At 39.5% G+C, this 144,179-nt stretch overlaps 1 protein-coding gene and 1 gene segment (V, D, J or C); one reads left to right on the top strand and one right to left on the bottom strand.

The window, feature by feature from the left end:
• Window positions 1–30,707: 30,707 nt before the first annotated feature.
• On the top strand, window positions 30,708–93,604 carry STARD3NL (STARD3 N-terminal like). 4 transcript variants are annotated; one of them, XM_044245779.1, is made up of 11 exons: window positions 30,708–30,815; window positions 31,529–31,584; window positions 41,121–41,174; window positions 60,317–60,584; window positions 66,726–66,803; window positions 69,698–69,775; window positions 72,405–72,458; window positions 72,572–72,689; window positions 72,897–72,992; window positions 91,653–91,728; window positions 92,868–93,604. In XM_044245779.1, the coding sequence occupies exons 4-10, from the start codon at window positions 60,360–60,362 to the stop codon at window positions 91,709–91,711; spliced, it is 708 nt and encodes a 235-aa protein (XP_044101714.1). In that variant the 5' UTR covers window positions 30,708–30,815; window positions 31,529–31,584; window positions 41,121–41,174; window positions 60,317–60,359; the 3' UTR covers window positions 91,712–91,728; window positions 92,868–93,604. The 4 variants fall into 4 exon arrangements, with proteins under 4 accessions (XP_044101714.1, XP_044101715.1, XP_044101716.1 ...); XM_044245780.1 differs by lacking the exon at window positions 31,529–31,584; XM_044245781.1 differs by lacking the exon at window positions 41,121–41,174.
• Window positions 93,605–97,688: 4,084 nt separating this feature from the next.
• On the bottom strand, window positions 97,689–108,998 carry LOC122905395. The segment is given in 5 exon segments: window positions 97,689–97,951; window positions 100,054–100,089; window positions 102,703–103,032; window positions 107,796–107,872; window positions 108,946–108,998. Coding segments are annotated over 5 exon segments (639 nt in total).
• Window positions 108,999–144,179: the final 35,181 nt, after the last annotated feature.

Genomic DNA, 144,179 nt, shown 5'->3' with positions numbered 1-144,179 from the left:
TATTAAAAGGAAAGTTTATGATAGTAAATAATTACATTAAAAATGAAGAAATATCTCAAATCATTCAAATCAACAACCTGACCTTCTACCTTAAGGAACTAAAAAGGATCAAACTTAATCCAAGTTAGCAGCAGGAAGAAAATAATAAAGATTAGAGAAGAGGAAAATAGAAAAAATCAACAAAACATACAGTTTTTTTTATAAGAAATCAACAAAATTGGAAAACTCAGCTATACTGAGATAAAAAGAGGACCCACATAAATAAAATTTAAAAATAAAAGAAAGGTGCCTGGGTGGCTCAGTTGATTAAGCATTCAACTCTGGGTTTTGGTTCAGGTTATTATCTCAGAGTCATGAGATGGAGCCCTAAGTAGGGCTCCCTTTTGGGTGTTGAGTCTGCTTAAGATTCTCCTCCCCCTTTCCCTCTACCTCTCCCTTCCCCACATACTCTCTTTCTCTATAAAAATTTTTAAAATAAAGGAAAAAAACCCTAAATAAATAAAAGAGGAGATATTACACCTAATGCCACAGAAATATGAAAGATTTAAAGAGACCACTATGAATAGTTAAACACCAACAAATTGGATAATCTAAAAGAAATGGATCAAATTACTAGAAAAATAGACCCTAACAAGACTGAATCATAAAGAAAAAAACTCCAAACAGACCTATAATCACTAAGGAGACTGAATCAGTAGTCAAAAATCTCCCCCAAAAGAAAACTTCAGAACCAGCTGGCTTCTTTGGAGAATTCTACCAGTATTTAAAGAGGAAAATATGAATACTCTTTAAACTCTTCCAAAAAATTAAGGAAGGAACACTTCCAAACTCAGTTTGGGAGGCCAGAATTACCCTAAAACAAAGCCAGAGAAAGACTACAAGAAACCTAGAAGCAAATATCTTTGACTAATATTGATATAAAAATCTCCAACAAAATACAAGCAAACTGAATTCAATAGGACATTAGAAGCACTCCACAATGACCAAGTGGGATTTATTCCTGAAATGTCAGGATGGTTCTACACACGAAAACCAATCAACTTAATATATGACATTAACAGAATGAAGGAAAAAAAAACTCCACATGATCATCACAATTGATGAAGAAAAATCATACAACAAAATTCAACACACTTTCATGATAAAAACAAACTCAACAGACAATCATATAAAAAAATGGGCAGAAGATATGAACAGACACTTCTCCAATGAAGACATACAAATGGCTATCAGACACATGAAAAAATGCTCATCATCACTAGCCATCAGGGAGATTCAAATTAAAACCACATTGAGATATCACCTTACACCAGTTAGAATGGCCAAAATTAACAAGACAGGAAACAACATGTGTTGGAGGGGATGTGGAGAAAGGGGAACTCTCTTACACTGTTGGTGGGAATGCAAGTTGGTGCAGCCTCTTTGGAGAACAGTGTGGAGATTCCTCAAGAAATTAAAAATAGAGCTTCCCTACGACCCTGCAATTGCACTCCTGGGTATTTACCCCAAAGATACAGATGTAGTAAAAATAAGGGCCATCTGTACCCCAATGTTTATAGCAGCAATGGCCACGGTCGCCAAACTGTGGAAAGAACCAAGATGCCCTTCAATGAACGAATGGATAAGGAAATTGTGGTCCATATACACTATGGAGTATTATGCCTCCATCAGAAAGGATGAATACCCAACTTTTGTAGCAACATGGACGGGACTGGAAGAGATTATGCTGAGTGAAATCAGTCAAGCAGAGAGAGTCAATTATCATATGGTTTCACTTCTTTGTGGAGCATAACAAATAGCATGGAGGACATGGGGAGTTAGAGAGGAGAAGGGATTGGGGGATATTGGAAGGGTATGTGAACCATGAGAGACTATGGACTCTGAAAAACAATCTGAGGGGTTTGAAGCAGCGGGGGGGTGGGAGGTTGGGGGAACCAGGTGGTGGGTATTAAAGAGGGCATGGATTGCATGGAGCACTGGGTGTGGTGAAAAAAATAATGAATACTGTTATGCTGAAAATAAATAAAAAATAAATTAAAAAAGAAAAAAATTGTAAAAAAAAAACATAAAATCAGGAATCAAAGGAAATTTCCTCACAAAATTAAGCCATATATGAAAAGCCCACAACTAACAGTATACTCAATGGAGAAAAATGGAAAGTTTTTCCTCTCAGATAGGGAACAAGAGAAGGATTCCCATTCTCATCTCTTCTATTCACCATATACTAGAAATTCTAACCAGAGGAGTAGGTCAGGAACAAAAAAAGACATCTAAATAGGAAAGGAAAAAATAAGATCATCTCTGTTTGCCAAGTGACATGATCTTATATGTAGAAAACTAAAGAATAAACACAGACACACACACATACAAATGCCGTTAGAATAAACAAATTCAACAAAATAGTAGGATATAAAAATAACACCCCAAAATCAGTTGTGTTTCTATACATTAACAACAACCCAGGAAGGAAATTAAGAAAACGATCCCAACTATAATGATATTAGAAAGAACATAATAGTTAGAAATAAATTTAACCAAAATGGAAAAAGATTATACACTTAAAACGACAAAGCATTGCTAAAAGAATTAAAAGAAGATACAAATACCTGGAAAGACAACACATGTTTGTGAATTGGAAGACTTCATATTGTTAAAATCTCCGTATTACCCAAAGCAATCTACAGATTTAAATCATTATGATAGCTTTGTAGAAATAGAAGAAAATTCCAAAATTCAGATGGACTCTCAAGGTAACCCAAATAAATCTTGAAAAAGAACAAAGTTGGAGGCCTCACATTTCTTGACTTCAAAACATATTACAAAGCTACAGTAATCAAGACAGAGTGATACTATGTAAAGACAGACGTATTGACCAATAGAACAGAATAGACAGGTTGGAATAAACCCTCGTGCATTTGGTCGTATGACCTTGGACTAGGTTGCCAAGACCACATAGAATAGTCTTCATCAAATTATGCTATGATGTGTATTCACATGTGTTCTATATGTTTCTGTGATTTGTCCCAGGTAACCAATCACCTGGACCTGCATGTACACAAGCAGGCTAAGAAATGTTGTTTGTGAGACTCATGTTATATGAATAACCTTGGGAGCCTGGTTATTTAAAATATTTATTATCTGGCCTCCAGGTCAGAACTGGCCCTTCTATTCTGGACTCCAAGAACTACAAATCTTGTCTCACATCCCCTCCTGCTCCAGGCTGGGCCGGCCCCCCAGAGTGTAATCCTGGAGGGGAGGCAGATACATACAGCTCAGCTACTTGAAAATATAAATACATGATAACATAGAAATACAGCTCACTCCAAACTGCACGTAGGCAAATTAATGTTTATCTTCAAACCCTGTCATTTGCCCTAAAAATATGGCCCTTATGAGGATGGTCACTTGGAAGTCTCATTTGAGGTGAGGATGCTCCACCCAGGTCTCTTAATTGGGACTCCAGCCTGGCTGTTTCTATGGGGCTTCCCCAGCTAATGAGGTTGGATTTTGTAATTTGATGTAACTTTGCCTTATTCTCATTTATTGTCTACTATTACCTTCATCTATGTGTAGATTCTTTTTCTCTTCTGTTTCTACCGGGTGTCAATAATAATAATAAAGTTTTCTTTTCTTTTCAAAACGAAAACACAGCTGTTGTGAATCTTTTATTCAGAACATGCAAAAGAATGGAGTTGGACCTTTAGCTTATAGTATTCATGAAAATGACCTAAAAATGTACTAAAGACCTAGAGGTAAGACATAAATCCATAAAACTATAAAAAATACGGGTATAACTTCATGGCAATGGATTTGGCAATAATTTCTTAGATATGACATTAAATACACAGGCAAAAAAGGCAAAAGTAGATAAATGGAACTACACTAAGCTTAATAACTTCAGTCCGTTAAAGGAAGCAATCAACAGAGCAAAGACAACCTACAAAATAGGAGAAAATATTTGCTAATCATATATATGGTAAGGGGTTAATATCTACAATATACAAAGAACTCCTATGACTCAACAACAATAACAACAAAACCCTGATTTTAAAAATGTGCAAAGCACCCAAACAGACATTCCTCCAAAAGAGGAATATACACAGAAAATATACAAATGGCCAACAAGCATATGAAAAGATGTCGACCATCACTAATTATTAGAGAAATGCAATAAGGTATCAATAAAAAACCCAGAGAACAACAGTGTTGGTAAGGATGAAGAGAAATTGGAACTGTTAGTGGGAATATGCACTGTTAGTGGGAATATAAAGTTTCTCAAAAAGTCAAAAAAAAAAAGTCAAAAATAGAATCATCATATGACCCAGCCATCCCACTTCTGGGTATCTATCCAAAAGAATGAGACAAGGATTGAAGACAATCTGCACACTCATGTTCATTGTAGCATTATTCACAATGGCCAAAAGGTGGAAGCAACTCAAATGCCCATTAAAGGATTAATGGATTAAGACAAAAAGGGTTAAAAAAAAAAAGAAAAAAGGAAAAAAAAAGGTTATATACATACAGTGAAGTATTATTCAACCTTAAAAATGAAGGAAATCCCAATACACTCTATAACATAAATGAACCTTAAGGACAATATGCTAAGTGAATTCAGTCAAAGAAGACAAAGAAATATATAATACTTACAAGAAATACGCCAAGTAGTCAAACTCATACAAACAGAAAGTAAAATGGTATTTGTCAAGGGTTGGAGGAAAGGGGATATGGGGAGCTGTTGTTCAATGGTACAGTTTCCATTTTGCAAAATGAAAGAGCTCTAGAGAGCAACTGCACAACAATGTAAACACAGTTAACACTACGGAATGGTACACTTAAAAGTGGTTAAGATGGTAAAGTTCATTTCTTTTTTAAACCACAATTAAAATACAAAACACCCAGGCCTAAATACCATGGAGCCTTCTTTTAAAATTCATTAAAAGTTAACACTTTCCTACCTGCCTACCTCCCACACTCATCTCTCTTTCTTCCCTATTTCCCATGCCTCTAGCTCCAACTAGAGTGGGTCAAATATCACTGCCAGTAAGAGGGAAAGAAGTACTAAAAAGAAGGGAGAAGAGGGGCACCCTTTCTCTATCAGCAGGTGATCTACTGCCCAGTCAAGGGAAGGAGGGATGGCTTGTGTTTGGGAGATTGAAGTGCTGATCAACATATAGTGTTTAGCATTCTAATTTCTAAGATAAGATTATAATTTATAATTTAGAGTTAACTAGGAAGGAGCAGAAGAGTTAATAGATATGCCCAGTTTTAACCTATTGACAGAGAAAGAAACTTTCCACTAAGCCTGTTTAAAGATAGAACAGGAAACAAAAATAAAGATGTTTTCAATGTATATCCAATGTTTTTCATCTGTCCAGTATACTGGTTTCAAATGCTAATGTATATCATGCTAATATACAGAGAAGGGGGATGGGGGGATGGGTGAACCTGGTGGTCGGTATTAAGGAGGGCATGTATTGCATGGAGCACTGGGTGTGATGCATGAACCATGAATCTTGGAACACTGAAAAAATTAAATTAAATTAAAAAAATAATAAGAATCAAAAAATAAGAATTCTATAGGCAAGTTGCAGCTGATTTTCAAATTATGGTATGTTACTGTCAACAAATCCAATAAAATCAATAAACTGTAAAAAAAAAGTTGGGAAGGCTGTATACTCAATGGATTAATAGACATCTTTAGGGGGCATTTGAAAGATTTTTAATCTGGAAAGAACCTAGATGTCCATCAACAGATGAATGGATAAAGAAGATGTGGTATATATACACAATGGAATACTATGCAGCCATCAAAAGAAACGAAATCTTGCCATTTGCGACAACATGGATGGAACTAGAGCGTATCATGCTTAGTGAAATAAGTCAAGCAGAGAAAGACAACTATAATATGATCTCCCTGATATGAGGAAGTGGTGATTCAACATGGGGGCTTAAGTGGGTAGGAGAAGAATCCATGAAACAAGATGGGATAGGAAGGGAGACAAACCTTAAGTGACTCTTAATCTCACGAAACAAACTGTGGGTTGCTGGGGGGAGGGGGGTTGGGAGAAGAGGGGTAGGGTTATGGACATTGGGGAGGGTATGTGCTTTTGGGTAAATTGGAAGTGGAGGTGAACCATGAGAGACTATAGACTCTGAAAAACAATCTGAGGGGTTTGAAGTGGCGGGGGGGGTGGGAGGTTGGGGTACCAGGTGGTGGGTATTATAGAGGGCACAGCTTGCATGGAGCACTGGGTGTGGTGAAAAAATAATGAATACTGTTTTTCTGAAAATAAATAAATTGGAAAGATTTTTAATCTTCACTCACTCTACATCTATAATATTTGGATTATTTGAAAGGAGAATGTATTCATATATAACTTATGTAAGTGATATGGGATTTTTAAAGTCAGAATTTGGAATTAACATATTATGCAGGTTTATTTCATACAGGTAATGAATCTGCCTAAATATTGTCCCCTTTGTTATAACCAGACATTAGAGAACTTCATGGGAAAGACAAACTTTCTTTGAAATTATTGGTATCCAGCATTTAAAAATGAGGCCAGGTGTGAAGACTGTGTTTTCTAACTTTTTTTCTTTTTCTGTAGCAAAAAGAGGAAGAAGGAAGGAAAAAATAAAGGACAGAAGGAAGGAAGGGAGCATGAGTTAAGTCTAACCTTTTCCTATAAATTCTTAAACAGGAAAGAACAAAACAAAACCTACTGACTCTATCAGTTTCTGCTAATAGTGAATTTCACCGAGTGAACATTAGCATTACAGTTCTGTCTGTATTATTACTTTTTTTTTTAAAGCCTCTTAATGAATAGCACAACTTTTTGGAGAAATTTTACATGTACACGGTGCTTTCAAGAATTACTAACAGTGCCTTTACTTCTTTTTTTTTTAACACAGAAAGGACATCAGCTTACTGACTCTTTTATAAAAAGACTAAGAGAACCTCCAGTAGGTCAAAAAAGCAATCTGGAAAAGTTTCTTTGAACATAATTAATGATAAATGGTAAACATTGCTTTCCTGGATATTCTGCCATTATTTTGGCCTTTCCTCACATGTTACCACTAGAATCTTATAGGAGCTGCTTCCTGCCAACATAAGCATTGTGTGAAAACTTTAGAAACATCACTGGGAAGAATAAACCAATGACCTCTGTATGACTTCTTAACAGCTTTGCAAGACAGAGGCCTAATTTGACATGTGGATTTGGTGGTTTGCCCAGCCTTGGCTAACATCAGGTCCACATGGAAGAGGGGTGTGCAGTGGCTTCATACCCCAGGGAACCAGCTCAGTCTCATGTGCCATGAGTCACAGTGGTAGAAGAGAGCCTTCTTCCTGGCTGTCTTGACTCACTGTGGAGCAGAAGAGAATGCTCATCGGGGTTGTGGTCCCATTACGTGAGAGACCGCGGTGAGCTAAACAACTTCACCAAGATGCAACCAAATCCCTCAAATTAGGAGAGAACAGGATGAGAAAGACCAAACTCACTGATGGTTTGAGTTGGCAAGATTCTATCAAAGTCTAACATTAGCTCTGGGCTCATAAATCATGTTTTCCTGTCTTCTCGACTTCTAGTAATTAAATTGCTACAATTGAATTGTCTTTTGAACAAATTCTATAGGAATTTCCATTCTGTTTAAGAGTGAATCAACATTTAAATTCTATCCTGGATCAGACCTAATGCCCCAGCTTGCCTCCAAATCCATGTCTCTTTGGACAGTACACATACTGCCCTTCACAGTAGCCGTCGGTTATTGTGTTCTCCAGTATTGGGGTACCATTTTTTAAATTAAAACCTCCAATGCTAGGTTTTTAACTTTTTTACTTATATGGTAGTATCATTTTATCAGAACTATACTGTACTGTAATCTCATGATTTGTCAAATTCCTAAATTAGTAGAAGGATTGTCCCTTTAGATAAACTCTCCAGGCTGTTTTAGTTGCAAACTAAAAAATAATAAAGGGCATATAAGGAAAACTTTAGACCAAAATGTGTTAATCCCTCTTTTCAGTGTATGACCAAAGATAGCTTCTCTCAGAATCTAAAATGATTTATCAGGTTAGATAATAAAGGGACCTATATTTTCATGTATCATTCAATCAAGGCTACCCTCAAGGCTGTCCACATGTTATTACCTCCTTTTCCTATAATGCTTGTCCTTCTTCATGTTCTGCTTACTTTCTTACTGCTTTATATTACATCCTTAAAATCCAAGTTACAATTAATCATATATATGTGTGTCTGTGTATAATACATATACACACAGACACACATGTATATATACGTGTGTGCGTGTGTGTGTATTCATTTTAGATTGAGGAAGAGAGACAGGAAGAGAGGTGGGGAGCAGAGGGAGAGAATCTTCAGGTAGACTTCCCACCGAGCAGGGAGCCTGATGCTGGACTGTTTCATGACCCAGAGATCATAACTTGAGCCAAAAACAGGAATCAGAGAGTCAGCTAACTGAGCCACCCAGGACTCCCCAAATTACAATTAATCTCTTTAATTAAATATTGGCATAGGTGCCTCACTTTGCTAGGATTTCTATTCTGTATTCCCTTATTATTATATTTGAAGCATAATTAACATATTATATAATATACATATTATATGTATTATATATACATATATGTATTATATATAATATACATATTACATATAATATTCATATTATATGTATTAGTTTCAGGTGTACAACATACTGGTTTGACAATTCTATACATTACTCAGGGCTTAGAGAATCACTGTACATGTTATTGCTATATTCCCGATGCTGTACTTTTCATCAACATGACTTATTTTTTTTTCCCAATTTATTTATTTTCAGAAAAACAGTATTCATTATTTTTTCACCACACCCAGTGCTCCATGCAAGCTGTGCCCTCTATAATACCCACCACCTGGTACCCCAACCTCCCACCCCCCCCGCCACTTCAAACCCCTCAGACTGTTTTTCAGAGTCCATAGTCTCTCATGGTTCACCTCCCCTTCCAATTTACCCAAATTCCCTACTACTCTCTAATGCCCCTTGTCCTCCATGCTATTGGTTATGCTCCACAAATGAGTGAAACCATATGATAATTGACTCTCTCTGCTTGACTTATTTCACTCAGCATAATCTCTTCCAGTCCCGTCCATGTTGCTACAAAAGTTGGATATTCGTCCTTTCTGATGGAGGCATAATACTCCATAGTGTATATGGACCACATCTTCCTTATCCATTCATCCGTTGAAGGGCATCTTGGTTCTTTCCATAGTTTGGCGACTGTGGCCATTGCTGCTATAAACATTGGGGTACAGATGGCCCTTCTTTTCACGACATCTGTATCTTTGGGGTAAATACCCAGGAGTGCAATTGCAGGGTCGTAGGGAAGCTCTATTTTTAATTTCTTGAGGAATCTCCACACTGTTCTCCAAAGAGGCTGCACCAACTTGCATTCCCACCAACAGTGTAAGAGGGTTCCCCTTTCTCCACATCCTCTCCAACACATGTTGTTTCCTGTTTTGTTAATTTTGGCCATTCTAACTGGTGTCAGGTGATATCTCAATGTGGTTTTAATTTCAATCTCCCTGAGGGCTAATGATGATGAGCATTTTTTCATGTGTCTGATAGCCATTTGTATTTCTTGATTGGAGAAGTCTCTGTTCATATCTTCTGCCCATTTTTTGATGTGTTTGTCTGTTTCATGGGGGTTGAGTTTGAGGAGTTCATTATAGATCCTGGATATCAACCTTTTGTCTGTACTGTCATTTGCAAATATCTTCTCCCATTCCGTGGGTTGCCTCTTTGTTTTGTTGACTGTTTCCTTTGCTGTGCAGAAGCTTTTGATTTTGATGAAGTCCCAGAAGTTTATTTTCCCTTTTGTTTCCTTTGCCTTTGGAGATGTATCTTGAAAGAAGTTGCTGTGGCTGATATAAAGAGATTACTGCCTATGTTCTCCTCTAAGATTCTGATAGATTCCTGTCTCACGTTGAGGTCTTTTATCCATTTTGAGTTGATCTTTGTGTACGGTATAAGAGAATGGTCGAGTTTCATTCTTCTACATATAGCTGTCCAGTTTTCCCAGCACCATTTATTGAAGAGACTGTCTTTTTTCCACTGTATATTTTTTCCTGTTTTGTCGAAGATTAATTGACCATAGAGTTGAGGGTCCATATCAGGGCTCTCTACTCTGTTCCACTGGTCTATGTGTCTGTTTTTATGCCAGTACCATGCTGTCTTGGTGATCACAGCTTTGTAATAAAGCTTGAAATCAGGTAAGGTGATGCCGCCAGCTTTATTTTTGTTTTTCAACATTTCCTTAGCGATTCGGGGTCTCTTCTGATTCCATACAAATTTTAGGATTATTTGCTCCAGCTCTTTGAAGAATGCCGGTGGAATTTTTTTTTTTTTTTCCCAATTTATTTATTTTCAGAAAAACAGTATTCATTATTTTTTCACCACACCCAGTGCTCCATGCAAGCTGTGCCCTCTATAATACCCACCACCTGGTACCCCAACCTCCCACCCCCCCGCCACTTCAAACCCCTCAGACTGTTTTTCAGAGTCCATAGTCTCTCATGGTTCACCTCCCCTTCCAATTTACCCAAATTCCCTACTACTCTCTAACGCCCCTTGTCCTCCATGCTATTGGTTATGCTCCACAAATGAGTGAAACCATATGATAATTGACTCTCTCTGGTTGACTGATTTCACTCAGCATAATCTCTTCCAGTCCCGTCCATGTTGCTACAAAAGTTGGATATTCGTCCTTTCTGATGGAGGCATAATACTCCATAGTGTATATGGACCACATCTTCCTTATCCATTCATCCGTTGAAGGGCATCTTGGTTCTTTCCATAGTTTGGCGACTGTGGCCATTGCTGCTATAAACATTGGGGTACAGATGGCCCTTCTTTTCACGACATCTGTATCTTTGGGGTAAATACCCAGGAGTGCAATTGCAGGGTCGTAGGGAAGCTCTATTTTTAATTTCTTGAGGAATCTCCACACTGTTCTCCAAAGAGGCTGCACCAACTTGCATTCCCACCAACAGTGTAAGAGGGTTCCCCTTTCTCCACATCCTCTCCAACACATGTTGTTTCCTGTTTTGTTAATTTTGGCCATTCTAACTGGTGTAAGGTGATATCTCAATGTGGTTTTAATTTGAATCTCCCTGAGGGCTAATGATGATGAGCATTTTTTCATGTGTCTGATAGCCATTTGTATTTCTTGATTGGAGAAGTGTCTGTTCATATCTTCTGCCCATTTTTTGATGTGTTTGTCTGTTTCGTGTGGGTTGAGTTTGAGGAGTTCATTATAGATCCTGGATATCAACCTTTTGTCTGTACTGTCATTTGCAAATATCTTCTCCCATTCCGTGGGTTGCCTCTTTGTTTTTTTGACTGTTTCCTTTGCTGTGCAGAAGCTTTTGATTTTGATGAAGTCCCAGAAGTTTATTTTCGCTTTTGTTTCCTTTGCCTTTGGAGACGTATCTTGAAAGAAGTTGCTGTGGCTGATATCAAAGAGATTACTGCCTATGTTCTCCTCTAGGATTCTGATGGATTCCTGTCTCACGTTGAGGTCTTTTATCCATTTTGAGTTGATCTTTGTGTACGGTGTAAGAGAATGGTCGAGTTTCATTCTTCTACATATAGCTGTCCAGTTTTCCCAGCACCATTTATTGAAGAGACTGTCTTTTTTCCACTGTATATTTTTTCCTGTTTTGTCGAAGATTAATTGACCATAGAGTTGAGGGTCCATATCAGGGCTCTCTACTCTGTTCCACTGGTCTATGTGTCTGTTTTTATGCCAGTACCATGCTGTCTTGGTGATCACAGCTTTGTAATAAAGCTTGAAATCAGGTAAGGTGATGCCGCCAGCTTTATTTTTGTTTTTCAACGTTTCCTTAGCGATTCGGGGTCTCTTCTGATTCCATACAAATTTTTGGATTATTTGCTCCAGCTCTTTGAAGAATGCCGGTGGAATTTTGATCGGAATGGCATTAAAAGTATAGATTGCTCTAGGAAGTATAGACATTTTAACGATGTTTATTCTTCCGATCCAAGAGCATGGAATGGTCTTCCATCTTTTTGTGTCTTCTTCAATTTCTTTCATGAGTGTTCTATAGTTCCTCAAGTATAGATCCTTTACCTCTTTAGTTAGGTTTATTCCCAGGTATCTTATGGTTCTTGGTGCTATAGTAAATGGAATCGATTATCTAATTTCCCGTTCTGTATTTTCATTGTTAGTGTATAAGAAAGCCACTGATTTCTGCACATTGACTTTGTATCCTGCCACGCTGCTGAATTGCTGTATGAGTTCTAGTAGTTTGGGGGTGGAGTCTTTTGGGTTTTCCATATAAAGAATCATGTCATCTGCGAAGAGAGAGAGTTTGACTTCTTCATTACCAATTTGGATACCTTTTATTTCTGTCTGTTGTCTGATTGCTGTTGCTAGGACTTCTAATACTATGTTGAATAAGAGTGGTGAAAGTGGGCATCCTTGTCTTGTTCCTGATCTCAACGGGAAGGCTGCATGCTTTTTCCCATTGAGGATGATATTTGCTGTGGGTCTTTCATAGATAGATTTGATGAGGTTCAGGACTGTTACCTCTATCCCTATACTTTGAAGCGTTTTAATCAGGAACGGATGTTGGATTTTGTCAAATGCTTTTTCTGCATCAATTGAGAGGACCATGTGGTTCTTCTCTCTTCTCATATTAATTTGTTGTATCACATTGATTGATTTACGAATGTTGAACGATCCTTGTAGCCCAGGGATGAATCCCACCTGATCAAGGTGGATAATCTTTTTTTTTTTTTTTTTTTTTTTTTTTTTTTTTTTTAGATTTTTATTTATTTATTGGACAGAGAGAGAGATCACAAGTAGGCAGAGAGACAGCCAGAGAGAGAGGAGGAAGCGGGCTCCCCGCTGAGCAGAGAGCCCGATATGGGGCTCGATCCCAGCACCCTGGGATCATGACCAGAGCCGAAGGCAGAGGCTTAACCCACTGAGCCACCCAGGCGCCCCAAGGTGGATAATCTTTTTAATGTGTTGTTGGATCCTGTTGGCTAGGATCTTGTTGAGAATCTTAACATCCATATTCATCAGTGATATTGGTCTGAAATTCTCCTTTTTGGTAGGGTCCTTGCCTGGTTTGGGGATCAGGGTAATGCTAGCTTCATAGAAAGAGTCTGGAAGTTTTCCTTCTGCTTCAATTTTTTGAAACAGCTTCAGGAGTATAGGTGTTATTTCTTCTTGGAAGGTTTGGTAGAATTCCCCAGGGAATCCGTCAGGTCCTGGGCTCTTGTTTTTTGGGAGATTTTTGATCACTGCTTCAATCTCGTTATTAGATATCGGTCTATTCAGGTTGTCGATTTCTTCCTGGTTCAATTTTGGTAGTTTATATTTTTCCAGGAATGCATCCATTTCATCTAGGTTGCTAAGCTTATTGGCATATAACTGTTCGTAATAAATTCTGATGATTGTTTCTACTTCCTTGGTGTTAGTTGTGATCTCTCCCTTTTCATTCATAATTTTATGAATTTGGGATTTCTCTCTTTTCTTTTGGATTAGTGTAGCCAGTGGCTTATCGATCTTATTGATTCTTTCAAAAAACCAGCTTCTAGTTTCATTGATACGTTCTACTGTATCTCTGGTTTCTCCCTCATTGATCTCAGCTCTAATCTTGATGATTTCCCTTCTTATGTGTGGAGTTGGTTTGATTTGTTGTTGATCCTCCAGTTCTTTAAGGTGTAGAGACAGCTGGTGTGTTCTGGATTTTTCAATTTTTTTGAGCAAGGCTTGGATGGCTATCTATTTTCCCCTTAGGACCGCCTTTGCTGTATCCCATAGGTTTTGGACCGAAGTGTCTTCATTCTCATTGGTTTCCATGAATTGTTTCAGTTCTTCTTTGATCTCCTGGTTGATCCAAGCATTCTTAAGCAAGGTGGTCTTTAGCTTCCAGGTGTTTGAGTTCCTTCGGAACTTTTCCTTGTGATTGAGTGCCAGTTTCAAAGCATTGTGATCTGAGAATATGCAGGGAATAATCTCAGTCTTTTGGTATCGGCTGAGTCCTGATTTGTGACCCAGTATGTGGTCTATTCTGGAGAAGGTTCCATGTGCACTTGAGAAGAATGAGTATTCTGCTGTTTTAGGGTGGAATGTTCTGTATATATCTATGAGGTCCATCTGGTCCAATGTGTCATTCAATGCTCTTGTTTCTTTATTGATTTTCTGCTTCGATGATCTGTCTAATTCTGAAAGAGGTGTGTTAAGATCACCTACGATTAGTGTATTCATATCAATATGACTCTTTATCTTGATTAACAGTTTTCTTAAGTAATTGGCTGCTCCCATATTGGGAGCATAGATATTTACAATTGTTAGATCATCTTGGTGGATAGTCCCTTTAAGGATTATGTAGTGTCCTTCTGTATCTCTGACTACAGTCTTTAGTTTGAAGTCTAATTTATCTGATATGAGAATCGCTACCCCAGCCTTCTTTTGAGTCCCTTTGGCATGAAAGATGCTTCTCCATCCCTTCACTTTCAGTCTGCGTGTATCTTTAGGTTCAAAATGGGTCTCTTGTAGACAGCATATGGATGGGTCCTGTCGTTTTATCCAATCTGCAACCCTGTGCCATTTTATGGGTGCATTTAGGCCATTCACATTGAGAGTGATTATTGATAGATACGTTTTTATTGACATCGAGTTACCTTTGAAGTCTTTCTTTCTGTAGACTGTCTCTATATTTCTGTTCAATGCTATTCTTGGGATTTTTCCTCTTTTATAGCACCCCCCTTAATATTTCCTGCAGTATCGGCTTGGTGGTTGCATAGTCTTTTAAGCCTTGCCGGTCTTGGAAACTCTTTATCTCTCCATCCATTTTGAATGTCAGTCTTGCTGGATAAAGTATTCTTGGCTGCATGTTCTTCTCATTTAGTGCCCTGAATATATCTTGCCAGCCTCTTCTGGCTTGCCAGGTCTCTGTGGACAGGTCTGACGTTATTCTGATGGGCTTCCCTCTGTAAGTAAGGAGCCTCTTTGCCCTGGCAGCTATCAAGAGATTATACCTACAATTATAATTTCTCAATTTGACTATCAGGTGTCGTGATGTTTTTTTGGAGTGTATAATCTTGGGTGGAGACCGTTCAGCCTCTAGTACATGAACGCTGGTTTCATTCACTAGATTCGGAAAGTTTTCATGAAGGACTTGTTCCACAACATCTTCTAGACTTCTTTCTTTCTCCTCCCCTTCAGGAATTCCAATAATTCTGACGTTGGAACGCTTCATGGCATCACTTATTTCCCTAATTCTGCTTTCGTGTGATCTAAGCTGTTTGTTCCAGGCTTCCTCCTGATCCTTTCTCTCTATCTGTTTGTCTTCCAGATCACTAATTCTATCTTCTGTCTCAGTTACCCTAGCTTTGAGAGAGTTTAGATTGGATTGGAACTCATTGAGAGCATTGTGGACCTCCTCCCTGGTAGCTTTAAGCTCCGCCCTAACATTGTGAACATCCTGTCTGGTCGCTTTCAGTTCGGCCCTAATCAATTCTGTTTGGTCATCCATGGCTTTCTCCAACCTAGCTATTGCCTGGATAATTGTTAGCCTGAATTCTCTTTCCGACATATTGTCTATGTTGATAGCCGTTAGCTCTATTGCAGAAGGTCCATCCTCTGTATTTTTCTTCTGTTGGGCATTCCTCCTCCTAGTCATTTTGGTGGGAGAAGACTGAACAGATGTAGCTGGATGTATCAACTCTGGTGCAGTCAAGGTGCACCCTGGAACACTTCCTGATCTCCGTCTCAGAGAGAAGCCTCAGTCTGGGTGCAGAAGCTGAATAAATTCCCCCTTGGACGCTGGCAGTGCAGGTTCCAAGTTAAAGACCCTGGGGGTGCAGGATCTTTTGCTCGTCCCCAAAGCCAAGGCAGTGGCGGCTGTCTGGGAGCTCCTGACCACCAGAGAGGTTCCAAGCAGCGATCGCACACTGAGATTTTGCCGCCGGCCGGGGCTGGGAGTGCCCGGCTTGCGCACACCTCTTTTCAGAGGCGGCTGTGGGTCGGGCGCGCGTCTGGGGCACTGAGAACGGGGCGCTGGTCCGTAAGCCACAGGCTGGGCTTTTGAGCGCCTCTGTCCGGGGAAGAGTTTCGCGTGCGCGCGGCTTAGACTTTGAAACAATGGCCCGGGTCAAGAAGCGCCCTCGGGTCTTAGAAACCCAGGAGAGCTGGAGCGACGTGCGCGCGCATCTCAAGCTTTGTGGTAGGGCTAGCGCGCGTTCTGTAGACCGGTGGGGCTCCCATCCCCTCACAGGAGCCGGAACCCATGCGCTCTGGGGCGCGCTGGGGGCTTAGGGACCAGGAGCCGGTTTCTCCGCCGCACTCTCTCTGCCTCCGCGCTGGGGAGGCCGTCTGGGACCGGGGACTTAAGCCCCTGTCCCTAGCCGCCCTGATTCCCACAATTTCTCCCCGAGATCCTTTGCTCTTTTGGAGTGCTTTCAACCAGTCTCCAAGTTAATGCTGGTCCCCAGACGCAGGGCACTCTCGCTCGTATCGGGGTATTACTTTTGCACCGGTCGCTTCTGGTGGCTCCCTCCCCCTTTTGTTTGTCTTCCGATATCAGTCCGCTGTTCCCATCCCGCTTTACCTGCTCACTGGTATCTTCTGCCCCTGTAGAGATCCAGACGTGTATAATTCTGATCTCAGGCTGATTTCATGGGTGATCAGAGTTCTTTGGTAGGTAATCAGCTCACTTTGGGGTACCAGCTGAAAAGACGCCTCTTCCTAGTATCCCGCCATCTTGTCCCCCCTCAACATGACTTATTTTATAACTGGAAGTTTATAACTCTTAATCCCCTTTATCTACTCACCTCCCTTCTAGCAATCACCAGTTTGTTCTCTGAATTTAAGAGTCTGTTTGTTTCTTTTTTCATTTTTTTAGATTTGTTCAGTTTTTTTTTAGATTCCACAGATGAATAAAATCATATGGTATTTGTTTTTCTCTAACTTATTTTATTTAGCATAATACCTTCTAGGTCCATCCATGTTGCCACAAATGGCAAGATCTCATTCATTTTATGATATACAAGACATACAAATGGCCAATGAAAATGTGCTCAATATCAGCAATCATCAGGAAAATGCAAATCAAAACCACAATGAGGTATCAGCTCACATCGCCAAAATGGCTAGAATCAAAAAGCCAAGAAATAACAAGTGTTGTAAGGATAGGGATGCACTGTTGGTGGGAATGTGCACTGGTGCACCTTCTTGTAGAAAACAGTATGGAGATTACTTAAAAGATTAAAACTAGAAATACCCTGAGATCTGATAATTCCACTCCTGGATCCTTACCCAAAGAAACACTAATATGAAAGATATATTCTGTATTCCCTTAATTCTTGCTTACTCTGATTTAAATCTTTACCACATGATCATTTTTAAAACATGGCTTTCTCTGGTCACTCATGACTCTTTACTTGGCACTTCTCTGATCTCTGAATTCACTGTGTCTAAGTTACCTTTTAGTCTTTTCTGCTTTCACCTACTCCTTAACTGATGATAGTCTCAGGATTCTGCCCTGGGTTGTCCTCCTTCTCAATCTGTGCTCTTCCTGAGTGATACCATCCTGAAGTGTCTCTCCTGAACTATGTAGGTTTATTTTATTTGTTTAAAGATTTATTTATTTGAGAGAGAAAAAGAGAGGAAGGAGGGGGGCAGAGGGAGAGGGAGAATCTTAAGCAGACTCCCTGCTGAGTGCAAAACACCACACAGGGCTGGATCCCAGGATCCTGAGATCATGACCGGAGCAAAAATCAAGAGTCAGACATTCAACTGACTGAGCCACCCAGGTGCCCCTGAGCTCTCTCGGTTTATAATCTAGATGCCCACTAGACACAAAATTCCAAAAGAACCACAAATATTTCAAACAAAATGTTCAATAGGGAGTTTATGACACAAACCCTATTCAATCCAACTTTATTTCTGAATTCCTGATGAAGTTAATGGTGAAATTCTCCAACTAATCCCCCCTTCTCTATTCTTATTTTCCCAAGTAAATAGTAAAATCTTGTCCATTCTATTTAACAGCTTACACATGTATTCTTTGCTTTCTTTTCAATCCATATGAATGCATATTACTGATTTCTATTATAAACATAACTACTACAAACCTGCAGGCTTTCATCGTATCTCATAGAGACTAAGTAGTGGCAGCATAGAGGACAGATTAAATGGAAGCACTGTACTGCACGAGCATTGTTAAATGCTTATTCATTGTATCATCATTCAGCAAATATTCCTAAGCACCTGATCTGGGACAGAAAACAGGTGTAGCTAGCCAAATGGGAAGTCGGAGGAGGAGTGGCAGATAGGTTGGGTATATAGTGGTAGAATCTTCTGTATTAAGTTCTATTTTTACATTTACATTCTGCTGTAAATATATTTCATGTAAATTAGGTGTAAATTAGATAATTCTCCCATATTTAAAATAGCTATAGGTCTTTCCACCACCTCAAATCCATGGATGTTTGGGAAAGAGAAGAAAACTCTTTTAAACATTTTTCTTTGGAGTGGGGAGAGGTCATTGAATTGCTACTTTCTAAACTGAAGTGAAATTCACATAACATAAAATGAACATTTTAAAGTCAACAATTCAGTGGTGTTTATTTATGCACTCCAAACATTGTGCAATCACTATCTCTCTAGAATTCTAAAACATTTTTTTACTCCAAAGGAAAACCTCTTATCCCTCAAGTGCTTGCTCCCATTCTACTCCCCCTTCCCTGATAAGAATAAATGTACATTCTCTCTATGGATTTACCTATTCTGGATATTTCATATAAATGGCATGATATAATACATGATATTTTTTGTCTGATTTTTTCACTTAGCATACTGTTTCCAAGGTTTATTCACATTGCAGCATGTTTCAGTAATTTATTTCTTTTTATGACTAAATAATATTCCACTGTACGAATATACTAAATTTTGCTTACCCATTCATTTACTGATGGGTGTTTTAACTGTTTCCACCTCTTGATTATAGTGAATAGTGCTTCTGTGAATATGTGTATACATATATTTATTTGACTGTTTTTTTTTTTTATTTTGTGAATGCACCTGTAAGTAGAAATGTGGGGTCGTACCATGCATAACTTTTTGAAGAATGCCAAACTGTTTTTCACAAAAATTGCCTCATTTTACATCCCTAGCAACAATGGACATGGGTTCCAATTTTTCCACATCCTTGCTAATACTTTTATTTTCCCTTTTTGTTGGGGGGACTGTTTTTGTTTTGTTTTGTTTGCCATTCTAGTGGCTGTGAAGTGGTACTTCACTATGGTTTTGATTTTCATTTCCCTAATAATTAATGAAGGATATTGAGTATCTTTTCATGTCTCATTGGCCAACTGTATATCTATTTTGAGTAAATGTCTATCAAGTCCTTTGCCTATTTTTTATTTGATTATCTTTTGTGGCTGAGTCATGGGAGTTCTTTATAAAATATGGATATTAGACTCTTATCAGAAACATTATTTGCAAATGTTTTCTACAATTCTGCAGGCTGTTTTTTCACTTTTTGATATTGTTCTCTGATGCACAAAAGTTTTTAATTTTGATGAAGTTCATTTTATCTATTGTTGTTTTTCAAAATTTTGTTCTCAAAGCTAAGAATCCACTATTAAGTCCAAGGACATAAAGATTTATCCTTATGTTTTCTTCTTAGAGTTTTATGGTTTTAGCTCCTATATTTAGGTTATTGGCTCTTTTTGAGATAATTTATATGTGCATGTGTGTGTGTGTGTACATATATGTACACACATACACAAAATATATGTATCAGTGAGTTAGGGGTCCATTTCTATTCTTTAGCATATATATGTCTGGTTGTCCCAGAATGATTTGTTGAAGAGACTATTCTTTACCCTATTGAATGGTGTTTGCCTCTTTGCTGAAAATCACTGTGCTACAGATGTTTATTTCTGGACTCTCAGTTCTATTCTATTGATCTATATGTCTCTATTCCAGTATCATACTGTCTTGATTATTGTAATCTTGATGTAAGTGTTAAAACCAAAAAATATGGGTTCCTCAAATTTATTCTTCTTTTTCAAGATTGATTTGTCTATTTGGGGCCCCTTGCAATTCTATATAAATTGGAAGATCAGCTTTTCCCTTCCAAAAAAATGCTATTGATATTTTAGTAGAGATTGTACTCAATCTGTAGATGATTTTGAGAAGTCTGCCATCTTAATAATACTGTTTTCAATCTATGAACATGAGATGTCATTCCACTTAATTAGTTCTTAAATTTATTTCAGCAATGTCTTATAGTTTCCAGTATACAAGGCTTTCACCTCATTGGTTAAATTCATTCCTAGCTTTTTTTTTGTGCTCATGTAAATGGAACTGTTTTCTTAATTCCATTTTCTTATTGTTTATGCTAGTGAATATAAATACCTGATCAGAAACATACCTGATTTTTTGAGTTGATGTTGTGCCTGCAACTTTGCTAAAATCATTTATTAGCTCTAGTTATTAGCTCTACTTTTCTTCCTTTCCAATTTGGATACCTTTTATTTTTGCTCTGTTCTTTTTCTACCCAGGGGCCAGGGTCCCATACTGGGAACACAGGTTCCCATCTTTAGGACCACTATAGAACCTGGAGGAGCCTGGTCAAGGGCAAGTAAAAACACCCAAAACTATTTTACCATTACAAAGTTCCCTTTTCCTTAATTCAGCAGGTACTTGTATTATAAAATTTTGTCTGTTTTCCAGACTTCTGAGAGAGTTGATTCTGACTGTTTTTGCTTAATTTTTTAATGTTTCTGTAGATAAGTAGGTTATTGGAACTGCCTACTCCACCATTTTCACCTTTGTCATTCCAAATATTTTTCTTTTGGTGCACATCACTATTCTAGGCCAAGGACACCAAAATAATATTATTCACACCTGTCAACATACTCGATCCATTTTGAGCTATAATTTATGATTTGGTATCAGACCAACTTCCTACCAAGAATAACCACAATGCTGGATTAAGTTTGAAAAGAAAACAGTTGCATCAGAGAGTAACCAAAACAGCCAGCAGAGACAGCATAGGTATTTCATCTTAGGTAGTGCAGTAGAAATTTTTGTCACCAGCAGACATACTTTAAAACTTAACAAAGAATGCAATAATTTCAAATGTAATCCCCCAAAAGCAAAAAGTAATAAAAGGCAAAGTAAAGGAAAATATATAGATAAATATAAACTCTTCTATGTGAAATAAAATAATATTCTGTTGGGTTTTTAAATTTAATAGAATTTAAAATACATGACAAGGAAACACCTGGGTGGCTCAATCAGTTAAGCGGCTGCCTTTGGCTCAGGTCATAATCCTAGGGTCCTGGAATTGAGTCCCACATCAGGCTCCTTACTCGGCAGAAAGCCTGCTTCTCCCTCTGCCTGCTGCTCTCACTGCTTGTATTCTCTTTGTCTGACAAATAAATAAATAAAATCTTTAAAAAATAAAATAGATGACAAAAATTGCCCAAAAATCAGGAGTTGGGTAAATGAAATTAATGTTCTAATGTCCTTGAATTTTCCAAAAATTAGAAAAAGTATTAATTGTAGTACATGCTAGTAAAATGAATATTTTATAATGATAAAGTAAGCCACAGAGTAATAAAAATATACACAATACATATATCTGACATAGGAATCATATCTAAAATGTAGAAAAACCTGAAAATGACAGATAGTCTACTTTTTAAATAATTAACATAATGTATTATTTGTTTCAGGGATATAGGTCTGTGATTCATCAGTCTTACACAATACACAGCACTCACCACAGCACATTGCCCAATTTTAAATTGGGTAAAAGACTTGAACAAGTGACATGTAGGCATATGAAAAAGTGCTAAACTCTTTTTGTCATCCAGGAAATGCAAATTAAATCTACAATGTGATACCCCTACATATGCATCAGAATGTATAACATCACAAAAAGACTTATGCAGTTTTCCATAGTGGCTGTACCATTTTAAATCCCCATGGTGTACACAAATTCTAATTTCTCCATATGCCATCAACACTTGTTATCTTTTGTTAATATCCATCCTAACTGGTGTGGAGTGTATATCTCATAGTGATTTTGATTTGCATTTCTCTGATTAGTGACGTTAAGCACATTTTCATATATCTCTATTGGCTATCTGTATGTCTCCTATTGAGAAATGTCTAATCAAGTCTTTTGCCTTTTTTTTTTTTAATTGAAGAGTTGTAGGAGTCTTGCAGGGAGGGGGACTATATAAAGAGTTCCTTATATATTTTGCAGGGGGTAGGTTAACACCTTATAAGATACATGGTTTTCAAATATTTTCTTCCATTTTTAGGTTGCATTTCCATTGTACTTTTTCCCCTTATTATGAAAAAGCTTTTGTTTAATGTAGTCCCACTTGTATACTTTTGCTTTTGTTTTGTTTTATTTTTGCTGTCCAGTCCAAATAGCCATGAAATCAACGCCAAGACTAGCATCGTGCAATTTTTCCCTAGAAGTTTTACAGTTCCAGATCTTTCTTTTTTTTTAGTATTTTTTTTCCAATTTACTTATTTTCAGAAAAACAGTATTCATTATTTTTTCACCACACCCAGTGCTCCATGCAAGCCATGCCCTCTATAATACCCACCACCTGGTACCCCAACCTCCCACCCCCCCGCCACTTCAAACCCCTCAGATTGTTTTTCAGAGTCCATAGTCTCTCATGGTTCACCTCTACTTCCAATTTACCCAAAAGCACATACCCTCCCCAATGTCCATAACCCTACCCCTCTTCTCCCAACCCCCCTCCCCCCAGCAACCCACAGTTTGTTTCGTGAGATTAAGAGTCACTTAGGGTTTGTCTCCCTCCCTATCCCATCTTGTTTCATGGATTCTTCTCCTACCCACTTAAGCCCCCATGTTGAATCACCACTTCCTCATATCAGGGAGATCATATGACAGTTGTCTTTCTCCGCTTGACTTATTTCACTAAGCATGATATGCTCTAGTTCCATCCATGTTGTCGCAAATGGCAAGATTTCGTTTCTTTTGATGGCTGCATAGTATTCCATTGTGTATATATACCACATCTTCTTGATCCATTCATCTGTTGATGGACATCTAGGTTCTTTCCATAGTTTGGCTATTGTGGACATTGCTGCTATAAACATTCGGGTGCACGTGCCCCTTTGGATCACTACGTTTGTATCTTTAGGGTAAATTCCCAGTAGTGCAATTGCTGGGTCATAGGGCAGTTCTATTTTCAACATTTTGAGCAACCTCCATGCTGTTTTCCAGAGTGGTTGCACCAGCTTGCATTCCCACCAACAGTGTAGGAGGGTTCCCCTTTCTCCGCATCCTCGCCAGCATCTGTCATTTCCTGACTTGTTGATTTTAGCCATTCTGACTGGTGTGAGGTGATATCTCATTGTGGTTTTGATTTGTATTTTCCTGATGCTGAGTGATATGGAGCACTTTTTCATGTGTCTGTTGGCCATCTGGATGTCTTCTTTGCAGAAACGTCTGTTCATGTCCTCTGCCCATTTCTTGATTGGATTATTTATTCTTTGGGTGTTGAGTTTGTTAAGTTCTTTATAGATTTTGGACACTAGTCCTTTATCTGATATGTCATTTGCAAATATCTTCTCCCATTCTGTCAGTTGTCTTTTGGTTTTGCTAACTGTTTCCTTTGCTGTGCAAAGGCTTTTGATTTTGATGAAATCCCGACAGTTCATTTTTGCCTTTGCTTCCCTTGCCTTTGGCGATGTTCCTAGGAAGATGTTGCTGCGGCTGAGGTCGAAGAGGTTGCCGCCTGTGTTCTCCTTAAGGATTTTGATGGATTCCTTTCTCACATTGAGGTCCTTAATCCATTTTGAGTCTATTTTGTGTGTGGTGTAAGGAAATGGTCCAACTTCATTTTTCTGCACGTGGCTATCCAATTTTCCCAACACCATTTATTAAAGAGGCTGTCTTTTTTCCATTGGACATTCTTTCCTGCTTTGTCAAAGATTAGTTGACCATAGAGTTGAGGGTCTATTTCTGGGCTCTCTATTCTGTTCCATTGATCTATGTGTCTGTTTTTGTGCCAGTACCATGCTGTCTTGATGATGACAGCTTTGTAGTAGAGCTTGAAGTCCGGAATTGTGATGCCACCAACTTTGGCTTTCTTTTTCAATATCCCTTTGGCTATTCGAGGTCTTTTCTGGTTCCATATAAATTTTAGAATTATTTGTTCCATTTCTTTGAAAAAGATGGATGGTACTTTGATAGGAATTGCATTAAATGTGTAGATTGCTTTAGGTAGCATAGACATTTTCATAATATTTATTCTTCCAATCCAGAAGCATGGAACATTTTTCCATTTCTTTGTGTCTTCCTCAATTTCTTTCATGAGTACTTTATAGTTTTCTGAGTATAGATTCTTAGCATCTTTGATTAGGTTTATTCCTAGGTATCTTATGGTTTGGGGTGCAATTGTAAATGGGATTGACTCCTTAATTTCTCTTTCTTCTGTCTTGTTGTTGGTGTAGAGAAATGCAACTGATTTCTGTGCATTGATCTTATATCCTGACACTTTACTGAATTCCTGTACAAGTTCTAGCAGTTTTGGAGGGGAGTCTTTTGGGTTTTCCACATAGAGTATCATATCATCTACAGTTCCAGATCTTATATTTAAAGCTTCAATCCATTTTGAGCTGGTTTTTGTGTTTGTTGTGAGATAGGACTTTATTTTTATACTTCTACATGAGGCTATCTAATTTTTCCAACCCTGTTTGTTGAAGACACTGTTTTTCCCATTGTGTATTATTGACACCACTGTTGAAGATTATTTGCCTGTATATGTGTGGGTTTATTTCCAGGCTCTCTAGTATGCTCTATTAGTTTATGAGTCTTTTTATGCCAGTATCATATTAACTTCAGCTGCTTTGTATTATATTTTGAAATCAGGAAGTGTGATGCCTTCAGCTTTGTTCTTTTTCAAGGATGGTTTGACTATTCTGGGTCTTTTGCTGTTCTACATATGTTTTAGGATTATTTTTCTGTTTCTGTATAAAATGGCACTGTAGTTTTGCTGAGAATAGCACTGAATATGGAGATTGCTTTGGTAGTCTGGTCATTTTATTTACTATTTATTTATTTTTAATGGTTTTATTTATTTATTTGACAGCAATCACAAGTAGGCAGAGAGGCAGGCAGAAGAGAGAGGGAGCTTGATCCCAGGACCCTAGGATCATGACCTGATCCAAAGGCAGAGGCTTTAACCCACTGAGCCACCTAGGTGCCCAAGTATGGTCATTTTAATAATATTAAGCCTTCCAATCTATGAACACAAAGTGTCTTTTCACTTTTTTATGTTTTCTTTAAAAAAAAGATTTTATTTATTCATTTGAGAGAGAAGGAGAGTGTGTGTGTGCATGTGTGAAAGAACACAGGTGGTGGAATGGGAGAAGCAGGCTGCCCATCCAGCAGGGAGCCTGATGTGGGACTTGATCCCAGCAGCCTGAAATCATGACCTGAGCTGAAGGCAAATGCTCAACCGACTGAGCCACCCAGGTGCCCCTGTGTCTTCTTTAATTGGTTTCTTTGGTGCGTTATCATTTTCAGTATACAAACCTTTCACCTCCTAAATATTTTATTGTTTTTGGTGCTAATGTAACTGAGAACATTTACCTAATTTCCTTTTTGGATAATTCATTGGTAGTGTATAGAAATGCAACTTATTTTTTAAAAAGATTTTATTTAGTTATTTGAGAGAGAGAGAAAGAGAGTGCAAGCAGAGGAAGAGGGAGAAGCAGGCTCCCCAATGAGCAGAGAGACCAATGCAGGGCTCAATCCTAGGATCCCTGGATCATACCTGAGATGGAGGCAGATGTCTAACCGACTGAGCCACCCAGGTGCCCCAGCAAATGACTTTAATAAGGTGATTAAAAAATTTATTTTAAAGATTTACTTATTTTTTTTTGAGAGAGAGCATGAGCAGGAGGGGCAGAGGAAAGGGGGAGACAATCTCAAGCAGATTCTACACTGAGTGCGGAGCCCAACAGGGGTCTTAATCTCGTAACGATGAGATCATGACCTGAGCTAAAACAAAGAGTATATGGTGATTATTATACCCTACAGCTTTCCTTGATCTATTTATTCATTCCAACAAATATGTGTGTGTGCATGCATGTGTGTGTAATCATTAGGGTTTTATATAAAATCACATGATTTTATATAATACAATCTGCAAACATAGACAATTTATTTCTTTTCAAACTTGGATGCCTTTTATTTCTTTTTCATGTCTAATTCCTCTGGCTAGGTCTTCCAGTATTATGTTGAATAGGAGTGGTGGGAAAGGACACCTTCATCTTGCTCCTGATCTTAGAGGAAAGATTTTTAGTTTTTCAGTATTAAGCTGGAGTTTAGCTGTGGGCTCGTCATATATGGCCTTCATTATGTTGAGGTGTATTCTTTCTATACCCGATTTGAAAGTTTCAACAACGTGAAGAGATATTCAATTTTGTCAAATAGATTTTCTGCATCTATTGAGACAATCATATGATTTTTATCCTTCATTCTGCTAAAGTGTCTTTTTTTTTTAAAAAAAAAGATTTATTTATTTATTTTACAGACAGAAATCACAAGGAGGCAGAGAGGCAGGCAGAGAGAGAGGAGGAAGCAGGCCCCCCGCTGAGCAGAGAGCCCGATGCGGGGCTCGATCCCAGGACCCTGGGATCATGACCTGAGCTGAAGGCAGAGGCTTTAACCCACTGAGCCACCCAGGCGCCCCTGCTAAAGTGTCTTTTAACACATTCTGGCATCCCAGGAATATATTTTATTTGATCACAGTATATGATCCTTTTAATATGCCATTGAATTCTGTTTGCTAGAATTTTTTGTTACAAGCTTTTGCATCTAGACTTTTTTTTTTTTACATATTTTTGCATCAATGTTCATCAGAGATATGGACCTACAGTTTTGTTTTCTGGTTTTGGTGTCAGTGCAATGCGGCCTTCATACCTTGAGTTTGAAAGTGCTGCTTCTCTTTAATTTTTTGGAAGGGTTTGAGAAGGAATGGTATTAATCCTTTATACATTTGATAGAATTCACCAGTGATTCAATTTCCTTTACTTGTCTATTGATCTGTTCATATTTTCTATTTCTTTTACTATACAACTCAATAATTCCATTCCTGGGTATATATCCAAATTGAAATCAGGATCTCAAAGAGATAGCTGTACTGCCATGTTTATTGCAGCATGATTCACAAGAATCATGATTTAGAAATAGTCCAAATTACCATCAGCAGATGAATGAGTAAATACAATGTGGAAGATGCATACAATACAATGTTATTCAGCCTTAAAAAAAGAAGGATATCCTACCATTTGTGACATCATGCATAGACGAGAAAACATGCATTTTTCAAGCATTTAACCTATACCTCTATATTTTTTTTATCATATTATCTATACCTCTATATTTTTTTTATTATCTATACCTCTATATTTATTATATATTATCTATACCTCTATATAGAAGTGCATATTATCTATACCTCTATATTTTTTTTATCAAAATCCATTTCTCATTTTAAATGTCCTTTCATCTAAGTAACAATTGCTTTGAAGCAAAAGCTAAAGTGCTAATTCATGCATTTCTGGGCTTACAAATTTAACTGGGTAAGAAATGATTGCATTATCTAGTTCTAATCTAATTTAGATTAATTAATCTAATTGCATTATCTAGCTTAAAAGTGGCCTATCATGTGATAGGCCAGTTACACAACCAGAGACATTTTCTAACTCTGACTTGCTTTACTCAGTTCAATCATCACTTTTTCTTTACAGCATCTGGCTTTCCTAGACAATTCCTAGGGATTTCTGGAATACAAAATCCAAGGCCAAAACCTGTCTTGGGCATCCAGGCAAACAAGGATCCCTGGAGCCTGAACCAGGAGGGAGCAGAGAAATTTTCAGTCTTAGGTGGTAGGTCTGGGGAAGTCTGAGGTGAGCGATAAGAGGGGCTGCAGATAGAAAGGAGTGGAAGGTGACCGACTGTCATCACAGCCCTCTAACCTGCCTGTGGTCCCCTCACGATGATTATCCTTAGGGCAGACATTGAAGACCAGTCCAGTTTGGGGCTTTCATGAAGTTCTGGGTGAGGAACAGGAGATATCATATCACCATGGAGAACATTATGCCTGGAAATAAGTCAGCCATAGAAGAACAAATGCTGCATGATTCCACTTACATGAAAAATCTATATTAGGCCATAGTTAACAACAGGGTGTTACGCACTTAAAAACTTGTTAAGAAGGTAGATCTTATGTTATATTCTCTTACCAACAAGAGCAACAACAAAAGCAAGGGGACACAATAAATATTTTAGTGGTGATGTATATGTTTATTATCTTGTTTGTGGTGATGGTATCATGTATATGCACACATCTAAACTCATTAAGATTTCTGTATTAAATATATGAAACTTTTTGGGTATTCGATTTGCCTCAATAAAATTGAAAACAGAAAAAAAGAGGATAAGCACAAAACAAAAATGAGAATATCAAATGTTGGCAAAGATGTAGAGCAACTGGAATTTTCATTCACCACTAGTGAGCTGTAAATTGGTAAACCAAAACAAAACACTATTTGACAAGTTCTACTAATAGTGAATACAAGCATATCCTGTGGCACAGTAATACCATTCTTAGGGATATACCAAAATCAGATGTGCAACTATGTGCATCAACAGAGATCTACAAGAATATTTATAGTACTATCACTTGTGGCCACCCCAACTTCAAACAACTTCACCTCAAGCAATATTAGAATAAATAGAGAAACTTTGGAAGTGTATACAAAAATGAAAACAAACAACTACATTCTTTAATATAAATCAATATTATAGACATAGTACTGAGCTAAAAGAGCCACACAAGAGCACATACTACGTCTGTCCATATACAATGGTTCAGGCAGGCAAAACTAATTTTGGTAGTAAAATTCAAAATAGTAGCTATTTCTGTCCAGGAGTGCAATGACTAGAACAAGTATAAGGAGAGATTCTATGTTCCTGGTAAATTTTCAAAACCTTGATCTAGGAGATGCTTACACAAGTTCATTCACTTTCCTACCAACACATACACTCATGATTACTGCACTTTTTTTGCACAAGTGTTATCCTTCAAAAATTTTTTCACACTGATCAGTTCAGAATTTTTTTTAAATTATATTTGTTTCCATTTTAGCAAGTGCAGGGAGTTGCTCATATATTACAGATAGGAATGCAAGTTGTAACAGCTACTTAAAGGAGCAAATGAAAGAATCTACTATGAAGATTTAAAATTTGCTATGAAGAATCTACTCTGAAAATTCTCTTTCCAGCACATTCACTTGCTAGTATTTCTACCCTGGAGAACAGTTGGATACAGGTACAAAAAGGAGTAGCATTTATGTATGTATGTATGTATTTTCAGCATGCATTTATGTTCAATGTAGCAATGCTTCTGACAGAAAAACAAAAAAGAGATTAAGTACATATCCAACGGTAAGGAAATAATAAATTGTATCTATTGGTTCGGAGGACTGTCATGAAGTATCTTAAAAGAATGAGGTAGATCTATATAGAGATACGGAAAAAATCTCAAGAATATAATGTTGATTGGGAAAAAAAAAAGGCTACACATACGTAAATGCATAGGAACTAGAAGTCATCATATAGGGACTGTGTTTGTAATTAGTGCCTGAATATGATTTTAGCCCATTTGTAATGTTTACATTTACTATTACGTGTAATTTAAAATTAATCATAGCACTTAGAACGTCTACTTTGAAAGGCTATCCATCCAGAAAGTAACAGTGGTTCCCTCCAAGAGGCGAACTGAATGCCTGAGGAACTGGAAGCGGGAAAATTTTCACTCTATGACCTTCTACACCTTTAAATATTTGAACTATATATCATCTATTGGTAAAAAGATCTTTTAAAACTTAAAAGGTAATTTGAATTAAAACAATCGCTAAAAGGCGCCCCATCTCGTGGGAAAACAAACATAATTATATGTGACTACTATTATCGGAGTGTTAATTATGCCACAGGAGAACAGAGAAAGGGTCTCCTAAATAAGTCTGGGGGCTTTGAGGAGAATTCAAATTGGAGGTGACGCTTCAACAGAGAAATGTAAGGTCCTACTTTTTCATTCCCCCTCCCCCCCCCCCGCAGAGCACAGTGGGAGGTGCCAGGGACCCTGAAATCCAGGCCGTGACTATTTTCCGCGAACTGGAACCTAAATCTCCACCACGAAACTGCAGGAAAGCGAAAGACGCAAAATCTCCCGCAGGGCAGAAGCGGCCTATTAACAAAACACTGTGGGACAACACTCAATCAAGTCCAACCAGCTCGAGGCTCTCAAAACGAAGTCCAGATTCACACCCTCCCCTCGGGCCAAGCCAGCCCGCCCCCTCCCGGCTTCTCGTGTCGCTGACCGGGCAGCAAATGATCGACAGACCCTTGCACCAATCGCTGGCTCTGTTACGGGGTGGCACGCAGGCCCCCGCCCAGTCTTTGGTCCCTCCGGCGAGGTGAGCCTCTGTGCGTCGACGTCAGCGTGTTGACGTCACGGGCCGGGTACTCGAAGAGGGCAGGGGGTGGTTGACTGCCGGCGGTGGGCTGCGCGTCGGCTGCTAGGCTTGGTGCCCGGGCCCGCCCCGCCAAGCCCCGCCCCTCCGCCCGCTTGGCGCGGGCGCAACCACGGAACCGCTGTCCCCGGGCCAGCCTGGGGCGGCCGGCCCGAAACCACTCGATAAGGTAGGCTGGGTTTCTCGTCACCCTATTTGACAGATTGGAAAACTGAGTCACCCGGGATCAAATGACTTGCCCGGGGCTCATGGTAGACCCGTGAACGGAGGCCAGAGCCGGAGCCTCGTGTGTTTGCGGAGCGCTGCGCGGTCCTCGGGGAGGAGGAGGGGCTAGGCAGGCTGTGTTTATAAAGGATGCAAAAGTGAAGTTGCAGAATGCTGAGCCCCACCTCGTTCCAGCATTTAGACTGGGATGCTGGGACGGGATGCAGGTAGAGAGGTCTGCATTCCTTCTCCCTGCGGACCTCGAGGAGTCCTCGGTGGGGTCCCGCCCCGTGCTGGGGCCATGGGCCCTCCGGAGTTAACCACGAACGGTGACTAGGGTGATGCGTGGGTTATACAGACAAGGTCGATCGTTGGCCTCTTTTACTCATTAAGAAAATCTGTGTTCAAAACAAAACAGCATTGAAAAATCAAAGCCCAAGTTATGAGTGTTGTGGCCTTGTTTCATTTAACTGCCTTGCCCACTCATAGTATCCGGCCATATTTTGAAATCAAAGTAGCATGCTTATTTTTGTTTAGGATTTTCTAGAAAGAGGGTTTTTTTGTTTGTTTTTATCCCCCCCTTCTTTTGTTCAAATATGGGTTAACATTGTGGAACTTTTCTTACCCTTCCATTAATGTGCCAGTTATTCACCATGCCATTTGTCTTCTATTTCACAGATGGAATCACTGAATTCATCACTTGACTCAGTAATAGTTTGGATAAGTTTAGCAAGGTAACAAAGTAACAGGTCTAATTTCTCAAATATACTGGAATTAGTTCAGATTGTTTACCTCAGATTCTTTGTTGAGAAAGGTTCTGAAAGATAATTCCCATCTATGTACCACCTACCCATCTACTCTCTTTCTAAAAGCAGGATCTCGAAAAATAAAACTTTTACTACCTTTGCTTTATGTATAGATTCATTCCCATAAAGTGAAAATGTGTGGTGTACAGTATGTACATACATATATAATATTTTCATTAAAAATTCATTCTCTTTAAATCTTGGTTAAACAGTGAACTTTTAAGTCTGCATGATTGCATAAAACTACATTCAAGAAGTGAAATTGAAGTCACTTTGGGAGACTTTTCCTTACTTATGTTCACAGGATGGCAATTTCAATCATTTCAGTTTATTCTTTGAACAAGTTTATCAGATGAGTACCCCATCTGTGCCACATTTTGGTTTGAGGTGTTGGAGATTGAAAAGTTTACTTAGTTTACTGCCCTCAAATACCTTCCATTTTGGTGTCTAATAAACATGTAAAGAAAAATGACTTTTAGATAATGATAAATGATAGAAAAAATAGTTCAGGATAAGGGGATAGAGTGTGACTGGGATATGGGGGAGTAAGAGAGAATTTAGATATGGTGACAAGAAAAGGTTTCCTTGAGGAAGTGACAGTTTGATGAGACCTAAGTGTTTAGAATGAGTCAGCCATGGGAAGATCTGGTGGAAGTTTCCAGGCAGACACTGCAGTGCAAAGGAGCTAAAGGAAAAATGGGCTTAGAGTATACCAGGGGTAAAAGAGAAGCCATGTGGAATGGATTGAACCTTGGAGAGAGTGAGGTGGGGGGAGATGACACTTGAGAGGTGGGCTTGAGCAGCATTGTCTGAACCCAGTGCATTCAGGCAAAAGGCATAGGATTTGTGTGTTGCCAAACGCCTCTTTATTTAATGGTGCTCATAGACTCTAGCTAGCTCTCTGTTTTATTTTGGTTATGAAATCATTGCAGCAATTCATTATGTATATATTTTTTCACCAGTAGTCTTCTCTCTTAATGAAAATACATCTCCTTCCCTTTAGCACAGTGTCTCACGCTGTTTTTTTCCTATTCATTATTATGTGCAGGACTCTCAGCCTCTGCTTGTCTTCAGCTCCCTGCTTTTATCCTTCCTTCCTATGAGCCCTCCAATCTTTATTTGGAGTCACCCTTTGGAAAGGACTGGCAGTCACTCCCTGCTCTTGTCCAAGCTGAGTTTTAGGAAACTGCATGGTCAAGTGGATTACCATTTTTCATCAGAGCTTTTAACTAACCAGAGAGTTCATGTCTGCCTTTATTTAGTGCCTACACTGTGCCAGGAGCATTACATACATTCTTTCCTTCCAACATATTGCAAAGGTAAATATTAATCCTTCTTTTTTTTTTTTTTTTTTAAAGATTTTATTTATTTATTTGACAGAGAGAGATCACAAGTAGGCAGAGAGGCAGGCAGAGAGAGAGGAGGAAGCAGGCTCCCTGCTGAGCAGAGAGCCCGATGCGGGACTCGATCCCAGGACCCTGAGATCATGACCCGAGCCGAAGGCAGCGGCTTAACCCACTGAGCCACCCAGGCGCCCCAGAAGGGAAGCTTGTACTTCAGCCATCTAGCTAGTACTGAGTGAGCGCAGATTTGAACATTCCAGCTAGCCTGACCCCAAAGCCTAATCCATGTTACTCTACCTCACTGCTTCTCTGAATACATAGCTACAGCTACAAATCTCTATTATTTGAAGTTACATATTTTTTTGAAGTTACATTTTTTGAAATGGCATTTTAGAGATCATGATTTAGTCTTCTCATTTTATAAAGATTTTATTTACTTATTTGAGAGAGAGAGCACCGGAGTAAGGGGGGGGGGCAGAAAGAGAGGGAGAAGCAGGCTTCCTGCTGAGCAGAGAGCCTGATGCTGGGTTTGATCCCAGGACCTAGAGAATCATCACCCCAGCCTAAGGCAGACGCGTAACTGACTGAGCCACCCAGGCGCCCCTGAGAATACAGTATTTATGTTAGTAGATTACAGATTTTTGTTAGTAGGCAGTGGTTTCAAAATGATTTTTTTTAAAGATTTTGTTTATTTATTTGGCAGAAAGAGTGAGTGAGGGTACACACAAGCAGGGGGAGCAACAAGCAGAGGGAGAGGGAGAATAGGCTCGATCCCAGGACCCTGGAATTATGACCTGAGTGGAAGGCAGACACCCACTAAGCCACCCCGGTGCCCCTCAAAAATGACTATAAAATTTAAGGTTTAATTGCGCACATTTTTTTTTTTTCCTTTTTAAAGATTTTTATTTATTTATTTGAGAGAGAGAGGGAGAAGCCAGATCCCTTCTGAGCAGGGAGCCCTTTATCCCCGGACCCTGGGATCATGACCTGAGCTGAAGGTAGATGCTTAACTGACTGAGCCACCCAGGTGCCCCTAATTGCACACATCTTTGAAAGGGAGTTCAAAACTTGTTACTGAATTCCTAGCATTAACCTTGTGCTTACAGGTGTGGGAACATTGTGTAGAGCTGCTGGCTCATACTCTTATTATCAAGTGGAGTTTCTTCCTAGAATTGAGGACGTCTTTGGGTCAGCTTTGGGATATAGCTTCTTTCTTGGTACTATATAATCAGTTTAAAAAATTAAGTAAAAATCAGTTCATGGATTTTATGGTTAAAAAATGAGTTGCTATGTTCTCCAATTTAAAAATACTCATTATTTATTTCCAAGCTTTGCTTCTTATGACTGGGATATGGTAGGTGAGTAATAGTAAACTAACAAATAGTTCAATTTACTTTCTGGTGATTTCTTGACTCTCCTAAAACATAATCGGGATTGTCTTTCATTAGTTGAATTAGAATTATGTAAATGCACTTATCTTTCTTACACGTTGGAAAGTCTTAAATTTAGGCAAAAGAGAGCTTTTGCTCTTTAAGCCATTCACTGGGTATTTTGACTGAGTTTCTCTGTCCTTCAAGATTGTTCGTGCAACCAGTGTCCATGTTTTGAAGATCTAGGCTGTGATGAATTGGTCTCAGACTCTAGCGCCATCCTTCCCTGAACCCAGTGCCCCAGACTGAACCGGCTGTTTCAGCTTCTGTGTCTTTGCTTGTGTTCTGCCTGGAATGCCTCATAGATGGACAAATCCAGCCAAAGTTCTGCCTGTCCTTCCATGTCCATTTGTGCTGCTTATTTAATGGAATATTTCCTGTGTCTTTAACAGAAGCCTTCTCTTTCATAACACTTTTGGGAGTCTTTCTTTGTGATGTAGTTTACCAATCCTGGTATCTTTGATAATGCACTCTTTTATACATGGGTGTTCAAATTATATGTTTGCTTGAGCTTAGGAGACACTTAACTATTCTTGTTATACATGCAAAGTTTTTTGTAGATTGTAGAGCCCTTTAGTTTTATTTATACTTTTATCATCTCATCTTTGAGAGAAGCACTGTTCTGTTTTTCTTGGCTTTGATTCAACAAAACCTCTTTCCTGTTTCAGTTAAGGGTCTGACTTCTGCTGTTACCAAGGGATCCCTTGAGAGGAACTCAAATCTTTGGGTTCTAAGTGGTCACAAGTAAAAATCATTGTTGCCTGTGTTTATGGTACTGGATAATATAATAGCAGTTCTAGCTTTTGAGTATTAAAGATTAGAAAAGGCCCAGAGAGCCTAGCCAGGGATGCATGTGGTGCTGGGCTAAGAAGCCTGGTCCGTATCCCTGGCTGGAGACAGTGGAGGCTTGCACCAGATGTCATGGGTTCTGCTGTCCTGCAGAGCTCGAGCCTGTCTGAGCTATTTTACTTGTTTTGCTTGTTCTCAATCTGGATCTTGAAGGTACCTGTTGTGATGACTCCCCATCACAGGACCCCGGCCAGCCTGCAGGATATTCCTGCGCAGGCACTGGAGTAGTACGGGGTTTGGTTGACTCTTTAGTTTAAAACCCTTCTCCTCTACTTCTCGTCTTGTGACAGTTTTCTAAAAACTATTTTGGGACCAGTGGGCATCCTCAGTGTATAAAACTTGGAGTGGAGAGGAATTTGGCCTAGTACCCTCTAAGTTGCAGTAGTCACTGGTTTCCACCACCCATGTGTTTTAGGACAGTGTGCTTTTCAAATCCTGTGCATTATTGCTCCCCTGGGTGTATTCTTGTTTGTTTTTTGTTTTAGGAAAATAGACTCTCATATTTTTGTTTTTGTTTTCTTTATATTAACCACTTGCTTGTTGAGTGAATATGCGGAACCAGGGAGTTTCAAGTACATTTTGCTATTTGTGTCGTACTTAAATTCATCAAGCAAGGAGCTCCTGAGCTATCAGAAATTTCTCCAGCTGAGACAGGAGCACCAGCCAGTCCTCGCTTTGGGCGTTATTGATAAGAGCTCACACTTAAAGGAGGGCTTCCTTTGGGCCAGCGCTGTTCTCATCGCTTTGTGTCTGGATTGCTCATCCTGTTGACATTTTGGGCTGGCTAGTTGTTGTTGTTGTGGGAGCCATCCTACAGCATCCCTGGACTCTAACCAGATGCCAGGGACACCTCCCCCAGTTGTGACAACCAAAAACGTCTCACTGGCCCCAATACCTGCCCAACCGCTGCTTTCTAGAAACTAATGTATTCCTCGCAAAAGCCCTCTGAAGTACATTACATCATAATTGTCCTCATTTTACAGAAGGAGAAGCTGAGACACAGAGAGGTTAAAGTAGCTTGTTTCAGGTTACACAGCTAGTAAGGAGGGGACTGACATTAGGAAGTGTTCTTTGTGAGCCCCATCCTCCCACAGCCAGCTGAGACTGGACCCCAATTATTGGGGATCCAAAGATCACATAAACTAGGAGCCCAAACAAATGCCAAGAAGGACTAGGCGGGGCTGCATGTAAGTGAGGTGGCAGGATGTGAAACTGGGGTCTGGGAAGTATTGCCAGGATTGCCTATATTTGAAGAAAAACTAGAAATTTGGATCTATGAGGGGGAAAGTCTCATATTTTAATATTGGCAATTTGGTGTTTATAAAACATCATGTGAGCCAACAGTCAGATAAACACTGTCACCTGTATATGGACAAGGTTTGGTTCCGGGGCATCAGTTGGGAGTCTTTTTTTGTGTAAACTTTGCAGCAGTGTGTCATTATAGAAAAGTGTGCATGCGTTTGATGGGGGGAAATGTAGTTTCTGTGTGGAGGGCGGGTTTCCCTGTGAAGACTCTGGAAATGAGGGTGAGTGGGAAGGTGCTTCCAGACTAGAAGGGACTGTCTTGCTTTTTTTTTAAGCCAGAAGAGTGTGAGAATTAAAGCTGGCCCTCCGACACCCTTTGAATTTGTAGTGCTCTGCTGCTCAGAGCTGACCATTTGAAAGTTCTGGACTCCTATGGCCTTCAGCAGCATTTGTACCTGTTTCTCTCTTGCCCTCTGCGTGTACAGGTGGTAAAATACATATTTTTATAGGACATAGAGAAAGCATAAATTCTGGAATCCTGGAATGATTGTATCCTTGGAGAAGCAAACCATAACTAGACCTCACTTTGTGGCAGCCAGAAACCCGTTGAGTCTGGTTTAACACTTTGAAGAGCATCTCTGCCTGCATTTCAGTAGCCAATGGACGGTTGTGGCCTTTGACGCATTTTCCTTGTCCTCAGTCTCTGATCCCCTTAGTCGAGCCTGTCTACCCTCATGCCCTGGCTCTAGGTGTGAAAAGCGAGCACTCGCTCCTGTGCTGACCATCCATGGCCCTTGTCACCTGTCCTTCTTCCTGGCCCAGCCTCACCCTCCGAGGCATGCTCACATGGGGTCCATCCCAGACCGTCCATGGCTCACTGGTCCTGGGCGTGCTCCTGCACCTCTGTTTTTAATTTACTCCAGTCTTCCCCTTATTCACAATATGCATTTCCTTTCCATTTCTTGCAAAGTCATACATTTACTCTTGGGCCAGCTTTTTCATGAAGCCTTTTCTGGTCACCACAATCTAAAGTTCAGTCTTCTCTGTATTATAATTATCTTGGGCTTTGATTTCTAATTATTTGTATAACCATTTTACCTCCTTTATAAAACTATTCTACTTGACGATCAGGGGCTTGTCTTTCTCATTTTGGTTTTCCTTACAGCTTCTAGCATAGTGTTTTACTTGTGGTAGATTTTAATATCTGTCTACTTGGGTCCCATTCCTTTAGTGGTTTCTTTCCCTTTTTCCATATATTTGTATCAGTTTATGTAGTGTGTTGTTGGAATGACTTCAGTAAATAGCATTGAAAATACGTTGGAATAAGAGATGACCAAATTAACTAATTTGGGACATTTTGATTCATTGTTTTGTCAGTTACAGTAATTAAAGAAAGTTCAAATATTCTTGGTTCATTTAACATAATATACTGAAATCCCAGACATGTGTATAAACTTGCCCAATTTTAGTTAACAAGCACCCAGACCCCAGACTTTTATATGAGGATATTTGTGATTCATGAATTAAACAAACAAATCAAATGCATAACCCATAGCTAGGCATTTCCCTAGGTGTGAAGGATTATATGTCTACATGTCTTGTAGGAACTGTTGGTCTAGCACTGGGAAAAGGACATGTGAACAATGTGTGAAAGATTCGAGGTGCCATTAAAGATGCATGCATGTGTGGGTTGCTGGGGGGAGGGGGTTAGGAGAAGGGGGGTAGGGTTATGGACATTGGGGAGGGTATGAGCTTTTGGGTAAATTGGAAGGGGAAGTGAACCATGAGAGACTATGGACTCTGAAAAACAATCTGAGGGGTTTGAAGTGGCGGGGGGGGGTGGGAGGTTGGGGTACCAGGTGGTGGGTATTATAGAGGGCACGGCTTGCATGGAGCACTGGGTGTGGTGAAAAAATAATGAATACTGCTTTTCTGAAAATAAATAATTTGGAAAAAAAAAAGATGCATGCATGTGTGTCATCCAGTGAGTTTATGGAAGGTTTCTTTGAGGAAGTGGTACTTAAGCTTCCTTAAATAGTGAACGGGCTTTTATTGCTGTTGTTTAAGTGCTCCGATGATAAGACTCTCCAGGAAGATGGAGCATTAGAGCAAAGGCATGGATGGTGAAATTTCCTCCTGCACAGGGAACTAAAAATAGACCCCTATGACTAGAGCCCTGAGTATGAGAGAAAGGGGATAAAATGGTTTGTTCGAGTTTTCATTTTTTAAAAAAACTAGCGTGATACCAGCATGGAAGATGTTTCAGAGATGAGTGAGTCTGAATTATTGAGTAATGTGAATGAGTGATAATTGGGAAAACTGGCAAAGTCCAGTAAAAGATGAAAGATATTAGGGGAACGACATGGTCACCAGTTCGGAAGATGAAGCTCATAGCAGAATCAAATTTAATGCTTATCTTCATAATAAAAGCTGTACACAAGAAATTATGGGTTATTATTTGTTAGTTTTTCCTTCCCTAAATATTTTTTGAAGTATTTACGGGTAGTATGTATGTTCTACACCAATATCTGTATTTTTAAGTCATTCTTACAGTTTTGTTTTTGACTTTGTAATTACTTATTTCTTGTTACATTATTTGAGAGCAAATAATGGAGCTGGTTTCAAACCTTTTTGAGAACCTCGAGAGCTTAAAGAGATCCTACTACTTTTTTTTTTAAAGATTTTATTTATTTATTTGACAGGTAGAGATTATAAGTAGGCAGAGAGGCAGGCAGAGAGGGAAGGAAGCAGGCTCTCTGTGGAACAATGAGCCTGATGTGGGGCTCAATCCCAGGACCCTGGGATCATGACCTGAGCCTAAGGCAGAGGCTTTAACCCACTGAGCCACCCAGGTGCCCGAGCTCCTACTGCTTTTATGATGTCCTCTACCTCTGTAACATTCTCTGAATCTGTTCTCATTATGAGGCTTTAATTCGGTTTTCTGAGTAGATTAGCCTATAGCTGCACTGAGTCTTATGTGGTCTTTGTTTTTGTGATTCTGTTTCCTGAAGCATAAGCTAAAGTCATCTGATGCTATTCTTCTGAAGGTCAGTTTCCTATATGACCACCTATGAAGTCTGATGAAAGAAGGAAAGGTTACAGTTTTTTTTTTCCCCTTCAAATCCAGACATCAAGATTTTGCCATTGATTTTCCTAATCTGTTATGTGCACCAAGCAGACTTCACCCACCATAAAGATTAGTAATTATGTTAGGAACTATGTGCCATTTTGTATACCAAAGAGTAGGAGATGACATATGTAACTTCTGCCTGTTGGTAGATACTCCTGGGCAAAGATGTGAATGACCATTCCTTCTCTTGGCTTGTCCTGGTTTGTGAATTAGGGAGTTGGCCTTGGATAATGCCAGGGGCAGTTGATACTCCGTCTTCCCTGGCATTGCTCTTGGTGTGCTACTTCTCCCAGTGTTGGAGCCACCAAGGAGCAGTGAGGAGAGGATGGCTTTGTCAGCTACAGTGACATTTGCAGGAATGTTTATTTCTCCTCTTTCACAGAAGAGGTCTTGTGCCTTTGAATGAATGCTTGCTTCTGAATAACCACCTTAGCTTTGCTGTCTACTTGTCAGCTGGCCAGCTACAGCTGGCTACTCTACAGGTTTTCCCCTGTAGAGGAGATAAGTTTGGGGAGGGCTGTGGAGAACGTGTGATGAACATATTCTTAATTCTAGTCATTGAGATGAAGAGAGATGGTTACTAAAAGAAGTGTCCACTTGTAGCCACTTGCCTATGATTTGTGGGAGGTCATTGAGCTCACTGCCTTGGGACATTACTGATTTTCAGATAGAGATCAATAAGATCGCAGTTCTGTTCTGAGAACCGAAATCCTCTTTTTGAAAATTGCTTGCAGTGAGCACTGACGAAATGGCAGTACATGGCGCAGAGATGTCTTCATATGCATTGGAAAATATTTAGGTTGCATAACTGAGGGATTTGTTGGTTTACAGCTTCCTCTGGAGCTTCTGGGGTGTAATATGAAACTGGCCGCTGTGTGTGCAGGGCAGGGACAGTGAAGAAAAAGGCAGACCATTTCACATTTGCCATGGCAGTTGTAGGGATGAAGGAACTTACTTACAAGGCTTGTCTTGAGCAGTTGCAAGATGAGTAGTTTTCCTCACCCGGCCTCCAGAATCTTCAGAGTTTATGTCAAGGCCTCAAGTGAGTTCAGTCAGTCACATACAACCAGTCCAGATGGTCTCAGCACCACAGTTCTATTTCAAGCCTGTATCTTTGGAGCAGCTTCTAAGAGTGAGGAAGTCGAGCAGACTATACATTCCAAGGACAGGAAAGGGGGTGGGGAGTCTCCCGGTGGCCAGGTCCAGCTCACAGGTGGGCTGGTGGTCACATCTTGACGATCTCCTCCAAAGGAAGTAATATTATGGTTGACTCCATCGTTGCTAAAGCTGGTAGCACATTCTGAAGAGGAAGTTTTAAATATTCATGAGAATGTGTGCACTAAGGAGGAACACGGTTGCTCTGAATTACCACCTACTGATGGTTGAGAGTACTAATGAATGCAAAATCGGGAAAAATAGTGCTAACTCCATAATAACCATAATAACTGATTTCCTGTGATTTTTTAGGAAAGCTAAAAGTAGATTTTGTTCTGTGGGAAGAAGAAAAAGTTCTGGAAAATGGTGAGTAGTCAGCAACCAAGAAAATCAGCAGTCTTTTATACCTGTGGAAATGACTTTGTTTGACTCATGAAGGGAAATGGGGTTGTGTATAGCTTCTGTGACCTAGAAGATTAAAATAAAGTTGTTTCTAGATGAGCTGTGAAGGTAGTATATGAGTATAGAAGTTAGAGCTGAAGCTGTGAAAGGGAGAAAAGCTGTAAAAATCTATTTGAGCACCAAAAGAGATCTACTGGGAGGAGACTCAGAGTTTGGAAAGAGACAGTAGAAGTTGGAGGGAAGTAGCTATAGAGACCACGTTGTTCCAGTTATTCTGGGCCACCTGATAGCTGTTTTTGAAAAAGATGAATATTCTTGTTTGCCAGAGCCCATCTTGAGAGAGATTTTTAAATTTGGATGGTGATGGGATGTGGCTGTAACCTGCCAGCCATCTGACTCAGCCAGTGCTGGTGACGTAATTGTCTACCGAGTTGTCAACCCTTGCGGAGGTAGTGAGCGAACAACATGAACTACCCAGCGTGACTGGCCATTCCATGGTGTGCTGCCATTTTGCCAACCTGTGATCTGTGGAAGAACAAATCTACATTGTCAAGTGTCCTTCCTCTCTCCAGCTGGCTCATCTTCCCTTGGACCAGGCAACACCCAGGGGCATGGTTATTGTCAGGGGTACTCACTTGACTGACTTCCTTCATTTTTCTCTTCCTTTTCCTCCCTCCCTCCCCTCCTTCCTTCCTTCCTTCCTTCCTTTCTTCCTCTTCATCATTCCCTTCTATTATTTATCTTTCTCCTCAAATAGATGGCAGTTCTGCTGAAAGCAGGGGAACACTTAACGTTGCTTTTTGAAACCTTTTAAATGTCCTTGGGGCTTTACATTTTGTAGGTGTTCAGTGCTTATTATTTAATAAAATGGGAACTTTTAGTGGACTTAGAGTGGGCCCCATCTTAATTATTTCTGTTCTACAGATAAAGGAACTTTGTTTTTTTTCTCATCTTTTATGGAAAGAAGGGAAAACATTCAAATTTCTGTTTTATTGAATGCGTTTAACTTCCATCCCTAAGCTACTAACTCTAAAATTTCTCTCTCTAGTTCAGACCTCTTCCCTGAACTCCTGCCTTCTTTCTGGCTATTTCCTTTAATAATAATAACTATCTACTTGGATATTAATAAGCATTTCAAACTTTATGTGTCCAAACTGAACGGATGTTCTTCCTCGAAGTTGCCTTTCCACGATCTTCGCCATTTCAGTAAATAGCAGCTCCTTCCTTCAGTTTCCCCAGGCTGTAAACCCAGCAGTTCTCTTTTCATCCTTCCTTTATCCCTGACCCCACAGCCAGTCCATCAACAAATGCTTTCGACTCTGTATTTAGAACCAGTCTGTTCTTACCACCTCATGCTACTGTGCTAGTCTACTAAGTCAGTGTTTTACCTCCTTCCAGAATCTGTTACCGTATCTGCTCATTGGTCTTCCTGCTTCTATGGTTCTCTCAGCTAGAGAGCCTCTACTGAAAACCTTCAGTGTCTTCCTGTCTCATTAAAATCTTTACAGTGGCCTATAAGGTTTTCTGCCTCTTTTCAACTTCTCTCTTACCCCTCCTGCTGCTCTTCAGTTTTTGTTGTTGTAGTTGTTGTTGTTTGTTTTTGTTTGTTTTTTATTTGCCTGACAGAGATCCCAAGTAGGCAGAGAGACGGTCAGAGAGAGAGAGGAGGAAGCAGGCTCCCTGCTGAGCAGAGAGCCCGATGTGGGGCTGGATCCCAGGACCCTGGGATCATGACCTGAGCCACCCAGACGCCCCTGCTCTCCAGTTCTGTTACTTAGCTACAGCCAAGCTGAAAGCTAATGACTGTCTGTACTCCAGGGTGGCCAAGTCCACCCACCTCAGGGCAGTGCCCTACTCTTCCCTCTCCCTGCAATGCTCTTTGCTGGTCTTTGCTTCACCTCGTCAGTGAGGTCATCGTAAACACGCAGTTTAAATGTACAGTGCTTTTTTTTTTACCCCCTGCCCCCTTTAGAAAGTCTGCCTTCCAGAGGGAGAGAGAGAATCCCAAGCCAGTTCCCCACTGAGTGGGCAGCTGGATGTGGGGATGGATCCCGCAGCCCTGATATCATGACCCCAGCCGAAATCAAGTCAGATGTCTAACCAGCTGAGCGCCCAGGCGCCCCTGATGTAACTTTTTTTATAAGCAGCTTCTGATTCAATAGCCTATTCACTTATTTCCACTGATGAACAGTCATGTTATTTTCAGTTTTTATGTGACTCTAACCCAATAACTAACTAAAAAAAAAAAAAAAGTCTGCCTTCTTCCCAGGTCATGATCTCAGGGTTCTGGGATCGAGCCTTGAGTCAGCCTCCCTGCTCAGCAGCCAGTCTGCTTCTCCCTCTCCCTCTGTGATCTCTCTCTCACTCTCACTCTCAAATAAATAAAGTCTTTAAAAAAATGAAAAAGAAAGTAAGCTCTGTGAGTGTAGGAAATATTTTTTATTTTGTTCGTTGCCACATCCCATGTTCAGAGGAAGACCTAGCACAGCTTTTCAGTGGTCGATACATATTTGTAGAGTAAATGAAGTAGACATAGTATATTCCTGGCAAACTTTGAATTTTCAGAAATTATCAAGTGCAATTTTAAAATTCTGTAGTACACATCTAGATTCAGTTTCTCAGTGTATGTTTGAGTTTGCCTCATAAATTATGCAAACATCAATATACATTTATCCAGCCATCTTTAAATCTTAATATTTCTATATTTAGTGTCAAAAAAAAGTTCACTAATATTTTTACTATTGCTATAGAAATAGATTGCTGAGAAATTAAGTTTCTGTAAAAACAGGTTTGGTCTGGCAATTCACAGACCTGTACCCCTGGGGATAAAAATACATTATATGTTTATTAAAAATAAATAAATAAATAAATAAATAAATAAAACAAAAAGAACAGGTTTGGGTTTGGGAGATAAATTAGTGTTGTTAGAAGACTTACTTAAAAATACTATAGCATATTTGTTTTTTGCTTTAATTTTTCCTGGTCATTGATATCAATTTCTAAATAAATCTTAGTCCTAAAGCATATCATTGAAAGGTTAAGCCCTATTTATGCACATATGGTTACTTTGATCTGCTAATATTAGCAGAAATTATTGAGTGATACAAGACTGCAAGAAATGACAGAGGTTTTTAACAGAAAGCTTTAAATGTGTGTGTTGGGGGAGGTGGGCAAGAGGAGGGCAGAAAATAGCAGCAAAGAGAGAGCAGATTTATCAGAATGGAATAAAAGCTTTCATTCTATCCCAAGTGAGTAAACAACACTAGAAAAGACCTAGAAAATAAATATTTGGAATGAAACAGTGGAAAGTATATAGAGAGATATTACTATGGAGTCAGAAATTCTAAATTCTTAAAGAGAAGTAAGAGAAAGAACAGAAGGAAGTGGTATTGAAGTGTAGCAATCAGTAGTCGTATAATAAATCAGCTGCATGAATTAAACAGCATCTGGTATGTCCAAGCCTCAGTGGATGGTGCCTTGCTACCATGTCTGGGAAGAGTTTGGGTACTAATATGTGGAACCAAATGAAGGACAGATTTGGCTTCTAAAAGCTTATAGAAAAGTGATTATCTTGTGCACATGTTCATTAAAGACCTGGGCAAACTTTAGAGCCCAGACTGTTGCTCAGTATACTCTCCAATGTTCCACTTAGGCCTCAGGACAACAACTAGAAAGGCCATTAGTAGGGGTTTGACTTACACTGGCGCACATTCAGACAGAATGCCTGCCATCTTCAGTCACAAGTACTTAGGAAGTCTTCAACCAGTTTTCATTTGTGTGGGGATAATTTGATAGTTACATAAAGGGCAAAATTATTTGCATGCCTCTTACAGAGGTTTTCCTTTTAGTCTGTCACTTAAACTGTCTCGTATAGAAGAATTATGCAAATATGTGCAAAATTCATGTGCATTCTGTTTTATAGAATGATAAGTTATTTCCGAAGATGATTCTGGTTCCTCTGTGCTCCGAAAGGTAGCTCACAGTGTGGCAGAGTTAATTTAATGATTTTTTTTGTAATGAAAATTTACATTTGTTCTCTGTAATAGCTGTATGCTACATGTTACATGTATGTACATCTACATGTATATATGTACATGTATATACATTATATTTAAATATGTATCATATGTATGTTTACAGATACAGATGGATGGATGGATAGATACATAGAGGCAACTCTATTACAAAACATCTTTCTGTCCTCCTGTTTTCTGAACTATTCATAAATTAAGCCATGTACTTCATGACGCTTACTACTCAGTACTTCAGCATGCGTCTCCTAAGAATAGGGGCATTCTTCTACATAACCAGGAGACTGGACTATAATCAATTATCCAATTGTTTTCTGTAACTTTTTCTCTTCTCTTTTCTTTTTCTTTTTTTTTTTTTTCTTTCATATTCAAGATTCAATCTAGGCTTGTGTATTGCATTTGGTAGTTGTATCTCTTGACGTTTTTTTAAGTTCAAAGAGTATCCACACCACTTTTCCTTCTTTCTGTTCTTGTTTTGTTTTAACCACATTGACCTCTTTAAACAGTCTGCAATACCTGTCTTGGAGAACATCCCAAAACTGTGTCTATCTAACTGTTTCTTTATGACTAAAATCAGGTTAAACATTTTTGCTAGGGTATGTCATGATAGATAAGTGGTGTTGTGTACTTCTTACTGCATCACATCAGGACGTATATAATAATGTCAGCTTATTCCAATATTGATGATGCTGTTTGATTGGGTACAGATGGTGGCTGCCAGATCTCTTCACTGTAAAGGTGTATTACTCCCAGTGGACTTATTGGATAATCTGAGGGATAATACTTTTGAGACTGTGAAGATCCTATTTCTCAACAACTTCTTAATAATTTTTAGCATCTGTTGAAGATTCTTACGTGGTTCAGTTACTCCAACTGTGGGTTACAAATTGTTGATTTTTCTAATTTCATTATCTCTTCTTCCTTTTTTATCTTTTTTTTCGGTAAAGGAGAACTTCTGCCCCATCTCTCTCTCTCTCTCTCTCTCTTTTACATACTAATGGACTTCTGGAACTTTTAGATTTTACTAACATTACTGCCATTACTTATTTTCATGTTCAGGTTGTCCCACATTGGCCAGTGGGAGCCCAAGACAGCCTATATAATTATTTTAAATGATTTTGGTTTTTTTGTGTGTCTTCTGTAGGAAATCTTTGCTTACAGAAATGTTTAAAAATATTCTCCTATACATTCGTATTCTTTGCACAGTGTGAGTCAGGGTTCAAAGTCCTTTTCTTTTCATTTGTTGTCTTTTTACCATTGGATTGCTCTGATATTTTTGTCCAAAGTCAAGTGATCATATAAGTGCAGGTCTATTTCTAGGCTCTCTTTTGTGTTCCGTTCATCTATTTGTTGACCTTTATGTTAGTGCCATTGTTTTCATTACTGAAGCTTTATAGAAAATCTTTATGTTAGGCAGTGTGAGTCTTCCAATTTTGTTCTTTTTTCTCTCAAAATTGCTTTGGATATTCTCATTTCTTTGCCTTTGTATATATGTATTTTAGAATTAGCTTGTCAATTTCTACCAAAAAAACTTGATGGGATTATTATTGGGATTGAGTTGTATCTATAGATTGATTTTGGGGAACTGAAATATTAATACTATGAGTTCTTCTACTCCATAAACATTATATATCTCTCCATTTATTTTCACCTCTATTTTCTAAGCAGAAATTTTCAGTGTTGAGATCTTGCATATATTTTGTTAAATTTATTTTAATGTTTTTGATGCAATTTTAAATAGTCTTTTTTTGGTCTGTATTGTTTTCAAAGGTTTATTTATTTAATTTGGAGAGAAAGAGAAAGTGCATGCAGAGGGAGGGGCAGGAGACAAGCAGACTCCGTACTCAGTGGGGAGCCTGATGCAGGGCTCAGTCCTAGGACCCTCAGATCATGACCAGAGTCTAAATCAAGAGTCAGACTCTTACCTGACTGAGCCACCCAGGTACCCCATGTTTGTCTGTCTTTAATTTCTTCTCCCACTTTCACTGTCCGGAATGAAGGGACTGGTAAGTAGGTGAATCCCAAAATTTTAAGCAAACTTTTGCTTTAAAAAAAAATAAAAAGCAAAAATAATCTTGTTGCAGCATAATAAAGGTCATTACAGACGTCTGCGTATGCTTTTTTTCTCTGCTCTGGCAGCAGGGTGTGGAAGAGTGGGAGGAAGCCAAAGCTTCCCTGAGAAAGCAGCCTTTGAATTAAGGCTTACAGGTTGAGTAAGCCATAGACATAAGGAGAGTAGCACTCCAGGTAGAGAGAAAAGTACAAGTAGAGCTTCCAGAGAATTTGATTCCTTTAGGGAAGTGCTTACAATTTCTTGCATGAAGTGGTTCTGAAGAGGGAGGCAGAAGTAGACCATGTGTTAGGTTAGGCAACATTAAAGAGTTTCAGGTGTGTCTACCTGAAGGTCCCAGGAAACTTTAATAAATAATCATATCTCAAATTTGCTTTTCTAAAAAATTTACAGGTGTTTGATGAGAATTCTTTTTTTATTAGATTATCAATAAATTTCTTTATCTTGTGTACCTTGTCTTTTCTTTGCCCATTCTTCCGGTTGAATTTTAAGGTTTTCATTAGGTCTTTTTTTTTTTTTTTTTTTTTACTTCATGGATACATTTTTATTTTAACTCATTTGGACTATTCTCATTCTTTTCAGTTTTAATAGAAATTTTTAACCTATTTACCATCGCAATGAGATGTTCAGTACACCAAATTCCAAAATAACTTTTAACCCGAGATTTTTTTTTTTTTAAAGATTTTTTATTTATTTATTTGAGAGAGAAAGACAGTGAGAGAGAGCACGAGCGAGGAGAAGGTCAGAGAGCGAAGCAGACTCCACATGGAGCTGGGAGCCTGATGCGGGACTCGATCCCGGGACTCCAGGATCACGCCCTGAGCCGAAGGCAGTCGTCCAACCAACTGAGCCACCCAGGCGTCCCAACCCGAGATTTTTTGATACATATACCTCTGTTTTTGTTTTGTTTTTCTATTTTTTAACTTTTTAATTTAATTTAATTTTTTTTCTTTTTTTTATTAGGTCTTTAATCACCTTTAAGTTTCACTTTCTAACGTAATATAGGGAAGCTTTTGATTTTTATGTATTCATATGTATCTCTTTGTAGATGTTCTTTTAAATTCCTCATCCTAAAAACATTTATTTACCTGCAGTTTCTTCTACTGCATAACCCATTCAAATGGTTTTGTTTCATTAACTTTTTAAAAATTTATTATTTTTTAAAAAAAACTTTTAAGTTTATTTATTTGACAGAAAGAGAGGTAGCTTTGATAGAGAGAGAGAGGTAGTGAGAGCAGGAACAGAGGCAGGGATAGTGGGAGAGGGAGAAGCAGGCTTCTCGGTGAGCCCGATGTGGGGCTGAATCCCAGGACTCCTGGGATCATGACCAGAGCCAAGGCAGACACTTAATGACAGAGCCACCCAGGTGCCCCTTGTTTTGTTAACTTTTAAATGGAACCTTCAGTATATATCGATGTATAGATTTCTTTCTCCATGAGCCAGAATGACTATTTAATAGTTTCTTTCTTTTGTAACTGAATTTAGATGGCACTTTTATCATCTGTAAATATTTTTTGCTGAAGAGCTTAAAAGTACAGGCCAGATGGCTTATAGGTAATACGTTTTCCTTGATCTTTAGTGGTTTTTTTTTTTTAATTGAACTAATACTTGATAGTTAGTTAATTTCCTTTCACAGTTAAAATTTCTGACTTCTGATAAATCAGTATTGTGGCCTCTCTGTCCACTTGTGTGGCCCATGAAGATTGGCACACACTCCTCTTCTGTCTGTTGTTCCTTGTCTCCGCGCGCTGATTATACTCGCCACTTTTTTCCTTTAGTCTGCAGTTGTTTTTCTTATATCACTAGTATGTTTCCCTATATCTCTTTCAAAACCTGGAGAATAAGAGACTTGAAAGGGCCTCGCTTTAAAGAAAGTGGAAGACAGCAGGTCAATATGGAGATGAGCCCCACAAAATTTGAAATCATCCCAGTCCCCCCAAATTGAAAACCAGTCAAAATTTACATAAATTCAAAGCTTTTTGGCCCACATGAATCATAAGTTGTGTTCATGCATGCTTTTGAAATGCAAAGAAACCAAAATTACCTGCCTCCTTATTAGGTTTAGCTTTTATTTATATGAGTTTTGATTAATTTATGTGATGTTTCAGAAATACATTCAAATATGGGAGTCTTACTCATGGGAGCTGTTGTGAGGTTTAAGTGACTCTATTGTAAATTAAGTACTCCATAATATGCCCAACTCAGTTTGCACTAACAAAATTACTCATTTTGCTATTAGGTTAATATGTGGTATATATAGTGTTATATACATGGTCATAGGTGGGATTAGTTAATACTTGTGTTCTTTGTTCTTGTGTGTTTTTGGACAGTTAATGTCAGGATTATGCTAGTTTTATTTAGTAATATGATAGCTTTTTTTTTGTAAATGTTCTAGAGTAGTTTGCAAGATTTTATCTTTTTTTTTTCCTCAAATTTTGAAATACTGAGCAAACTGTCTTGCTGTAGTTCCTTTGCTAGGTAATTCTTTGTCAACTTTTTTACTTTTCTTTTTAGGATGGTTCATTCTAATCAGGCCATTGTCTTCTTGATAAATCAAGAATACTAAAATATTTCCAGAGTATTACCTTTATGATGCTGAAATGTAATTAGTGTTAAGTATCATTTGTAGCTTGAAAAATAGCCTCTCCTATAGTGGTACTTTTATTTCTTTCTTAATCTCTCTCTTCCCAATCTAGGTTTACCTCTTTGCCTATTTCTTGGGTTTAATTTATATATTTTAAATCTGTGGAAATGTTCATCCATGTACAAAAGTAGAGAGTTGAGTGTGATGAATCACATTGTACCCATTCCCCAGCTTGGAACATTTACCATTCTCCTTTAGGACTTATTTATTAATCGTACTTAACTGTTTTTTCTTTTTTGATATTTTTCCCTATAAGATACATGTAGTTTTTGTAGTCTTAAAATTTTTAAAATTTTGTTGCTTACTTAAAAAGTAATTAAAGTACTTTAAGAAGTGAATTTGATGATAAGCACAACTTTGACAGCTTTCCACTGCTTTTACTGCCATTTAAAAAAATTATATAACCCAAATTATTTATTTATTTTTTTCAGAGTAAGATGTTTTACTTTCATTGAATCTACTTCTCATCCTGAGAGGAGAAAATGGATATTTGCATTGAACTTCAGAGAGTTTGACATGTTCTTACTTAGTTCTTGCTTAGTTAGTTGGACATTTTCAGAATTAATTTTTTTAAGATTTATTTATTTATTTGAGACAGAGAGAGAGGGAGAGCAGACATGCACAGGCAGGGAGGTTGGAAGGGCAGAGGGGGAGAGAGAATCTCAAGCAGACTCCATGCTGAGTGTGGAGCCCGACCCGGGACTTGATCCTAGGACCCTGAGATAGGTCCTGACCACAAATTAAGAGTCAGATGCTTAACCAGCTGAGCCACACAGGTGCCCCTTCAGAATTCTTTTTATAAACAACTCTCTAAACATTTTCCTAAGGTCTTGCTGTTGTTTTTTAAATATTAAAAATTTTAAATATATTTACTTCAGTATTTTAGAAAATAGTGTTCTGACTGTTATGTGTTGTTTTTTCTATGTACAGTTCCTAATTAAAAGACTTATTGAATTAGATTTTATTTAGCAATATAGTTTTATGCTAAATTTTATAAGCATAACATATCATATGCTCAAAAAAGCATATTGTCTGTGATTGAGGGGTTAAAAAATAATCAGTCTTTAAAAAATTATGTATTCAAATAATCTGTATCCATATGTGTGTCTTTAAAATACCAAATATATTTTTTTAGAAAAGTAAACTGTCAACACTTCCATTTCATTTTCTTAACTCTTACGTTGTCTTCATTTTTAGAATGGGCTTTTTTCCTCCGTTCTTTCTGGTAGAGTATACATTTTTTTTTTTTTTAAGATTTTATTTATTTATCAGAGAGAGAGGGGGAGGGAGCAAGCACAGGCAGACAGAATGGCAGGCAGAGGCAGAGGGAGAAGCAGGCTCCCTGCTGAGCAAGGAGCCCAATGTGGGACTCGATCCCAGGACGCTGGGAGCATGACCTGAGCCGAAGGCAGCTGCTTACCCAACTGAGCCACCCAGGCGTCCCCTGAGTGGTAAATCTTAAATCTGATTACAAATGTATTATACTTCTCAACTTTTAGAAATCCAAATATTAGCTATACTTGCTAAGTTGAGAGGATATATGTCAGAATCTGTGTACTTTTTAAGAACCTTTTGCTGAACTTTCCCTGCTTTTTAGTGGTTATAAATTAATAATCGTGCTTAAATACTTGTAGGTCAGATTTTTTAAAAAGCAAATGTACTGTATTACCATTACAGAGTCAAGTTCAGTTATTCTAGCTTTGTTTTGAGCCTGATAACTGCATGTAAGTTCGCAAATCAGTGCAATACATTACGTTAATAAAAGAAGAATAAAAACCATATGATCCTCTCAATAGGTACAGAAAAAGCATTTGACAAAATATATCATCCTTTCTTGATAAAAACTCTCCACCATGTAGAGATAGAGGGAACATAGCTCAGCATCATGAAAGCCGTATATATGAAAGACCCACAGTGAATATCATCTTCAGTGGGGAAATCTGAGAGGTTTTCCCCTGGGGTCCGGATCAGGACAGGGATGTCCTCTCTCACCACTCTTGTTTATCATGTGAGTTGTTAAAGATATATTGGAAAAATACTGGAGTGAAAGTACAACTTTCTCTAATTCTCTTTTGCTTTTGGAATGTCACCACTTGCCCATGATACATAAGATATGGTAATATTTAAGGTGACTATCTCTAAGGTGGTATCTGAATGGTATCTCTAGGAGTTCTCAAAGAGCAGTGCTTTTGTGGGTCATCAGGAGACATCCAGACACCCACTTTCCCAAAAGTTTCTTAGTGGCATCACACTGACTTTGTTAATGTTATAGTCCAGCCCTCTTGTTGCCCGAGAAACCTGGTTTGTTACCATCTGTTGCCAGAGTCCCATGGAGAGTGACTCTGCCTCATGTAGGTCAACTCACATCCCCAAATCTTCAGTGAACATTCAGTGCAGACTGAATGACTATCTCAAGCTGAACAATCTCTTGTTTCTCTATGTACACTGTGACATTTTTTTTTTAAAGATTTTATTTGAGAGAGAGACAGTGAGACTCAATCCTGAGACTCCGGGATCATGACCTGAGCCGAAGGCAGTTGCTTAACCAAATGAGCCACCCAAGTGCCCTACACTGTGACATTTTAATAAGAAACAGAGTAACATGGAGGACATTAGGAGAAGGAAAGGAAAAGTGAATTGGGGGAAATTGGAGGGGGAGATGAATCATGAGAGACTGTGGACTCTGAGAAACAAACTGAGGGTTTTGGAAGGCAGGGAGGCCTGGAGGATGGGTGAGCCTGGTGGTGGATATTAAGGAGGGCACATATTGCATGGATTAGAAAAGAAAAAAAAAACTAGAGTTTTAAAAAGATGATAGGAGGCATGCCAGGAATTATTAAATTGTTCAGTGACAAAAGGCACTGATGATACCCTTGTGCCATCATATCAGTCATAGGAATAATCTGGCCTGCGGACTGGAGATATTTAAAATCCAACAGGCGAGGTACTCCCCCCTTGAAGATGCCAGTCTAGACACAGCTTCCATTTGCTGTGATACTCCTCTTTCTGTGCTTTCTTAACTGACCCATCCCCTTTCTGATGGGCACATTTTCTCCTCTGCTCTTTAGAGCTGAATGCATGCCCTGTCAGCGTTCTCCTATCTTGTCTTGCAAACCATTTTGCTCCTTCAGGGACACCGTACATCTACTCTGATTCATTCTGTGTGACCTTAGAGTTGAACTCTCAGAGAGCAGTCTTAACTCTAATGGTTTCACATGTCTCTCCTCTGCTCCCCCATTGTAGCCCTGATGATATGGGCAGATTTGTAAAAAGCCTTGCAGACCTTCATACATACATGTATATTGTTTTCTTTTTCTTTTTTAAGTATTTCACTCAGTAGTCAAATTAATAGGGAACTGCTGGCAAAATTTGACTCTGACCGAGGAGTTAATTTTTATTTGTACCAAACAATAGGGTGATGTTATTTAAATGCTTTATAGAGTTTTTATTTAATCCTTTGCAGTAACTGATTTTTGCTCACAGATTTCTCTATCCAGTAATCTGTATTTCTCTCTATCCAGTAATATCCTGTTGTTTCAGCTGCTAATTTGAATGTGATAGGTAGGTATTTTAAAACTCAATCCAATATTCATCTGTTTGGTTTCTTAAATTCCACATATGCGTGAAATCATATGGTATTTGTCTTTCTCTGACTGACTGATTTTGCTCATCATAATGCCCTGTAGCTCCATTCTGCAAATGGCAAGATCTCATTCTTTTGATGGCTGTAGAGAACAAACTGAGGGCTGCTAGTGGGCGTTGGGCTAGCTGGCTGATGGGCATTAAGGAGGGCACTTGGGATAAGCACTGTGTGATATAAGTGATGAATCACTGAATTCTACTCCTGAAACCAGTATTACACTGCATCTTAACTAACTAAATTTTAAATTAAAGCCTGAAACAAAATAAAAGATAATAAAATTCAATCCAGTAGCCTAATTTTTAGAAACATTTTTCTAGACATTGTATTTAGTTTGAAGTATATATGGCATAAAGTAAGCCAAGACTTTTTTGAAATGTGAACACAGTGGTAGTGGGCAATTTTCCAAAAAAAGGTTGGTTTGATCTTGGATTTGATCTTAGTACTTTGATGCTGGTTCTCCAGCTCAGGAAGCTGAAGTGTTGTCCAAAGGTGTCAACTGCTTAACCTTGTCCCCTGCTAGTCTTTCTGAAGCCACTTTCATCAGAGTTCTGCCTGGCTTTTACTTTACAGGATAGAATCAACAACATGAACTATAGGACAATGAATTGTACTTTTTTCTTTGTTTAGAACATCTTATCTACAAACAACTTTGGAAATTTAAAAAAAATATAAGCCGCCTCATTGAAGCAAACATTAAGTAGAAATTTTTATTTTAGGAAAGGTTAATAATTGATTGCATTTGACATGTAGGTTATCGAAGTCTTCTTAGGCATGGCAGAACTTTGCTCACCTCATACTGATATCCTTAAAATATGAAAGTGGTTTTATGTTTTCTGATACTTCAAATTAGCTGTTGCTTCCTTCCCAACTCCTCTCTTTCTGTGTATATTTAATTTCTAAAGCCTCTGTGTTTCTTATACTGGCAAGGCATGTTTGTAAATGTCAGATTATCCCCTCAGTATTCCTATTTCCAGTTCTAGCTGTTTCATCTTGGAGCCTTTAGGCTCTAGATGGGACTTCTACCACAGTTAAGTAGATCTTATCCCATGTGGGCCTTGCAAGAGGTAGCTAGCTCAGGCTGCTCCCTGCTCCCAAAGAAACCCAGTCCTAGGGTAGAGTGGGCATAGCTGAGGTAGCCCTGTCTTTAGGGACTCTCAAATTCGGTGCCTGCATCCCCAAGTCCATTTAAACACCTGCTGATGTACCTCCTTTTTCCGTCTAGTAATCTGAGAGGAGGCTGAGTGATGGGGAAGAAAGAAGTAGAAGACCTCAGTTTTAATCCTAAACTAAATTTTAAATCCTTAAAATATTTCTTAGGTGGGCACATCCCTATAATCCACAGAGGCCTCAGATTTTTCCTTCTTCTTTTTTTTTAATCTTTAAGCATATGTTTGTTTTATAGACAAAAATAACTTTAATAACAAACATGAAGAAAGCTTTGAAACAATATGATAAGAGAGTCTTCAGGTGTTAATGCATCTTCTTACCTTTAAAACAAGAGAGTGGAACTAGATTAGAGTGAAAAACTCAAATGCCTCCAGGCTAGGTCAAAACTGAGGCCAAGTGGAAAGGGCATCTTACTGCCTCTAAGGAAATCAGCAGCTTCTTGGCCTTATTGTCATGATAAGGAAATGCAGGACTAGTGGTTCTGTGTTTAACTTTTCGAGAGAAGCTAGAAATCTGGATTTTTATGTGAAAATTCATTATTTAAAATGTCCGCAATTAGTTCAAAATCTTGAGCAACACTGTGCAAGACCAAGCAAAACATGTTTATAAGGCAACTCTGCTCCCTAGGCCTTTGGTTAAGATGATGGCTAAAGTCTGTCTGAAAGAAATGGTTTTGGTGTCTGTTATTCTGACACTCTTTTCAAGGAGAACATACAGTGTCCTGGCTGTTGCCAGAAGTAGTGCAGAGAAGGAGGCTGGGTAGTTCGGTTGAAAGATGTGGTTTGATGCCACCAGTGGGTGCCCAGAGGCTCTCTCTCCTCCTCTAGGAAGGTACAAGAAACTGTGGGACTCCTGTATGACGCTAGTGGTGGTAGCCAGTGCCCAGAGCAGCTCCTCTTTACCATCTGATAGTATCAATTCTGTGCTGAAGCCCATGGAGTTGAAGTTGTGCCTCAGCTTTGCACCCAGTCTGGGGATGGGTGCCGTGGCAGAATCCTGGAGATGTGAGCAATTCCTCTTGGAAATCGAAAGGATCCGAGTTCTTTTTGTTTTGTTTTGTTTTTTTCCACGTGGGATGGATGTCATCATTTAAGAAGCTACCAACATAGATGGGACAGAATTCTTCTCCAATTCTGGTAGTATGGAATTAAGGAAAGAGAGCAAAGAGCAGCATGTTGATGTTGTAAGCACTGCTGAAGTGGCCCCAGGGAGCCAACATATGGTCTGTCCCTAACCTGTGGTGTCACTAGAATGAGTGGAGAAATTAGAATGAATCATAGGTTTTTGCCAGTCATACAATCAGAGCATACATTGGAAAAATGAATATTCATCAATTAGCCTATTTTTGCTAACCTGGGTCTCCTTTGTGAAGCTAATGAAAGCAGTAATCTCTCTTTCTAGAAAAATGCCCATTGTCAAGTATGGTTTTTGTTGGGACAATTCACCTCTGCCATCTTCATGTGAAAGCATCAATAGACTAGAAGAATGGGTGTGGTGGCGTTCCGATAAAATCTGGTAATCAAAAGCAGGCAGCAGGTCATATTTGACCTTCAGGCTATAGTTTGTCAACCCTGGGTTTAGAACATTGATAGCTGTGCTAGATTGGAGTATTAATCAGCAAATATGCACTTACATTCTCCTGCTCTTTGAGTGGAGCATACATGCTAGCTCTGCTGCCCTTGGGCATGACCTTGAGGTATACTTTGGCTAATAGACTATGAACAGACAGCATGTATACAGAAATTTTAAATGTATTTACATGATCTAGCTTGTTTCCTGTGCTCTTGTGGTAAAAAGAACATGACCCACACAGTCCTGATCCAAGGAGGAAGATGAAGATCAGACCTAGATCCAACACACAGTTTGAAGCCAAGTTCTCCTGCCTCCAGAAGCAGTTTCCCAACTGGGCCCCCACTAGAACAGCTGAACTTTAGGCAACCTGTAGACCCGTGTGCTTGAGAATAAAGGTAGAAGTAGCTGGCTAATATTATAATTATTCATCTAGAGAGGAAGACATGAATCTCATTTTCAATAACTGAAGCAACAAAAGGAGATTCTTATCTCCTCACACAAATCCCAGAAAAAGATACGGAGATGTTTTTCTTTTTAAAGAATAATTCTCCACCCTACTCCTCCTCCCCCATACTTTCCCCATGGTTGGATTAAATCTTGAATTACAGATTTAGGTTCTGGTGCATACAGCTAATCAATGCTTAACACCATCTTTAGAGAGGCTTAGTTTTCCCTAAGCCAACCCCAGAGAAGTTGTCGGTACCAAGAACTGAATATTTAATACTTCCAAAGTTATATCTGGAAGACTGTCTGAGCTCTTCCTTAGGGGGAAAAAATAGTTGTAATCTTTTCAGAGAATGTTGAAAGCGGAGTCTGTGCTAATCTTTGTGATAGATGGTAGAATTAACTTAGTTGACCAGTTGTATTGTTCCTCCTCTGTGGTAATGCTCTATTGTGGTAGTCCACGGGGCACAGGAGTGTGCAAATCAAATTCAAGGCCTTCATGGAGCATAGTGACTAGCAGGAGAAACAGGCAAATAAATGGATAATTAGGGCACACTGTGGTAAGCAGTAGCAGAAGTGGCATATCCACAGTCCTAGGGGATCTTGGAGGAGATGTACTTGACCTTGCCTGGAGATTAGAATGTGGAGAGCATTTCACTGAACTCTTCCTGAAGGAATTCACAGTTGAATCTTTAGGGATTCAAACAGTGTTAGCATGAAGTCCTATGACTGTAGAGTAGAAAGGGGCTTTATATAGTAACCTTTTCTATACATTAAAAGGAAGCTCTCTCCCTTTTAGGATTTCCCTCTGTCCTAAATCTGATAGGAAGCTGCTCACAACAGTTTGTGCTTTGGGTAACTATTGTTGAAGGTATGCAAGTATCTGTAAATTCTAGCTAGTTAGCAATTGTGTGCATGCCCCTGAAAAATAGTGTAATGATTCTCATTTCTCAGGGCAGGTGTATATCATTAGTATGATGTCAGGTTGTAGTTTGAAATAGCCTCAGATTTCTAGGGTTGGTGTTTTGCTTCGTTACCATTTTTTATTCATGAGGAGTAGGTTCAGGGAGGGAGGACTGGATGAGATTGAGAAAATGATCTAATTACCTTAGAAGTGATTTTCTTCCTAAATACAGTCCTGAGTTTCAGTTGTGAATTTATTGGATTGTCTATACAGTTTAGTAGACAAAAAATTTAAATTAATTTTTAAATATACTTGCTAATAGAATATTAGATTGGCTTAAAAACTACTTAGATTGCTTTTTCTTATGTAGAATGCATGGCTACAGAAATATGTCTTTATTTATCCAGGTTGAAATTTAGAGATCAACTGTGGTATCTTTTTGAACTTTGAAATGTGTGTTTCACCACAGAAAAAACAGTTACATTCCTTTTTACTTATTGTTCCAGAATTAACTCTTAGAAGCCTGGCAGATAACTTTAGTGTTTTGAGAGCTTTGTTTTAAGGCAAACTGTACTGGGGAATATCCCACTGGTATTCCTTCCCCTAGAATGATAATGATCTCATTGAGAAATAAATTGTGTAGAAATGCTTCAATTTTTGGAAATTTGTATTTTATTTTATAAAGCACTGAATTGAACTCCTATTGAGCATTTCAAAAGTCCAAGGTGATGTTATCTACTGTCACCCAGATGTGTTGAGAAGGGAGGGAAGAGCCTTATAGAGTCCTGGGACCTCTGTCGAGGACTATAACAATTTTACATTTTAATATAATCCTTCCTACTGTAAATACAATATGTGCAAAATAGGGAATCTGAAAATATGGAAAAGGTAAAAGTGTGGGGGGATCTGATATCAGGCAAAGATAATCAATACTAAGATTTGGTATGTTTCATAGATACATTCTTGTAAAAATTTGGTTTTATTTTTACGAAGTTGTGAACGTACTCTGTGTTCCGTTTAATATTCAGATTTTAGTCAATTTACTATTAAAACAAACATTTTTCTAAGTACACATACTTTCTAAGTATTTATTTTAATGACTACTGTGGCTGTACTATGATTTATCTAATCCCTTGTTAGATATTTAGATTGTTTTCTAGTTGGAACTGTTATAGACGTATAATGATAAAGTCTACTTATCATGTAGAGATATCATGTAGAGACATGTAGACAATATATGTGCATGTACATAGGCATACAGCATTTTGAATATTCACAAATCAATACACTGCTGAAGCCACTACCTACGTCAGTAGATTATCACTAAGTGGGCAGAGCCATGCTAGCACTACTCAGGCCAAGAAATGGAATTTGACCAAACTTTGAGCTCTAGTTGCTATTCCCTCCCTCTTGCTCGAAGATAATCACTAAGCCAACCTCTAATGACATAGATTTGAAAATCCTCTTCTTATCTGGCCATTGCCGGTCACTGGCAAAAGCTAAGAGAACTAGTGCATGGTTCCTGGATCTGGACAAGAGTGGCACATGAGGGACGCCTGGGTGGGTCAGTTGCTTAAGGAGCTGCCTTCAGCTCAGGTCATGATCCCAGGGTCCTGGGATCGAGTCCCGCATTGGGCTCCTTGCTCAGCGGGGAGCCCGTTTCTCTCTCTGCCTCTACCTGCCGCTCTGCCTGCTTGTGTTCTCCCTATTTCTCTCCCTCTCTGACAAATAAATAAATAAGATCTTAAAAAAAAAAAAAAAGAGTGGCACATGAACTTCTGCTTGCATTCTATTGGCCAAAGAAAGGCACCTGAGGTCAATAAAGCCTGGGGGTATAGAAACTCCGATGGGGAGAGGTGCTATAGGATGGAAGCAGGAATGTTTGGCAAACAGTAATGCCATCTACCATACTGTTTCATGACTTCGCATCATTCATGAAGAGATCAGACCACTTAGGTGACTAACTTTTTAGTTGTATTGTAGAAGCACATCTTGGTCTTGGAGAAGGGGGTTCCTGGATCTCTAGCTAGAGCTGTAGCTTGTGTAATTAGCACAGAGGTATTTGGAGAATGCTGAACTTTAGAAGTGTGTATACTTCTTTTCCAAGAAGAGACCTGGAAACATGCTTATTCATTATGAGGTGATGAGGAAATGCTAAAGTCAGTTTATTAGATACTTTCTTTGGTGGAAAGCAGTTCCTCTTTAGGAAACACATTTTTCCTGTCTTGTATACACATTCTGGTTACAAACTCTCTGGGGAACTTTCAGGAAATGGATTCCTGGTTCAGGAGTAATGACAAGAGTTGGAGAGGTTTTCTCCAGGGCCCAGCAAAGGAACCAGCTTTCAGGTTATCACTGAGACCTTTCTTGATGTGGTTAGCATTCTGTCTTCTGTCTTTAATTCTGTAAATTGTGTTCTTCTTTATTTCATTCATTTATGAATGAAATAAAGCTCTTTTGTAATATTGATAACATCAAGAATTGCTTCTCATTTCATTTTCTCTTCATGTCTTCATCAGAAAAATGTCTCCCGTTAAGACACTGTTTCTCAGAGAAACAGTTGTCCAGTAGGGGGTGGCATGGTGGTCTTAGGTGAGCTCTGATTTAACACAAAACTCTCTTCTCTCTAGGGATGGTGAAGTTGGAGAAAGGCTTCTTTAACCCTCCTCCAGGATGAACCCCCTGCAAGAAGACATGGAGAACGCTCTCACAGGGAGTCAGAGCTCTCACGCTTCTTTGCGCGATGTTCATTCCATCAACCCCTCACACCTCATGGCCAGGATCGAGTCTTATGAAGGAAGGGAAAAGAAAGGGATATCTGATGTCAGGAGGACTTTCTGTTTGTTTGTCACCTTTGACCTCTTGTTTGTAACATTACTCTGGATAATAGAGTTAAATGTAAGTGGTTTTCCCCATGGCTCTACATAAGAATTGTTTCCAGACACAAACAATTTTATTTTTCTCATCATTTCTTTCTTATTTAGTGAAAACTGTCTTTTTTCCAGAGGGAGTAATATTGTTCTTTTCTAGATGATTTTGACTTTTCTTGTTCTGTACTGTCATGTTTTAAAGCAGAGCCTGTTCATTTAAAACTCACTTTGGAATTTGAATTCACGGTATTTTGCTCTGTATCAGGAGTTAACAAACTATAGCCTGGGGCCCAAATTCAGCTGGCCTGTTTTTATAAAGTTTCATTGGAACACAGCCCTGCCCTTACTGTTTGCCTATTGTTTATGGCTGTCTTTTGTGCTAAGTGGTTGAGTTGAATATTGGGCCACAAAGGCAAAAGTATTTATTTCCTGGCTCTTTTCTTGCCTCTGGAATATGTTTTAGATGTTACATTTACTTTTCTAATCCCCATGTTTAAGATTTTCCATACATGTATTCTTTACTTTTTCACAAAGAAATAATTAATATTTTATTGAAAAAATGTTCTAGAACCATTCGGAGGTTTGTCCCCTTCTCATCAAGTCTTTGCGGTTATATTGCCAAATTAAATTATCTAGACCAGTAAGTACTGTCCAATGGCAATATAATGTAAGCCTTGTAGATGATTAAGTTCTCTAGTTGCTATATTAATAAATGTAAAAATAAACAGATAAAATACATTTTAATAATATATTTTATTTAACCCAGTATGTCTGTTTCCCCCTAAAACCTTGGCTCTGTTTACATTCCTTACCAACAAATAGGTAACTCTTCCAGAATGCTTCTCTCACAAGGAAGAATTGTTTAAAATCAAACAAGCCAGTGACAGGACACATTAATTTAGAGTATCTCTTTTTATTATTTGTTCCACATGTACACATTAAAGACAATATTTAAATTAATGTATTTTTCAAAGGAGTAATATGTTTTCCAAAATTGAAAACTAGTTTCGAATCTAATCCATCATTTAACAGGAAAGCACAGTAGCAGTTTTCAGGGAGCTCACGTAAAAGTTATTTTAATAACAGCACAAAATCAAAGTATTTATTGATTTGCCACTAATATCACTCTCTGCTTTTAAGTGATGGAAATCATGGGGGTAGAACTGTGGTGGGGTTCATGGATCACACTCTAACTTCCCCCTTTCTTACTGCTTCAACAAAATTGAAATGGAAGTGAAGTGGACTGCACGCTGTTCTTGTGCATCAGAGGGGATCAGTGTTCATCTGTGTGCAACATGTTATACATGAAAAATCACCAGACCTAGTAATTAAGAAATAAAAATTAATTTCTATTTAATTTTTTATTGAGATAGAATGACCAGTGTTATCACAGTTTCAGGTATACAACATGAGTCAGCGTTCCTCTGCATTACTCAGGGCCTGTAATCAGTGTGGTCATCATCTGTCTCCAAGGAACCTTATTGCTGTCTTGCTGACTGTATTTCCTGTGCTGTACTTTTTATCTCTGTGATTTACATACTTTGTAACTGGAAGTTTATATCTCTTAATCCCCTCTATCTGTTTCACTCATCACCCTACCCAGCTGCTCCTCTGGCAACCATCAGTTTGTTCTCTGTACTTAAGAGTCTGCTTTTTGGTTGTCTTTTTTTACTTTTTGAAGATTTTATTTATTTATTTGAAAGAGAGAGACATAGAGAAAGAAGGAACACAAGCAGGGGGAGTGGGAGACAGAAAGCAGGCCTCCTGTGGAGCAGGGAGCCCAATATGGGGCTCGATCCCAGGACTCTGGGATCTTGACCTGAGCCGAAATCAGAGGCTTAATGACTAAGCCATCCAGGCACCCCTGTTTGTCTCTTTTTTGTTTGTTCATTTGTCTTATTTCTTAAATTTCACATGTGAGTGAGATCACTTAGTATTTGTCTTTCTCTGAGTGACTTAATTTCACTTAGCATAAAATAACCTCTGGGTCCATCCACATTGTTGCAGATGGCAGGATCACATTCTTTTTTATGACTAATACTGTATTTGTGCACGTGCGCATGTATGTGTGTATATAACATATCCATTCATCTGCTGATGGACATATCCATATCTTGGCTATTGTACAATGCTGCAGTAAACACAGGTACACATATATCTTTTCAAATTGCCCCAGTTGTAAAATAAAAAGATCATACAAGAATATATGATCTTGGAGTGCCTGGGTGGCTCAGTGGGTTAAGACTCTGCCTTCAGCTCAGGTCATAATCTCAGGGTCCTGGGATCAAGCCCCATGTTGGGCTCTCTGCTCAAGGGGGAGCCTCCTCCCTCTCCCCCGCCTGCCTCTCTGCCTACTTGTGATCTCTTTCTCTGTCAGATAAATAAAATCTTAAAAAAAAAAGAATATGTGATCTTTAGGATAGCATATCTTGTCTTTTTTTAGCAAGCTTTTATTTTCTTATTTTTAAATTTTTTTTAAGCATTCCATTTCTAGTTCTGTTTTTTTTAGTTGTCAATCCTGACCTGGGTTTTTCACTACATACCATCCCTTTACGTTTGTGGTCTGTCTATAAATCTGTAATTACTCAAATCCATTGTTCTTTTTTTCATATCTATCTATACATTTACTGAGTCCCAGGGCATAGGCTTCAGATTCAGGTATGGCAGGTTCCACAGAAAAATCATATGAGAGTTGAAGTTTAGCTGAGGAGATAGAATGCATATATTGCCTTGTGGCCTTGGTCTTGAAAAGAGAAAATAAATAGCACAAACGGTGTTTAGGTCTTCAGAAGAGTAATGGAACCCAGCTGTTCTATGCAATTATAACCGTAACCAAAATATTTTGTCTTCATATGTGACTTCCACATTAGCCAATTTTCCTCCTTGCTTCAATGAAACAAGATGCCGAGGCCAAAAATGAAGACACGTCCTTGATTAATTTGGGTGTTTGTTTTGTATTTCTCACACTCCATATCCAGTTGAAAAGTAAGCCCTGTCAGATATGCCTGCTAAATGTATCCAAAATGTGACCTCTCCTCTCCATTTCTACAGTTGCCCCCTCAACCCAGCCGGTGCTATCGCTCCTCCAAGCTACTCTACCAGAGGCCCAATTGGTTGGCCTGCTTCCACGCTTGCCCTCCTAGTACCCATTCTCCTCATAGAAGCCAGAGGAATGTTTCTTTATTTCTTCATTTTAAAGCTTTTATTTATTTATTTAACAGAGAGAGACACACAGCAAGAGAGGGAACACAAGCAGGGGGAGTGGGAGAGGGAGAAGTAGGCTTCCCACTGAGCAGGGATCCCTGTGTTGGTCTTGATCCTAGGACCCTGGGATCATGACCTGAGCCAAAGGCACTTAATGAATGAGCCACCCTGGCACCCTCTAGAGGGAACTCAAAGTAAAAACAAATCAGGTAGTTCTACTTTCTATTTATAACCCTTCACTGCCCTAGCAGGGCACTTTGAATAAAAATTGCCTAACTTGGCTTGTATAGCTCCAAGAAGCCTGTCCAGACTTCCTTCCCCACTCTCTGTTCCCAGCCTACTCAAATCATCCCAGACTTGCCTCCTGGTCTCACAATGGAACAAGATGCCTTCAGTCTTGGAACTTCATATGAGTTGTTCCTTCTTCACGAAATGGTTCATTTCCTTTATCTTGATGCAGAGTCTGACTCCTTATCATGCTGGTGTCTGTCAGTTTAAATATCACCACAGGGAGGGCTTCCATTTACCACCAGTCCCAGAGCAGTCAACCGTTACTCATTCTGTCTGACCCGCTGTCCTGCTTTGTTCTCTGTAGAGCACTTATTTTCTTGTTTGTCATCTCTCCTTGCTAGAATGTAAGTTCCAGAAAGACATAGATATGGTTTTTGCTTACTAAAGAATAAGAATTTATTGTATTTAGGATCATACTTGACAATAATTGTTCAGCAAATAACTTGGTGAGTCGATAAAGATCTTGTCGCAGTGGTTTACCAGTTGGATTACGTTAGGGACAGATTGGCTCTGAAGCTATGAAAGAAATCCCATGTAAGGTAGTAGGAATAGAGAGGAAAAAACTGATTTGAGAGACATACTCATAAAAAATAAGTATGCTGATAGACTTACGGATATGCTGATTTTATAATCCCTCATGTCCAGAAACGACTCTTAAGATTTCTAATGATGGAAGGTAGAAGAATCGGCGAGCTCTGTCAGAACTGTGAGAAGAGGTTCCATATGAAACTAAAGATGAGTCTATGGGGGACATTTTGAGACAAAGATTTTGAAATAAGGAATTTAGAGTACAAGTTAGAGCTAGAGATGTAGATTTTAGATTTCTCTATTTAAAGGTAACAAAATCAGAGTCTTTTATTTTATTATTATTTTTTAAAGATTTATTTATTTTAGAGAGGGAAAGAGTGGGAGAGCACGAGTGGGGGGAGGGGCAGAGTGAGAGGGAGAATCCCAAGCAGACTCCATGCTGGGGGTGGAGCCTGATGTGGGGAGCCAAAACCAAGAGTTGGTTGCTTAACTGCCTGAGCCCCCAGGTGACCCCTGCCCCCAGTCAGGGTTTTTTAAAGTACAGATGTCATAGAAACCCTTTTTCTACTGGCTGTTTATTAAAGACTGTATCAGCAGGTTCATTGTGGTTCTCTCAGCTAGGAGGGTAGTCTCTGTGCCTTAGAGAACCCCTCTTTGCTAGAAATCATTTGGAATAATCATTTTCTAAAAAGATTTTATTTATCTGAGAGAGAGAGAGCATGAGAGGGGAGGTCAGCAGGAGAAGCAGACTCCCCATGGAGTTAGGAGCCTGATGTGGTACCCAATCCTAGGACTCTGGGATCATGACCTGAGCTGAAGGCAGCTGCCCAACCAACTGAGCCACCCAGGTGCTCTGGAATAATCATTCTTTTAATATTTTAGTGCTAAGTTTTCTTAGTCTGGAGAGACACAGTGAGAAGACTACATTGGTTTTCTCTTTGCTCCCAAGTTTTCCATTCTATTTTCTTGTAAAGATTTGTGTTCAACCAGGTCAGTAGGCAATCTGCAGAAATTACACAGAAATCTAAACCTCCTTAAGGGAGTTTTAAAGTACCCGATGGTGTTCATGGCATACTTTCATTTGAATAACAAATGCAAATACTTTTAAAGTTTTCCAAGCCAAGAGGATCCTTTTTCTTTGTTGGAACTTTAACTCTAGTTTGACCAGTTAGCAAACCTTGCAAAGATGTTCCCTATTAATTTTCTCCCGCTTTATCCAGGTCTTGGGTCCACCACCCTTCACTTTGTCCTTTTTCAGATCATGTCCATCAGTTTGCCAGGACAAACAATGTCTGTACTCCAGACTGGAAATGGGAATTTACGTCATGTTTCCTAATCCACGGGCCCTAACAATTCTAGTGTCTGCTTGGGTGCTGCCTTAGCTGTCTGACACACATTCCATTACTTGATTAAAAAAAAAAAATGTTTTCTGTAAGTGTAATATGTAGAGTTCTGAACTTGCTCACTTAAAAGTCATCTTGATAGGAGAATTGGGAGAGGACAGAAAGTTTGTCATCTTAGATCTGATTTTCATCATTTAACTGTAACTTCTAAACATATGATTATAGGTCTAGTCTGTCCCTCATTTCATTATCTATCAAATTAAATATCTATATGAAAGTTGATGAGAGTTCAGGATTTTCAAATGCCAGGAGCAAATAAAAAAAAGAAAAACCAGGGAGAACATCTATACTTCTATCTCATGTCATTGACCTTTGCTAAGATCAGAGGCGCTGTCTTAGTGTAGTGTGGTCTTCCAGGAGCTGAAACAGTGTAGTGTGGTCAGAGAGGGCAGAACTGGATGAATGTGAATTGTCTTCCTTAAAATTATTGAAGGCTTTATCTTAGAAGAGGAAAAGGATCATTTTTTTTAACATTTTTAGTTTGCCAAAATAGGAATGACAAACAAGGCATTGTTTCTCATGATGCACATGCATTTGTCGAATGAATGAATGAAGAATTGAAGTGGGAAATGCTCTTCTGGCATTTTTCTGTCTCAGTTAGAGGAGTGTTTTGTTCCTCTTATTTCAACATTCCAGGGTTCTGAGAAGGTAGGCAGAAGAGTGCTTCCAATACCTTACTTGTATGTTTTCTTGTATTGTTTTCCCATATGAATCTCATTTTTACTTCTCACTCTGCTTCCCAGGTGAATGGAGGCATTGAGAACACATTAGAGAAGGAGGTGGTGCAGTATGACTACTACTCCTCTTATTTTGATATATTCGTAAGTATTTCCTGTTTTACTTTTCATTTCAGATAGGATTCATCTGTAACCCCCAGGCAAATTTCCTCTGAACAGATTGCACATTCTATGCCATTCTCTTTACCTCACTGGAACACTGGCCTTCCTTTCCCCTCAGTTTCTGGCCCAGTCAGTGTACTTGCGCTCTCTTTATAAGGAATTGTCTGGTCACAGGAAAGAAGGACATGATTAATGAGAGATAAGAAAAGGCAGCATAAGGAGCCATTCTGCTTTTCTTGGAGGAGAGCCTTCATTCTTTTCATAGAAGCCAGCGACATACCCTAATCTCTAACAGGAAAATTCCCCATTTTATATAATAACATGAAGAAAATGCCATTCCTTTTCTGCCTTGAGATAGATTTGTGAGTGATAATAATGATACTATGTTACATTTTTCTGTAATTGGAGTTCTTGAGGAAAATGAGCTGTTGGTAATCCTGGGCAACACCAGCCAGTTGTAGAATTGCAAAGATTCAATTCTCTGTCGATGAGGCCTTCATTTCATTCAAAGGAAATCTTAACAGTCTTTCTAGGACACACTGTGACTCTCACTGGGCTTGGTACACCTCCCTGGTATTTTCTTTATAGTTGATGGTATAAGTAAATCAGATCCTAACGTTGTGTTAGATGCAGTGTGGGCAATATTCACAGTGAATTCTTCCAAATTCATTTTACCTACTTGTTTTATTACTTTTAGAATCATTATGCATAATGGTTAGGAAGAGCAGGACACTTAAAGTCAGAAAAACCTGGGTTTGATTCACAATGCTATCACTGTTTGTATGTCTTTTAATATATTGGGCCTAAACTTCAGGTTTTTTGTATGTATGTATGTATGTATGTATGTTTTTTTGTATGTAAAATGTGATCATCCTAGTTCTTAAAAATAAATGATATAATGCATGGAAAACATTTGCCCAATGAGCAATGAGCTCAGAGAACCATCCTCAATTACTATCATCATCATTATTTTTGGTTGAGAATTTTAATAATTGAGTAATTATATTTTTGGTGGTTTTCAAACTACACTAGAAAGGCTTTTTTGTTTTATTTCTGAAGGGACCTGCAGAAGTGTGTATGGAGAAGGAGGTAGGACTCCTAATAAGTAGAGGTTAGGGTTCCCTTTCATCAGCCTTGTATAACCCAGGTAGTTTTGTTTTAATCTGTACGGTCTGTTTCCAATAAGATTGTGTTGAACAGGTGTTTGGTTGCTGCAGAATATTTAGAGAACCGCTAATATAATTTAATCCCCTCATTTATCCAGATGAGGACATTGAGATTCTTTGGTGCCGTGTCTCGACCCACCCCAGGTCATTGAAGTTGGGGGCAGAGCATGTTAGATCCCATTTCTTTCTCCTAAAACTATTGACATATAGTTTCCCATAGTTTATTGACATTAGTTTCCCAAGATGGATTTCTCTTTTTTTCTCTTCTTTCTCTTGCTGAATTTATCTTAAAATAGCCTCAGCCAAGAAACCAGGCTAATCTACCAGCCAGATCTCTGAGGGCTCTCTGTCCTTTATGCTTGAGAGGTCAGTGGTAATGGCCAAATAGGCAGGGCCCATTAGTTTAGACTGGAAGGACTGGCATGCCTGGCCTGGGAAATGGACACAGCCTCCAGGAGACCTTGGGGCCTGGGAGACTTTGAGATAGAGGGCTGATGAAGACCCTTTTTGCCAAACCCAGAATGCAGGGATAGAGCTGGAATGAATAGAGAGGCTAAACAGTTTGCAGACTGTTGGAAAACACATTTTTTTAAAAAGATTTTATTTATTTTTTTGACAAAGAGAGATCACAAGTAGATGGGGAGGCAGGCAGAGAGAGAGAGATAGAGGGAAGCAGGCTCCCTGCTGAGCAGAAAGCCCGATGTGGGACTCGATCCCAGGACCCTGAGATCATGACCTGAGCTGAAGGCAGCAGCTTAACGCACTGAGCCACCCAGGCGCCCTGGAAAACACATTTTTAATGAAAACAGCAAATTGAAAACAAAACGTAATTTGTGACCTTCATTTACATAAAAGAATTGTAGTGTAGTTCTCTGGTCAGTGGCCTCAAAAAGACTGTCAGCCTCCAGCCTTTCGGCAGAATGGATTAGTGAGGAACTTTTGGCAGACCCCTGCCCTCAGGCACCTGCTCAAGAGTCACCTGACTTCTCCCTGCTCACAGTAGGCATGCCTTCCAAAGGGAAAATGGGTAAAATCTTATTCTATGTGTATTTCTTACATGATGAGAATTATGAAGACAGTTGTGATGTAGTGGCTCAGTAGAGTCTGGCGGCTTTCCCTCTAAGGAGTTGTGTGACCTTGTTTACTATTTCTACCACCTTATGTGTATAATGGGATTAAGATAGTAGCTGATGCATGGGATTGTTAAGGAAGGGATTACATGGGATAATAATACACATAAAGGATTTCACAAAAGCCCCAGAGCCACCCTGAATAACCGGGTGGTAGCTACTTGGATAGAACTGTCCCAATACCCCCATAACCTAGAGCTCTACAGTGGACTTTGCTAAGAACCTGGTATCTTCCAAAGGTGTTTTATACCAGGAGTGGAAAAGTCAACTTTCAGAACATTTTCTCCAGTCTTAAAAGGATATCAGAAACATATGTGCACTCAAACAGAAAGGAAAAATAAAACATGTAATTATATATTCTTGTGTTGCTAATGGGATGTGAATTTGAATTCTCATTTGGGTAGTACTGCATAGATTCTCGAGCAGAGATCCAAATACGGGTCTACAGCCCAGTGCCCATCTTCAGTTAAATTAGAATAGTAAAGACGCTCTGGTGAGTTCTTCATAAAACTCAGTTATTTGATATTTGTATCTCTGTTTAAAAACTTACCTTGTCTTTTTTTTTTTTTTTTTTATGTAGCTCTTGGCAGTTTTTCGATTTAAAGTGTTAATACTTGCATATGCTGTATGCAGACTGCGCCACTGGTGGGCCATAGCGGTGAGTATGTCTGTGTGGCTGGTTCATCCCGTCCAATGCTGGTGGCCCAGGCCTGCTCACAGCAGGGACAGGCTGGGAGAAAATGCGCTTTTCCTCTGGTTGAACTCTGCTAGCTTTTCCTGAGTCCCCTGCCTCCACCCTTCAGGAGGTTCAGCGTGCTGGGATGGTGGTCATTCCAGTGGTGATGAGTAACTAGCTTCGTCTTGGTGGACTCTGAGCTGGATGAGGAACATAGAGCCCCAGCAGTGATTCTTGGCCAAGCACCAGCGCACCCTCTGCCTCATTTTGCAAATGAGTGGTGAAATAAGCCCTGGTGCACAAAGATACTTAGAAAATTTCCCCTTTGGTTGAAACTTCTTGGTAATTTTTCATGACTTGCTCTCTGCTTATTTCGATAATTGGCTTTCTTGCTATTTTATCCCCTCCCTTCAATATTAAAGGGAAAAGTTCCATGCTCCTTTTTGTTGTTGCCTTCAGGCTTCTTGAAGGCAGTGACATTTTAATTTTTTTAAAATACTTTATTTATTTTTTTGACAGAGAGAGAGAGAGAGAGAGACAGATCACAAGTAGGCTGAGAGGCAGGCGGAGGAGGAGAAGCGGGCAGTCTGCTCGGAGCAGGCTCCCTGCCGAGCAGAGAGCCCGATGTAGGGCTCGATCCCAGGACCCTGAGACCATTACCTGAGCCGAAAGCAGAGGCTCAATCCACTGAGCCACCCAGGTGCCCGGGCAGTGGCATTTTTAAAGATTTATTTACTTTAGAGACAGAGAGAGAGAGAGAGAGAATGCAGGGAGGGGGGAGAGGGAGAGAGAACCTGAAGCAGATTCCCAGTTGAGTGCTGAGCTGGACACGCATCTTGATCTCTCAACCCTGAGATCAGGACCTGAGCTGAAACCAAGGGTCAGACACTTAACTGATTGAGCCACCCAGAAGCCCCGAAGGCAGTGCTGTTTTTGCTCGTCTCTGTTTCTTGCATCTGACACGGAGCTTGGCACCTGCTCTTCACTGTCAGTAAATATTAACTGGTTAAAAGAAGAATTATAAGCCATTCTGCCTCAGTTATTTTTGCCATTTTCACAGATGTCTGAACACTCACCCTTTGGAGCACTCTGATAAGGCAGGTGTATGAGGAGGAATGCTGAACTCCCCCAGCAGGAGAGACCTGCTTAGGAGTGCCTATAGTCCTGCTTCTGGAGTGAGGCCTTGGGGTGTGTGTGGGGGCCCGCATGGCTTGCCCAGCTGGGGACAGACTCCCTTCTAAGAGGGACAGACTCCCTTCTAAGACACAGTCCACCAGGAACTGTACTTGCCTAGGGCATGTCTCCCGAGTACCCACAGTATCATGGGACTGACATCAGACTATCAGCTGAGCCCCATGCTAATGTGTCTCAGCTGTAGGCTGACAGTGTTAGCCAGACTTGATTCCCTTTCCTGAATACATTTTTGCTGATAACCAACTGCTGTGATTGTCCGTTCCCAGTTTTCTACAGCCGTCCCATTTAAGACGTTCTACTCTAGATCTCCTTAATGTACACTAGTGTTTGTCAGACTGTCAGTCTCAGTATTTGTTTCAGAGGAGAGAGTGACTTTCAGTGAAAGTCTGAACTTTTTAGGAAGTATGTTCAATATCTATTTCAATTTTTAAAAATTTTTTTGAAGATTTTATTTATCAGAGAGGAAGAGAGAGAGAACACACAGCCGGAGGAGCAGCAGGCAGAGGGAGAGGGAGAAGCAGACTCCCCATTGAGCAGGGAGCCCGATGCAGCGCTTGATCCCAGGACCGTGGGATATAACTGAGCCGAAGGCAGACACTTAACTGAGCCACCCAGGCATCCCAAGTATCTTCAATATCTAAACCAAGTTATGAAGCGATGAATCATGATTAGCACATCCACTTGATTAATTTTGATTTTTCATTTTAAAATCATTCACAGTGAGGGATCAGGCAGCTGGAAGGAGGACTCACCTAGTACCTGAAATGTCAGCCTATAAAGTTAATGAGTGTCAGAATGTAAAATGCCTCCCCTTCCAGAGAGCTTACTTTGACTGGGGTGTGTGTGCGCGTGCCTGTGAGTGTGTGTACACACGCTGTGAATTGCTAACAAATACTGACTCTGCAGCAGTGTTAATACATACAGAGCTTCACATTCGATGTCCCCTGACCCCCATGCTGTGAGTCGGGCTACTGTCGGCATCACTCCAGACAGCTCTCCTGTTACTAGGAGTCCTAGCTGTTGGATGGAGGGACAAGGCCCAGGTCCTGTGGGATGATCTCTGGGTCCCCAACCAGTAGGGGGAGCACCGCCTCTGCATTTCAGGGGTCCCTTCTGTGGGGAGATTGCCTTTGCCTGTTGCACCTTGTGGGGGACAAAACTTAGTTTGCCAACACACTAGCCTGCTGGACCCTGGGAGAAGGGACAGCACCAGCAGCCAGGGAGGGATGGGACACCACGGAGAAGCCCACGTAGGCCCAGTGCATGTTCTGGAGACAGAGTGATGCGGGCAGAAGCCCAGCCTGGCAGAGCTTCTCCAGGCATTAGAAGCTTCTCGCTCAGACAGGTGTCTTGGGAGCAGCTGCCTTCCCAATGTCAAATGTCTAATTCAAATGGTGCTGGATTATGTGTCTTTCAGTTGACAACAGCAGTGACCAGTGCCTTTTTACTCGCAAAAGTGATCCTCTCAAAGGTACAGCCTCCCACGTTTTCTTACAATTATCGTCTCTAATGGCGAAGCCTCATTTTCCAGTGTGAGCTCCCGGTAACTGCATGTCCCTCTCCTCGTCACGTCTGTCCTTCCAGCTTTTCTCCCAAGGGGCTTTTGGCTACGTGCTGCCCATCATTTCATTTCTCCTTGCCTGGATTGAGACGTGGTTCCTGGATTTCAAAGTCTTACCTCAAGAGGCAGAAGAGGAAAACAGTAAGTGTTTCCCCAGGTTAGTCTCCTGAGAGTGGTTAGGGAGCAGGCTAGAAGGAAGATTCTAGTAGTCATGATTTGACAGAGCTGAGCTTTTTGCTAAGACTTCTTTTTAATGTAATGATAACAGCATTTTATTTTGGTTAACCTTGCCAAGAAGCTCCCAGAATTGTGCCATCATCCCCAGCAACTGAATTTCTTTTCTTCTAGGACTCCTGATAGTTCAGGATGCTTCAGAGAGGGCAGCGCTTATACCTGGTGGTCTTTCAGATGGTCAGTTTTATTCTCCTCCTGAATCTGAAGCAGGTAAGATAATGTGATTATCGTTTATGTTTTCATCCACCACTCAATAGCTCGGCCCTCCCTCCTTTTCCTTCCCCCCCTCTACTCTTAGAACCTGAGCAGACTTGAACACAGCAGGCGTTGAGACATGGCCTTGCTGTGGGACCTGTGGTGAGACCCAGAGTGTAAAATACATGTTACCAAGGGCCACAGACCCTGTGACGTGCGATCTGCATCTCAGAAGACAGAGCAGGGGAAGGGGTCTTGATGCTCTCTTATTCCCTGTCATCCCCTCACCTGACCGTCCTCCGACACCCCCTGTGTGAGGCAGGAGCGCTGTCCTCCAGGTTGCCCATGACAGAGACCAGAGCCTCCCTGGGGAGCTGCCCTTTCTCAGGGCCCCCATCCCATCGCTCCCCCTGCCATTTCCATCCTCTGTGTTCCTGCCTCCTGTGTCTCCTGCTTTGTACCACATCCTGTTTCCTCCACCTTCCATCCAGCTCTTCCTGCTATGGTTCCTGTACCAGCTCCTGTCTCCCTGCCTCAGTCAGCCTTTCCCCGCCCCACCAGAGCACCATGGGACATAGAACACTGCATTGTTCCATGAGTTCCTCAATCCACTCTAGGAGCCTATTTCAGAGATGAGCAGATTGAGGCACAGGAAAGGGAGTAATTGTGCAAGGCCATATAAAGAGTGAGAAGGGGAGCTCAGATTCCAACCCTGTCTCAGTGCTGGAGTCCACACTCACAGCTAATCCATGTGGTATCTCTCAGTATTTATGGAAATGTAACATTGATCCCATCTTCTTCTGTTCAAAATCCTTCAGTGGCAAAAAGGGTAAGGGAAGTGATGGGTCCTTGGCCTGGCAGAAGCACCATTTGACCTCACTTAGAGTAGTCCAACCTCCCTGTAGCATCTCCTTGTGTTCTCTTCTGAACTTTGTTGACCTTGTGTGCCTAAACCTTCAGGCCATTCGGCAGCTTGCTTTCTCTCTCCTTCACACTGTTGCTCTGCAATCCTACTCTCCACTGCCAGGAGAGAAGCCTTCTCCCACCCCACCCCCACCCCCAGGCTCCTGGGAAGTGTTCTCTGCATTTCCTTAGGAACTCTCCCCAACGTTGTCATGTGTGCTGGCTACACTGCCCTCTGCACTGACCTGGCCTGTTTCCACCACTGGGATAGTAAACTGAGTTAGAGACTGTGTTATGTTAACAATCTGTGTTATGTTATTCCCAGCATTGACCCTAAGTAAGTAATGAAACACACACACACGATAGCAAAGCAGATTCCAGGCAGAAAGACTCAAAGTTCAGAGGCATGGCCATGGGACAGTGAGTCAGGGGAACTCTAAGTAACTTGGTATTCTGGACTCTTGCTATTGGATCTAAAAGCAGATTAAACCATGAAAGCACAGAGTTAGATAAGATACAGATGCAAGCTAGCAGAAGATCTCTTTTTCAGCCAACAGTAACTGAAATAAGTGTTAAACTTCTGCTTACCTCATAAGAGAATTATTTCCTTGAGGTTTTCTGGGTTTTTTTTTGTTTGTTTGTTTGTTTGTTTGTTTTGTCATAGGACTCCTTTCGAAAAAAGGAAGTTTACATTATTATTCATGCTTTCATATAGATTTTCTTTTTCTAAGAGTAATAAACGTAGTAGTAATGTATTTACTTAGTTAGAAGTTCAGAGGACCAGAATAGTAACAGGAGGAATACACTTAGACATTCTTCATCAAGCTTTCTAGTTCTGAATCTATGGTTGTCTTCCTGCCTCTGACTTTTACCCCCACCTAGTGGTGGTTGGTAGCATTACCATTTTGTTTGATCAAGGAGCTGAGCTAGAACAAACATTGTCACCGTGATGTGCTTTGTTCAAGACAAAATGCAGGTGAGAAGCAGGCAGAGAAGGAGTGTTCAAAATGACTGACTTTACTGTATTATATTTTCATTGTCTGACCATCAAGTTAGGAAGTTATTAAAATTAAAACTATTATTGGAATAAGGTTCCTACAATGTAAGATTCGACTCTAAAGCACCGTGGGCTCTTTTGGCCAGTGGCTACAAAAGAAACAGGACATCTGGGCTCCTGCTGCTCTGGGACGGATCCAGCGCTGATGGGCCCCTGGTGGAGGAGAAGGCGTCTGGGGGCTGCTGGCCTTCTTCTGACTTTCTTTCTCTAGCACCTAGTGAGGCAACGGCACCAAGTAGATGGATAGCTGTGGAAGGAATGGATGAGAAGAGAAAGAAATCAAAGTCACCAAAAATTAAATGTTAGCACTTTTCCTTGTAAAGGGATGGGTTGAGTTTTATTATCATAGAGATTTGGAAAATTAGCACCTTTTGTTAGATGTACTTTGAAGGGTTATAACTGCTATGTGTTTGCCTGTTTACGTATTGGTCTAACTGTGTCCTGCTTCCCTGTGTATTCAGTGGAAGGAACAAGGAACCACAATCCTCTGTCAGACAGTTGGGCTGAAGGTGTTATGTGGGGTCAGACAGCTGAAGTGAACCGGTTGTGATGCTGAGAAAAAGTTAGCCACATCGTAAATCATCAAAAGAATTTGAAGAATAGTTTGGTTGCATAATACAATCTGTGATAAGCAAATCTAGAGAAAGACACTGTAATTATAATTTTACACTTTCTAATAGCAACCAGCCATACATGCTGGTTTGCCCTGGACAGCCTTGGCTGACTCCTTTGGTTCCATGTAGTTATTATTAGAGCTCCTTTGATCTATTGGAAATGTTCTCATTTAGATGATCAATTCTATAGTCACTTGATGTGTAATCAACATATTTGAAACATAGTTTTCCTACTTTTTACTTAAAAGTTTGAAGTGTATTAAAACATCACCGCTGAAGATACCATCTAACCTTGATTTAAAAAAAAAAAAGATGGATCATATGATAGTTGTCTTTCTCCGCTTGACTTATTTCGCTAAGCATTAAGTGGGTAGGAGAAGAATCCATGAAACAAGATGGGATAGGGAGGGAGACAAACCATAAGTGACTCTTAATCTCATGAAACAAACTGTGGGTTGCTGGGGGGAGGGGGGTTGGGAGAAGGGTGGTAGGGTTATGGACATTGGGGAGGGTATGTGCTTTTGGGTAAATTGGAAGGGGTGGTGAACCATGAGAGACTATGGACTCTGAAAAACAATCTGAGGGGTTTGAAGTGGCGGAGGGGTGGGAGGTTGGGGTACCAGGTGGTGGGTATCATAGAGGGCACGGCTTGCATGGAGCACTGGGTGTGGTGAAAAAATAATGAATACTGTTTTTCTGAAAATAAATAAATTGAAAAAAAAAAAAAAGAGACTATGAACTCTGAAAAACAACCTGAGGGTTTTGAAGGGGTGGGGGGGGGTTGGTGGGAGGTTGGGGGAACCAGGTGGTGGGTATTAGGGAGGACACGGATTGCATGGAGCACTGGGTGTGGTGCAAAAACAATGAATACTGTTACGCTGAAAAGAAATAAAAAATTTAAAAAAAAGAGTAGCTTTAATGAGTTATAATTTGGAAAACAAAATTGATTCATTGTAAATATGCAATTGCATGATTTTTAGTAAACCTATACTTTTAAGCCAACATCACAGTATAATTTTAGAGCACTTTTATTATCCAAAAATATTTTTTAACTAACCCTCACTCCTACTTCCAGTCCCAGATAAACCACTGATCTACTTTCTGTCTTAAAAATATGCCCTTTTTGGACAATTAATATCAATATCATAGAATATGTAATTTTTGCATGTGGCTTCTTCTATTTAGTATAATGTTCTTGACAGCCATTCATGGTGTGGCATGTATAAGTAGTTTATTCCTTTATGTGACTTGATACTATTCCATTTTAGGGACATACAGTCTTTTCTTTATCAGTATTTAAACATTGGAATTGTTGGCTATGTTTGCTATCATGACTAATCCTGCTACAAACTTTTATGTGCATGTCTTTCTGGGGACATTTGCTTTTATTTTTCTTAGATTCCTAGGAGAGGACTCACTGGGTATTTGGGCGAGTTTCTTTTCCTTTTTTTTTTTTTTTTTTTTTTAAATTTTTATTTATTTTTTAAATTTCTTTTCAGTGTTCCAGAATTCATTGTTTATGCACCATACCCTGTGCTCCATGCAGTACGTGCCCTCCCCACAATACCCACCACTAGGCTCACCCAACTTCCTAACCTCCTCCCCTCCAGAACTCTGTTAGTTCTTCAGAGTCCATAGTCTCTCATGGTTCATCTCCCCCTCCAATTTCCTCCAACTTCCTTCTCCTCTCCATCATCCCATGTTCTCCCTGATACTCCTTATGCTCCACAAATAAGCGAAACCATATGATAATTGACTCTCTCTGCTTGACTTATTTCTCTCAGCATAATCTCCTCCAGTCCCATCTATGTTGCTACAAAAGTTGGGTATTCATCCTTTCTGATGGAGGCATAATACTCCATAGTGTATATGGATCACATCTTCCTTATCCATTCGTCCGTTGAAGGGCATCTTGGTTCTTTCCACAGTTTGGTGACTGTGACCATTGATGCTATGAACATTGGGGTACAGATGGCCCTTCTTTTCACTACATCTGTATCTTTGGGGTAAATACCTAGGAGTGCAATTGCAGGGTTATAGGGAAGCTCTATTCTTAATTTCTTAAGGAATCTCCACCCTGTTTTCCAAAGTGGCTGCACCAACTTGCATTCCCATCAACAGTGTAAGAGGGTTCCCCTTTCTCCAAATCCTCTCCAACACTTGTTGTTTACTGTCTTGTTAATTTTGGCCATTCTAATTGGTGTAAGGTGGTATCTCAATGTCGTTTTGATTTGAATCTTAGGGCGAGTTTCTGTTGAACTTTTCAAGTGATTGCTAAAGTGTTCTCCAAAGTGCTATACCATGTCACGTTCCCTTTAGCAGTGTGTAAGGATTTGTTTTTCCATGTACTCTTCCATACCTGGCAGGGGCTTTTTGATTATGGTTATTCTAGCAGGTCTGAAGTGCTCTTTCCTTGTGGTTTTTATTTGCCCCTAAGGACTGATAGATGACCTTGAGAACCTTTTTATGAGCTTATTAATTAGTCATATGTCTTCTCTGGAGAAATGTCTATTTTACCACCTTTATTTATTTTTTTTTCAATTTATTTATTTTCAGAAAAACATTATTCATTATTTTTTCACCACACCCAGTGCTCCATGCAAGCTGTGCCCTCTATAATACCCACCACCTGGTACCCCAACCTCCCACCCCCCCCCGCCACTTCAAACCCCTCAGATTGTTTTTCAGAGTCCATAGTCTCTCATGGTTCACCTCCCCTTCCAATTTACCCAAATTCCCTACTCCTCTCTAACGCCCCTTGTCCTCCATGCTATTTGTTATGCTCCACAAATAAGTGAAACCATATGATAATTGACTCTCTCTGCTTGGCTGATTTCACTCAGCATAATCTTTATTTTTTGTTAAGTTATGTTGTGTGTCTTATTGAATTGTGGAAGTTCCTTAGAAATTCTAGATAAAATAGATAAAATTCCTTTTTCAGATAAAAGTCCTTTAAATGATGTGCAAATGTTTCTTTTGCCGGCTGTAGACTTTTCATCTTCTTCATGGAACCTTTTGAAGCACATGTTTTGATTTTGATGATATCCAGTTTATCAGAATATATTCTTTTATGGATAATGTGTTTGAAGCCATATCTAAGAACTCCTTGCCTTAGTCTTGTATCCTTCCTATGTTTTCTTCGAGAATGTTTTATAGTGTTAGCTCTTCCACTAAGTTTATGATCCATTGTGAATTAATTTTCATGTATGGAAAAGGTAGGGAATTAAGTTTATTCTTTTGCCTTTCGAATATCTGGTTGTGGCAGTACACTTTGTTCAACAGACTTTTCCTTCCTGCACCAAATTAATTCAGCACATCTGTCAAAAACCATTTAACCGTAAGTGTAAGGGTTTATTTCTGGACTCTCAGTTCTCTTTCACTGACCTGTATGCTCTTTGCACCAGTACCACACTGGCCTTACTCTGTAACTTAATCTTTCTGTAGCTTTGAAATCAGGTGCTGCAAGCCTGTGCTTGAAAGGCCCACCCTGCTGCCCCCAGGACCTCATGTGTCAGTGACAAAGCTTTCCACACCCTCTGTGTGTGCGGCATCATCAGTCTCATCATCCAAATCAAATTTTGGGTGCGCCCCCCCAATTGCTTCTGTAGGGTGACCACGTCAGTTCTCCAACTTTGTTCTTTTTCAGCATTATTTTGTCTATTCTAGGTCTTTTGGGTCTTCATGTCAATTTTGGGTTGAGCTTTTTAATTTTTGTGAGTAAAGCCTACTACATTGGATTTATAGATGAATTTGGGAAGAATTGGCGTCACAATATTGAATCTTCTAATCCATGAACATGGATCCTCTCTGGATTTATTTAGATATCCTTTAATTTTTCTCTGCATTGTTTTGTAATTTTCAGCATATAAGTTTTGCTTTTCTTTTGTTAAGGTAATTCCTAAGTGTTTTGTCCTTTTTAGTTCTATAGTAAATGGAATTGTTTCCTTAATTTTATTTTCAGTTTTCCATGCTAGTATATAAAAATCTAACTGATATTTTGTATATGGAATGTGTACCTTGTGACAATGCTAAGCTTGTTCGTGAGTTCTAATTTTGGTTTTGTGTACATGGAGATTCCATGGCGTTTCTACATACAAGATCATGTCATCTGTGGTTAAAGACTTTTTTACTTTTAATTTTCTTCTGTTAAATATATTTTATTATTTTTTCTAGCCACACTGTCTAGAACTGTAGTATCGTGTTAAATAGAAATATCAAGAGCACACACCCTGTCTTGTTCCTGGTCTGGGGGAGACATGGTCAGTCTTTCAGCCTTAAGTATGATGTCAGCTGTGGGTTTCACAGATGCCCTTGATCAGGTTCAAAAGGTTGCTTTTATTCTTAGTGTGAGAGTTTTCCTCATGAATAAACATTAAACATTTCACCTGCTTTATATGCATCTTTGAATGATAGTATGGTTTTTATCCTATATTCAGTTGATATGATGACGCACATTAAGTACCATCTATATATCACATCAGCTGTTTATGTATAAAGGATAAATCCGACTTGGTCATGTTGTATAATCCAGTAGTAGTTTTCTGGATTTGATTTGCTAATATTTTCCTGAGAATGTTTGTACCTATGTGTAGATATAAAACATATATGCTCATGATATTTTACCCTTTGGTCTGTAATTCTCTTGTTTTGTCCTTACCTTTAATAGGCTGACTTCATAGAATACATTAGAAAGTCTTTCCAAACATACTATTTTCTGAATGAATTCTTCTTACGAGTGATTAATATTATTTCTCCTTTAAATGTTTGATAGATTCATCAATGAAACCATCTGGAACAAGAGTTACCTTTGTGAGAAGACTTCTAATTACTCATTCAGTTTCTTTACCTTTTATATATAGATGTATTCAGATTTTTTATTTCTTCTGGAGTCTGTGATAATTTGTGAATGTATAGAAATTCATAATTTTTTCTAAATTACTTAGTTGACATAAATTATCCCTAATATTTTAATTCCTAATTATTTAATTATTCTAATTAATAATTCCTAATATTTAAATTTAATTAATAATTTAATTAATATTCCTAATATTTTAATTTCTGCAGAATTGGTAGTGATGTTCTTTTTTCCTAGTTTTGGTAATTTGTGTCTTCTCTCCTTCCCTCTTTGTAACTCTAGGTTAAGGTTTATCAAACTTACTGATATTTTCAAGTATTTTCAAAAAACCATCTGTTTTTCAGAGTCCATAGTCTCTCATGGTTCACCTCCCCTTCCAATTTACCCAAATTCCCTTCTCTGAAAAACAATCTGAGGGGTTTGAAGTGGCGGTAGGTGGGAGGTTGGGGTACCAGGTTGTGGGTATTATAGAGGGCACAGCTTGCATGGAGCACTGGGTGTGGTGAAAAAATAATGAATACTGTTTTTTTGAAAATAAATAAATTGAAAAATAAATAAATAAATAAAATACAAAATATAGCCATAAAAAAAAAAACCCATCTGGTTTACATTGGTATTTCTCTCTTGTTTTTCTGCATTCTACCTCAGTTATTTCCATTCCAGTTTTTATTTCCCTTATTGTGTTTGGGAGGGTTTAGCTTGCTCTTCTTTTCCATGTTGGAGTTTACATTTTTCTTCTTTTCTAATGTAGGTATTTAAAGCTATTAATTTTCTATTAGACATTTAGCAACCTCTTATGAGATTTGATGTATTATGTGTTTATTTTCATGCACTCTTGGCTTTCAGAAGGTTGCCTATTAGGTGAATATATTTGTATATATATTAATTGGTATTCCTCTACTTTATTAGACTTATAGATTAATATTTCTCAACAATATTGGACGTGTTAGCCATAAGGAAGTTTGGGCCATTGTTTCTTCAAACATTTTTCCTGTTCTTTTTTTCTTCTGTTCTATCTGGGAGTCCCATTCCATTAATGCTATCTCATTGGCCTCTGAGCTCTGTTCATTTTTTCTTCAGTCTTTTCCTCTGTTACTCAGCTTGGATAACATATAGTTAAGTGCTATCTTCAGGTTCACAGATTATTTCTTCTGCCAATTTGAATATTTTCTTAAACTCCTCTAGAGAATACTTTACTTAAATTATTATATTTTTCTATTCTACATTTTACTTCTAAAGAATCTTTTCTTTTTTATAATTTATTGCATCCTTTAGAATATCTGTGTGTTCATTTATTATTGTCATACTTTACTTCTTTAAACATGGCTTTCCATATTTTCCTGAACATATTTATAATAGCCTCTTTGAAGTCTTTGTTTGCTAAATAAAAAACCTGGACACACTCAGAGACAGTTTCTATTGAATTGTCAGGGTTTCCGCCACCCAATTGTTGATTCTTTGCCTTTCTTTTTATTTTATTTTTTTTAATTGAAAAATATTTTGTGGAAAAAACATTGTAGCAACTCTAGAGTCTGACTTCTTTTCCCAAAAGGTTGCTTTTATTGTTCTTCTTTTTCTTAAAAAATTGCTTAGGCTAAATCTGTGAAATTATGTCCCCTGCAGTTTGTGTCTCTCAGTGGCTCTACTCCGTTATTTTTAAGCCTGGCTCCCCAGGGACCACCTCTGTGTCTATGTGGTTTAGTCATAGCCAGTGACTGGGTGGAGGTTGTGCTCAGGCACCTTGATAAGACTTCCAGCCTCTGTTACGTGAAATAAATCAGTTAGAGAAAGACAAATACCATATGGTTTCACTCATCTGTAGAACATAAGAAAGAAAAAAAAGACAAAAAACCAGACTTTTAAATATAGAAAACAAACTTTTTACCAGAGTGGGAGGTAGGTAGGCAGATAGGTGAAATAGGTGAATGGGATTAAGAGTACATTTATTGGGATAAACACTGAGAAATGTTTGGGATTGGTGAATCACTATATTGTACATCTGAAACAAATATAGCAGTATACATTAGTCATACTGGAAATTTAAATAAAGACCTTCATCCTCTGATAGATAGTTATGTGTTTATATTGAGTAGCATATTCAGATTTTAGGGAATTTCAAGTTTTCCTCTACTTGTACTATTTGCCGAGTCTTTTCACATCTCCTCTGCAATATATCCAAAGCCTCGGGGTCGAGCAGGAAGTGTGTGGCTGGTTTGGGCTCTTTTGAGTCTAAGCATGCACACAGCTTCAGCCGAGCACATGCTTGCTGCAGTCATGACCCCAACCGCAGACCAGCAGAGCCCCTGGCCTTCCTGCTTGCACACCACACAGCTTGTCAGCTCACCTTTGCGTGCTTCCCCATCCCAAATTAACCCAGCTCCTTACACTGTGTAATTGTACTGCTAGTCCTCATGGGCCATCTTGTCTTAGAAAAATCTTCATGCCCGTGGAGCTGGGTATTGGGAGGTGGTGAGGAATGGGCTCAGCTCCAGGCAAGAGCACTACTGTTGTTTCCGATCTGCAGTTTTTCAAGCAAAATCACTTCTGATTGTTGTGTATTTTGGACATTGCCCAACTGCTGAAATGGTTAATTTTGTTCATCTAGTCCGGTTTTATAGTTGCCTTTCAAGGAGGTTTGTTAACTTCACTTGACCATAACAAGATGGCCTTGCTAGCATTTATTTTTAAGTTCTGTAAAACATACATATTCCTATGTTTTAATTAAAAGTTTGGCTTTATTTAGGACTCCCAAATAATTACAAGACATGTCAGCTCTTGTGGCTCAAGTGCCATTTGTCTGACAGGTGGACAGTTAAGTCCAGAAGCAGGAAGACTTGGTATGATGATCTGCCTTAGACTCATTTCAAAGTGAGAAGGCATTTAGTCTGCCTCAGGGTGACTATGACTTACAACAATTGAATAGGATGAAAAGTGAAGCCTTCCAACCCCTATATCTTCATCTGTGTATGTTACCACAAGCTTAACCTGAGCCGTGTGTTATTTATGAGGTTAAGACATGGGGTACAATCTTTTCTTTTCTTTTTTTTTTTAAGATTTTATTTATTTATTTGACAGAGATCACAAGTAGGCAGAGAGGCAGGCAGAGAGAGAGGAAGGGAAGCAGGCTCCCCACTGAGCAGAGAGCTCGATGCAGGGCTCGATCCCAGGACCCTGGGATCATGACCTGAGCCAAAGGCAGGGGCTTAACCCACTGAGCCACCCAGGTGCGCCGGGGTACAATCTTTTCTTAAGATTCTCTGCTATAACTGTTCTCTTGGACCAAATTAGTTCTTGGCTCTAATGAGGCAGACATTCTCAGAAGCAGAAATGTGCTGTTTGAGGTGTGGTATCTGACCAGAGGAAAGCAACAGTGAGGCAGGCTGTTCCTTTGTGAGTCGGCTTTATCCCTCACCTGCTACCTTGTATTTCCACAGATCCCTTTTTGTGTTCCTTCCCTGACTGTGAGAGTATCACATGCTTTTATAAAAATGTGCACAGAACAGCAATCACAGAACCTGTCCTTTACTCTGTGCCACAGCAGTGTAGACAGCAGTTTGTCCTCCTGCTGGTTTTGTGTTTGTAATTCCACATAATTTATTATTATGGGTATAAAGGGTATAAATAAAGGTATTTAGACCCTTTTAAAAATACATAATTTAAAAATTACAAAGTCAGTTTGTTGTACACGTTTTGGAATATCCGGAAATGATTCTGTCCTCTGGTTATTTTCTTGTAGGCTTTCTTTTTTTATTTTTTTTTCACAATTTATTTATTTTCAGAAAAACAGTATTCATTATTTTTTCACCACACCCAGTGCTCCATGCAAGCTGTGCCCTCTATAATACCCACCACCTGGTACCCCAACCTCCCACCCCCCCGCCACTTCAAACCCCTCAGATTGTTTTTCAGAGTCCATAGTCTCTCATGGTTCATCTCCCCTTCCAATTTACCCAAAAGCACATACCCTCCCCAATGTCCATAACCCTACCACCCTTCTCCCAACCCCCCTCCCCCAAGCAACCCACAGTTTGTTTCGTGAGATTAAGAGTCACTTATGGTTTGTCTCCCTCCCTATCCCATCTTGTTTCATGGATTCTTCTCCTACCCACTTAAGCCCCCATGTTGCATCACCACTCCATCATATCAGGGAGATCATATGATAGTTGTCTTTCTCCGCTTGACTTATTTCACTAAGCATGATACGCTCTAGTTCCATCCATGTTGTCGCAAATGGCAAGATTTCGTTTCTTTTGATGGCTGCATAGTATTCCATTGTGTATATATACCACATCTTCTTGATCCATTCATCTGTTGATGGACATCTAGGTTCTTTCCATAGTTTGGCTATTGTGGACATTGCTGCTATAAACATTCGGGTGCACGTGCCCCTTTGGATCACTACGTTTGTATCTTTAGGGTAAATTCCCAGTAGTGCAATTGCTGGGTCATAGGGCAGTTCTATTTTCAACATTTTGAGCAACCTCCATGCTGTTTTCCAGAGTGGTTGCACCAGCTTGCATTCCCACCAACAGTGTAGGAGGGTTCCCCTTTCTCCGCATCCTCGCCAGCATCTGTCATTTCCTGACTTGTTGATTTTAGCCATTCTGACTGGTGTGAGGTGATATCTCATTGTGGTTTTGATTTGTATTTCCCTGATGCCGAGTGATATGGAGCACTTTTTCATGTGTCTGTTGGCCATCTGGATGTCTTCTTTGCAGAAACGTCTGTTCATGTCCTCTGCCCATTTCTTGATTGGATTATTTGTTCTTTGGGTGTTGAGTTTGTTAAGTTCTTTATAGATTTTGGACACTAGTCCTTTATCTGATATGTCGTTTGCAAATATCTTCTCCCATCCTGTCAGTTGTCTTCTGGTTTTGTTAACTGTTTCCTTTGCTGTGCAAAAGCTTTTGATTTTGATGAAATCCCAAAAGTTCATTTTTGCCCTTGCTTCCCTTGCCTTTGGCGATGTTCCTAGGAAGATGTTGCTGCGGCTGAGGTCGAAGAGGTTGCTGCCTGTGTTCTCCTCAAGGATTTTGATGGATTCCTTTCTCACATTGAGGTCCTTAATCCATTTTGAATCTATTTTTGTGTGTGGTGTAAGGAAATGGTCCAATTTCATTTTTCTGCACGTGGCTGTCCAATTTTCCCAACACCATTTATTGAAGAGGCTGTCTTTTTTCCATTGGACATTCTTTCCTGCTTTGTCAAAGATTAGTTGACCATAGAGTTGAGGATCTATTTCTGGGCTCTCTATTCTGTTCCATTGGTCTATGTGTCTGTTTTTGTGCCAGTACCATGCTGTCTTGATGATGACAGCTTTGTAATAAAGCTTGAAGTCCGGAATTGTGATGCCACCAACTTTGGCTTTGTTTTTCAATATCCCTTTGGCTATTCGAGGTCTTTTCTGGTTCCATATAAATTTTAAAATTATTTGTTCCATTTCTTTGAAAAAGATGGATGGTACTTTGATAGGAATTGCATTAAATGTGTAGATTGCTTTAGGTAGCATAGACATTTTCACAATATTTATTCTTCCAATCCAGGAGCATGGAACATTTTTCCATTTCTTTGTGTCTTCCTCAATTTCTTTCATGAGTACTTTATAGTTTTCTGAGTATAGATTCTTAGCCTCTTTGGTTAGGTTTATTCCTAGGTATCTTATGGTTTGGGGTGCAATTGTAAATGGGATTGACTCCTTAATTTCTCTTTCTTCTGTCTTGTTGTTGGTGTAGAGAAATGCAACTGATTTCTGTGCATTGATCTTATATCCTGACACTTTACTGAATTCCTGTATAAGTTCTAGCAGTTTTGGAGTGGAGTCTTTTGGGTTTTCCACATAGAGTATCATATCATCTGCGAAGAGTGATAATTTGACTTCTTCTTTGCCGATTTGGATGCCTTTAATTTCCTTTTGTTGTCTGATTTCTGAGGCTAGGACTTCTAGTACTATGTTGAATAGCAGTGGTGATAATGGACATCCCTGCCGTGTTCCTGACCTTAGTGGAAAAGCTTTCAGTTTTTCTCCATTGAGAATGATATTTGCAGTGGGTTTTTCATAGATGGCTTTGATGATATTGAGGTATGTGCCCTCTATCCCTACACTTTGAAGGGTTTTGATCAGGAAGGGATGCTGTACTTTGTCAAATGCTTTTTCAGAATCTATTGAGAGTATCATATGGTTCTTGTTCTTTCTTTTATTGATGTGTTGTATCACATTGACTGATTTGCGGATGTTGAACCAACCTTGCAGCCGTGGGATAAATCCCACTTGGTCGTGGTGAATAATCCTTTTAATGTACTGTTGAATCCTATTGGCTAGTATTTTGGTGAGAATTTTTGCATCTGTGTTCATCAAGGATATTGGTCTATAGCTCTCTTTTTGGACGGGATCCTTGTCTGGTTTTGGGATCAAGGTGATGCTGGCCTCATAAAATGCGTTTGGGAGTTTTCCTTCCATTTCTATTTTTTGGAACAGTTTCAGGAGAATAGGAATTAGTTCTTCTTTAAATGTTTGGTAGAATTCCCCCGGGAAGCCATCTGGCCATGGGCTTTTGTTTGTTTGGAGATTTTTTTTTTTTTTTAAAGATTTATTTATTTATTTATTTGAGAGAGAGAGACAGTGAGAGAGAGCATGAGCAAGGAGAAGGTCAGAGAGCGAAGCAGACTCCCCATGGAGCTGGGAGCCTGATGTGGGACTCGATCCCGGGACTCCAGGATCACGCCCTGAGCCGGAGGCAGTCGTCCAACCAACTGCGCCACCCAGGCGTCCCTTGTTTGGAGATTTTTAATGACTGTTTCAATCTCCTTACTGGTTATGGGTCTGTTCAGGCTTTCTATTTCTTCCTGGTTCAATTTTGGTAGTTTATATGTTTCTAGGAATGCATCCATTTCTTCCAGATTGTCAAATATGTTAGCGTAGAGTTGCTCATAGTATGTTCTTATAATAGTTTGTATTTCTTTGGTGTTAGTTGTGATCTCTCCTCTTTCATTCATGATTTTATTTATTTGGGTCCTTTCTCTTTTCTTTTTGATAAGTCTGGCCAAGGGTTTATCAATTTTATTAATTCTTTCAAAGAACCAGCTCCTAGTTTGGTTGATTTGTTCTATTGTTTTTTTGGTTTCTATTTCATTGATTTCTGCTCTGATCTTTATGATTTCTCTTCTCCTGCTGGGCTTAGGGTTTCTTTCTTGTTCTTTCTCCAGCTCCTTTAGGTGTAGGGTTAGGTTGTGTACCTGAGACCTTTCTTCGTTCTTGAGAAAAGCTTATACCGCTATATATTTTCCTCTCAGGACTGCCTTTGTTGTGTCCCACAGATTTTGAACCGTTGTGTTTTCATTATCGTTTGTTTCCATGATTTTTTTCAATTCTTCTTTAATTTCCCGGTTGACCCATTCATTCTTTAGAAGGATGCTGTTTAGTCTCCATGTATTTGTGTTCTTTCCAAACTTCCTCTTGTGGTTGAGTTCTAGCTTCAGAGCATTGTGGTCTGAAAATATGCAGGGAATGATCCCAATCTTTTGATACCGGTTGAGTCCTGATTTAGGACCGAGGATGTGATCTATTCTGGAGAATGTTCCATGTGCACTAGAGAAGAATGTGTATTCTGTTGCTTTGGGATGAAATGTTCTGAATATATCTGTGATGTCCATCTCATCCAGTGTATCATTTAAGGCCTTTATTTCCCTGTTGATCTTTTGCTTGGATGATCTGTCCATTTCCGTGAGGGGAGTGTTAAAGTCCCCTACTATTATTGTATTATTGTTGATGTGTTTCTTTGATTTTGTTATTAATTGGTTTATATAGTTGGCTGCGCCCACGTTGGGGGCATAGATATTTAAAATTGTTAGATCTTCTTGTTGGACAGACCCTTTGAGTATGATATAGTGTCCTTCCTCATCTCTTATTATAGTCTTTGGCTTAAAATCTAATTGATCTGATATAAGGATTGCCACTCCTGCTTTTTTCTGATGTCCATTAGCATGGTAAATTCTTTTCCACCCCCTCACTTTAAGTCTGGAGGTGTCTTCGGGTTTAAAATGAGTTTCTTGGAGGCAACATATAGATGGGTTTTGTTTTTTTATCCATTCTGATACCCTGTGTCTTTTGATTGGGGCATTTAGCCCATTAACATTCAGGGTAACTATTGAGAGATATGATTTTAGTGCCATTGTATTGCCTGTAAGGTGACTGTTACTGTATATTGTCTCTGTTCCTTTCTGATCTACCACTTGTAGGCTCTCTCTTTGCTTAGAGGACCCCTTTCAGTATTTCCTGTAGAGCTGGTTTGGTGTTTGCAAATTCTTTCAGTTTTTGTTTGTCCTGGAAGCTTTTAATCTCTCCTTCTATTTTCAATGATAGCCTAGCTGGATATAGTATTCTTGGCTGCATGTTTTTCTCGTTTAGTGCTCTGAAAATGTCATGCCAGCTCTTTCTGGCCTGCCAGGTCTCTGTGGATAAGTCAGCGCCAATCTAATACTTTTACCATTGTATGTTACAGACTTCTTTTCCCGGGCTGCTTTCAGGATTTTCTCTTTGTCACTAAGGCTTGTAAATTTTACTATTAGGTGACGGGGTGTGGGCCTATTCTTATTGATTTTGAGGGGCGTTCTCTGAACCTCCTGAATTTTGATGCTCGTTCCCTTTGCCATATTGGGGAAATTCTCCCCAATAATTCTCTCCAGTATACCTTCTGCTCCCCTCTCTCTTTCTTCTTCTTCTGGAATCCCAATTATTCTAATGTTGTTTCGTCTTATGGTGTCACTTATCTCTCGAATTCTCCCCTCATGGTCCAGTAGCTGTTTGTCCCTCTTTTGCTCAGCTTCTTTATTCTCTGTCATTTGGTCTTCTATATCGCTAATTCTTTCTTCTGCCTCATTTATCCTAGCAGTGAGAGCCTCCATTTTTGATTGAACGTCATTAATAGCTTTTTTGATTTCAACTTGGTTAGATTTTAGTTCTTTTATTTCTCCAGAAAGGGCTTTTATATCTCTGGAGAGGGTTTCTCTAATATCTTCCATGCCTTTTTCAAGCCCGGCTAGAACCTTGAGAATTGTCATTTTGAACTCTAGATCTGACATATTACCAATGTCTGTATTGATTAGGTCCCTAGCCTTCGGTACTGCCTCTTGTTCTTTTTTTTTGTTGTGAATTTTTCCGCCTTGTCATTTTGTCCAGCTAAGAGTATATGAAGGAGCAAGTAAAATACTAAAAGGGTGGCAACAATCCCAGGAAAATATGCTTTAACCAAATCAGAAGAGATCCCTAATCGTGAGGGGGGATTTCTCCCCCCTCACGATTGGGTGAGGGATCTCCTCTGATTGGGATCTCCTTTGATTGGGACCTCCCAATCTCTTCTGATTGGGATCTCTTCTGATTTGGGGATAAAAAGAGGTTCAAAAAGAAAGAAAGAAAAAAAAGGAAAAAAGAATTAAAAAAAGATTGAATTAAAAATTCAATCAAGAATTTAAAAAAGAATTAAGAAAAAAAAAGATTGAAGAGATTAGGATCTCTTCTGATTTGGGGATAAAAAGAGGTTCAAAAAGAAAGAAAGAAAAAAAAAGAAAGAAAAAGAATTAAAAAAAAAGAAAATGAATAAAGAAAAGTATAAAAAAGAAAAAATATATATATATTAGATAATCTAGTTAAAAAACGTTAAAAAAGAAAAGGGTAAAAGTTATAAAAAATTTTAGCAGAAGAAGAGAAAAAAATGAAAAAGAAAAAAATTAAATTAACTGCAAGACTAAAAAATCACAGGCAGAAAGCCATGAGTTCCGTGGTTTGTTTTCTCCTCCTCTGGAATTCTGCTGCTCTCTCCTTGGTATTGAAACTGCACTCCTTGGTAGGTGAACTTGGTCTTGCCTGGACTTCTTGTTGATCTTCTGGGGGAGGGGCCTGGTGTAGTGATTGTCAAGTGTCTTTGCCCCAGGCGGAATCACACCGCCCTTACCAGGGGCCGGGCTGAGTGATCTGCTCGGCTTTGCTTTCAGGAGCTTTTGTTCCCTGAGCGCTTTCCGTAGAGTTCCAGAGGACGGGAATACAAATGGCGGCCTCCTGGTCTCCGGCCCGGAGGAGCCGAGAGCCCGGGACCCCGCTCCCCTGTGCGCCCTCAGCGAACAGCTCCTAGTAACTCGCGTCTGCCTAACCTCCGGCCGCGCTCCGAGCTCACCGAGCTTGCGACTGGTTCAATGCAACTCCGAGCTGCGAGCTTCCTGTCGGCTCTGTCTCTGCAGCCGGCTTTCCCGTTCCAATAACCGCAAGCTCTGCGACACTCAGACACCCCCGATCCTTCTGTGACCCCGCGGGACCTGAGGTCACGCCGACCCCGTGTGGGCTTCGCCCCAGTTTAGCCTCTGGAGCGATGTCCCTCAGCGGAACAGACTTTTAAAAGTCCTGATTTTGTGCTCCGTTGCTCCGCTGCTTGCCGGGAGCCGGCCCCTCCCCCCGGGGTCTATCTTCCCTTCGCTTTGGATTCACTTCTCCGCCAGTCCTACCTTTCAGAAAGTGGTTGTTTTTCTGTTTCTAGAATTGCTGTTCTTCTTCTCTTCGATCTGCCGATGGATTTGCAGGTGTTTGCAATCTTTAGATAAGCTTTCTAGCTGATCTGCTAGCTGAGGTAGTCTCAGCCTGCTACTTCTCCGCCATCTTGACTCCTCCCCCTCTTGTAGGCTTTCTGATTGGCACATATGTACTTGGGTTTTTATTTTTGTAATTATGATCCTATTGGATATAGTTCTTTTCATTACGTATTTGCTCTTACTTTATAAAATGTGCATTTTCCATGCTGTAATGAACTATATAAATGCAAGTGGATATGAAATATTTTGTGGAAATAAAATAATTTTTTTTAAAGATTTTATTTATTTATTTGACAGAGAGAGATCACAAGTAGGCAGAGAGGCAGGCAGAGAGAGAGAGGAGGAAGCAGGCTTCCTGCTGAGCAGAGAGCCCGATGCGGGACTCGATCCCAGGACCCTGAGATCATGACCTGAGCCGAAGGCAGCGGCTGAACCCTCCGAGCCACCCAGGCGCCCCTGGAAATAAAATAATTTTTAAACTTTCTTCTAGCCTCAGGCATCTAGATTTTTTCCCCTCATTTTTATCAAAATCTACTTAATGAAAAACAAATATCATTTTGTTAGACATACTTCCTAAACAAATAATTCCAGAGTGAAATGGTGGGCTCGAATGTATGAACGATATAAGGTTCACCATTTTTTTCTCTCCTTCCCTTTTCCCTACCTTTTAGGATCTGAAGAAGAAGCTGAAGAAAAACAGGACAGTGAAAAACCACTTTTGGAGCTATGAGTACTACTTTTGTTAAAGTAAGTGTTTGAAAGTAAAAGTGTAACAAAAAACTGGATCATTTCTTTGGGTACTGTCAAGGTCAAATTCAATAATATGAGTACAAATATATAGTCAGATTTATCCTAGTCACATGGATTTATAGTTATATTTTATTCATGTAAAATTTAACATTCTTTTGCATAGATGTGAATTTGTAAAGTATGAAAAATACCTCAGAGTTCAAGTTTTTTTTTTTTTTTTCTGAGGTAAAATTGGCATGTAACATGTAAGTTTCAGGTGTATAACATTAGAATTTGGTATTTGTATATGGTACAAATCACTACAGTGTGATTGCCATCGTAAGTCTAGTTACCATCTCCATTTCTATAGAATAAGGATGAGTTCATTATTGTTTACTTAGCCAGCATGTCTCTGTGTCAGATGCTGTTCAGTTACAGGCTCTAATAACTTGGAGTGAGGGTAGCAGTGGAATGGGATGTAGGGACCGAGTGTCTGTCTACATCTGAGCCCGTGGGCCTGGAATGGTGAGTGACCATCCCAGGCAGCACAGCAGGCAAGGGGCAGAGCTGGGACTCAGGCCCGCTCAATCTGGTACCAGGTTCTGCCGGGGCCCTGCATCCCGATGTCCCCCACATACTGTGGAGCTTCTGAGATGAAAACATCGTCCAACCAGAGCAGGAGGTGATGGGCCTCAAGGTGGGGCCTGTTGTTCAGATCATCAAAGGGAATCACTTCCACCTCAAAAATCCAGCAAATAAACACAAAGTGAATTGTAGTAGCAACAGCTCTGCCTAATTATGTGAGGACAGAAGAGAGCGGTGGCTGACTCGGAGCTGCCGTGCAGCGGGGACAGGTGGGGATCGGCTGCAGAGCAGCCTGGGCCAGTGAGTGGGCCCTGTTCCCAGCACCCCCATATGCTCGAGACATGCTTTCTGCATCTGTGGTTGAGACGCAGCTGAGATGGGGCCCTGTGAATAGTAAAGCTTTAATATGCCTTACGATAAATTCTTGTGTGGCCACACCCAGGTCTTTTTGTGTCTGTAACAGCCTGTCTTCAGCACACAGACTTTCTCATAAAAACATAAGGTAAAGCGTAGCGCTTTACTTTGTAACACCGCAGCTCAAATATTTTTACGTTCTTCTCTTTTATTCCAAGTGTGAAAATTCATCACTGAAAGTCACTGGAGGAAAAAAAAAAAGACCAGAGCTGGGATCTTGCTATCGAAAGTTGAAGGTGACATCCACTGCTGACTTTAATGAACAGTTAATAAAGAATTTATTTATTGTAATACCTCATAGACATTGTACCAGATCACATACATTTAGGACCTGCTTGTGGCTGGTAAGATAATGTGATGATCCATCCCGTGTTCAGTGAGACTGAGTCTGATATGTTCATGAATAGTGGGAGCAAAGTCTTGTGCTATATTCCTGATCAAAAGACTTCTGAATATATTGGAATAACACTTTTTTAGTAAGCAAAATATCTTTTTATTTGATCCACAGTTTGGAATTTTTTGTTTCATGTCTCAGATTTCTTTTGTATTTCTTTTTTAACATCCAACATTTCCCTTGTGTTTTTTAACTCACGCTTATGCGCTCTTTGTACAGTTTTAAAAAGTAATAAATACCAACATATCAAAATGGTTCATTTTATTTTTCTTGTTTTTCATTATGTATTTGGCAGTATTGGAATTACCAGAGGGGGCCAGGAGGGAATGTAAGTACATGTATAGGGTAACCAGACATTTTTGTATTATTTTCATTATGCAATAGCATCTTTCTTATCAAAATAGTGTGAGACTCTTATTTTGAATCCACAGTCTGAAATCATTGCCATCATTCTCCTTGTGTGACTAATTTGAATTAAAATAAACTAAATTATATTGTGAACTCTTTTCTTTCCAGCATGAATATTTCCCTTAATGCTTTATGCGGAGACACTGTGTCTCTTAGTTTTCCTTCCTTATTCATTGTGTTCTTCAAGAAAAACTCAGTTGTGAGTACTGAGTGGGGCTGGTTTGGCTAGAAAGTGATCTTTGTGCAGGTCGGATCAGGTCTGGTTCCCCCTCCCCCCACCCCCGCACACTTACCTGATGTGCATGTCTTCTGTGGAGCCTGGCTCAGCCTGACTCTACTGAACACACTGAGATGACTCAGCCTGTGACTTCCAGTGACATAGTTGAACTCAGGGCCTCTGTATGTCTGTGTTCTTGTGAGGAAAGACGCACCTGCTGTTGTGTCGACTATAGTCTACCTGTGCTAGTAGCTTCATGGCAAGGATCTCGTGTCACCCTGCTTACACTGACTAAATGAGACTGAAAATGGAAGCCTCAGTAAATCACCTGCCATGGAAAAGAGCAGATCCTGGTGGAACGTCGGGAATCACTTAGTGCTACTACAAGGAGTGTGCATGCTCTTTCCTTCAGAACAGTGTCATCAGAGTGGACTGAGGGAGCAGCATCTCGACAGTCCTAGTCATACGATCCCAACTCACATAGCAGCTACTTGGAATGAACTCACTATAAAATAGGGGACCCTCACCCACAGCCTGAGAGTATGTTTGACAGCAGGAGCATGCCTGTGTGATGGATATGTTTTTTCTATTAGCTGTGGCCTTTAGGAAGTGAGCTAGTTGGTTGTGGTTTAACTGTCCTTATTTGATCTTACAACACCCAAAGCCAATGCTTGCAGAGCCCCAACCAGCAGGGACCGGTTTGACTTCAAGCATTTTCCACGAATCAACCACATTTGAGCACATAGATAAAAACAAGCCTGAGAAAATAGAACACCATCGCCACAGCAGAGCTCTCCTGCCACTCACAGGCTTTCCAGCACCACCACCCTCCCGCTCTTCACCTCCCAGTCCAGGGCAGCTCAGGGCCAGTTGGGGAAGGGAGTTGGAAGCCACAGGAGACACTGCCTAGGAGTCCAGCAGTGACATCAGCCCACAGAGCTGTAGGTCATTTGTTAGTTTCCCCTCTGTGTCTCTCTGCTTTCCACATGTGGAAACAGGTTCAGATCTCGAAGTAGAGGCCAGGCATTTGCCCTAAATAAGTCTGATCACATTCTTGAGAATCAATGAATAGAACAAAATTAAATTTCCACTTTCTTGTATCTGGTAGGTCTTAACGTTTCCACATGGGAACCTCTACTTGGTTTCCAACAGAAAATAAAGCTGATGTTAAGTAAAAAAAAAAAAACAAAAAACCAAAAAACCAAAAAAACAAAACTTCCCAATTTTATTTTATTTTAAGATTTCAAAGATTTATTTTAAGATTTTATTTATTTATTTATTTGACAGAGAGAAGGGTTCCAAGTAGACAGACAGAGACGGGGGAAGCAGGCTCTCCACCAAGCAGAGAGCTCGATGCGGGGCTCGATCCCAGGACCCTGAGATCACAACCCGAGCCGAAGGCAGAGGCTCAACCCACTGAGCCACCCGGGCGCCCCTCCTTCCGAAATTTAAATGAGGTCTTGTTTTATTCTAATATATAAAAACTTCTACTTTAAAAGGATTCATTAGAAAAGAAGAAAAACAACCACTTATTTGTTCATCTACTGACCATACATTGAACATTTTGTTTTATACTCATGTTTGAAGAGATACACACACATATAAATGAGTGTCATACTTGTTAGTATTATTACTCAATAGAAATTGTGGTCAAGGGACTGAATGAATATTGCACACACAAATATAAAAAACTCAAAAAATGAAAAGGTGGTTATCCTCATCAGAGACAAATTCAAAACATGGTGGAATACTGTTTTTCATGTGTCAGATTAGCAAAATCCTGATGTTTGGCAGCAGTGTCCTGACATTCACCTACATTGTGGTAGAAATGCATGATGGTGCTATCTCTATCGGGTAAGCTGATAGTACCTAGTAAAATGACCAGTCCACATGTCCATAGTGACATAAAGCATATATTGACATAAGGCAATAATATTATAATCAGCATATTTTATAATAGTAAAAGACTGGAAATAATCCATTGGTCTATCACAAGGAACTGACCTTATAATGTCTCTTAGAAAGTTTAGAGTCACCTGTAAAATACTTTGGAGCTAAGTGTCCCTGTATACTGACATATAAAGAGCTCAAGGATACATAAATGAGAAGTGCAGAATATTGTATGTTGTATACTCCCTATGTGTTAGAAGGAAGAAAATTAGTTCATGTGGATTTGTTTTTTATATGTACATTCATATTGCATAAATAAAAAATTGGAGCGTTGCACAAGAAACTAAAGTGTGACCTGTAAGTGCCGGGGAGGTTGATACAGTGGTTGAAGGAAGATTTCCCGTTTCATTTTTAGTGTGTTTTGATTTTGGAACCATGTGAAGTTGTACTCTTAAGAATTTTAGAAGCGGGGGTGTCTGTGTGGCTCAGTGGGTTAAAGCTTCTGCCTTGGGCTCAGGTCATGATCCCAGGGTCCTGGGATCTAGCCCCACATCAGGCTCTCTGCTCAGCGGGGAGCCTGCTTCCTCCTCTCTCTCTGCCTATCTGCCTACTTATGATCTCTGTCTGTCAAATAAATAAATAAAATCTTAAAAAAAAAGAATTTTAGAAAGGTCCTGGCATGCATAGTTCTTCAGCAACACTTTCTGATTAATTTTACATTTTTTTGACAACCTATATTTTTTGTAGATGCATACTACTCCATATATAATACCATTTAATTATTTTTTAGTTTCTTACTGGGCATTTAAGTGAATTTGGGACCTTTGTGAATGGTACTATGGTATCACACATAAATCTTAGTGCATACCTTTTGTATGTGTGGGGCTGGGTGGGTGTGTTAACTATTATTTCTAAAGGAGAGCTGCCAACAGTAGATGCTAATGCTGCTTAGGACTCCCATGTATCCCCAAAATTAACTCTTCTCATCCACACAACCCCAGGAGACAGGACACATTTGACAACTCCATTTGACAGATGAGAAAATAATGGCACAGAGAGTTCAAATAGCTGTAGACCAAAGATTTCAATCCAGGCATGGGGTTCAGAGTCCAACCACTTAATCCCTCCCCCACCCTACCTTTCCAGTGTTAGTGCCGCTGTCATGGGATTCTTGTGAGATCAGGAACGTGGTGCCCGTGACATACTGGGACAGGTCTGAGCACACCTGCCAGTCATGTGACAGGTTATACTGTCACCACTGGAGCGTCTTTTTTTTTTTTTTTTTTTAAGATTTTATTTATTTATTTGACAGAGAGAGATCACAAGCAGGCAGAGAGGCAGGCAGAGAGAGAGAGGAGGAAGCAGGCTCCCTGCTGAGCAGAGAGCCCGATGCGGGCCTCGATCCCAGGACCCTGAGATCATGACCTGAGCCGAAGGCAGGGGCTTAACCCACTGAGCCACCCAGGCGCCCCCACTGGAGCGTCTTTAACCAAATGAGTGAATCTGCTGACCTTTGAAGGAGAAATACCAGGGCACCTTCACTGGCTGTGGCTCTCTTACAGCTGGTGCCCCCAAAGAAGCCATCGTAAGGACTACCTCAGAGAAAAAATTAGAAATGTGGAATTGACCATTATTACAATCACTGCTGAATTGGAAGGCTCAGTTGTCATGCTGTCCCTTACCTTGGACTCTCAGATCGCACCAAGTGAAAGTACACAGAGGCCAAAGTAGACATTTAATTGTTTTTATTGTAAAACAGTACAAAATTCAGGTAGTAAAGATTGCAGCTTATGTGTAGAATAAAAGGCTTCTTTTATTCTTTTATTCTTTGGATGTGCAGAATAAAAGGCTTCCTGGCAATTATCTGATTAAAGAGCCCCAGGGGACAGAAGCTGCATGCTGGCTGTACTCAGGCACGGGAACTGGGTGGCTGAGGAGCTGGTGGACATTAAGGAGAGAGGCGTGCTGATGCCCCTGTGGATGCCCCCTGGCCCCGCCCCGGAGTCATGGCAGAATTTGTTCTTACTGCAGACTGAAAGTTTCTGTTTGCCCAGTGATTTGTAAACCCATTCTGCAGAAATGACACAATTAAAAAATGCATGTATGAACTGAAATAATGCAAACCAAGAAAGAAAGATTTTTAACGACAATAGCCAATGGAGAAAAGTGGATCCTTGGTGCCACCATGTGCTAGGAACTCTTCCCATTGCCACCGAGTGCTGGTCTCCCAAACAGATGGATGGTGATGATGGTGGAGTAGATCAGGCTCTTGAAGTAGAGGAGGAGGTAGGTGTAGCGGGCAGAGGTGGTCTTGAGCTGTAGCTGCAGGGTGGCTAAAAGAGGTCATTTATTAGTTTCACATTATTTTTTGAAAGACCAGGTCTTATTAATGGGGGGGGTGTCACATTATATATTTCTGAATATCTAGGTTGAAGGACACCCCCGCCACAAAACAACCAGAGAGTAAACAGCTATCCACCATTGCCACCAAGACAACTCAGAATCCAGCTTGTACATCAAATCAAACAACAACCTCTGGGAAATTCACTTAGAACATTCTCAAGTATTAAAAAGTAAGATTAGGTCTTAGATGGATGAGTCAACCTGAAAAAAGCACTGGTGGTAGGCAGCTTTTATCATTTCTTTACTCCTACCATGTCTGTAAGTAATAATAACACATATGCTTTAACCACTAAATGGCAGATATTTAACTTTAGAGGTTTGTGTGCAAAACTCTAATCTTATTTAAGTTCTCAATATCTATGAGATTATTTTCATTTCCATTTCACAAATAAATTGAGAACAGAGAGCTAATTTGCCTGATGTCAAACGGTAAGTACCAAAAGCCAGATTTTATCCCAGCAACATAATATTCAAGAACACATTTACCTACTCTGTAATTCTGAACCTCCACATTCAATAAACAGCCCTGACAACAAAGAGTTAAGCATAAATATAAAGATGTGAATTGTTGATTTATTTTTATTTTTATTATTTTTAAGATTTTATTTATTTATTTGACAGATAAGCCAAAAGCACACAGGGAGCCAGCCAGAGAGAGAGAGAGGGGAAAGCAGACTCCCCGCTGAGCAGAGAACCCGATGCGGGGCTGGATCCCAGGACCCTGGGATCATGACCTGAGCAGAAAGGAGAGGCTTTAACCCACTGAGCCACCCAGGCACCCCTGAATTGCTGATTTAGAATCATCTCAGCCATTACATATTGTGCATCAATGAGATTCCTATCAAGGGTACAATGAATGGAAATTTGATTGTGTTCATAGTAGGTTCATGGTTGATTGTGTTCATGGAGGGTAGATCAGTAGGGCCAGAGTCAATGGTCCTAGTCACATTCTTTGTACATATGCAGGGAGAAAGGGCTAGAAACCAGTACTTAAAATGTATCAGCTAAATGTAATACCCTATGCTAGACATTCCACATATGTGACATCATATCTTCAGTAACAGAGTGAAGTGTTATTCATGTCATTCCTCGTTGGCTCAGAAAATGTTAACTCCTGTACCCATATTCATGCAACTAATATTTAAAAGCCAGTTGTTAATGTCTAGTCTGTGGCACTTGAAGCCCTGCACTCACTGCCCCCCATCCCATGTGTACACCTGTCTCAAGGCCTTAGCTTTGGGATTTCTTGCTCTATGATTACATCATAGAAGAAGAATAGAAAACTGAGTAAGTGTTTGGATTGTTGATTCAGAAGGTCTGGGTTGAAGCCCCAGATCTCGCTGTGTGGCACGGTTCAAGGGACTTAATTAATTTCAGTTCCTTGCCCTCATGTGTAAAACAGGAATAAAATCCTTCACAGTGAGTGTTAGGAGAATTAAACAAAATGCACTCTTGGTGCAGCATAACACCTTCTGTATGAGAACCTCTTGGTGTTCATGTTATTAATCACCAGCAAGAACAAAGATTTAAAAAAGCACTAGAAGCAACTTAATACCAGGTTTCCTTAATCAGTAGAAACAAAGGCCCCAGAAATGAAGTCCATTGTTGAAAGAATTCAGATGACATCCTTGTACCCCTTACAGTCCTCTCACACCCAAATAGCATTTGCTGTGTGAAGATGACTTCACATATCACTCAGTCTCTTTTGCAAGATCCAGCTATTCTGAGGTTTCTACCTGAAGCCAGGGGAGTTCAAAAGTTAAGTTGATCAGGAAGAAAAAATGCTACAGCAGAACATAAAGGTAAACATATACAAAAACTTACCATCTTCAGGGCACCTGGGTGGCTCAGTGGGTTAAAGCCTCTGCCTTCGGCTCAGGTCATGATCCCAGGGTCCTGGGATCGAGCCCCGCATCGGGCTCTCTGCTCAGCAGGGAGCCTGCTTCCCCCCCCACACCCCACCTGCCTCTCTGCCTACTTGTGATCTCTGTCTGTCAAATAAATAAATAAAATATTAAAAAAAACAACTTACCATCTTCATTTTTTGTAGAATCAATAGCAGTGAGCTCTAAAATAAATGAGAGCAAGTATTATTCAAATATTCATATCTACTATTAGACAAGTATCTGTGTTGTGGATAGATGGATAGGTAGACAATAAGTAGATAACAATTAGTAAACAGAGAGTAGAGATCCATTGCAAATATGAGCCCCACAATTCCTAAAATGTTTGGTCTGATTCTTTGTAATTCAGTAGATCAATTCATATATTGTATTTCTGCACATGAAGTTCTGCTGATCTATCCTCCATGTCCAAACTCAAGGGGTCTGTGGACCTTAGCTAACATATTACCGGGCCAAGGGCAAGGAGTTATGAGTACAGCACCACTCAAGATCGCTTTCCAGGCTAAGGGCTAATGATTCTGAATTTCTGATTCTTCGGAGATAAACACATAAAAGAAATTTCCGTATGAACAGACTCAGCTTGATCATTCATTGAGTAGCCCACTTGTCCCACCATTGTTAGCGCTAATTATTTCTTGACATCAACATCATGTATTTCCTAAAAAAAGTTCAAAGGATAATAAATGCAAATTATCATATAACATCATGGCTAAAATGAGGGTATTCAGGAAAGACAAAGGAGTGAGTTTGACCTCCTAAAGTTGCAGAAAATTTGGTATCGGCCCTTTCTTGCACTTTATTTTATTACTTTTAAAATTATTATTTAAATTCCAGTTGGTTAACATATAGTGTAGTATTAGTTTCAGGTGTACAACATAGTGATTCAACACTTCCATACATCACCCAGTGCTCATCACAACTAATGTCCTTTTTACTAAAATCTCCCACCCAAGAAAGAATACTTCTTTCTCAATCAAGCTTGGTTGAAAGCTTGGACCAGATAGTTTTACCTCTTCAAAATCACTTCATCAATTTGGGCTTCCATGTTCTATATATTTTTAGTTTTCATCAAAAACAAAAAGAACAAACAAAAAGAACAAACAAGAAATAGCATTAGAAATTTGCTGAGGAAAGACATTAACAAAATGGCCTCACTAGCTTTTTTGCTATGAGAAGAACTTGGGAGACATTCCTTTCATAATTTAATTCCCAAGTAAAACACATCATAAATAAGAACTTCTCCCTTTGTTATAATCATCACCATGGGATGTTACTATAGTATATTTTCACATTGATCAGTATAAAAAATCAATACCTAAAGGACTTCAACCCAGTGGTTACATTAAACTTATGCTTAGCTCATTTGCCTCCTCTCTGTTTCTTAGTTGTAGAAATAAAAAGAATTCAGACTGTTTTCAGTCTCACTTCAGTTATTTTAGGGAAGAATATACATAAATACAATAAATATATGAATAAATGTATACATGTTATGTCTTCAAAAACAAACATTTTCAGACATTATTGTGCTTCTTCTTCACCACATGCCAGGAAAAAGGGAAGATAATTATTTCCACCCCAATTTGATTGTTAGAAAAACTAAAGATCTAAGAAGATAAAGAATCACCTCAGCAATTCAGAGTGGTATACTGCAAAGGTCTTTGCACATCTTGTTAGTGTTTGTTCCCTGCTGCTTCCCAAGGGCTTGTGAACCACAGCGAAAAGTACAAACTGGTTCCTTCTTATGGGCTCTCTGGGTCTTGATCTGTGATGTTAATGCCAGCATTTCACTGAGTCTAGTGGGTTACTGGATCACCGCAGGGCCAGGGCGCATTCAGCCGTCTGCCCATACTGTCTAAATATATCCAGTATCTGCACCAATGAGGTTCATTTGGGACACCATGCCTGAATCACAAGTGACCCAGAGTGATTAGGAAAAGCATGTTCTCTCTACTGTAGTGATCCTCCTTGGGACAGTAGTTCATCCTGCATCCCTCCCCAGCCTAGGACACACCAGGACTGCAAGAATGCTGCTGAGCAGCTTTACCAAAGGTAAGAAATACGTTCATTGGGTTGGATGAAGAATATATGTACACATTAGCCTCATTCAATCTTTAATTACCAAATTTCACCTTACAGTGTATATAAAATTCAAATCTAAAAAACCCAAGACCATACTAAAACTTCAGCTCCCAAATTATTCTGTTTATTGTTTGTTTGTTTGTTTGGTTTGGTTTGGTTTTTGTTGAGTTGGGATCTGGTTCTATCAAATGAATAGCATCTTGTCACCAACTCATCATTGATGGGTTATACCTTGAGTAGAACAGGTTGAAGTGAGAGGGACTTTGACTTCTGAGTAGAACATTTTTGAAAGGTGTATAATTGTTTTTATTTCCTGACTAAGTATGATCGTCAAAAGTGGACTCTCTTTTTAAACATATATGGTGCGCTAATTTGCTATATGCTTTCATGTGTATTGTTTCATTTAATCTCTACAATGACCCTAAAAAAATCGTTGTGCCCTTCATATTTTGGATGATAAACTGAAGCAAGAAAGAATAAGTGAATTTTTCTTTTCCTTTTTCTTTTTTAATATTTCAAAGCCCATATTATTTCAATTCACTGGGGAAATAGCAGGACATTTATGCTGCCATTAAAGGTAACAACATTCAGAAAGATTTCTATTTGTTTCTTTTCATTAATATTTAACAGAAAAGGTGTGGTATTTCCTTTGGAAAAAAATAGTTAATGGGAGGTTATATTTCCATATATGCACATACCTTTTTTCATTGAACGAAAAACAATCTCTTCATCAATCCCTCCTTTATTACTCTCCTGTGTGATGATACATTTTTGTTCTTTAGCCAATGACTCTCTAGCCACGGTCAGCCAGCTGAATTTCATGTATGTGTCCTTAGTCTTCATGGTGTCTCCCTGCTGGGATTTCAGAATTGTTTTGCCATCCTTTTCTTTCCAATGTATCTTGATAACTTTGGGGAAAAAATTCTCAAGAAGACAAATGTATGTACCGGACATGTGGAATTTTATTTCAGCAAGTGAAGGGAAAAAAATTTTGGGCTTGGGGAATATGTCTGCATCAAGGCTTTTGTCTGTAGGGGAAAATAGAATAGCAACTAAAGACATTAAAGACAATTAAAGACAATAGCAACTAAAGACATTAGAAAACACATTAGAGAAATACAAACATCGTGTGGTTTGGAACTCCTAGCACAGAGTGAAGTGAGGGGGGGATTTGCTCTAGAATTAGTGCTTATCATGGTCTTTCATCCACAGTGGGTTATGAGATATTGATTGTTCTTATTTTCAGTGGGAAAACAGATTCAATAAACCATAGAACTTGCCCAAAGTCACAGGTAGTAAGCGTTAGAGTCTGGATTAAAATGTGAGATTTTTTGAAACAGTACACGCTCACTTTTTGAATGGGTTCTACTAACATGTATTTGGCCATCTATCAAGTTGACATTTAACTCTTCAAATATGGATCCCATGCCCACGCTGAAGTAGTGGAGGTCTCCTTCTTAATTCCTGATTTTATAAAATATCTCAATCTCACATCTGAACGACTCCAGGGTTTTAAGTAAGATAACGTTTAAAACTGTACTTCCCAATTATTTATAATGCCTTGAATTTAGAAGCAAAGGGGCAGTATTTCAAAACTGCTACTGGAAAGCTTATTATTTTCAGGATTGCTTTTTTTTTTTTTTTAAAGAGTTTTTATTTATTTATTAGTGAGAGAGAGCATGAGCGAGGAGAAGGTCAGAGAGCGAAGCAGACTCCCCATGGAGCTGGGAGCCCGATGCGGGACTCGATCCCGGGACTCCAGGATCACGCCCTGAGCCGAAGGCAGTCGTCCAACCAACTGAGCCACCCAGGCGTCAGGATTGCTTTTATATTAACCTTATCAAGTAACACACTTTTCAGAATTTTGTTTTGTTTTGGAAAATGTTCATTGAAAACACATTTTACATTGGATTTTCATTTGTACTTTTGGTATAAATAAGAAGACACCCTAAGAAGACACACTATGAAGAATTTGGACTCTGAGCATCTCCCCTCAAAGTTGAATCTGTTCTAGAACACTGCTAAACATTTTTAGAATGCCATAATATTCTGTAATTTCACCTGCTGAATAAAATAGATATATAACTAGTAGTATAAAAGTTATGATTCCAGACTTTTTTGAAATAATGTCAAAATATTTAACAAAACATCATAGTTTTAAAGGATGTGTCACTTGAATGTTGGTATGTTACTTGATTATACATTTACTATTAATTTAATGATTGAAATTACAAATGTTAGAAACATTTTAAAATTGATTTCCAAATGAAATTCAAGTACTTTTCTGATATTTTCTTTGAGCTAGTTTGAAGTTAGTTTAATAATTCAATTTCTTAAGGAGAGAGGAGTTGGATTTCTCATTTAAGAAGAGAAGGAAACAGTTCTTTTTGGGGAGAGTCTTAATATTGTTGTTTTTTTTCTCCCCAAAAAAATTCATGAGAATTTCTACCTTTGTAGCAAGCTCCTGATTTCCATATTAATTCAGTAAGCAAACAATGAGTCCTTATTCAAGGTATAAGTAGAATTAGATGATAACATACTTATTTTAAGTTTATACATCTTGCTTGCAATGCAAATAGTATTTTATTGATTATAATAGTAAGACACTGTCTATTGCTCCAACCATACACTTTGTTTTTAATTTAAAAAGCATGTTAAAAATTAATTTTTCGGGGGGTGGGAGGTTGGGGTACCAGGTGGTGGGTATTATAGAGGGCACAGCTTGCATGGAGCACTGGGTGTGGTGAAAAAATAATGAATACTGTTTTTCTGAAAATAAATAAATTGGGGAAAAAAAATTAATTTTTCAACTGCACATAATAGTTACATAATTTTAACCTCTACTCAAATATTAAGGAATCTAATTTTCATCTTAGAAACTTTGTATTTTTTAATAGGAATACTTCTGATTCATTATAGTAAAGAAATTGAAAATCAAATGATGAACTTGAAAAGTTTCTAGACAGTAACACACTGTTTTTTATCTTCTGTCCCTTTTCCTTATTTAGTTTCTTGGTGTTTTATTCTTTGGATAAAATATGTCTTGATGGCTGCATAGTATTCCAATGGAATACTTATTATACTTATACATAAATATTCCAATGGAATATTTATTATATAATTTTATTCCAATGGAATACTATGCAGCCATCAAAAGAAATGAAATCTTGCCATTTGTGATGATGTGGATGGAACTACAGGGTATCATGCTTAGCAAAATAAGTCAATCAGAGAAAGACAACTATCATATGATCTCCCTGATATGAAGAAGTGGAGATGCAACATGGGGGGTTAAGGGGGTAGGAGAAGAATAAATGAAACAAGATGGGATTGGGAGGGAGACAAACCATAAGTGACTCTTAATCTCACAAAACAAACTGAGAGTTGCTGGGGGGAGGGGGGTTGGGAGAAGGGGGGTAGGGTTATGGACATTGGGGAGGGTATGTGCTATGTGAGTGCTGTGAAGTGTGTAAACCTGGCGATTTACAGACCTGTACCCCTGGGGATAAAAATATATTATATGTTTATAAAAAATTAAAATGTGTCTTTAACTTCCACAATTTTCTCAGTAGAATAGTTCACTAAGCATTATTTAATTCGATTGCTATAATAAACATTGATTATGCAGTCAGTTGGAAAAAAAAAAAAAGACCAGAACCTTGTTTTTCAGTTTAGGAATTCATATGTACCTATCATCACAACCACTAAGAAAAGCAAAATGTATACTTTCATTTTTTTCAATATTTTAGCGCCTCTGTGAAAATTCTTGAAAACTTTTATTTGTGCAGACCCAGTATGCTAGAAACTTCCCTGTGAGATGTTCTTCCTCATTCAGGCAAAATTTCATCTCTAAGGCTAGCGAAGAATGAACAAATTTAGTAGATTGAATTTAGGGGGGAAAAAACTTAGCTTATACATTTTTGAATATGTTTACACAGTTAAGTATTTTGATACTTTATATTAGTCATCCTCTGACAAATGAAAGTTTAGCAATTTTTTGTTCTTTTCTATTGGTTATTTTTGAAATCAAATAAATGATCAAATAAATGTATAAGCCTCTTTACAAAACTTTCAACACAGAAATACCAAATAGCCCTAAGATCTTAGAAACCCTCAGTTGTTGCAGCTAGTTAGCTCCTTGCTAATATCCTCCATACTAGGTCAAGCAGCAATTACCCCCAAGGACTGGGATGGAATTTCCTACCTCCCCAAGGATCCTGCTTCTATTTGTGACCAAACTGGGACCAAAGCCTAGAATTCTTTTTAATTAATTTTTTAATTTTTAATTTTATGTTTTATTTATTATATAATTTTATTTATTTGTTTGTTTGTTTTTCATTTCTTCTCAGCACTAAAGTATTCATATTTTTGCACCACACCCAGTGCATTCTGAGCCATCACCAGCACCCAGTATGTGGCCCCTGCATTGCCAGCCTCCCCTCCCTACCTTATACTTAGAATGTAAAGAAATTTACCTGTAACCCTAAACTTTGTGCCAGGACCAAACACTTTGATTCTGCTCCAGCCATACTAATCTCACCTGAAAAACTTTTACAGCAATCTCTCTGTGCCTCTTTTAAAATTGTGCCCACATTTTTTTTCAGTATTTACATAAATTTATAAAAATGGACCTTGTTAACATTAAACAAAGATAAAGCTCAAGCAAAATCACATTAGATATGAATGCAGTTGAGAATGGAAGAACTGACCCCTCCCTGCCTGGACAGCTTGGGTCTGTCTGTTCCAGCTCACTCACAGGAGTTGGGGAGTATGATTTCACTTTTCCTCACCATCTTCTTGACCCTTAGCTATCTCTTCCTTTAAAGGGTTTTCTTGTGCAATATAACTTCTTTTCTAGAGATAACTTACAACTATTATTTATTTTGTTTTAAAAGAGAAGCAAAAAGTATTTAATAAATGAATGTTCAATGTTTTTACAGATTTTTTTTCTTCCTACATATTGAGGGGTGAGTGTTTTGTTTGATTGTAAAGTAAGCTCTTTCCAGAATGCAATCCCCACTAATTAGAGACGAGATGAGTTGTTACAGAGTCCTGTAACATATTTATTGCTGAAAGACTGCCTCTCTGAACTCAAAATTACCCCCTAATAAATTCCAGAGTATTGGTTTTCAATTCAGAATAATTGATGTTCTATTGTCATTTACCATAAGAGTTTTTTTTTTCACTGCTGTTAAAAATGAGATCAAAAGTGATCACATACATTTTGCAGGTTATTAAAGAAAGGAACACTATTCATTAAGAAAGGAACACTATTAACACCAGAGGTACTTAATCAAAGCATTTCTCATTTAAGTGACCAATTAGAAGAAAACCATTTTGGATTCCAGCGGCTGGGGATAGAGCCTTGCATCATGCTCCCTGCTCATTGGAGAACCTGCTTCTTTTCTCTCTCTCTGTCTACAGCTCACCCTGCTTGTGTGCTCATTCTTTCTCTATTTGTCAAATAAATAAATAAAATCTTTAAAAAAGAAGAAAAGCATTTTGAACCAATAAGTCACACCAATGGTTTGTAGGCACAGTCTTAAAAATAATTTTAATTTCAAGCCTGACTCTATTTTTGGGTGTGTATGTATATTCTAAAAGTAGAATTTTAATCTGCTCATACACAGGGAAGTAAATAAACCATTTGCAAAGTAGTTTTATTTCCATATATAGTAACCAGTAGCTGCAAAATTGCTGTCCAGATGCTGAGGTGATCTTACATTGTTTTTTCTAAAAAACATCTCACAGTTTACCATTTACAGGGTCAAAACAGAACAGAGTTACTTACCTGGGGGAGTTACTATGAGCTTAGTCCCTTGTGCAAATATCTTGATCCAGCCTGAGTTATCACACCGGTTAGAGGTTCTATAAAAACACCAGCCTTCTCCTGAGTTTCATGGCAGGACCAGCAGGTAGAAACCTTGTACTGGCAATTTGATTTTCTGCATTCCCCTGAAAGTCTTTGAATATAAGCTTCATGGCATCTGATATCTTATAAGTTTTCCTCAAATTAACTGACAACAATATCTGTTTTGCAAGGAGGCAGTAATCACAGAAACAACAGAAAACAAATAAAAAGAGCAAAAGAAAAAAAAAAAAAAAGAGAGAGAGAGGGAGTAACTGGTCAACCAACCACTTATCTAAATTACCAGGAAAAGTATTCAATCAGTTAAGAGGTTTTGATTTCCAGGTATTCAATTGTGTGAAACTGCTTAGAGAAGCATCAAAGGAGAAGCCCCTCTGTTCTCACAAAAAAAAAGATCCTTCTCCATTAGCAGTTTGGGATTGTATTTCTAAAGGAGGAAACTCTTTAGTAATCCAAAATGCAATTATATCAACAGATATCTACTTGAGAATTGTTATCAATGTTCTTCATTTTGTGACCAGCTACTTTTATGACTTGGCAAAATTATTTTTTTACCACATAATGCAAAATGAGAAATAGAATTTGTGTAATGACATACTATTCCTGGAATGAAGGAATAAGTTTGTAGAACTCTATCTTCCATGAAATAATAGATTCCTATTTAAACCAAAATTTTTGAAAACAAAACCCAGTTCTTTGATATGTTGAAGGAAAAAGCCTTTTGGAAGCTATTCTGTGATCTTCAGAAATGCACATGTAGCTCTGCCTGTGTGGTTAACTAGCTTTGGATAAGGTGTTTGTCATCCTCGGGACACCACATGCTGTGTGGACATTGGGCTATGTATGTCCAAAGGGCTCTTCCTGTTCCCACAGCTTATGAACCTGTGATTAAGAGCAGGTTTGTTTGCTGTGGCTGCTCAAGTGAAAAAGGAGTTGAAGGTTAGTAATGGAGAAGGTTTTCCTGCAGGTCCCTTCTGAATTGTGAGATCCCAGCGGGCACAATAGCAGGGGGCTTCCTCAGACTTGAGGACATTAAGGATTATTAGGTAAAAGACTCTGTTGTCTCTCTTACCTGTGCCCAAGCCAGAATTGGGCTGGTCTTACAGGTAATACTGGTTGGGCCATATAAGAGTCATTTCAAGGGCTCCTTTTCTTTTTATTGGTACCATGCATAATAGCCTTCTCCAGGGAAACCCCAGAAAGCTTGCAGCCCTACGTGCACTGTTCTCGCATGTCTTCAGTTAAAGGAAACTTGATCCTGAGAGTCTCATTTTGCTATCTACATTGTAAAGCAAAAGAGAAAATCAGAGATACTTGAACAAGTTGACAGTGGACATAAAAACATGAAAAGACAAAAATGGAATATAGTCAACCTACAAACCCAAGCCCAAGACACATGTATATCCATGGGGTTGGCACTGCCAATGACTTGTCAGAATTTTCTCTAAGATGGTCATGCATCAGAACTGGGGAGGCAGTGGCAGTCCTGTTCAAAGGCAAGGAGAGGGAAGGAATGTTTGCTTTAGCACCAATGAAAGACCTCAGTATGATCTGTCTTAGTGTTATTATGTTCCTGGTATAAAGAACTATCAGAGCTCAGAAGACCTCACCAAACACCCATGTTATAATAACTCTTTGTTATCTTCCCCTTGGGGACAATACTCTTGCATTGTCCTTTAGGTTTTGCTTCAAACACACTATCTTTGAGCTCTTTTTCACTCTGAGTGAAAGTGTGGGGCGCTCTATGCTTATTATGAGAATTGGGAAAAAAATCTTAATTCTATACAATAAATGAGACAATAATCCCACAACTTTATGCAGAAGTATGCACGTTTTATAGATCAGTAATTTGTAGAAAGTTCACAAAGTTTGGTGAATATTAACAATTGCTGTAGTTGGGGTGCCTGGGTGGATTAAAGCCTCTGCCTTCAGCTGAAGTCATGATCGCAGGGTCCTGGGATAGAGCCCTACATCAAGCTCTTTGCTCAGCAGGGAGCCTGCTCCCTCCCCCCCAACCTACTTCTGATCTCTGTCTGTCAAATAAAATCTTAAAAAGTTACTGTAGTTATTGCTTTAGAGGTTATTACATTTCTACACTCTAGTGTGAATGAAGAAAAATCTTGGAGTAAAAATATCCTTTGATTTACTATCTTTGACTCTTCTCCACAAATCTTAGCTTTTCAAAATAAAGCAAACTTTATTGTTTGGAGGACAGAACGTGGGACTTTCAAAGAGTCCCCTGAGTTTCTGTGTTAATTGAGATGGCTCAGTGAAGCAGGTCAATTGTAATGGGAAAAGACACTATGATGTGTGATCCTGTGCTAGAACTGTCCTGTATACAACTTTCTTCTTTCCCCAGCAACCCTAGGAGAAAGATTGTGTAACTTTCCTGGATTGTGTCAGTTAAGTGGCTGAGTAGGAATTTGGAATTCAGATTTCTTTCTTTCCTTTCTTTTTCCTTTCTTCTTCCTCCCTCCCTCCCTCTCTCTTCCTTGCTTTTTCTCTCTTCCTCCCTCCCTTCCTCCCTCCCTCCCTTCCTCCCTTCTTTCCTCCCTCACTCCCTTCCTCACTGTCTTTTCCTTCCTTCCTTCCTTCCTCCCTCCCTCCCTACGATGCCCTCCCTCCCTCAACCTACCTTCCTTCTTTCCTTCCTTCCTTCCTGACGCTCTCTCCCTTTTTTTAATTCTTCCTTTTCCTTCCTTCCTTCCTTCCTCAGTCAGCACACCATTTTGCACATTAGGGTTGGCTTCTTTCCCAAGAAGCTTCTAATAGATGCAGAAATAAAAAAATCAGAACTAACAAAAGCCAGCCTAGGCCCCAGAGAGGTAAATAGATGATAACTTGTCCTAACTGAAAGAAACATCATAGATTGGGTCTGAGGGTCCTAGGTCAGACCTTGCTGAGGACACAGATGTAGGAGAAAACTCCTGTATACACATTAGTCAGGTCTCTCTGGGAGGTAGAAAGGGGCATGCAAATGTTTGCAGGGGTGTGAAAGTGTAGGAGGACTTTTGTTTCATGACCATGGAGCACATATAGTGTATCCCAACAAACATAGTAATCCAGCTCAGTATCTGCCTCATTAACTCCATGTATCCTGAGACTCACTGGTAAATCCCTCTGTTGTTTCCTGGCTTCAAATCTTTCCTCACTAACACCTTGCTCATGGACCACATTTTCATTTGCGAAAATATACAGAATGCAGAATGGATTTTAGAGGTTGGTGTGGTTTCTGTTGGAGCTAAGGTTATAAACATTCTTCTTTAAGACACCCATTTTTAATATGGCATTCTAAAAATGCTGTGTTTCCTTGTTTCTTCATAATGGATGACATGAGTTGTGTTATTAAAATACACGCATTTGTATCTGAAAGAAAACAAAAACAACAATTAGCAAAATTTTGACATTTATTAAAATAGTACACATTTTTCTCTTAAGGAAAAGCTTGGCATCTGAGGTTCACATTTTTTTTTTCCTGAAGAATTCAATGTCATGGTGAAATTTGCCAGCTTAGTTTGAATTATCCTATGGACTTTCTTCTGCCCACATGGGCTGACTTGATTGTGCATGCTTTCTATTAGCTTTCTTCACTGAGTAAAATCTCCCATGGGTAAAGCCACCCACAACTCCACAGGGAGGCCACCAGGATGACCTGTAGTGGGAGCAGCATCCTGTCAGCTCTTCTCAGGAGAGGTGGTTGAATACTGGGCTGATCACAGAGCAAGTCTGACTGATGTAGTAAGAGGAAGTGATGCTCTGAACACACAAGCTAAGACAAAGAGACTGCAGAGAAAGGGGCCCACAGTATTTACCACAAAACATCCTGCAGAATACGGTTACTACTCCCTTTATCAGCAGATTTCTCTCTTCACTGTGTGACTGTTACCATCCAATGATATTAATGTAAAGAGGCTATTTTCTTGTTATAGTAATACGGTCCTTTATTGATTCAAATCAGAGAGTGGGAGAGGGAGAGAGACAGATGGGAAGAGTTCTTACAGTTCTCTTTTTCTATGAGTTATGATTATCTGCTCTCTCTCTCTCTTTCTGACTCTGTCTCTCTCTCTCCCTATGTCCTTCCATTGCAGTTTGGGTAATTTCTAGTGGTCTGTCTTAATATTCACTAATTCTTTCCTCATATCTCTTAAATCTACTGGTAAGCCTTTCAGGGCATTCTTCTTTTTTGTAACTGTGTTTTTATTTCTTACTTTTAATTTGGTTGTTTCCATCTCTCTGCTAAAATTATCTGTCTAATCTTAAATACTGTTTACCTTTTTTATTAGATTAGAACCTTTAAGATATTAATCATAGTTATTTTGAATTCCCTGATAGTTCAATATCTGTGTCATGTCTCACTCTGTTCTGGTGACTGCTTTGTGTCCTCAGACTGTGTTTCTTCTTGACTTATTGTATGCCTCTACATTTTAGGTTGGAAGGTTGAGGTTCTATGGTATAGTAGATATTGAGGTAAATATACTTTGTGCTTGGAAATGAGCACACCTTTGCCTCTAGGCCTTTAGTGTAGGGGTTTGTGTTAACTGGTCAGAAGTTGGGCTGTATTTCAAGTTTTTTTTTTAAGACTCATGAGGGGAGATCCACCATGGTTGTGGCAGTGGTCACTGGCTAGAGCTCACAGCAGTGACCATCTGAGATTTCCCATGGCATTGGGAAGTTCTCACTACACTCACTCACTGGGTACAGCGATTTATTTATTTATTTATTTAAAAGATTTTATTTATTTATTTGACAGAGAGAGATCACAAGCAGATGGAGAGGCAGGCAGAGAGGGAGATAGAGGGAAGCAGGCTCCCTGCTGAGCAGAGAGCCTGATGTGGGACTTGATCCCAGGACCCCGAGATCATGACCTGAGCCGAAGGCAGCGGCTTAACCCACTGAGCCACCCAGGCGCCCACAGTGATTTTTTTAAAATAAGTAGATTAGAGTATTTCTACCAAAGCTTACAGTTATTTGCACTTGAAAAGCATATGCAAGCTTGTCAGCTAAGAGGTGGAGGTGAGTAGCAGAAGTAGATAATAGTTCTTAGTCCATATAAATATTTGTAGTAGTACAGAAGTGACATCCATTTTGACAAGTTAGCATGAGTTAGAGATTTTGTTTTACAGGTTTTCCTCCTACAGGAAATAAAATAAGACTTTATCTTACAGTTACAGTTTTTTTTAATTGAAAACCTTTATTTTTCATTAGCCTTAAATTCAACGACAATTAATGTGCCCAATTTGATTATAAACTGCACAAATTAAACAATAAAGAGCTGTCTAATGAGAAATTAATTATGAGGAAGGGAAGGGGAGCCAGGCTGGATAAAAGCAATAACTTATGGCCCATGGCAGGACGTGTCAGGTTTTAAAGGAGATGAAGGGCCCTTGTCCTCAATGTGTGTCTTTGCTGATAGGACCCATCACAGATCAGTTGATCCAGAAACCATAACAGGCTAGCGAAATAAGTCAAGCGGAGAAAGACAACTATCATATGATCTCCCTGATATGAGGAAGTGGTGATACAATTTTTTTTTTTGATGATTGACGTATTTTAATATTCTTGAGAAAAACAAAGAAAAATATTTACATATTTTCTAAATATTTAGCATAAGTGTGGTATTGTTTGTTCTTTTTTTAAAATATATTTATTTTCAGCATAACAGTTTCATTATTTTTTCACCACACCCAGTGCTCCATGCAATCCGTGCCCTCTATAATACCCACCACCTGGTACCCCGACCTCCCACCCCCCGCCACTTCAAACCCCTCAGATTGTTTTTCAGAGTCCATACTCTCTCATGATTCACCTCCCCTTTCAATTTACCCCAACCCCCTTCTCTCTAACTCCCCATGTCCTCCATGCTTTTTGTTATGCTCCACAAATAAGTGAAACCATATGATAATTGACTCTCTCTGCTTGACTTATTTCACTCAGCATAATCTCTTCCAGTCCCGTCCATGTCGCTACAAAAGTTGGGTATTCATCCTTTCTGATGGAGGCATAATACTCCATAGTGTATATGGACCACATTTTCCTTATCCATTCATCCGTTGAAGGGCATCTTTGTTCTTTCCACAGTTGGGCGACCATGGCCATTGCTGCTATAAACATTGGGGTAGAGATGACCCTTCTTTTCATGACATCTGTATCTTTGGGGTAAATACCCAGGAGTGCAATGGCAGGGTCATAGGGAAGTTCTATTTTTAATTTCTTGAGGAATCTCCACACAGTTCTCCAAAGAGGCTGCACCAACTTGCATTCCCACCAATAGTGTAAGAGAGTTCCTCTTTCTCCACATCCTCTCCAACACATGTTGTTTCCTGTCTTGCTAATTTTGGCCATTCTAACTGGTGTAAGGTGATATCTCAATGTAGTTTTATTTTGAATCTCCCTGATGGCTAGTGATGATGAACATTTTTTCATGTGTCTGATAGCCATTTGTATGTCTTTATTGGAGAAGTCTGTCCTGTTGAGATCGGGAACACGACAAGGATGCCCACTCTCACCACTCTTGTTCAACATAGTATTAGAAGTCCTAGCAACAGCAATAAGACAACAAAGGGAAATAAAAGGTATCCAAATTGGTAATGAAGAAGTCAAACTCTCTCTCTTCGCAGATGACAGGATTATTTAAATGGAAAACCCAAAAGACTCCTCCCCCAAACTACTAGACCTCATACAGCAATTCAGCAACGTGGCAGGATACAAAGTCAATGTACAGAAATCAGTGGCTTTCTTATACACTAACAATGAAAATACAGAAAGAAAAATTAGAGAATCGATTCCATTTACTATAGCACCAAGAACCATAAGATACCTGGGAATAAACCTAACCAAAGAGGTAAAGGATCTGTACTTGAGGAACTACAGAACACTCATGAAAGAAATTGAAGAAAACACAAAAAGATGGAAGACCATTCCATGCTCTTGGATCGGAAGAATAAACATTGTTAAAATGTCTATACTGCCTAGAGCAATCTATACTTTTAATGCTATTCCAATCAAAATTCCACCAGTATTCTTCAAAGAGCTGGAGCAAATAATCCTAAAATTTGTATGGAATCAGAAGAGACCCCGAAACGCTAAGGAAATGTTGAAAAACCAAAATAAAACTGGGGACATCACGTTACCTGATTTCAAGCTTTACTACAAAGCTGTGATCACCAAGACAGCATGGTACTGGCATAAAAACAGACACATAGACCAGTGGAACAGAGTAGAGAGCCCAGATATGGACCCTTTGTTTGTATGAAACAAACCAGTTAAAAATGCTCATTTCTTTAAGTAGATTTAGGGTAAAATTCTTTAAGTAGATTTAAGATAAAATTCGAAGAATATGAGTTCATGTATGTAGCAGATTTTTCTGTTCACATGAATTTAAGGTTTCATGTTATTCATGTACAATTTCTTGCCCCTTTTTCCTTTTTTAAAAGATTTTATTTATTTATTTATTTATTTGATCCTGAGAGACACAGCAAGAGATCCCTCTTGGGCAGGGAGAGTGCAAGAGGGAGAAGCAGACTTGCCGCTGAGCAGGGAGCTCAGTGCAGGGCTCTATCCCAGGACCTTGGGATCATGACCTGAGCTGGAGGAAGATGCTTCACGACTGAGCCACCCGGGTTCCCCAATTTCTGACCATTATTTTGCATTGGTGTGAATTTGTAAAGTATGAAAAAACAACTTTCTTTCTTTCTTTGTTTTATTGAGATAAAATTGGCATACAACATTATATAAGTTTCTGGAGTACATTACAATTCAGTATTTGTATACACTACAAAGTGATCACAACCATTAACTCTTATTACCACCCAAATTACTACACCCTAAGATTGAGTTCGTCTTTGTCTTCTTAGCCAGCATGTGTCCCTGTGAGTTGTTTTTCACATATGTGTGCTACGATGGTAGCAGTCCTATGGGGTTCAGGTACCATTAGTGTTTTGGTCTACCCCTGAGCACATGGGACTAGCATGGTGAGTCACTGTCCCAGGCAGCACAGCTGGCAAGTGGCAGAGCTGGGACTCAGACCCACCCAATGTGGTACCAGGGTTCATCCTGGCCCTGCACCCAGATGTCCCCCAAGTGCTACAGAGCTTCCAAGATGAAACATGTGGTCCAATGAGGGCAATAACTAGATGGGCCACAAGATGAGGCTTTTTGTTCAATTCCTTCAAATCATCAAGCAAATCTCTTCAACCTTTGAAATGCCCACAAATAAAAACAAAGTGAATTGTAGAAGCAATAGCTCTTCCTAATTATTTGAGGACAGAAAGAAAGTGGTAACTGTCTCAGAGCAGTGGAGGGGCCTGTACAGGGGGTACTGCAAGTGAGATCCATGCCTACACCTGCAGGGCTCCACAAACTCTGGCCAAGCTTTCCTTATCGGTGGTTGAGATACAGCAGAGATGGGAGCAAAATAATAATAAAATCCTTAAATACTTTAAAACAAATTCTTGTGTGGCCACACGCAGGTCTTTTTGTGTCCTAACAGCCCATCTTTAGCGCACAGAATTTCTCATAAAAACATTCTTGTGTGGACACACACAGGTCTTTTTGTGTCCTAACAGCCCATCTTTAGCGCACAGAATTTCTCATAAAAACATAAGGCAAAGTGTACCTTTAACTGTACATTTTAAATAATTTTGTGTTCTCCCTTTTTCTTTTTTTTATTTTTTTTTTTATTTTATTTTTTATTATTTTTTTTATTTTTTTAATGTTTGTTTTTTTTTCCAATTTATTTATTTTCAGAAAAACAGTATTCATTATTTTTTCACCACACCCAGTGCTCCATGCAAGCTGTGCCCTCTATAATACCCACCACCTGGTACCCCAACCTCCCACACCCCCGCCACTTCAAACCCCTCAGATTGTTTTTCAGAGTCCATAGTCTCTCATGGTTCATCTCCCCTTCCAATTTACCCAAAAGCACATACCCTCCCCAATGTCCATAACCCTACCCCCCTTCTCCCAACCCCCCTCCCCCCAGCAACCCACAGTTTGTTTCGGGAGATTAAGAGTCACTTATGGTTTCTCTCCCTCCCTATCCCATCTTGGTTCATGGATTCTTCTCCTACCCACTTAAGCCCCCATGTTGCATCACCACTCCCTCATATCAGGGAGATCATATGATAGTTGTCTTTCTCCGCTTGACTTATTTCGCTAAGCATGATATGCTCTAGTTCCATCCATGTTGTCGCAAATGGCAAGATTTCGTTTCTTTTGATGGCTGCATAGTATTCCATTGTGTATATATACCACATCTTCTTGATCCATTCATCTGTTGATGGACATCTAGGTTCTTTCCATAGTTTGGCTATTGTGGACATTGCTGCTATAAACATTCGGGTGCACGTGCCCCTTTGGATCACTACGTTTGTATCTTTAGGGTAAATTCCCAGTAGTGCAATTGCTGGGTCATAGGGCAGTTCTATTTTCAACATTTTGAGCAACCTCCATGCTGTTTTCCAGAGTGGTTGCACCAGCTTGCATTCCCACCAACAGTGTAGGAGGGTTCCCCTTTCTCCGCATCCTCGCCAGCATCTGTCATTTCCTGACTTGTTGATTTTAGCCATTCTGACTGGTGTGAGGTGATATCTCATTGTGGTTTTGATTTGTATTTCCCTGATGCCGAGTGATATGGAGCACTTTTTCATGTGTCTGTTGGCCATCTGGATGTCTTCTTTGCAGAAACGTCTGTTCATGTCCTCTGCCCATTTCTTGATTGGATTATTTGTTCTTTGGGTGTTGAGTTTGTTAAGTTCTTTATAGATTTTGGACAATAGTCCTTTATCTGATATGTCGTTTGCAAATATCTTCTCCCATTCTGTCAGTTGTCTTTTGGTTTTGTTAACTGTTTCCTTTGCTGTGCAAAAGCTTTTGATTTTGATGAAATCCCAAAAGTTCATTTTTGCCCTTGCTTCCCTTGCCTTTGGCGATGTTCCTAGGAAGATGTTGCTGCGGCTGAGGTCGAAGAGGTTGCTGCCTGTGTTCTCCTCAAGGATTTTGATGGATTCCTTTCTCACATTGAGGTCCTTAATCCATTTTGAATCTATTTTTGTGTGTGGTGTAAGGAAATGGTCCAATTTCATTTTTCTGCACGTGGCTGTCCAATTTTCCCAACACCATTTATTGAAGAGGCTGTCTTTTTTCCATTGGACATTCTTTCCTGCTTTGTCGAAGATTAGTTGACCATAGAGTTGAGGGTCTATTTCTGGGCTCTCTATTCTGTTCCATTGGTCTATGTGTCTGTTTTTGTGCCAGTACCATGCTGTCTTGATGATGACAGCTTTGTAATAAAGCTTGAAGTCCGGAATTGTGATGCCACCAACTTTGGCTTTGTTTTTCAATATCCCTTTGGCTATTCGAGGTCTTTTCTGGTTCCATATAAATTTTAAAATTATTTGTTCCATTTCTTTGAAGAAGATGGATGGTACTTTGATAGGAATTGCATTAAATGTGTAGATTGCTCTAGGTAACATAGACATTTTCACAATATTTATTCTTCCAATCCAGGAGCATGGAACATTTTTCCATTTCTTTGTGTCTTCCTCAATTTCTTTCATGAGTACTTTATAGTTTTCTGAGTATAGATTCTTAGCCTCTTTGGTTAGGTTTATTCCTAGGTATCTTATGGTTTGGGGTGCAATTGTAAATGGGATTGACTCCTTAATTTCTCTTTCTTCTGTCTTGTTGTTGGTGTAGAGAAATGCAACTGATTTCTGTGCATTGATCTTATATCCTGACACTTTACTGAATTCCTGTATAAGTTCTAGCAGTTTTGGAGTGGAGTCTTTTGGGTTTTCCACATAGAGTATCATATCATCCGCGAAGAGTGATAATTTGACTTCTTCTTTGCCGATTTGGATGCCTTTAATTTCCTTTTGTTGTCTGATTGCTGAGGCTAGGACTTCTAGTACTATGTTGAATAGCAGTGGTGATAATGGACATCCCTGCCGTGTTCCTGACCTTAGTGGAAAAGCTTTCAGTTTTTCTCCATTGAGAATGATATTTGCAGTGGGTTTTTCATAGATGGCTTTGATGATATTGAGGTATGTGCCCTCTATCCCTACACTTTGAAGGGTTTTGATCAGGAAGGGATGCTGTACTTTGTCAAATGCTTTTTCAGCATCTATTGAGAGTATCATATGGTTCTTGTTCTTTCTTTTATTGATGTGTTGTATCACATTGACTGATTTGCGGATGTTGAACCAACCTTGCAGCCCTGGGATAAATCCCACTTGGTCGTGGTGAATAATCATTTTAATGTACTGTTGAATCCTATTGGCTAGTATTTTGGTGAGAATTTTCGCATCTGTGTTCATCAAGGATATTGGTCTATAGCTCTCTTTTTTGATGGGATCCTTGTCTGGTTTGGGGATCAAGGTGATGCTGGCCTCATAAAATGAGTTTGGGAGTTTTCCTTCCATTTCTATTTTTTGGAACAGTTTCAGGAGAATAGGAATTAGTTCTTCTTTAAATGTTTGGTAGAATTCCCCTGGGAAGCCATCTGGCCCTGGGCTTTTGTTTGTTTGGAGATTTTTAATGACTGTTTCAATCTCCTTACTGGTTATGGGTCTGTTCAGGCTTTCTATTTCTTCCTGGTTCAATTTTGGTAGTTTATATGTTTCTAGGAATGCATCCATTTCTTCCAGATTGTCAAATTTGTTGGCGTAGAGTTGCTCATAGTATGTTCTTATAATAGTTTGTATTTCTTTGGTGTTAGTTGTGATCTCTCCTCTTTCATTCATGATTTTATTTATTTGGGTCCTTTCTCTTTTCTTTTTGATAAGTCTGGCCAAGGGTTTATCAATTTTATTAATTCTTTCAAAGAACCAGCTCCTAGTTTGGTTGATTTGTTCTATTGTTTTTTTGGTTTCTATTTCATTGATTTCTGCTCTGATCTTTATGATTTCTCTTCTCCTGCTGGGCTTAGGGTTTCTTTCTTGTTCTTTCTCCAGCTCCTTTAGGTGTAGGGTTAGGTTGTGTACCTGAGACCTTTCTTGTTTCTTGAGAAAAGCTTGTACCGCTATATATTTTCCTCTCAGGACTGCCTTTGTTGTGTCCCACAGATTTTGAACCGTTGTATTTTCATTATCATTTGTTTCCATGATTTTTTTCAATTCTTCTTTAATTTCCCGGTTGACCCATTCATTCTTTAGAAGGATGCTGTTTAGTCTCCATGTATTTGTGTTCTTTCCAAACTTCCTCTTGTGGTTGAGTTCTAGCTTCAGAGCATTGTGGTCTGAAAATATGCAGGGAATGATCCCAATCTTTTGATACCGGTTGAGTCCTGATTTAGGACCGAGGATGTGATCTATTCTGGAGAATATTCCATGTGCACTAGAGAAGAATTTGTATTCTGTTGCTTTGGGATGAAATGTTCTGAATATATCTGTGATGTCCATCTCATCCAGTGTATCATTTAAGGCCTTTATTTCCCTGTTGATCTTTTGCTTGGATGATCTGTCCATTTCCGTGAGGGGAGTGTTAAAGTCCCCTACTATTATTGTATTATTGTTGATGTGTTTCTTTGATTTTGTTATTAATTGGTTTATATAGTTGGCTGCGCCCACGTTGGGGGCATAGATATTTAAAATTGTTAGATCTTCTTGTTGGACAGACCCTTTGAGTATGATATAGTGTCCTTCCTCATCTCTTATTATAGTCTTTGGCTTAAAATCTAATTGATCTGATATAAGGATTGCCACTCCTGCTTTTTTCTGATGTCCATTAGCATGGTAAATTCTTTTCCACCCCCTCACTTTAAGTCTGGAGGTGTCTTCGGGTTTAAAATGAGTTTCTTGGAGGCAACATATAGATGGGTTTTGTTTTTTTATCCATTCTGATACCCTGTGTCTTTTGATTGGGGCATTTAGCCCATTAACATTCAGGGTAACTATTGAGAGATATGATTTTAGTGCCATTGTATTGCCTGTAAGGTGACTGTTACTGTATATTGTCTCTGTTCCTTTCTGATCTACCACTTGTAGGCTCTCTCTTTGCTTAGAGGACCCCTTTCAGTATTTCCTGTAGAGCTGGTTTGGTGTTTGCAAATTCTTTCAGTTTTTGTTTGTCCTGGAAGCTTTTAATCTCTCCTTCTATTTTCAATGATAGCCTAGCTGGATATAGTATTCTTGGCTGCATGTTTTTCTCGTTTAGTGCTCTGAAAATGTCATGCCAGCTCTTTCTGGCCTGCCAGGTCTCTGTGGATAAGTCAGCTGCCAATCTAATACTTTTACCATTGTATGTTACAGACTTCTTTTCCCGGGCTGCTTTCAGGATTTTCTCTTTGTCACTAAGGCTTGTAAGTTTTACTATTAGGTGACGGGGTGTGGGCCTATTCTTATTGATTTTGAGGGGCGTTCTCTGAACCTCCTGAATTTTGATGCTCGTTCCCTTTGCCATATTGGGGAAATTCTCCCCAATAATTCTCTCCAGTATACCTTCTGCTCCCCTCTCTCTTTCTTCTTCTTCTGGAATCCCAATTATTCTAATGTTGTTTCGTCTTATGGTGTCACTTATCTCTCGAATTCTCCCCTCATGGTCCAGTAGCTGTTTGTCCCTCTTTTGCTCAGCTTCTTTATTCTCTCTCATTTGGTCTTCTATATCGCTAATTCTTTCTTCTGCCTCATTTATCCTAGCAGTGAGAGCCTCCATTTTTGATTGAACTTCATTAATAGCCTTTTTGATTTCAACTTGGTTAGATTTTAGTTCTTTTATTTCTCCAGAAAGTGCTTTTATATCTCTGGAGAGGGTTTCTCTAATATCTTCCATGCCTTTTTCAAGCCCGGCTATAACCTTGAGAATTGTCATTTTGAACTCTAGATCTGACATATTACCAATGTCTGTATTGATTAGGTCCCTAGCCTTCGGTACTGCCTCTTGTTCTTTTTTTTGTTGTGAATTTTTCCGCCTTGTCGTTTTGTCCAGCTAAGAGTATATGAGGGAGCAAGTAAAATACTAAAAGGGTGGCAACAATCCCAGGAAAATATGCTTTAACCAAATCAGAAGAGATCCCAAATCATGTGGGGGGATTTCTCGCCCCTCACGATTGGGTGAGGGATCTCCTCTGATTGGGATCTCCTTTGATTGGGATCTCCCAATCTCTTCTGATTGGGATCTCCCAATCTCTTCTGTTTGGGATCTCTTCTGATTTGGGGATAAAAAGAGGTTCAAAAAGAAAGAAAGAAAAAAAGAAAAAAAGAATTAAAAAAAAGAGATTGAATTAAAAATTCAATCAAGAATTTAAAAAAGAGTTAAGAAAAAAAAAGATTGAAGAGATTAGGATCTCTTCTGATTTGGGGATAAAAAGAGGTTCAAAAAGAAAGAAAGAAAAAAAAAGAATTAAAAAAAAAGAAAATGAATAAAGAAAAGTGTAAAAAAGCAAAATATATATATATTAGATAATCTAGTTAAAAAACGTTAAAAAAGAAAAGGGTAAAATTATAAAAAATTTTAGCAGAAGAAGAGAAAAAAAATGAAAAAGAAAAAAAAATAAATTAACTGCAAGACTAAAAAATCACAGGCAGAAAGCCATGAGTTCCGTGGTTTGTTTTCTCCTCCTCTGGAATTCTGCTGCTCTCTCCTTGGTATTGAAACTGCACTCCTTGGTAGATGAACTTGGTCTTGCCTGGATTTCTTGTTGATCTTCTGGGGGAGGGGCCTGGTGTAGTGATTCTCAAGTGTCTTTGCCCCAGGCGGAATTACACCGCCCTTACCAGGGGCGGGGGCTGAGTGATCTGCTCGGCTTTGCTTTCAGGAGCTTTTGTTCCCTGAGCGCTTTCCGTAGAGTTCCGGAGGACGGGAATACAAATGGCGGCCTCCTGGTCTCCGGCCCGGAGGAGCCGAGAGCCCGGGACCCAGCTCCCCTGTGCGCCCTCAGCGAACAGCTCCTAGTAACTCGCGTCTGCCTAACCTCCGGCCGCGCTCCGAGCTCACCAAGCTTGCGACCGGTTCAAGGCAACTCCGAGCTGCGAGCTTACTGTTGGCTCTGTCTCTGCAGCCGGCTTTCCCGTTCCAATAACCGCAAGCTCTGCGACACTCAGACACCCCCGATCCTTCTGTGACCCTGCGGGACCTGAGGTCACGCCGACCCCGTGTGGGCTTCGCCCCGGTTTAGCCTCCGGAGCGATGTCCCTCAGCGGAACAGACTTTTAAAAGTCCTGATTTTGTGCTCCGTTGCTCCGCCGCTTGCCGGGAGCCGGCCCCTCCCCCCTGGGGTCTCTCTTCCCGTCGCTTTGGATTCACTTCTCCGCCAGTCCTACCTTTCAGAAAGTGGTTGTTTTTCTGTTTCTAGAATTGCTGTTCTTCTTCTCTTCGATCTGCCGATGGATTTGCAGGTGTTTGCAATCTTTAGATAAGCTCTCTAGCTGATTTCCTGCTAGCTGAGGTAGTCTCAGCCTGCTACTTCTCCGCCATCTTGACTCCTGTTCTCCCTTTTTCTAAGTGTGAAAATTCATCATTGAAAGTCACTGGAGGAAAAAAAAAGGACCAGAGCTGGGGTCGTCCTATTGAAAGTTGAAGGCGACATCTGCTGCTGACTTGAATGATCGTTAGTGAAGAATTTATTTATTGCAAGACATTGTGCCAGATCGTGTACATTTAGGACCTGCCTGTGGTTGGTAAGATAATGTGATGATACATCTATGTTCCATGAGACTGAATCTGATCTATTCATGAATTGTTGGAGCAAAGTCTTCTGTTATATTCCCAATTTAAAAACTTCTTAATATATTAGAATAACAGGTTTTTTTATTCCACAAAATACCTTTCTTTTTAAAGATTTATTTATTTATTTTAACTGAGCAAAAGAGCATGTGCATGAGAACTAGGAAGCAGGCTTGGGGGAGGGTCAGAGGTTGAGAGAGTCTTTAAGCAGACTCTGAACTGAGCTGGAGCCCAGCACAAGGCTCTATTTCACAACACTGAGACCAAGACCTGAGTCTAGAGTGGGACACTTAGCCAATTGTGCCACCCAGGAACTCTAAGAAAGTATCTTTTTAATTTGATATGCAAAATGGAATTTTTTTTATGGCTCAGATTTCTTTTGTATTTCTTTTTTTAACATCCTTCATTTCTTTTTTTTTTTTTTAGATCAACACGTTAATCTCATGATATTCTTTTTTTTTAATTTAGTTTTTATTTATTTTCAGCATAACAGTATTCATTATTTTTGCACCACACCCAGTGCTCCATGCAATCCGTGCCCTCTATAATACTCACTACCTGGTACCCCGACCTCCCACCCCCTACCCCTTCAAAACCCTCAGATTGTTTTTCAGAGTCCATAGTCTCTCATGGTTCATCTCCCCTTTCAATCTCCCCCAACTCCCTTCTCCTCTCTAACTCCCAGTGTCCTTCATCCTATTTGTTATTTCTTTTATGTTTTTTAACTCATGCTCATGTGTTCTTTGTACAGTTTTAAAAAGTAATAAAATCCAACATATCAAAATGATTCATTTTGCCTCTCTCGATTTGCATTATGTATTTGGCCCGAAGAGTTGGAATTACCAAAGGGGGAATGTAAAGTGTAATCAGACATTCTGTATTTTCAACACAAAAATAGAGAAACTGAGAAGTATGGTTCTCAAATAATGTGAGACTCTTATTTTGAATCCACAGTCTGAAATCATAGCCATTGTTTTCCCTTTGTGTTTGGCACATTTTTTTTAAATAGCGTGTTTCACTAATTTGAATTAAAGTGAACTAAATTATATGTTGAGCCCTTTCATTCAAACATGAATGTTTACCTTAATGCTTCATAGGAAAGTAGTGTGTTGATTAGTTTTCCTTCTTTATTCATTGTGTCCTTCAAGAAAAACTCACTTGTTTGTAGTGGCAATGGTGCTGGTCTGCATGGAAACTGACCATTGATTTGTGCAGGTCAGATCATCCAACTGTGCTTTTTCTGAGAATTGACCAAATGATAGAAGTGCCACTGGGAAGGGGGTGGGAGGTTGAGGCCTAAGCAGAAAGAGCTTCTTATGGTGGAGAATGGGTGAGGAAGGTGGGGGGTTGGCATTGGGACCCAAATTTTAAGAGTCAGAGGTGTGGTCAGTTGGAATATCCTGTCTCAGGAGGGAAGCCACATTCACTCCAGACCCACAGATGATGCCTAAGCCAGACTTAAGTGTATAACTTACTCTGAGAAACTGCCTTCACCTACACATGCTAAACTGAACCTGTAGCATTTGGTCCATGATCATGGAAGTCAAGGCTCACCCAGAAGTTGGATCTCAAGCACAGACCAAGAGAGGTAAAGCCTATGGTGAGAATGTGCTTCGAAGTCAGACTGTGAAAGCCTGGGGTGGTGATCTCAGGAATAGAGCTATACTTTGCCAGGGACTGGAAAGATTAGGACCTTGGACTGGGCACCACCTCTGTTCCATGTTTAGGTGGGGTGAGGGTGAGGACACTTGCTCTTTGTGCTTATATTGCTGAACAGCCCTCCTCTGCCCCACTCCCAGCACACTTCTCTGATATGCATGTCTTCTATTCAGACTTGTTCTAGGGAAGTGAGGAAGATGTTAGAGGAATAGGGGACTCTAATTTCATATGGTCCTTTGACTTGAGCTACATAGCTATCATATCATTTTGAACACCCGTGAACTCAACCTTACATCCAAGAAAATAATTTCTGAAATTCTATAAATAGAAAAGCAACCACTTTTTGCAAGGTAGGAGGTGTGGAGAAGTGAATCCAAGAGGGAGCCTCTGAAAGCCAGCACCAGAAAGTGATACAACAGTGGCGAGAAAAATTGGAACTTTTAGAAGTCTGTTTGGGAGAAGGAGAAGGACATCCCTGCCTGAAAGGTACTCAGGTAGTGAAGCAAGCACAGAACTTGATGGGGTAGTGTAGTCTCAGGATCTTGCAGGGTCACAGAAAGAACAGGGGTGTCTGAGTGTGGCAGAGTTCCCAGGCATCAGAGTGGGGAAGCCAGCTGCAGTCAGCAATCCCAGGAGTGGCCTGTCAGCTCAGTATTGCCATAAATTGGGAAACCTAGCACAATCAGTGACTTCTCTCTAAGCAGGACTCAGCAAGCAGAAGAACTATGATGCGATGCACCTCCTTCACTGGGAAAAGTGGTACAAATATCAGCCCCAAGACTCTTCAGGGTTTGAAGACTCCAAATGGTGTCAGCATTGTGTGCCTGAGATGGAAATACTCAGTCACAGGCTGGGTGAGCATGGTGTGCAGAGAGAAACCAGGGAGGCAGGAGTTATTGATTGTTTTTCCCTGCGGGTGCACTGAGGAGTTGAGGGGGTTACATGAGCTTTCTGCTCTGGGGTTGGAGATTGGAACACCACCATTATCATTTTTAATTCCCATATCCCAAACTGATGTTGAAAGCCATCAGGAAACAAAAATTGCAAAGAACAATCTGGAGCTGCTACTTACACAGAGCCTGGCCCCCTGAAAAGGGGGTATAATTCTGTCTCTGGCAAAGACACCTGAGAGTCATTGCAACAGGCCCCTCCCCAAGAAGATCAGCAAGAACATACAGCCAATTCCAAGTTTACCAATGATAGAGAACTGTAAAACTCCAGTGCTAGTTTCTTTCTTTACAATTTTGGGATCTAGTTTCTTCTAACAGACCAAGATACACCAGGTGTCTAGTATATTGCTCTGTTCCATTCACCTGTTTGATTATATTCTCTCTTTTTTTACTTTTTCTTTTCTTTTTCTTCTTTTTTTTGGTTTCTGGTCTCTTTTGATTTGTTTAAAGTATATTTTTCTGGGTTCATTGTTGTTATTTTTTTTATTTTGTTCTCACACTCATCTATTCTTCTCTGGATAGAATGACAAGATGGAAGAATTCACTTGAAAAAGAGAACAAGAGGAAGTACTAACTGCCAGGGACTTAATCAATATGGATAAGTGGATAGTGGAGATAGAATTCAGAACAACAACAAAAACAACAACAACAAAAATGATTCATAATAACAATTATAAAGATACTAGCTGGGCTTGAAAAATACATAGAAGACACTAGAGAATCCCTTACTAGAGAAATAAAAGAACAAAAATCTAATCAGATCAAAATAAAAAAGGCTTTTAATAAAATGCAACAAAATATGGAGGCTCTAATGCTAGGATAAATGAAACAAAAGAGAGCATCAGTGATATAGAAGACAAAATGATGGAGAGTAAAGAATCTGTGAAAAACAGAGATCATGAGGTGAGAATTTGAGAGATAAGTGACACCATAAAGCAAAACGATATTAGGATAATGAGGTCCCAGAGGAAGAGGAGAGAAAGAGAAAGAGAGAGAGAGAGATAGAAGGGCAGAAAGTATATTTAAGCAAGTTATAGCTGAGAACTTCCCTAATTTGGGGAAGGGAATGGGCACTCAAGTCCAGGAAGGAGAGATAACCCTCATCAAAATTACTAAAAATAGGTCAACACATCGACCTATAATAGTGAAGCTTACATATTTCAGAAACAAAGAGAAAATCCTGAAAGTGGTTTGGGACAAGAGGTTCCTAACCTACAACGGTAGAAATATAAGGTTGGTATCAGACCCACCCATAGAGACCTGGCAGACCAGATATGACTGGCATGATATATTCAGGATGGTAAATGAGAAAAATATGCAACCACGAATACTTTATCTACCAAGGCTCTCATTCAGAATAGGAGATATAAACAGCTTCCAGGACAAACAGAAACAAAAGAAATTGTGATCATTAAATCAGCCCTGCAAAAAATATTGAAGGTGATTCAAGTGAAGAGAGAGCACAAAAGTAACATAGACCAGAAAGGAACAGAGCAATATACAAAAACATCGATTTTACAGGTAATACGATGGTACTAAGTTCCTATCTATTAATAGCTATTCTGAATGTGAATAGGCTAAATGTTCAATCAAAAGACACAGAGTATCAAATTAGATTAAAAAGCAAGACCATCAATATGTTGTCTGCAAGCCCAGCTTTTCAAGCCCAGCTAGTATCTTTATAATAGTTATTCTGAATTCTATCTTAAACGAAACCCAAAGACACCTCGAGATTGAAAGTGAGGGGATGGAGAACAATTTATCATGATAATGGATATCAAAAGAAAGCTGGGGTAGTAATCCTTATAACAAACAAATTAGATTTGTTTAGAACAAACCAAAGATTGTAATAATAGACAAAGAGACCACTGTATCATACTTAATGGGTCTATCCAACAAGAATGTTTAAAAATTATAAATATTTATGCTCCAAATTTGGGAGCAGCCAATTATATAGAACAATTAATAACAAAATTAAAGAAACACATTGATAATAATACAATAATATCAGGGGACTTTAACACCCCACTCACTGCAATGGACAGACCAAGCAGAAGATCAACAAGGGAATAAGGGCTTTGAATGACACCCTGGACCAGATGGACTTCCCAGATATATTCAGAGCATTCCTTCCTAAAGCAACAGAATACACATTCTTCTCAAGTCACATGACAACTTCTCTAGAATAGATCACATATTGGGTCACAAATCAAGTCTCAATTGGTACCAAAAATTGGGATTATTCCTTGCATGTTTTCAGGCCATAATGCCTTAAAACTTGAACTCAATCACAGAAGGAAATGTGGACAGAACACAAATACATGGAAGCTAAAGAACATCTTACTTAAGAATGAATGGGTCAACCAGGAAATTAAGGAAGAATTTTTAAAAAATCAATGGAAACAAATAAAAATGAAAACACAACTGTTCAGAACCCTTGGGATGCAGCAAAGGTGGTCCTAAGAGGAGTGTACATAGCAATACAAGCTTTTGCCAGGAAACAAGAATAGTCTCAAACATACAACCTAACTTTATACCTAAAGGATCTGGAGAAAGAACATCAAATAAAACCTAAACTCAGCAGGAGAAGAAAATTAATAAACATTAGAGCAGAAATCAATGAAATAGAAACCAAAGGAACAGTATAACAGATCAGTGAAACTAGGAGCTGGTTCTTTGAAAGAATTAAGATCAATGATCCCCTACCCAAACTTATCAAAAAGAAAACAGAAAGGACTCAAGTGAATAAAATCATGAATGAAAGAGGAAGAGATCACAACCAACACCAAAGAAATACAAAGAATTGTAAGAACATATTATGAGCAACTACATGTCAACAAATTAGGCATTCTGGAAAAATGAATCTATTCCTAGAAATATACAAACTACCAAAACTGAAACAGGAAGAAATAGAAAACCTGAACAGACCCATCCCATAAGTAGCAAGGAGAATTGAGGCAGTAATAAATAATCTCCCAACAAACAAGAATCCAAGGCCAGATGGCTTACCAGGGTAATTCTACCAAACATTTAGAGATGAAATAAAACCTATTCTTCTGAATCTATTTTAAAAAACAGAAATGGAAGGAAAATTTTCAAACCCTCTCTGTGAGGCCAGCATTACCCTGATCCCAAAACCAGACAAAGAACCCATAAAAAAAGAGAATTGTAGAGCAATATCCCTGATGAATGGAAGCCAAAATTCTCACCAAGATACTAGCCAATAAAATACAACAGTACATTAAAATGATTATTAACCCCAACCAAGTGGGATTTATTCCTGGGCTGCAAGGTTGGTTCAACATCTGCAAATTAATCAATGTGATACACTACATTAAAAAAAGAAGGGACAAGAACTACATGATCCTTTAAATAGATGTAAAAAAAAAGCATTTGACAAATATAGCATCTCTTCTTGATTAAAATTCTTCACAGTGTAAGGATAAAGTGAACATAACTCAATATCATAAAAGTCAGATATGAAAATCCCATAGTAAGTATCATTCTCAATGGGGGAAAAACCAAGAGTATTTTCCCTAAAGTTAAGAACATGCCAGGGATGTCCACTATCACCATTGTTGTTCAACATAGTGCTATAGTGTGAGCCTCAGCAATCAGACAACAAAAAGAAATAAAAATCATCTGAGGTGGCAAATAAATCACACTCTCACTCTTCACAGATGACATGACATACTATGTGGAAAACCCAAATGACTCCACCTGAGAATTGTGAGAACTCAAGCAGTAATTCAGAAATATGGAATAATATAAAATCAACACACAGAAATCTGTTACATTTCTATACATTAACAATGAGACAGAAGAGAAAGAAATTAGGGAATCAGTCCCATTTACAATTGTATCAAAAACCACAACATACATAGGAATGAATGTAACCAAAGAAGTAAAGGATCTGTACTCTGAAAACTGTAGAACACTCATGAAAGAAATAGAGGGAGACAGAAAGAAATGGAAAAACATTTCATGCTTAATAATTGGAAGAACAAATATCTTCAGAAAAATCTATATATTCAGTGCATTCCCTATCAAAATACCACCAGCATTTTTCAAAGAGCTGGAACAAACAATCCTAAAATATGTATGGAATGAGAAAAGACCCCAAATAGCCAAAGGAATCTTGAAAAAGAAAACCAAAGCTGGTGGCATCACAATTCCAGACTTCAAGCTCTATTACAAAGCTGTCATCATCAAGACAGTATGGTACTGGCACAAAAACAGACACATAGATCAATGGAACAGAATAGAGAGCCCAGAAATGGACCCCCAAATCTATGGTCAATTAATCTTTGACAAAATAGGAAAGAATATGCAATAGAAAAAAGACAGTCTCTTCAACAAATGGTGTTAGGAAAATTGGACAGCTACATGCAGAAGAATGAAAATGGGCTTCTTCTTTTTCTTTTTCTTCTTCTTCTTTTTCTTTTTTTTTTTTACACCATACACAAATATAAACTCAAAATGGATGAAGTATGTAATTGTGACACAGGAATTCATCAAAATCCTAGAGAACACAAGCTGCAACCTCTGTGCTATTGGCCACAGCATCTTGCTAGATACATCTCCAAAGGCAAGGGAAACAAAGACAAAAGTGAACTCTCAGGACTTCATCAAGTTAAATATCTTTTGCACAGCAAAGGAAACAGTCAACAAAACCAAAAGAAAACCTAATAATTGCAAATGTTTTATCAGATAAAGGGCTAGTATCCAAAATCTATAAAGAACTTCTCATAATAGTAAAACACACACACACAAAGAACTTTTCAAACTCAACACCCAAAGAACAAATAATCCAGTCAAGAAATGGCAGAAGACATGAACAGACATTTCTATAAGGAAGAAATACAAATGGTGAACAGACACATGAAAAAATGCTCACCATCACTTGGCATCAGGGAAGCACAAATCAAATTCACAAGAGATAACATCTTATACCATGTACACCATGTATACCATGGCTACAATTAATAAATCAGAAAATAACACATGTTGGTGAGAATGTGGAGAAAGGGACAGATGAATGGATAAAGAAAATGTGGAGGGGGGACAAGATGGCGGGGTACTAGGAAGAGGCATCTTTTCAGCTGGTACCACAAAGTGAGCTGATTACCTACCAAAGAACTCCGATCACCCATGAAATCAGCCTGAGATCAGAATTATACACGACTGGATCTCTACAGGGGCAGAAGACGCCAGTGAGCAGGTAAAGCGGAATGGGAACAGCGGACTGATATCGGAAGATAAACAAAAGGGGGAGGGAGCCACCAGAGGCGACCGGTGCGAAAGTAATACCCCAATACGAGCGAGAGTGCCCTGCGTCTGGGGACCAGCATTAACTTGGAGACTGGTTGAAAGCACTCCAAAAGAGCAAAGGATTGCAGGGGGAAATTGTGGGAATCGGGGCGGCTAGGGACAGGGGCTTAAGTCCCTGGTCCCAGACGGCCTCTCCGGCGTGGAGGCAGAGAGAGTGCGGCGGAGAAACCAGCTCCTGGTCCCTAAGCCACCAGCGCGCCCCAGAGCGCGTGGGTTCCGGCTCCTGTGAGGGGATGGGAGCTGCGCCAGTCTGCAGAACGGGCGCTAGCCCTACCACAAAGCTTGAGATGCGCGCGCACGTCCCTCCAGCTCTCCTGGGTTTCTAAGGCCCGGGGGCGCTTCTTGACCTGTGCCATTGTTTCAAAGTCTAAGCCGCTTGCGCGAAACTCTTCCCCGGACAGAGGCGCTCAAAAGCCCAGCCTGTGGCTTACGGACCAGCGCCCCGTTCTCAGTGCCCCAGACGCGCGCCCGACCCACAGCCGCCTCTGAAAAGAGGTGTGCGCAAGCCAGGCACTCCCAGCCTGGGCCGGCGGCAAAATCTCAGTGTGCGATCGCTGCTTGGAACCTCTCTGGCGGTCAGGAGCTCCCAGACAGCCGCCACTGCCTTGGCTTTGGGGACGAGCAAAAGATCCTGCGCCACCAGGGTCTTTAACTTGGAAGCTGCACTGCCAGCATCCAAGAGGGAATTTATTCAGCTTCTGCACCCAGACTGAGGCTTCTCTCTGATACGGAGATCAGGAAGTGTTCCAGGGTGCACCTTGACTGCACCAGAGTTGATACTTCCAGCTACATCTGTTCAGTCTTCTCCCACCAAAATGACTAGGAGGAGGAATGGCTAACAGAAGAAAAATACAGAGGATGGACCTTCTGCAACAGAGCTAACGGCTATCAACATAGACAATATGTCGGAAAGAGAATTCAGGCTAACAATTATCCAGGCAATAGCTAGGTTGGAGAAAGCCATGGATGACCAAACAGAATTGATTAGGGCCGAACTGAAAGTGACCAGACAGGATGTTCACCATGTTAGGGCGGAGCTCAAAGCTACCAGGGAGGAGGTCCACAATGCTCTCAATGAGTTCCAATCCAATCTAAACTCTCTCAAAGCTAGGGTAACTGAGACAGAAGATAGAATTAGTGATCTGGAAGACAAATAGATTGAGAGAAAGGATCAGGAGGAAGCCTGGAACAAGCAGCTTAGATCCCACGAAAGCAGAATCAGGGAAATAAATGATGCCATGAAGCATTCCAACGTCAGAATTATTGGAATTCCTGAAGGGGAGGAGAAAGAAAGAAGTCTAGAAGATATCGTGGAACAAGTTCTTCATGAAAATTTTCCGAATCTCGCGAATGAAACCAGCGTTCATGTACTAGAGGCTGAACGGTCTCCACCCAAGATTATACACTCCAAAAAAACATCACGACACCTGATAGTCAAATTGAGAAATTATAATTGTAGGTATAATCTCTTGAAAGCTGCCAGGGCAAAGAGGCTCCTTACTTACAGAGGGAAGCCCATCAGAATAACGTCAGACCTGTCCACAGAGACCTGGCAAGTCAGAAGAGGCTGGCAAGATATATTCAGGGCACTAAATGAGAAGAACATGCAGCCAAGAATACTTTATCCAGCAAGACTGACATTCAAAATGGATGGAGAGATAATAAAGAGTTTCCAAGACTGGCAAGGCTTAAAAGACTATGCAACCACCAAGCCGATACTGCAGGAAATATTAAGGGGGGTTCTATAAAAAAGGAAAAATCCCAAGAATAGCATTGAACAGAAATATAGAGGCAGTCTACAGAAAGAAAGGCTTCAAAGGTAACTCGATGTCAATAAAAACGTATCTATCAATAATCACTCTCAATGTGAATGGCCTAAATGCACCCATAAAACGGCACAGGGTTGCAGATTGGATAAAACGACAGGACCCATCCATATGCTGTCTACAAGAGACCCATTTTGAACCTAAAGATACACGCAGACTGAAAGTGAAGGGGTGGAGAAGCATCTTTCATGCCAATGGGACTCAAAAGAAGGCTGGGGTAGCGATTCTAATATCAGATAAATTAGACTTCAAACTAAAGACTGTAGTCAGAGATACAGAACACACTACATAATCCTTAAAGGGACTATCCACCAAGATGATCTAACAATTGCAAATATCTATTCTCCCAATATGGGAGCAGCCAATTACTTAAGAAAACTGTTAATCAAGATAAAGAGTCATATTGATATGAATACACTAATCATAGGAGATCTTAACACGCCTCTTTCAGAATTAGACAGATCATCGAAGCAGAAAATCAATAAAGAAACAAGAGCATTGAATGACACATTGGACCAGATGGACCTCATAGATATATACAGAACATTCCACCCTAAAACAGCAGAATACTCATTCTTCTCAAGTGCACACGGAACCTTCTCCAGAATAGACCACATACTGGGTCACAAATCAGGACTCAGCCGATACCAAAAGACTGAGATTATTCCCTGCATATTCTCAGATCACAATGCTTTGAAACTGGCACTCAATCACAAGGACAAGTTCCGAAGGAACTCAAACACCTGGAAGCTAAAGACCACCTTGCTTAAGAATGCTTGGATCAACCAGGAGATCAAAGAAGAACTGAAACAATTCATGGAAACCAATGAGAATGAAGACACTTTGGTCCAAAACCTATGGGATACAGCAAAGGCGGTCCTAAGGGGAAAATAGATAGCCATCCAAGCCTCGCTCAAAAAAATTGAAAAATCCAGAACACACCAGCTGTCTCTACACCTTAAAGAACTGGAGGATCAACAACAAATCAAACCAACTCCACACATAAGAAGGGAAATCATCAAGATTAGAGCTGAGATCAATGAGGGAGAAACCAGAGATACAGTAGAACGTATCAATGAAACTAGAAGCTGGTTTTTTGAAAGAATCAATAAGATCGATAAGCCACTGGCTACACTAATCCGAAAGAAAAGAGAGAAATCCCAAAATCATAAAATTATGAATGAAAAGGGAGAGATCACAACTAACGCAAAGGAAGTAGAAACAATCATCAGAAGTTATTACGAACAGTTATATGCCAATAAGCTTAGCAACCTAGATGAAATGGATGCATTCCTGGAAAAATATAAACTACCAACATTGAACCAGGAAGAAATCGACAACCTGAATAGACCGATATCTAATAACGAGATTGAATCAGTGATCAAAAACCTCCCAAAAAACAAGAGCCCAGGACCTGACGGATTCCCTGGGGAATTCTACCAAACCTTCCAAGAAGAAATAACACCTATTCTGCTGAAGCTGTTTCAAAAAATTGAAGCAGAAGGAAAACTTCCAGATTCTTTCTATGAAGCCAGCATTACCCTGATCCCCAAACCAGGCAAGGACCCTACCAAAAAGGAGAATTTCAGACCAATATCACTGATGAATATGGATGCTAAGATTCTCAACAAGATCCTAGCCAATAGGATCCAACAGCACATTAAAAAGATTATCCACCATGAGCAGGTGGGATTCATCGCTGGGCTACAAGGATGGTTCAACATTCGCAAATCAATCAATGTGATACAACAAATTAATATGAGAAGAGAGAAGAACCACATGGTCCTCTCAATTGATGCAGAAAAAGCATTTGACAAAATCCAACATCCGTTCCTGATTAAAACGCTTCAAAGTATAGGGATAGAGGGAACATTCCTGAACCTCATCAAATCTATCTATGAAAGACCCACAGCAAATATCATCCTCAATGGGAAAAAGCTTGCAGCCTTCCCATTGAGATCAGGAACAAGACAAGGATGCCCACTTTCACCACTCTTGTTCAACATAGTATTAGAAGTCCTAGCAACAGCAATCAGACAACAGAGAGAAATAAAAGGTATCCAAATTGGTAATGAAGAAGTCAAACTCTCTCTCTTTGCAGATGACATGATTCTTTATATGGAAAACCCAAAAGACTCCACCCCCAAACTACTAGAACTCATACAGCAATTCAGCAGCGTGGCAGGATACAAAGTCAATGTGCAGAAATCAGTGGCTTTCTTATACACTAACAATGAAAATACAGAAAGGGAAATTAGAGAATCGATTCCATTTACTATAGCACCAAGAACCATAAGATACCTGGGAATAAACCTAAATAAAGAGGTAAAGGATCTATACTTGAGGAACTATAGAACACTCATGAAAGAAATTGAAGAAGACACAAATAGATGGAAGACCATTCCATGCTCTTGGATCGGAAGAATAAACTTTGTTAAAATGTCTATACTGCCTAGAGCAATCTATACTTTTAATGCCATTCCGATCAAAATTCCACCGGCATTCTTCAAAGAGCTGGAGCAAATAATCCTAAAATTTGTATGGAATCAGAAGAGACCCCGAATCGCTAAGGAAATGTTGAAAAACAAAAATAAAGCTGGCGGCATCAACTTACCTGATTTCAAGCTTTATTACAAAGCTGTGATCACCAAGACAGCATGGTACTGGCATAAAAACAGACACATAGACCAGTGGAACAGAGTAGAGAGCCCTGATATGGACCCTCAACTCTATGGTCAATTAATCTTTGACAAAACAGGAAAAAATAGACAGTGGAAAAAAGACAGTCTCTTCAATAAATGGTGCTGGGAAAACTGGACAGCTATATGTAGAAGAATGAAACTTGACCATTCTCTTACACTGTACACAAAGATCAACTCAAAATGGATAAAAGACCTCAACGTGAGACAGGAATCCATCAGAATCTTAGAGGAGAACATAGGCAGTAATCTCTTTGATATCAGCCACAGCAACTTCTTTCAAGATACGTCTCCAAAGGCAAAGGAAACAAAAGCGAAAATAAACTTCTGGGACTTCATCAAAATCAAAAGCTTCTGCACAGCAAAGGAAACAGTCAAAAAAACAAAGAGGCAACCCACGGAATGGGAGACGATATTTGCAAATGGCAGTACAGACAAAAGGTTGATATTCAGGATCTATAATGAACTCCTCAAACTCAACCCACACGAAACAGACAAACACATCAAAAAATGGGCAGAAGATATGAACAGACACTTCTCCAATCAAGACATACAAATGGCTATCAGACACATGAAAAAATGCTCATCATCATTAGCCCTCAGGGAGATTGAAATTAAAACCACATTGAGATATCACCTTACACCAGTTAGAATGGTCAAAATTAACAAAACAGGAAACAACATGTGTTGGAGAGGATGTGGAGAAAGGGGAACCCTCTTACACTGTTGGTGGGAATGCAAGTTGGTGCAGCCTCTTTGGAGAACAGTGTGGAGATTCCTCAAGAAATTAATAATAGAGCTTCCCTATGGCCCTGCAATTGCACTCCTGGGTATTTACCCCAAAGATACAGATGTCGTGAAAAGAAGGGCCATCTGTACCCCAATGTTTTTAGCAGCAATGGCCACGGTCGCCAAACTATGGAAAGAACCAAGATGCCCTTCAACGGATGAATGGATAAGGAAGATGTGGTCCATATACATTATGGAGTACTATGCCTCCATCAGAAAGGACGAATATCCAACTTTTGTAGCAACATGGACGGGACTGGAAGAGATTATGCTGAGTGAAATCAGTCAAGCAGAGAGAGTCAATTATCATATGGTTTCACTCATTTGTGGAGCATAACCAATAGCATGGAGGACAAGGAGCGTTAGAGAGTAGTAGGGAATTTGGGTAAATTGGAAGGGGAGGTGAACCATGAGAGACTATGGACTCTGAAAAACAGTCTGAGGGGTTTGAAGGGGCGGGGGGGTGGGAGGTTGGGGGTACCAGGTGATGGGTATTATAGAGGGCACGGCGTGCATGGAGCACTGGGTGTGGTGAAAAAATAATGAATACTGTTTTTCTGAAAATAAATAAATTGGAAAAAAAAAGAAAATGTGGTATACACATACAATGGAATATTGGCCAGCCATCAAAAAAATGAAATCTTATTTACAAGGGCATGGATGGAACTAGAGGGTATTATGCTAAGCAAAATAAGTCAATCGGAGAAAGACAATTATCACATGATTTCCCTCATAAGTGGAATTTAAGAAACAAAACAGGGGAGCATAGGGCAAGTGAGGGAAAAATAGAAGACAAAATCGGAGAGGTAGGCAAACCATACGAGACCCTTAACCATAGGTAACAAACAGGGTTGTTAGAGGGGAGGGGCATTGGTGGATGGGGTAATGGGGTAATGAGCATTAAGGAGGACACTAGGTATTATATACAACTGCAGAATCACTAAACTCTACCTCTGAAATTAATAATACCCTATATGTCAAGTAATTGAATTTAAATTAAATTAAATTTTTTAAAAATGGCTTTGCTCTAATTCTTCTTGACTCTGCAGTCATTTGTCTCTTTAGAGGCACTGAGAAGATACAGCTTATGACATCCAATGACACAGTGGAACTCAGGGTCTCTGTATGTCTGTATTCCTGTGAGGAAAGAAGCACCTGCTGTTATAATGTCTACAGTCTGCCTGTGCTAGTAGTTTCATGGTGAAGGATCTCATGTCTCCCTGTCTATAGTGACAAAATGAGACTGAAAATAGGAACCTCAGTAAATCACCTGCCGTGGAAATGAGTAGGTCTTGGTGGAATGTCAGGGATCACCTAATTCTACAAGTCTGCATGTTATTTCTTTCAGAACAGTGTCATCACAGTGGACTGAGGTTGCAGTGTCTCAATACCCCTGATCTTACAATCCCAACTCACGTAGCAGCTATTGGAATGAGCCTTGGTGCAAAATATGGGGGCCCTCACCCACAGCCTTGACAGAAGGAGCATGCTTGTGCAGATGGATATGTTCTTCCAATTAGTTGTGGCCCTTTGGATGAGCAAAGTTGGCTGGGGTTTAACTGTCCTTATTTTATCTTTCAACATGGCAACCGCCACTGACAGTCCCATCTAGTAAAGGCCTTTTTGACTTCAAGCATTTTCCATGAATCAACCACATTTGACAGAGCACATAGATAAAACAAGCCTGAGAAAATAGAACACCATCACCACACCAGCACCCTCCTGCCACTAACACTGGTCTCCAGCACCTCCCCCTCTCTGCATCTCCCAGTCCTGGGCAGTCCAAGTCCAGTTAGGGAATGAGGGTACTAAGGAGTTGGAAGCCACAGGAGGCACTGCCTAGGAGCCCCAGCAGTGACATCAGCTCCACACAGCTTTCTATCTTTTGTTAGTTTTTCCTTCTGTATCTCAATGATTTCCCATGCAGAAACAGTTCCAGATCTCTAAGTAGAAGCCAGGCATTTGTCCTAAAGAAGTCTGATCGCATTCTAGAGAATCAAGGAGTAGAAAAAAATTAAATTCCCACTTTCTTGTATCTGGTGGGTCCTCTACTTGGGAACCTCTACTTGGTTTCCACTAGAACCTGTTTCACAGAAATGAGGCTGATTGTAAATAAACAGAAAATCCTTCCCAATTTTTTTTCCTTTTTTTTTTTAATTTATTTATTTTCAGAAAAACAGTATTCATTATTTTTTCACCACACCCAGTGCTCCATGCAAGCTGTGCCCTCTATAATACCCACCACCTGGTACCCCAACCTCCCACCCCCCCACCACTTCAAACCCGTCAGATTGGTTTTCAGAGTCCATAGTCTCTCATGGTTCATCTCCCCTTCCAATTTACCCAAAAGCACATACCCTCCCCAATGTCCATAACCCTACCACCCTTCTCCCAACCCCCCTCCCCCCAGCAACCCACAGTTTGTTTCGGGAGATTAAGAGTCACTTATGGTTTCTCTCCCTCCCTATCCCATCTTGGTTCATGGATTCTTCTCCTACCCACTTAAGCCCCCATGTTGCATCACCATTCCCTCATATCAGGGAGATCATATGATAGTTGTCTTTCTCCGCTTGACTTATTTCGCTAAGCATGATACGCTCTAGTTCCATCCATGTTGTCGCAAATGGCAAGATTTCGTTTCTTTTGATGGCTGCATAGTATTCCATTGTGTATATATACCACATCTTCTTGATCCATTCATCTGTTGATGGACATCTAGGTTCTTTCCATAGTTTGGCTATTGTGGACATTGCTGCTATAAACATTCGGGTGCACGTGCCCCTTTGGATCACTACGTTTGTATCTTTAGGGTAAATACCCAGTAGTGCAATTGCTGGGTCATAGGGCAGTTCTATTTTCACCATTTTGAGGAACCTCCATGCTGTTTTCCAGAGTGGTTGCACCAGCTTGCATTCCCACCAACAGTGTAGGAGGGTTCCCCTTTCTCCGCATCCTCGCCAGCATCTGTCATTTCCTGACTTGTTGATTTTAGCCATTCTGACTGGTGTGAGGTGATATCTCATTGTGGTTTTGATTTGTATTTCCCTGATGCCGAGTGATATGGAGCACTTTTTCATGTGTCTGTTGGCCATCTGGATGTCTTCTTTGCAGAAACGTCTGTTCATGTCCTCTGCCCATTTCTTGATTGGATTATTTGTTCTTTGGGTGTTGAGTTTGTTAAGTTCTTTATAGATTTTGGACACTAGTCCTTTATCTGATATGTCGTTTGCAAATATCTTCTCCCATTCTGTCAGTTGTCTTCTGGTTTTGTTAACTGTTTCCTTTGCTGTGCAAAAGCTTTTGATTTTGATGAAATCCCAAAAGTTCATTTTTGTCTTTGCTTCCCTTGCCTTTGGCGATGTTCCTAGGAAGATGTTGCTGCGGCTGAGGTCGAAGAGGTTGCTGCCTGTGTTCTCCTCAAGGATTTTGATGGATTCCTTTCTCACATTGAGGTCCTTAATCCATTTTGAATCTATTTTTGTGTGTGGTGTAAGGAAATGGTCCAATTTCATTTTTCTGCACGTGGCTGTCCAATTTTCCCAACACCATTTATTGAAGAGGCTGTCTTTTTTCCATTGGACATTCTTTCCTGCTTTGTCGAAGATTAGTTGACCATAGAGTTGAGGGTCTATTTCTGGGCTCTCTATTCTGTTCCATTGGTCTATGTGTCTGTTTTTGTGCCAGTACCATGCTGTCTTGATGATGACAGCTTTGTAATAAAGCTTGAAGTCCGGAATTGTGATGCCACCAACTTTGGCTTTGTTTTTCAATATCCCTTAGGCTATTCGAGGTCTTTTCTGGTTCCATATAAATTTTAAAATTATTTGTTCCATTTCTTTGAAAAAGATGGATGGTACTTTGATAGGAATTGCATTAAATGTGTAGATTGCTCTAGGTAGCATAGACATTTTCACAATATTTATTCTTCCAATCCAGGAGCATGGAACATTTTCCCATTTCTTTGCGTCTTCCTCAATTTCTTTCATGAGTACTTTATAGTTTTCTGAGTATAGATTCTTAGCCTCTTTGGTTAGGTTTATTCCTAGGTATCTTATGGTCTGGGGTGCAATTGTAAATGGGATTGACTCCTTAATTTCTCTTTCTTCTGTCTTGTTGTTGGTGTAGAGAAATGCAACTGATTTCTCTGCATTGATCTTATATCCTGACACTTTACTGAATTCTTGTACAAGTTCTAGCAGTTTTGGAGGGGAGTCTTTTGGGTTTTCCACATAGAGTATCATATCATCTGCGAAGAGTGATAATTTGACTTCTTCTTTGCCGATTTGGATGCCTTTAATTTCCTTTTGTTGTCTGATTGCTGAGGCTAGGACTTCTAGTACTATGTTGAATAGCAGTGGTGATAATGGACATCCCTGCCGTGTTCCTGACCTTAGTGGAAAAGCTTTCAGTTTTTCTCCATTGAGAATGATATTTGCAGTGGGTTTTTCATAGATGGCTTTGATGATATTGAGGTATGTGCCCTCTATCCCTACACTTTGAAGGGTTTTGATCAGGAAGGGATGCTGTACTTTGTCAAATGCTTTTTCAGCATCTATTGAGAGTATCATATGGTTCTTGTTCTTTCTTTTATTGATGTGTTGTATCACATTGACTGATTTGCGGATGTTGAACCAACCTTGCAGCCCTGGGATAAATCCCACTTGGTCGTGGTGAATAATCCTTTTAATGTACTGTTGAATCCTATTGGCTAGTATTTTGGTGAGAATTTTTGCATCTGTGTTCATCAAGGATATTGGTCTATAGCTCTCTTTTTTGATGGGATCCTTGTCTGGTTTTGGGATCAAGGTGATGTTGGCCTCATAAAATGAGGTTGGGAGTTTTCCTTCTATTTCTATTTTTTGGAACAGTTTCAGGAGAATAGGAATTAGTTCTTCTTTAAATGTTTGGTAGAATTCCCCCGGAAAGCCATCTGGACCTGGGCTTTTGTTTGTTTGGAGATTTTTAATGACTGTTTCAATCTCCTTACTGGTTATGGGTCTGTTCAGGCTTCCTATTTCTTCCTGGTTCAATTTTGGTAGTTTATATGTTTCTAGGAATGCATCCATTTCTTCCAGATTGTCAAATTTGTTGATGTAGAGTTGCTCGTAGTATGTTCTTATAATAGTTTGTATTTCTTTGGTGTTAGTTGTGATCTCTCCTCTTTCATTCAGGATTTTATTTATTTGGGTCCTTTCTCTTTTCTTTTTGATAAGTCTGGCCAAGGGTTTATCAATTTTATTAATTCTTTCAAAGAACCAGCTCCTAGTTTGGTTGATTTGTTCTATTGTTTTTTTGGTTTCTATTTCATTGATTTCTGCTCTGATCTTTATGATTTCTCTTCTCCTGCTGGGCTTAGGGTGCCTTTCTTGTTCTTTCTCCAGCTCCTTTAGGTGTAGGGTTAGGTTGTGTACCTGAGACCTTTCTTGGTTCTTGAGAAAAGCTTATACCGCTATATATTTTCCTCTCAGGACTGCCTTTGTTGTGTCCCACAGATTTTGAACTGTTGTATTTTCATTATCATTTGTTTCCATGATTTTTTTCAATTCTTCTTTAATTTCCCGGTTGACCCATTCATTCTTTAGAAGGATGCTGTTTAGTCTCCATGTATTTGTGTTCTTTCCAAACTTCCTCTTGTGGTTGAGTTCTAGCTTCAGAGCATTGTGGTCTGAAAATATGCAGGGAATGATCCCAATCTTTTGATACCGGTTGAGTCCTGATTTAGGACCGAGGATGTGATCTATTCTGGAGAATGTTCCATGTGCACTAGAGAAGAATGTGTATTCTGTTGCTTTGGGATGAAATGTTCTGAATATATCTGTGATGTCCATTTCATCCAGTGTATCATTTAAGGCCTTTATTTCCCTGTTGATCTTTTGCTTGGATGATCTGTCCATTTCCGTGAGGGGAGTGTTAAAGTCCCCTACTATTATTGTATTATTGTTGATGTGTTTCTTTGATTTTGTTATTAATTGGTTTATATAGTTTGCTGCACCCACGTTGGGGGCATAGATATTTAAAATTGTTAGATCTTCTTGTTGGAGAGACCCTTTGAGTATGATATAGTGTCCTTCCTCATCTCTTATTATAGTCTTTGGCTTAAAATCTAATTGATCTGATATAAGGATTGCCACTCCTGCTTTTTTCTGATGTCCATTAGCATGGTAAATTCTTTTCCACCCCTTCACTTTAAGTCTGGAGGTGTCTTCGGGTTTAAAATGAGTTTCTTGGAGGCAACATATAGATGGGTTTTGTTTTTTTATCCATTCTGATACCCTGTGTCTTTTGATTGGGGCATTTAGCCCATTAACATTCAGGGTAACTATTGAGAGATATGATTTTAGTGCCATTGTATTGCCTGTAAGGTGACTGTTACTGTATATTGTCTCTGTTCCTTTCTGATCTACCACTTGTAGGCTCTCTCTTTGCTAAGAGGACCCCTTTCAGTATTTCCTGTAGAGCTGGTTTGGTGTTTGCAAATTCTTTCAGTTTTTGTTTGTCCTGGAAGCTTTTAATCTCTCCTTCTATTTTCAATGATAGCCTAGCTGGATATAGTATTCTTGGCTGCATGTTTTTCTCGTTTAGTGCTCTGAAAATGTCATGCCAGCTCTTTCTGGCCTGCCAGGTCTCTGTGGATAAGTCAGCTGCCAATCTAATACTTTTACCATTGTATGTTACAGACTTCTTTTCCCGGGCTGCTTTCAGGATTTTCTCTTTGTCACTAAGGCTTGTAAATTTTACTATTAGGTGACGGGGTGTGGGCCTATTCTTATTGATTTTGAGGGGCGTTCTCTGAACCTCCTGAATTTTGATGCTCGTTCCCTTTGCCATATTGGGGAAATTCTCCCCAATAATTCTCTCCAGTATACCTTCTGCTCCCCTCTCTCTTCTTCTTCTGGAATCCCAATTATTCTAATGTTGTTTCGTCTTATGGTGTCACTTATCTCTCGAATTCTCCCCTCATGGTCCAGTAGCTGTTTGTCCCTCTTTTGCTCAGCTTCTTTATTCTCTGTCATTTGGTCTTCTAGATCACTAATTCTTTCTTCTGCCTCATTTATCCTAGCAGTGAGGGCCTCCATTTTTGATTGAACTTCATTAATAGCTTTTTTTATTTCAACTTGGTTAGATTTTAGTTCTTTTATTTCTCCAGAAAGGGCTTTTATATCTTTGGAGAGGGTTTCTCTAATATCTTCCATGCCTTTTTCAAGCCCGGCTAGAACCTTGAGAATTGTCATTTTGAACTCTAGATCTGACATATTACCAATGTCTGTATTGATTACGTCCCTAGCCTTTGGTACTGCCTCTTGTTCTTTTTTTTGTTGTGAATTTTTCCGCCTTGTCATTTTGTCCAGCTAAGAGTATATGAAGGAGCAAGTAAAATACTAAAAGGGT

The sequence above is a fragment of the Neovison vison genome, chromosome 4 (assembly GCF_020171115.1).
Source record: "Neovison vison isolate M4711 chromosome 4, ASM_NN_V1, whole genome shotgun sequence".
NCBI classification, from domain to species: domain Eukaryota; kingdom Metazoa; phylum Chordata; class Mammalia; order Carnivora; family Mustelidae; genus Neogale; species Neogale vison.
This window is presented reverse-complemented; position numbering and strand designations above follow the sequence as displayed.

Excerpts from the sequence above, each read along its gene's own strand:
- STARD3NL (XM_044245778.1), top strand. The coding sequence starts at position 60,360 with ATGAACCCCCTGCAAGAAGACATGGAGAACGCTCTCACAGGGAGTCAG. Across the intron at positions 69,776-72,404 it reads GCCACTGGTGGGCCATAGCG|TTGACAACAGCAGTGACCAG; the intron begins GTGAGTATGTCT and ends TGTGTCTTTCAG. Across the intron at positions 72,459-72,571 it reads CAAAAGTGATCCTCTCAAAG|CTTTTCTCCCAAGGGGCTTT; the intron begins GTACAGCCTCCC and ends CTGTCCTTCCAG.